The sequence below is a fragment of the Lycorma delicatula genome, chromosome 7 (genome assembly GCF_047948215.1).
Source record: "Lycorma delicatula isolate Av1 chromosome 7, ASM4794821v1, whole genome shotgun sequence".
Classification (NCBI taxonomy): Eukaryota; Metazoa; Arthropoda; class Insecta; order Hemiptera; family Fulgoridae; genus Lycorma; species Lycorma delicatula.
Window position 1 is genome coordinate 85,990,730 of NC_134461.1, and position 144,179 is coordinate 86,134,908.

The 144,179-nt window shown below is 30.1% G+C and overlaps 1 protein-coding gene across 1 annotated transcript; it reads right to left on the minus strand.

Annotated features, from left to right (window-relative positions):
- Positions 1-2,014: 2,014 nt before the first annotated feature.
- mAChR-A (muscarinic Acetylcholine Receptor, A-type) lies at positions 2,015-102,433 on the minus strand. The gene is made up of 6 exons (XM_075372030.1): positions 102,070-102,433; positions 85,860-86,033; positions 35,417-35,696; positions 32,826-32,955; positions 4,268-4,543; positions 2,015-2,587 (listed from the first exon to the last, which is right to left on the minus strand). The coding sequence occupies exons 1-6, from the start codon at positions 102,431-102,433 to the stop codon at positions 2,015-2,017; spliced, it is 1,797 nt and encodes a 598-aa protein (XP_075228145.1).
- Between the last annotated feature and the right edge of the window lie 41,746 nt (positions 102,434-144,179).

Consider the following 144,179-nt stretch of genomic DNA (forward strand, 5'->3'; position numbering starts at 1 on the left):
TGATGACTTAATCATTTTAAACATTTGGAACAAAACATAACCACAATTTGTTGTTGTTAAAGTGGTGCTTGTGGCTAAAGTATTAATTTAGAGAGTTTTATTTACTTTTGGAATGCATTAGTATAATGAAATAATAATACTGTTGTAAAATAAAAATAAATATAGTGATATAGAAATTACAAAATTTATTCATTTTAGTTTAAATTCATGAATGCAGATGGCAACAGCTGTTTTTATACCATGTAATCTTTAAATTTAACTTTCTATTCATTATTAACAAATAATATTTTTCTCTATGTGTGTAAATCTAATATTTTTTCATTATTGTGATCTATGTCATTTTGTCTTAATAGATCAATTGTCCTGTGTAAATCAATCATATAATTAAAAAATAAAAATGATTTAAGGACTGGAAACGGAGTCTAACAGTTAGTGGTGAGTTCTCTTCAATTATCTATTTACTGATTCATTTATTAATTTTGATATTATAAAATAATGAATTATATGTTGGTCTGTATTTATTACATATTCTCTATATACGTTTGTTAAAATATAGTGAAACAAAATGGGGTAAACCTGTTGTTTCTGTTGAATAAATAAAGAATTAGAGCAGTAAAATGATAAAAAAAATTTCAAATGAGAGCTTTTATTTATTTTTCTGGTGCTATAGTTTACTTAGAAAAAGAAATGTTGAAGAAAAACAGATAAAAGATATTGAATAATTATTTTTAAATAATTATTATTTATCAGCATAAGATTTCTATTAAATGAGTGTATAAATCATAATTTTGTTTTATTAACTTTTTAAAATTCAGAAAATAATACTCATTAATAATATTCATTGATAATATTACTGTTATTATCAATGAATGAATGTATTCAACTGATAAAGTAATTTCTTGAAGACCAACTGAAAAATATTTTACAAGAAAATTTATTCACAAAAATAAAAATAAAAATTTAGTAAAATTTAACGTACAAAACTATTTTTAACATTGGTTTTTGATAAAATAAAATAAATATTAATTTTACTCTGTAAAGAATAACCACTAGGGAAAGTAAGAATTCCACTAAGGAGGTTGTGTAGTAAACATGTAAACATGAATCAGTATATTTTTCCCCCAAGCTTTTTTCCTAAACAAATACGGTATACCATGTACACTATTTTTTCTATGACAATCATGAAACCATATGAAGTTGATCTTATTACCACTATTAAACATATAGCAAAACAAGAAAAAGATATTTTTGTTTCTTCAAATATTTTTATGTAAAACAACAGATCTGATTAAAGAACCCTGATGGTGCCAAAGACAAATTATTAACAGAAGGGAAAGTTTGATAGTGTTTACAAAGTCCAAACAACCTCTATTTTGAGATACTTTTAAAGCCATTTTATATTTTATTTAAGTGTGTATAGTGTTAACATTGCTTGATGGCTTAACATAAACAAATTTAATATCCATGTTAAGCTTATTGTGACTTTCTCAACAAGACACAACAATATTTCATAATTATTGATTTTATCAAAAAATTTTGTCTAATCAAAGTCAAATAAAGTTACTACATGGGCTTTAAATGTATTCACAGTAATGTGAAGGGTGACCTCGGGTACAGGTATGAAGTCATTGGGGCTTATTAGAAATTATTTTTAAAGAGCGTTTCACTGTATAAAAAAATGTTTATATTTATATATTCATTAAAATAGAAAAAACTTATATGAAAGAGAACATAAAATGTTTTAAAAAACAAAAAATTGTTTCATATCATTTGTTTGCTCACAAAAATTTCAAAACAAATCCCATAGTAGAAATGGACCCTTTTTATTTTTTAAGTAATCATTATTAAGCAAGAGTTTTGTGGTAAGAAGTTATTAGATATTATGAGATTTAAAAAAAAAAAATATATAAAAATTACCCTCATATTGAACTTGTAAATGAGTACACTCTGTCTGTGTGTGTGTGTGTGTGTGTGTGTCAAAAATTGTCATATTTTTATCAAAATACAAAACAAATTAATTATAAAAACCACGATTCATAGCAGTCCTATTTCTATTATGCCACTTACAAGTTAATATTCTAACATAAGTCCTCCTGAATGATGCATTACAAAGAGCATAACACATCGGATTAATAGTACTATTTATATAGCATAAATAATAAAAGAAGTCCCAAAGACCCTGCGGTATGCAGTCAGTACAAGCGGTAAGTGGTTTTAATAGCACCAATATATTATAAGGAGTCCATGTTATAATAAATGTTAATAATATCGCGGATAAAGTTTTTGCTGCTTTTTTATCAGCTTTCTTTTCTTGGGTTTTCTTTTTCTTTTTTGCTGGATGATGTTTTGTAGCAGCTCCTGTTAACAATGTTTTAGTACCTCCAGCTAACTGTTTAGGAATAATTTTTGCATTTAACGGTATTCGAATGTCAGGTATATGCGATGGACGTCGACAACCTCCTGGATGCAGACTGAGGTTGAATTCATCACGCCTTGATCCCCTTGTATCTTCTGCTATCATTTTTATTGAAGGTTGCTGATCTGAAGTATCGGTATCCGGTGGTAATCTTATCAATATTGTGTATACCTGTAAAAAAAAGGATAAATAGGATGTACTTTGTAATATAAAACTGTAGTATTAATTAGACATTTTTGTTAACAATGTTAAATTACATTTAATGATCACAACATTGCATTTAAAGGCTCTGGAACTCTCAAGTGAAGTAGTTCAATAATTTTTACTATAAGAAACAGCAAAACCTTCTAGTAATAATTAGTAATGATATTTACTGTAATAAAAATTATTTATGGTGGTAACATCATTAAAAAGATACTATAACCATACACAATTTTAATTATTATACCTATTTCTATTTTTCTTTTATATTATGTGAACTTCTAAGAAAATAACTAAAAAATCATATTTATAATGAGTCTATTTGAAAACTGAACTGTTAAATGATTAATCCAGCAGAAATCAAGCTATAAGAAAAATTTGTTAATTTTTTAGCAATATATTTGCTAGATTACTATTCAATGATACAATCTACATTTAGCACTAATATTTAAAAAAATGATCTCTTAAGGCTTAATTAATAAAAATATTTATTTAACAAACACAATTAGAAAACTAAAAGTATTTATCTCAAAAATAATAAAAAATGTTTAGGCCATTCTTTGTGAGGGTCTGGCTGAAAATTTATAACCTATTCATGTGCAGCTCATTATCTAAACAAAAGGCAACATTTTTATAGCATTTATTTGAGCTGATTAGTGGTCAGTAATGTGTTGTTTCCATCCTGGGTAAAACCCAGTTTATCAGTCAGATTGACACTCATTACCTGAAGGGTCATTGAAACCCACTCCTTTAGAAAGGTTTTTTTATATCAAACACCTTTTATCTCTTTTAGTGAGATGAAGAATCATGTCTGTTATTAACAGAGAGATGATTCTTCAGATGGGATCATACACATGGGATCTTTCTTAATGTAGATTGCAGATGTTTAGCCAAGTATTATTCCCCAACTGTTACAATGTAAAATTTCTTCCTAAATAGAATGGTCTTCCTAAATAGAGGTCTGCAAACCTCCAAGACAGAATAATAGCATTTTTTCTTCATTCTTTCTTTGCTGGGTTGTTTTGTGGTTTTAATTAGACACCTAATGGATCTGCTATCTTAAATTATTGAAAAATGTAGTTACTGTTTCGTTAGTTTAATGTTTGAGTGGTTTGGTGGGGGTGACTCTGCCTATGGACCTATTCCAGTTGTTTTGTAACAGTGACTGGATAAAAAGCTGGTAAAACTTGGAAAAAAGCCCAACTTGGATCTGTTGTGTTTACAAGGTAAAGACAGTAATCACCCGCAAATCTAATACTCTTAATCACTCCTAATATACACATACATAACCTTCAGTCAGTTGATTAGAAAGCAACTCTAACAGGCTAATATAAAAGATATTCTGGCAAATTGAAATGTTTAGAAAAATTACTGGCAAGACTCTGTTCTTCAAAATGAAAGTAAAGTTTGATGATTAATTTCCACACAGAAAACAGTGTAGTAGAAATCTAAAATTATTTCTATCTGTATCAGAAAGATAATGTAATATCATGATAGTGGTGTTAATTCTTATCAACTACATTTTTTTTTTAAGGTTAGTAAAAATAGTGGAGATCTTTAAAGCTGCCCGTATAGCACAGTAAAAGATATATAAAAAAAACTGCTCACCTCAATAAAAAAAAATTAAAAAAGTCTACAAGTATCACCTACCGAATCTGTTGACATAGATCGTGCTTGTAATCGAGGTAAACTTCTTGAATCATACATGTTATGTCTAGGTGTTGTTGTGGCATAAGGGTCTCTTATAACATTTAATGATGTACATCGAGATACACTTGATTGTAAAGGTGTTTCTAATGAGACAGGTGTTGCATAACCCATCTCACTTGGGGTTTCTTCTTCTGCCTCCACATCATCTTCTCTACCAGAGTGCCACCACGCTATACACCAGTTTCTTATCCAAGCCCACGTTAAAACTCGTGGTTTCTGTTAAAAAAAAAAAAAAATTAAAATAATAAAAATTACAAGATTTCAGTTGTCTGTAATTAGCAGATTTAAAATAAATCAAAAAATAAAATGAAAGACAATCTCAAATAAATTTTCCTAAGCTAAGTTTCATCTTAAACCCTTTCCTTATAAAAGCATAATTATATATTATCAGGCTTTATAGTGAATATCTCCGTTTTATATACAGAGGTTTCTGCACCACTTACTAATGAAAAAACTTAGGATGAATTCAGAAGAGTTGTTTAAGCTAATTAAAATCATAAACAGTTTGTTAAAGACTAAACAAATTTGAAATTTCATTTTTTTTATGAAACTAACCATGTAAAATGTAGGTTTGGAATGTAAGATTAAAGTGCATCCCACAGTAATTTCCTTGGTCCCTTAACCTTTTTTAGTTTATTAATGATCTTCCTTAATATCACATACCGATCACTGTTAACTTCTTTACAGGTGACATGACTGTATCTACATCCAGAAACAATCACTTAATACTGTTAGAAGCAGTTAAAAAACCAATCATTTGATGGCTGTACCTATTTAACTAAAAATATAAATAAAACTGTTGCACTGTGGTTCCCAGCTATACATAACACTGCTAATTGCAAGGAACATTCCTTTAACAATAAATTTAATAACATTCCTTTAACAATAATAGTAGTGCCTTGTTACCCATAGTGTAAAAGTGTCATGTGTTTTGTTAAATGATAGCGTCTCATATGACAATCAATCTAAATTTGTTTATAATAGAATCATATTATATTGTTACTTTGAAATAACTTCATATAATGTTGAGCTTGTCATCATTATAGAGCAGTAGTAGTGTGTGTTTGTATATCCTGCTAAAAATTTGATTTTTGACCACGAGTAATTTGCGTTTTGGCAGTTGCATTCACCTTTCACAACTAACCAAACCTAACCCATGACGTCACCTGTATGTCGTTGGCTACGACGCCACAATAATGTCATAGGCACTGCAATAAAAGCGAATAATCGAAATGGAGCTCTTTATGGTGGTCGGTAAATTGAAACGAATATGTAATACCTTTCATCAGCTAGAATCCTAGCCGATGCGACCGTGTATAAATTTATCGGCGACGACTGGGGAAACATATGTTTGTCACGGTATTATACCATGTTCCGCAATAAAAGCGAAAGATCAGAACGCGGTGGTTTATGGTGGGTGGTGCAACGGTCGTATGGTTGCTGCTATGTTGTACGAGTATCTAACGAAAGATCGGATCAGTACGTTTTACGGTGGGTGAATGAAATCAAAACACAGGGCTAAACGATTTCATTTCCGGATTACCAAGATCCGATTGATCGACAGTGTACCCGATGTGTTAAACAGTTAGCGCTCGACCTGCTGATACATACACCGTTTGAATCGTAGAAATCGGACAAGCGGTTGCCTAGATATTACGGTGGCACCCCATCGCATCCTCTCCCCAATTTCTGAACGGAGCCCCGGGGAACTTGAAAATATTACCATTCACTGGGAGCGGATTGGTATCGTCGAGAGGGGTTGAACAATTTTTTCAGAGCGTTAGGACCAACCGTTTTCGATATATTTGCGACTTTCGTACGAAAATTCGAATCCGGTTAAAAAGTACTAAATTTTCCCAAAATTTCGGTCGCTACTGTACATAATTTTTAATTACAACTGTATTCCTTAATATATATTTCACTTATTTATAAAACGAATAGCGTATTATTATTTAGCTCCAGTCGGTTATTATAGCAGGTAGCCCTACGTTTTGGAAAAATTATGTACTTCAAACGTGTGCGAATTTTAGATCCAAACTTACCGAAACAGGCTAGGTCATCGCTTTGCAATTCGTCAGTTTACAGCTGTCTAACCAATATATCAAGATCCAACGCTAAAACATATCAATACGAAAACTTTTTCGATGATAAAGCAAACGGTATCACATTTCTGATCAACATCGGGGATTACAAATTCAATTAAAAAACGAACCAAATAAAAAAAAGTCCAATAAAACCATTAGTTTTAAGTTTTTAGGGCTCTATTCTATTATGTTTGATGTTGTCCTGAAATGTGAAGCTTTTATATAGAAAACGAATATAATATGGAATAAGACGATATAGAAATCTGCAGCGGTGATATTCGATTAAATAATGTAAGTGAAATAGAAGAGGCGCTCGTAAAAGCATTTTGTATACATACTACGGCGGACAGCAGAAATCTGGTTAGCGTTGACGGCTAATTACTCCGAATTAATATTAACTGTAAACGAGTACAGCTGCCCAAAACCGGTGCGGGGTTGACCGAGACCAAAACTAAACGTTTAAGACTGGAAGTATGCGAGCCGTCGCAGTTTATTTTAGTTGAGAACGTGTTCCATAAGAACATAACGACATACGATTATAACAATAAGGATATTCATTCGGTTCTCTACTTGTTAAAACAAGCGGATGGAAACTACTGTTTATCGGCGGTTTGTTAGTACGCGTGAACAAGTATTTTCCGTTACGCAGTTCGACATTCGTAGACCTGGCGCAAGTCATTAAAAATAAGCACACCATCATCAACGTTAAAAACGAGAATGATAATTACTTCTTTAAATGGGCTATCTTATTCAAAGATGTTGAAAGTGGAAATCCAGAACGGTTGAGCAAAATTATGACGTACTACTATAAACAAACTTCACATGACTTCAGCATGCTAGTTTCAGGTTGATGTTGGCCAAATAGATAACTTTGAAGAAGCCAACGAGGTTTCCATAAACATTTAGATTCTGAAAGCGAACAACCAGGTCAAACCGTTAAAAATCTGCGACGTTGAAAAATCAAACCATTTTGATCTTTTGTATATAAAAAAATGAAACGACCAGTAGTTACTGCTACATATCCAACTTTTTGCGGCTGGTTAGATAAAAATTAACGCAGCACTGTCGCGAAATTATTGTATGCAAGCGTTGTTTTAATTTCTACCATGAAGATAGTGAATGCGAGAGAAAATGAAAGATCATTTACGTCACTGTGTCAACCGGCTTACTCCATCATGCCAAAACCTGACAAATACAACCCGCTGGTGTTGAAGTTCAAAAACTACCAGAACAAGGACCCGGTTCCGATCGTCGGGTACGCAATTTCGAGAGTATACTAAACAACGTACCATACACCTCAAGTAAAACGCACGCCTAACAATATCACGAGCCCATGTGAGCTATGGGTTATACTTTGTTTGTCAAGATTCCGTCCACGATGGAATCAAACGCGTTCTTATTCAAGAGCCGTTATTGTTCAGAGGGCCCGATGTTACTAAAGAATTTACTAAACCAGTTGCATTAATAGCGAATAAAATTGCTAGTGCGAAGAAAACATTGCAAGAAAAAACAAAATTGTTCGTGCAAAAATGCAAAAACAAACTTGGTATGTGTAAAAGCGATCCGACTATGTAAATGACTCAAGAACAGAAAAAGCTTTTGAAAAGGAAATTTGCTGCAACATGTGTAACAAGAAATTTGGAAAGAAAAATAAAGAGGTTAGAAACCACCACCACTTCTCCGGAAAGTACAGAGCTGCACTGTGCGGCGGTTGCAACTTGCGTAAGAGAAAACAGACCACTATCCCGATATTTATTCACAACCTCGTCGGCTACGATTCACACTTCATCGTCAGGGAACTCGATTACGACGCTAGAAAGATTGATGTTATCGCAAAGTCGAGCGAGAAATTCAGTAACAATTAGTAAAACGATCGCCGGCAACATGAAAATAAAATATGTCGACACTTTTTAGTTTATGGCGTCCGGATTAGATAAACTTGTCTTTAACCTATCCAAAGATACCTTCAACCATATATGGAAGTTCTTTTACGCGCAAGACATGTCGCTGGTCACCAAAAAAGAGGTTTTCCCCTATGATTACGTGAACTCATGGGACAAGCTCGATGAAACGACACTACCGTCTAAAGATACATTTTATAGCAAATTTACTGATACTCATATCACTGATGGAGATTATACGCATGCAGTGAGTATTTGAAATCACTTTGGCTGCGAAACATTGGGCGCGTACAGTGATCTGTGCTTGAAATGTGATGTCTTGTTATTAGCCAATGTAACTTCGATATATCGAATGAACACAGTTCTGAGACAAGATGGAATGATTAATTTCGAAAAAGACTTACAAGCTAATTAACAACTCGGTGTTCGGTAAGACGATGGAAAACATTCGGAATCGTATGAACTTTCAGCTGGTGTCCGATCCTAAATAAATGTCTAAATTCGTAACTAAACCAACATTCGAACATCGCGTCATTTATAAAGGCAACATACTACGAGAAAATGTCGGGGTGGGCAATCGGGTAGCAAGAAGAACTGTTGAGATGACTAAAGATACAAATCACCTCAACAAACCCATATACGTCAGTTTCCTTATCTCAAACACTCTCTTTCTCCATTATTGCTATCTATAGAATACACTTCTTTGCGCTGAAGAGTTTCCTTCCAGAATTAAATAATGTATTATTATGCTCACATGAAAATAATTTACTAGTTGTAATTTAAATATCTGCATCTTAAAACAGTCACCTCAGGCTTTAGAATATTGAATTATTGGAGCTAGCTTTGGGTTGCACAAATTAATAAATATTCCAACCCGAGTATTTGGAACAGTTCAAGCTGTTTGGATCATTTGTACTTTAGAACAAAAGAAATTAGCTTTAGTTACAAATCGTGTGTTATTTCGTCAGAAACTTTTAAAAATATGACATTCATTTCCTCTAGGTCAGATGATACTAGAAATGTACTAAAGAGAATCGATTACGAGTTGTTAAAGCTAAATTTAAGTATATTTGATTAGAAGTGCATTTATAGTCTTGATGATGTACGATTGCTTTTCAGTTGTTTGTTAATATTTTTAAAAAAATACTAGAAGAGGGTACAAAAATGAATCAGTTTGTTAAAGAATAGAATATTTTGAAACCTTGGATGACAGACAACTCGTGTAGCAAGCAACAATGCAGAATTAAATTGTACAAGTTAGTTAAAAAAAAAGATGTGCCAGGAAAAAAGATCAGTGTAATTAATTTACTTATATTTTTTTTTTTTTTAATAAAATATTACATTTAGTGGAAGAAGGAATGTACAGAAATTATAAATACAATGGTGATTTTACAATACAGTGGGATATACAGATTATCTAACTGAAGGAGAAGGACAGATTACTCAACCAACAAATTAAACTAAGTTATTGAAGTATTCCATTATTGTTTATTTTATGTTATTTTTAATAAATAATTCAAAGGTAATTCAAAAAGTTACAAAACATGCTTTGTTGAAAAAGATTAGGAGAAAATAAAGTTTTTAAGTTGTTTTAAAAATCTTTTAATTTGAATTATTACACATAGACAACAATATTTGAAGTTCTACAACCACCAATTTTAAAGATTCTTGCTCTAACTGTTATACCTCATAGTATCAAAAATAAATAATATGCATACCATCAAAATACATATATGGAAAACTCATTTCAATTGACACATTTATTGACAACACATCTAATCATTGTACACAACATTAACAATGTTTATATCAATGTTGCATTATCAACCATATCAGTTACAACTACATTAAGAAACTCAATAAATAAAATATCTAGCACACATTAATGATTGCACATCCATACTTAATATGTCTTCAGGCAAATTATTATTAGCTGACAACATTGGCAAACATTAATAATATTCACATAATAATACTATTGTTATGAGGGTAATATATCTACACAAAATTCAGAAAAACATCCATGGCAAAAAAAGAAACAGACATTAAAAGAAATCTTATTTTGTGGCACATCAACAAATATTTATACCAATTGTCAATTTCATGTGACATAACACAGTTCTCACCAGTAATTTCAGTAACCCAGCTGCACACATTTAACTTCAATGACCAATGATATATCATAACTATATATGAGTTATAATCATATGTCTCTCTCTCTCTCTCTCTCTCTCTCTCTCTCTCTCTCTCTCTCTCTCTCTCTCTCTCTCTCTCTGCGCGCGCGCGTGTGTGTGTGTGTGTGTGTGTGTGTGTGTGTGTGTGTGTAGAGTGAGAGAGAGAGAGAGAGAGAGAGAGAGAGAGAGAGAGAGAGTCAAATTATAATTGTTTAAATTACAACAGCTAATTTAATGAGGAATACTAAAACATAAATTAATCCTGCAGTCATGAACAACTAATGTTTATTAATGAGAATGTAATAACCATAATGTATACTGTTATCTGACTAATACATAAATCATAAGATTATAATGGTACACTTTTAATTTAGGAAAAAACTGGCAACAAACCATCAATTTTGCTGTCACAACTTTAATGCTTCCTATGCTTTTTATAGTAACTAATAATAACATTGAATATGTCAATGATTGGCTTACAGCCCCAGACACAAAAATAAAATTTTCCTTTTAACCCTCCCATAATTCAAACTGATTTTTATAAACTAAACTGTAATATAAAAATATTTAGATTGAAAAAAAGGAACAGTTATTTTACTGGATTATATAATACTTCATTATAACCAAAATTTTATGAACTGACCAATATAAAAGTAAATAAAACTGTTTAATTAATATAAACATATATATGTTTATATTATAGATAATATATATATATATTATTTTTATCAAAGTTAACCGAAAACATAGAAGAGAAAACTTTATCAGTGACTTTTATTAAAAACTTCAGAAGTAATTTCATAAAACTAATATCACTCTCGCTTTTATTGTACGGTACATTTTATAAAACAAAAATCAACTTTATGCATGTTATGAAGTGAAGTGAAATGTGAAAACTCAATATCCTCCTGTTTCAGAGTAATAACAACCAGCAATGAAAATAACTGATAAAAAATAAAAATAGACGGAATGTAATAAACATGGATATGAAGAAAAATATCTGTATTTATTTATGAAATATATTCTTGTATATATAGTTTTTATACACGCTGATATTTTATTAATACCATGCGACATATATATATCCCCAATATAATAAAACACACCACTTAGGTATTTAAGGAAAGTAGAAGTAAATATATTTTCGTAATGAATAAGCAGTAATTACATTAAACTACTTTTTAATGATGGAACATTTTATAAAATACAATTCTGTTGCATGAAGCTGTGAATATGATATATTAAGTTCAAATTTCAAAATTTTCTGAAGCAGTAATTGGTTGATTTTGAATAGGGTAAGATAGACCATCATGTCTTCTAAGGGTAAAATGACAATCATTATAAAAACTAAAATATTTTTAACAATATTACAAGATAAACTGAGATAATAAAAAAGAATAATTATTCAAAGGTTATGTAAATTCGAGGTTAGGATAAACAGATGACATGTGAAAAAGAATATTGGTTCAATTCAGTACATAAAAATTTATCAGATTAGATTGTATCTGTCAGTGGCACTTTGTGGTAAATACATTTTTTAAACAGCAATCAATGTTTTTTTTGGAAATGTAACTTGTAAGTTATAAAATAAAGATTTATACGTAAAATGTCAAATAAAAAATATCTTCAGATCATCTATGTAGGTTATACAATTTCTTATTTAAAAAATATCTTAATTTTAATTAATTTGGCAAAATTTTTATATAAATATTTTTCAATTAGGTTTATATTCTTTTTCAATTAGGATGAATCTGTTCTACCTGAAACTTTAATAATCATCGTCATCAAGTGTTCTGTCTAGCAGAAAATCTCTTACACAACTGTAATACCCATCCATTTCTATCCTAAGCCATCTCCTTCATCCTTGTAGTTTTCAATTTTCACCTCAACTATTAACTTCATCCTTCTTTTTCCTTGCAACTTTTTCCTTCTGCTTCCAATGCAGTTGTCAAGATTCCACATGTCCTAAACCGGTTTCCTTCTTGTTTGTGTAATTCCCACATAAATACTGTTTCTTCTGTAATCCTGTTCAGTACTTCCTCATTCCTTACTTTATCCATTCATCTTACTCGCTCCAACCTTTTCCATATCCATGTCTCAAAAGCCTCAGTCAAATCCCTCTCCCTCTTCCTCATTGTCCACACTTCACTTTCATACAATGTAACTTTAATGGTCAGATTTAATAAACAACCCATTTATTTTCTGAGGTTTCTCAGTGTTTCCTTCTTTAAATGATAAAAATATTTCACTTACAATGACTATCTTTTTAATGTTAATTTTCACCATCTTCCACTTTATAGTTTGTTTTATTTATTAATACTGAAACTTCTATATATATATATATATATATAGAAGAAAAAGGTATATATATATATATATATATATATATACTTTTTTCTCAGCATCATGATCTGAATTATGAAAACAGAAATTATTACTGATTATAATCTTATGTAAAATTCCAATCTAAGGTTATGATGTAGATAATGTGGCACTCCATCTTGCCTGACAAAATTTTATCTCTTAAATTGTAATTAAGAACTTATTCTCAGAAAATCATTGATTTTTATCTTAAATAAATAAATCATAAATAATAATCATAACAAAAATATATTCATAACACCATTGTGACAAAGTAATTTTTATTTTAATTAAACTTAAATTTTCAGTACCATCCTCGACAAATTATTTTATAACATATAAAAATATTCATTAAAATCTGTTTGTTCAGTTTTGAATAGGATTGAATACACATGAAAGAGTTAAATATACAGAGTTCAAACTCTTGAAGTCTCTTAAAAAAAAATAATAAAATTAAAAATCCACAAATATAAACAACTAAAATATTTTGATTTATCTATTTTTGTTTGTGAAAAATAATTTTACAGATTTTTTAAATAGTTTATTATGTAATTTTATGTTCTTTATTTAAAGTATGGGTAGCCAAACAAAAAACTTAGCCCTTAAGAAAAGTAATTGTTTACAAGAAACAATTTAAAGAGACTATAGCAGTCTCTGCTATATGATAATAGCTATCATTAGCTCTCTGGAATGTACACACATGTGGTGTTTTTATCAGTTTTTCAGTTTCTTGAAATTTTGTATAAAAATCCGAATGACATCAGGCTTCATACCATTCACACTAAAAATCAATCCAATATTACGCAATTATTAAAAAAAAAGAAATTTCAAATAGTCTATGTGGAAGCTGTAACTTCTTGTTTAAAAAATAATTTGTTATAAAAGAAAAGCTTTTACAACAGTAGCATCAGAGAAAAATTTTCTAAATGGCTAAATTTTTCAAAATGATTGGAAATATTTTTTTTTAATATAGCCTTTTTGAAACCTCCTCCTCCCAAGTGGAGGTTTCAAAAAGAAATAAGTTACCAAAAAAGATGTACTATTTAAAAAATGTATTAATTTATTATATCATTTTGTAGTAGAAACATCTGAATGTTATTAATGAAACAACCTGATTTTAAGATTAAGTTCATTGTAACGGACAAAACATCCTTGCAGATGAGGTAAAGTAAAATCATAACAACCTTAGGTAGCTAGAAAATAAATAATTTGAGAATCTACATAATAATTTAAGATTAATCATTATTTGTATTTAAATTACTATTATTACTAATTATACTGTCAACAACTAAGACAATAAAGATGTTATTTATTAATGATGTTTCAAATCTCAAAACCAGAAAAAAATTATTTCATAATACAAAATTTTTGAATATACAATAAATGAAAAAGAAACACATTTTAATTTAAATTATATTTAAATAATAAAATTAATTCAGTTCAATAACTGAAATGAAATAAAAGAAAATTTTTATTAATAGATCAGAAAGTTGAAATACAAAATACTTTCATAATAATTATGCATAGAATTTGTATATATTTGACAATATCTCACAGCATTTCCGCCATGTCACTACATTTTTCAGATGTTAGTTACACTGTTGGGAATTATTTTTTATTGTTAAGGGAATAGTATTTATATAAATAACTGTCACTAAACTTTTACCTTACCTATCTATTCATATGAATTCATTAACCTTTTTTTTTTGGGGAAAAATTATTAAATTAAAAAGTTTTTTAATTTTTTTTTTTAGAAAATTAAAAAGTTTTTTAATTTTTTTTTTAGAAAATTAAAAAGTTTTTTAATTTTTTTTTTAGAAAACGTTTTTTAAAATAAGAAATAAATGCTAAGAATATTTAAAATTATTGAATTTTTGTACAATCAAAAAAAAAAAATTGAATTTAGTATACAAATAATCATTTTAATAAATACTTTCAGAATCATCTCAAAGCCACAAATAAGAGATTAAAAAATAAGCTAACGTATAAAACAATTTTTTTTTAATAAATTATGATATGATCAAGATTTATCTCTATCAATGGTTATTAAACTTTTGTTTTAAGTGCTGTTGATAAATAAATAAGAATGTCATCTTACTATAATTAGAAAAAGCATTAAAATAATACATTGTTGTTGCAATAATACCTTTGCAAAACATTTTCCAATCTAACAATTTAAAGAATAAATATATCATTTAAAACTAAAAATCATGCATGTATGTGAATGTAACAGTTTTTAAAGCTGGGAATGAAATTTGATGAAGCAATGATAAAAAAATATTTATTATTTACATAAATTGGAAAATAAGAAAATGCTCAAAAAACCAGTTTCAACACATTTTTTGCACTACAATGGTCATTTCAATTGTTAAACAACCATCATTCAACTGAGGAAATATCCATGAATTTAATGTAAATTTATTTAAAAAAAATTAAAACTATTAAAAATGTCTATTATATGAGCATTAAATGGGTATTGCTTCCAGTAAATGTTGTTAATGGGAAGAAATTTCTGATTAGTTTCAGATTCATGTTACCTCTACCTAATGATAAATTTTTATCTTATTAAAACAACTGTTTATAACTTTTATTTTTAATCTATAAATGGTGCCAGAGTATTTATCATTTAATAATACAAAGAATCATTCAAAATGACAGAGAAGTTGTTTTACAGTATTTTATAAGTAATGCTTATTTATTATTAATATTTATAATTATTTGTTTTTTATATATTACTACCTAAATATCTATCAATGATCTGTTCTATTATATAAAGAGGAAGAGGGTTTTTCTTCATTAGGCATAAACAAAAAAAACTACTTGATTAATCGAAACAAAATTTTTACCCTTGTTTGTTGGCATAACCGAGAAGATTTGTAGCTATATTTCATCTCAAAAAAAAAAGTACGTATATGTAGTAGTAGAGATTTGCTGTTTGAAACACAAACTTTAATGAATTGATTTAATAAACTGTGAACTGTGAACCTCTATCAATGTTTGAGCTGAGTTTGAATGAACGATTCAAAATGCGTTAAATAAAATAATATTAAATAAATTTAAAAAAATTCTATTTAACAATAATGGGCTTCATGTGGAGACTGTGTGTGAGGCTAGAGTGGTGAGGTACGCAAGCACCTAATAGGAGGCTAGATCAATCATCACCATCAACCAGTAACAAACAGGGTGCCCGTGGGGTGCTGTTTTGGAGCCCTCTGGGTAATCTCTGCAGGTGTCCAGGGTGCCAGTCCCCCTGGAAAATCTGAAATGGCGAGCAAAGCAAGCTTTGCAGCCAAGGGATAGGCCCCTTGGCCCTGGGAGGCCCCAAGGAGCCTGAGTTGGTTCCAGGATTCACTTGTGTTGACCTGAGCCTTAAAGGTCCAAGTTCTGGCTATTCGGGCTGGCTAGTTTTTTAATAATCAAAATGGCCATCAAGTGTTAGATTTTGAGTGTTTTTTGAGCAATTTTTTTAAAAAATTTTGTGCATTGTGTTGTTTTCTGATTTATTTTAATAACTATTTAGTATAGCTCTTTGTATGATTTGAAGATATTTTTCAATGTTTATCATCATCATTACTTAGTGTTTGATTGTTAAAGCATAATGCTGTATAACCTGATGTTATTTTGTGATTCAAGTTTTAACTTTTCAAAAAAAAACTTAAGAAAATGAATTGGAAAGTATTAGGATAAAAAATATTATAAATTGTAAAAAGACTTAGCTTATGCTTAGTAGTAGTTCCTTTTATATATTATTTTCTTCATTTCCTTTATTAATTACATAATATCACAAGTTTCTTATTTTAGTGGTTCTTATGAATAGTTTTATTTAATATGGACACAATTTTTTTATGTGTATACATATTTTAAATAAAATTGAAGAAGATACATTCAAACAAATAATTAAATCTGATATCAAAAAAAATTCTTAAAAAATAATAAATAAATTCTTTTTCAGTTCTTTATATTTTAACTTAAAATATATTGTTGAAGATTATATTGGTGATGATTTAACTTTAAATCATCACCAAATTAATGATTAGTAAATTGTTTGTATTTTATTTTTAATTTGGTGATGACTTAAAAAAGTAAAAATATAAAGAACTGAAAAAGAATTTATTTATTATTTTTTATTTCCTTGAATGAAGTAAAGGAAGTATTGTAATTGCGAAAAATTTCGATTTTCAGATTTCAATGGAAATATCCATTTTGACCATCCCTGAATTCATTTTTATTAGTTTTGGCGTGATGTCTGTACGTACATACATATGTATCTTGCATAACTCAAAAACAATTAGCTGTAGAATGTTAAAATTTTGGATGAAGGGCTGATGTAACATCTAATTGTCCACCTCCCCTTCTGATTGCAATCGACTGGACCAAAATCAAAAAAATTTGATTTTGGAGTTTTTCTTAACTCCAGTAATACGGCCTCATTGACAGCTTTTCAATGATAAAGTGGTACTTATTTTCATTGGTTCCTGAGTTATAGCCAAATAAACTTTTAATTAATGAAATATTTGGATCTTACAAGGGGAAGACACAGCGGTTCGAATCTGACTTCATTTCCTTTTTTTAATTTTTTTTTTTTTTTTAATTTAAACATATTGATTTATTAATAATCATTACCTCTGATAGTAAAAAAAATACAATAAATAATAGTACAATAATAAATATAAAGAAAATATAAAAAAAATTTCAGAAGTTTGAAGTGAAATAAAATTTTGTTTACTTTTCATTTCAAAAAAATCTGATGTGAACATTACATGACTTCCTTGTACACCTATTAAATTACATATACACATTTTTTTGCTGCACTTCATTAATATTTCATTTGAAAGTGAGATAAAATTTTCCAATTCTTTAATAAAGTGGACAGTTATACAATTGCTGAACTATTAGTTTTTATTGAAATCAAATATTTATACAATTATTAATTCAACAATCTTGCACGAAATATTAGGATAGAGTAAAAGTCCCTTTATTACTCATATTACTAAATCAGTATTATTTGTATCTTCGTGAGTAGCTGATTAACAAAAGTTTCAGATTTCTGGTGTATCATATAAATAAAAGTTAATAATAATTAAAATAGTATATTTAGTGAACTCCTGAATACTGGTTATAAATATTAATTTCAATCTTATGGGCCACAACAACAGGAAAAAGTAAGATAACATGAACAAATATATCTCAAAAAAACGACAAGAAAATGAATATGAAGAGGAAGAAAATGAATATGAAGAGGAGGAAAATGTTAAGAACAAGGGAAGAATAAAAAAATTAAGAGAAGATGATAAATAAAAAGAGGAAGAAAATGTTAAGACCAAGGGAAGAATAAAAAAGATTAAGAGAGAATGATGAATACAAAGAGAGAGAAAATTTGAAAACTAGAGAACGTTTACACAAATTAAGATCAGAAGAATTATATCAAACCAAAGTGCAATAAATGATTGGCAACAAAAAACAAATAAATAAAATGATGATCAACTCTGACTTAGGGAGAATATTGTTCAACAATATCAGAGAAGTAATGAACTAAATGATAAGAATTTTTTTTAGTTTATTAAAGATCGGTATGCCTCAGTGTATATATTGTTCTTGTGAGGATCTATTTTTCAGTGACTCTGTAATAACTTTAGTGTAGATAAAATTAAACAGAAATTGATGTTACAACAGTTCTAAATACAAAATTTCAACATCCTACAGATAATCGTTTTTGAGTTATGTCAGATACATAAGTACGTATGTATGTACAGACATCACGGCTAAACTAGTCAAAATGGATTCAGGGCTGGTCAAAATATATATTTTCGTTGAAATCTGAAAACTGAAATTTTTTGGGATCACAATACTTCATTTACTTCCAACAAGGAAGTAAAAATGTGTATGTGTAATTTAACAGGCATACAAGGAAGTCATATGGCATTCACATAGATGTTTTTTTTTACTTTAAGGAAATTTTTGACCACTTTTTTAAATAATTATTGTAATTTTGAAAGGGTGCTTTGCTCCTCTACTGTTATTAAAGAAACAATCTTTCACAAACTAGGCAGTGTATCTCTAGGATCAAGGTATCGGATTATAGTTTTTTATCATTTTGGATTTTATTAAGTGCAAATAAATCAAACAGTTTCTTAAAACAGAACTTCACAAACATTAAGAAAATATTGAGCGCTTTCATAATGTACGGCATGAACAAGGTTTTTTCTCAAAGACTTCTACGAGTAGAGTCCATCTCCTAATGAAAGTCTTAAATCCCCTTAATTTCTCTTCTAACTATTGCCTAAATGCTTTTAAAAAATTTTTAGAGAAATATATTCAGGTATACTGAATAAGAGGGATGTTAAAAGCGAAAAAGGAATCTTTCAAAAAGTAAAAGTTTTATGAGGTGCATTTTAATTCAACCGTAGTTGAATAAAGGAATTTTTAAATTTCCAGGTTGAATTTTTAAATGAAAATTGTTATACACACTATTCCCAATGTCTGAGTCTAATAAAACTTTCATAGCCTAAATATAGGCAAATCATTGTATCAAATTGTAATTAAATTTAATTTTGCCGGTCTCCGTGGCGTGAGTGGTAGCACCTCGGCCTTTCAACCAGAGATTCTGGGTTTGAATCCCGGTCAGGCGTGGAATTTTTTCACACATGCTACAAAGCATTCATTTCATCCTCTGCGGAAAAAAATTGCTTAACTTCGGATCCAGAGGTTAAAAAAAAAAATTAATTTTAAATTAGATTAGATTGAATAGGCTCATCCATTCCACAGATATTAAGAAAAATATATTTCAACACACACACACAATTGCAACATGGTTTCTTGCACTTCTGGGCTTTGGGAATATAAAAACATAGAGAAATTTAAAAAAAGGGTACCAATACTCTAACCATTACAATACTTTCTCTTGTAGTAACAACTGTCATTAATGGATAGAAATTCTGAATTAAAAAAAAAAATGTTTCTCATCTGTACATAATAAAAGTTTATTTTCACACTCTCCTTTTATTAACAGAGTGTGAAGTACTGTTCAAGAATAACGCAAATAAATAAAGATATATAAAATCAATGAAAAAAAAACAAACATATAACACAAGGAATCATCATATGCACTAGATTAAAACAAAACAAACAGTATGTTTTATTCCAACATATGAAGTGATGTTTAAAGCGTAAAGGTAAAATACAATATTTGGTATACGGTTTTACTTTAAGTAATTTATTAGTGTATACTCCTCAATTGGTGTGTATATATATGTACACATGTGTTTCTATGTCTGCTGTTACTAGATAGGGCTTTTGTATTGTGTATACTGCACCACCTTCTCTTAGAAGGTGATTGACGATAGATGAGGGAGGAGGTGGTAGGTAAAAGATGTAACGGAACGGCAGAGGAAGGGTATCGTTTACTGGTCGGCACAGCGACAATGGTACTGTCGTTGTCATGGTGACAATCGATGGTTGAAACCCATACCATCTACTAACAACAACCACCCCTTTTTTCCACTATTATGCTCGATTCCCCTTCCTTCCAACAACAAATATTCAGTTCTTGTATTGTTTTGATATGATTGTTAGACTTTCATTATATTGTATTAACATATTATATAAGTTATATAAGTATATGCTTTTAAGTACTCAAAACAATATTTGAAAAGTTTTAAAATTCAATCCATTTTAAAAACTTCCACAAATATTTTAAAATAATATATATTATTTAAAAAAAAAAAATAATGTAGTGTAATTTAAGAATATGTGTGAATGACATGAAAAGTCACTCTCAACTTTGGTGCGATTTTTATCTTAGTCAAGACATGAATTCTTTAACAAAAAAATATGTTGTGTACATCAACTGACTTCCTTATACGCCTGCTAAATTACATATACACGGTTTTAAAAGTACTTAAAATGTTATTTCCCTAATAACTTCTGATTTTTTATTTTTATTGTTATTATTGAAATATTATTTATTGTAAACATTTTTTTACAATCAAAAGTTAATAATTATTAATAAATCAATATATTTAAAAAAATTTATTAAAGATCTGGCATGTGTGCTTCACTGTATATATTGTTCTCGTGAGGGTCTATTTTTCAGTCACTCTGTAGTTAACTTTAATGTAGATAAAATTAAACAGAAATTCCAGAATAATTAAATAAAATTAAACAGAAATTACATTAGAAAATATAAAAATAATACGATTCTAAATTATAATTTTCAATTAATATTAAATAATCAGGAGTTTCACCAAATCTATTACATATACACATATGTAATAATATATATATATATATTAATTACAATTTTATTTCACTAATAACTTCTGATTTTTTTTCCATTTTTTTTTATTGTTATTATTGAATAATAATTTATTGTATTTTTTTTACAATCACGGGTTAATAATTGTTAATAAATCAATATATTTTAATTAAAAAAAAAGTTAAAAAAAAGAAAAGGAGATGAAGTGTGATTCAAACCGATGTGCTTTCCCTTGTAAGATCCAAATATTTCATTAATTAAACTTTTATTTTGCTTAACTCTGGAACCAATGAAAATAAGACCACTAATGATATATCGAAAAACTCTCAATAAGGACTTATTACTGCAGTTAAGAAAAAGTTCAGAATCCAAATTTTTTTGGATTTTGGGCTTTTTTGGACACTTTTGGCAGTCGATTGCAATCAAAAGGGGAAGTGCACAACTAGATGTTACAACAGTCCTAAAACCAAAATTTCAACATCCTACGGCTAATCGTTTTTGAGTTATGCGAGATATATACGTACATACATACATACATAGTACGTACAGACGTCACGCCGAACTAGTCAAAATGGATTCAGGGAAGGTCAAAATGGAAATCCAAATGTTGCTACATAATATATCAAGTTCGCCAATTCTCTAATGTCGGTTTGGTTGGATTTCCAATAAAAAAACACCTAGTTTTAATTAAAAATAAATAAAAATAAGGTATAATAAAGTTATTTAATCATAAAAAAGGAGAGTATTAGTGTAAGTAAATAAATATACAATTAACTTAAATAATCAAACAAATAAATAACATAGATAATGAAGTACAAATGAAACCCAAGTAAAGGAGACTTAAATAAAAACTTAATCTCATATAAAAGAGAGTGTCCTGACTGATTCACTGACTCATAATCAACGTACAACTAAAACTATTATAGGTAGAGACTTGAAATTTTCAGGGTACCTTCGTATCTTTAAGTAGGCGTGCACTAAGAAAGGATTTTACGAAATTTTGATTTTAATGGTTTCAAATCGATAAAAAACTAAATTTCGTGTTAACAGCGCTAACTGTTGGACGTAAAAGCAACATACGCTATATTAAATATTTTACGATTGCATTGCAATGTTTCCGATGTGTGTGTCCGCTATAGACTAAAAAACTACTGGACCGATTTACGCGCGGGGAAGAAGGGAGAAAGGGAAAAATCGGAAAAGGGAAATAGGGAAAAATAGAAAAAGGTAAAAGGGAAGAAGGGGAAAATGGAAAAAAGAGGAAAACGGGGAAAAGGAAATGGAAAGGGAAAAGAGAAAAAGAAAAGCGGAAAGAGAAACGGGGAAAGGGAAATGAGGAAAGAAGAAAGGGAAAGAGAAACGGGAGAAGGAAAGGTAAACGGGAAAAAACGGGAAGGGAGAGCGAAGCGAGCCATGACCCTCTGATCATGACGGGAACTGCAAGTAACCATAGAGCACGGGCGAAGCCGCGATGGGGATGCTAGATTTGAGATTGTAATAAATTTTTTGTTTATCTTTATTGGACTTTTATATTTTCTGTTTTCCTTTATTTAAGTTTTGGGCAAAAATTCATTGTTCATCGTATATTCTTTCAGTATTTTTCATAAAAATTTTATTTACCGTTTTATCAGGATTTAATGAAAATCTAAATATAATATTGTTGATTAAATATTTTTTATTTATAAAAAAAAATAAGTTTGCTATTAAAAAAGCATTGCGAGTTTAAGCTAGATATATATTGTGGGCGAAGTCGCGACGTGGTACGCTACTTAAAAAATAAAAAAGCATTAAGTAATTATTAACAAGAAGATAAAAAAATAATAAAACAACCAAAAAAATCAATAACAAAAGATTCTAAATAAAAAAGGTAATGAACCAAAAAGAGTACAAAAACTGCTCTTAAATGCTCAGGTTGATAACCTCAACCAAAAAATCAATAAAAATACAAAGATTAATCTACACTAAAAAAAAATCAAATCAAATTAAAAATAATATTAGGTGGATCTTTTTTTTTATTTAGTATTTTTTTGTTCTAATTTTGTTGACTAATTTTTTTGTTTTGCTTTATATGTGAGTATTAATTTAGTTGATTTATATTATTTCCAGTTGGATGTTTGATTTTTTATTTTCTGTTAATTTTGACAATGTCAGTTCTTAAAGAAATAAGAACTACTAACTCATAATTCAAAAACGTAACTCTCTAACATGTACAGAAATTATAGTTACACTGTTAGTTCAGTATATTTTTCTTATTCTGTCATAACTTAATTGGATTTAGATAAACAGTCACCATCAAGCAAACTTATTTTACATGTGAAGAGCTGTAAAATGAGTTCTTATTTTAGAAAGTATTTTGGCAATGAATTATAATCTTGCAGCTGCAAGATTATTTAGGAATACATCTCCTCACACTGGTGTGAATAAATCGAGTATAAAATGTACACTCGATTGCTTTCATAAATAAAAATTGTGAGTAGTAGATAACGCATGCTCTGGTTGTCCTTCAGTGCTAACAAGTTGTATGCTAACATTAAAAATATATTGCTTTAGTTTTCTGGAAAATCACAGTGACAACTAGCTTCTCAGTTCAGAATTACTAAAACAACAGTTTTAAGAGCAACATGACCTTTAAAATTACGATCTTGCAAAATCACTTTTGTTTTGAATTAATTGCTACAAGTGATCCATTTGATTATTAAATATACAGAAATGGTATAGATAATTTTTACTTCTTATATCAAGCATGGTTTCATCTTAACAGCTAAATTAACACACAGAATAACCAAATTTGAGGCAGTGTAAATACATCCGTTTTTAAAATCACTTTTACAGTTAACATTTTGGTGTTTGGTGTGCCATGTCACGGATAAAAATGATTGGGTTGATTTATTTTAACAGTTCTGTTAATAAAATATTTACTAAGACATTATAACAAATTAATTTATAGCTCTTTTAATGCCTGTCAAATATTTGACTGTTTTGTTACGACTGTCAAATATCAGAAGGATTATGGCTAATCAGAATTCCTGATCTTACGTAATCTTATCGTTAGGAAATTATGAAAGTACTGTTTACAATTATTATAACCCTTATAATATTGCAGAACTGAAGACCGAGTTAAAATTTGTGAAAGGTATCCAAATATGATTAAGAGTGAAAACTTGTTTAGCAGTAGATGTGGATCTTTTCAATAATTATAAGATTTTGTATTAAAAATTCAAAAAAAGTCATCACCATTCAAATTTCTGTAGACAAATAATAATTGATTTGTCTACAGCTGGAGAATTTATGGAGGAATTTTCATTTAAATATGCCCACAGTAGAATGCAAAGAATACAATTTTTAATGACAGTGCAATAGTAGTGTTGAATTAATGGACATTTAGTTAAACTGATCAAGTTCAATGGACAGGTGAAGTATATAATATTTATTCAGTCATAATTGTATCACAGGAAACGTAACAAGTAGGTTTGTGAAAGTCCATAAAATAACATTTGAATATAAAAATCATCTTGTGTAGGGCTAAATTTCATAGATAAATTAGCATATACATTTTTACCTGTGACTTATTCTTTACTCAATATTTAGTCACTACTGGGATGGTTAAACATTTTTGAAGGTAGACTGCACATTAATATAATTGTAGGAAAACAATGATTGTTATTTTATGTTTACTGTAGCAGATATAAAATAGAAATCTTTGATGTACGTAATAGGTCTATTTATTTTCATTCCATCAGATGGCAATTAATTTAAAGAGCCTGTCTGAGCAGAGATGTTTATATATAACCAGCCCACATGGCTTAATCCAAAAAATAAGGATGTACTCAAGGAGAAAAACAACAGTTGTTATGGCCAATAGACTACATTAAACACTGTAAAGGCACTTGGGGTACAGCTAGAACTGTTCCTATGGTAGGCAATCCCTTCCCTTAAGGTTACAGATGGATAGGATGGTAGAGAATAACCACCTACTAGTAATAATGATCAACTGGTAAGTTCATCTTATACCTCACAGGTAAGCCAACGTACTAAAGAGAAATTACAGAATACTCGGTAGAGTTCAGACAGATCTCATATTACTTATATTTTAATATATTGCATTATTCCTACATCCTGTAATTACTATTTTCTTGTGTTAGCACTTTTCTTTTTATTATTATTATGAGGTTTATTCAATATAGCTAATTCTGTTCACTGCCTTCCATATTTCCATATATCTCTCTCATATCTTCATCAGAAAGACTGTTTTCCTCCACAGCCAGTATTATACCAACCACCTACTTTTTTTCTGGGGTCATACTCGCTTCCTACATCAAGCTGGAATCATATCCGTTGAATATGGAATTTATCTTTTTCATTTATTATTTTGTGTCGATAATCTGATTAAGAATTTTGCATGGTTTTCCTTAATACTTCTGGTAATGCTGTTGTAGTTACTTTTGATACCAACTGTAGCACTGGATGTATTGGATGGCATATCTACTATTCTTGACATGATCTGTTTATTTATTGGTAAGTAAGAAGTATATATATTTATCTAAAGTTATTTATTATTATTATTATTATTTTTTTTTTTTTGTAGAAAAATAGTCAAAATATTTTGAACCATTTATTCATACATTTATTTTTTTGTCAGTAAACTTGAAATCATACTTTTTAAAAATAACATGGATCAGAGGTAAGGATCACAATTATTTAAAGGCAAAAATGAAGAATAAAATTAAATCTAAGTGATGGTGATAATTTGTTTTAAATGAATAAAATTTTTTTTTTCTTTTGCTTTATGCTAGACACCTGAAAATTACTTTAAAAAGATGAAAATCTTATAAATTATTAACCAGCATCCAGATTAGTTTAGAGCAGCACTTATTCCCACCCAAAAGCAATATACTTAAGTCAAACATTTCTAGTGAAACTTAACTAACAGAAGTTTAAATCAAGCCCACAGTAATCTCTATTAGCTAATTTAATAAATATTAGATACTTCAATCACAACTGAAATGTATATGAGGAAAGACAAACAATTATACAAATCGTCCTGATTAGATAAATATTAACCCTACTGATATTCATTAGGGGCTATGTCAATGCTTTCCACATCTATATCCTGATGTGTTACAAAAAATATATTTTTTACCTGACAGCAGACTAGCATGTGTTGGATAATCCAGCATCCATGTATATATATATATATATATATATATATATGTATATATATATATATATATATACACATGGGTTTTGTAACTTTAGCATGGTTGTTCTGACTTCCAGATGTTCAACAGATAGTTGTCAAACTCAGAACTGCATGAGTGGTATATTGTAAATTGAAAAAATAAAAAAAACATGGTAGTATAGATACTACTTTTTTTTTGACTAATCAAAAGAAAAAAAAACATAAGTGCATTTTTCCTATTGAGTTGAAGCAATGAAATAATGCCACTGGTTTTAATAGGTGGGTACATTAATTTTTTTCATTATAATTTTGATAGTTATGACATATGTAATGCAACTTAGGTACAAGAGACAACACGAAACAATCAGTTTTGCTTTGGCTGAAAGTAGTGATGTTCACAATAAATCCCCTCGAGGGTAAACAGAGTGAAACTGTCCCTTTCTAACTGAATATTACTTTCATTTCAGTAGAGTTGGCACAGTATATATATTTTTATGTTATTACATACATTTAGATCAATGAAGAAGGCAACCAGAAACCACTTAACTCCTTACTTTTCCTAGTAAGACTAGCATTCTGTGCTTGTAATTACTGGAAGTAGCTTAGACTTACATGAATGGCCTTGATATATATACACATACACACACACACACACATATATATATACACTTGTATATATGCTTACAATTGCTATTATTCATTTGTTTGTATTTAGAGGATGAAAAAACTTTTAAATAAAAAGTTTTCAAATCGCTGATCTCCACAGTGAATTGGTAGCATTTCAACCTTTCATACAGAAATCCTGGGTTTGAATCTTATTCAGAGATGGCATTTTTCATCTGCTACAAATATCCATTTTCATATTCTCATGAACAAGTTTCTTTGTAAGCTTCTGTTGATCAATTAAGTTTGAAAATTGAAATTGTATGAACTATACATTTTAAGAAAATAAGAAAATATATATATTTAGTTATGGCTAATATGAAAACACTTCCTATAAAATACCATACAAATGCATGAACTCAATAAAGTGTTATTGAATTCCTTTATTATTTTTCTTTAAACCACTTTATTCTTAATTTTACAGAGAAATTCTATCATTAAGTTCCTAAAAAAATCCACATGATTTTTGGTAACCATACTGCTGATTTTTATTTTGGTTGATTTTCATGAATCTAGTTCCTTTCTAAATACTTTATCATGAGGAACGTTTCAAGTATTCATAAATCACACAATCAATCTAGGCTTAATAAATATGCATTAAAAAAAATCAATATTTTGCAGTTGTAAAAAATATTATTCAGTATAATTAAATTTTTGTACTTCATCGATTTTACTTTCCTGGCATCATAACTCTGGAGCTACGCTGCAAGAAGGAAAGTACAGTAATCAGTAAAAAAACAGGGTGTGGGTTCAAAAAACGCACACCCCATTTTTGTGGGTTTCTACATTTCATGATGTAGGAACCTCAAAAAACAAACAAAAGGAAGGGGGTAATAATCGTGCATACTTGTGTTGGCATGTTTGAAGCTTAATAACTTTTAGCTGGATATGCTGATTTTTATGAAATTTTGTACATAGATTCTTGTATATCTGTTGATAAAATTTCGGGATTGATATTTCCAGGGAATGGGATACATTAGATAATTTCTTTGGGGTAAGTTATATCAAAAAAAATTTTGCTCAGTACTTACAAACATGTTTATCTTATTATTTAATCTTATCTTACAATTTATTCCAAGAATAGTAGTGCAAGTGGCTCAAAATAAATACTTTGGGGGCAATACTGGGGGGGATCGATAAAAGTTTAAAAATATCAAATTAAAAATTTTTTAGTTTATTTATTTAAACTTTTTTGAATTATCTTCATGTATCATTTTTCCGCTTTATAAGAATAAATAATCAAAGCCAAGTATAACAACTTTATCAGCTTTTTTTTTATATATGTTACACATTTCAGAAAATGTGGTTAATAAATAAATAATTATTTTTTGAAAATTTGTATAATAAATTTTTAAACTATTTCATGTAAAATACTAAATTGATCTAAATTGTGGAATATGTGTTATTCTGGATGACCCCACAAATTACCCATGGATCATAAAATAGACAAAGAAGAAAGATTTTTAACTGAATGAATACATCAACTAATATATTTGTTTACTATGCAATTACCCTGCCAGTTTAGTCTAGTGGTTATACTCATCATCACAAATCAGCTAATTTTCAAAGTCGAGAGTTCTAAGGTTCAAGTCCTTGTAAAGGCTTTTTATGGATCTGAATGCTTAACCGTGGATACTGGTGTTCTTTGATAGCTGGGTTTCAATTAACCACACTTCTCAGGAGTAGTCAACCTGAGTCTGTTCCAGACTACATGTTTACCAATTCATTTACACTTGCAGTGCAGCTACATTCGATCCGGCAAGCTTTAGCGGTAATTGCATTTGCTTACACTCACACATGCCCAGACCTAATAGCAGCAGAAAACTGGTTGGAGAAAACAAACAAGCACGAAGTGCTTTATCAAAAACTGACCTCACCATTCCTTTCGGGACTGTTAATAAGTGATATTTTTTTTTTTCTGAAGAAAGAAAATAACTCATTATGTCAGAAATGATTCACTCTCAGAATTTTATGTTTATAGTATTATTTGAATTTCAGTCATATTTCCTAAAACTGAGAGCTTGTCATCAAATCCAGAGATCAAATATGTTTGTTTTATTATTTAGAATTATTTTGAATTGAATATTTAGCTCAAACAGTTTAATTTGCAAAACAATGTAAATTTGAATGTGTTACTAACATAACTAAAAGTGTTTTGGTTTAACAAGTGTTATGATTTGACTGACTTCTTGTGATGTAAATTGGTTCATTTGGAGTTTTATTCCAGACCAATCAGCAGAGATTGTAATAGATAACTTGAATGATGGTTACTGTGCAATGCAAAGTCAAAGAATTCTCAACAATTGACAAAACATGATTAGTGAATGTATAGCATTTGCTAGCATTCAAAGAGTAATTCAAATTACTATATGCTTTTAAAAAAAGTATCTTGACTTTTTACCAAAGTTCTCCTTTTTTTGGACAAAAAGAACTTTTAACTTTTTTTTAAGCAACTTAAAACTGTTTCCTAAATAAGGACAGACCTATAAGAACAGAAAATCATAATAAAACAGAATAAGAAGAATTTTGTTTACTGAAGACAGCAAAAAAAGAAATGTGATTGAAAAATAAGAAATCAGAATCAGTTTACCACAAATAAAAAAGAATTCAGTAAATTATTTGGAGCAATATTTATAAAATAACATTTCAAAGTTTGCATTCATTTCCTTCCTGGATTTTTTATTTACTACATTTTTGCATGATGAACCATTTGTACTTTCTGTACAAATTATTTTTAGAATTTTTTTTTAATCGTTGAATCTGAATTTAAGAAACCATATAAAGAATTCAAAAATTACATTTTCAATTTCTCTTAAAATTTTGACATTTTGAAATCAGTGTCAATTATAAATAATCATAAAATCTTAATTTAGTGCCAACATATTTTTTAATTATCCATTATATCTTTTTCTATTATTTTTTTTTATTTTTCTAAGTTAAAAAATTATATCTTTTAATTTCAATTTGAATTTTGACTTTTTGAATGCAGTGTTAATTAAATAATTATCAAATTTTAACTTAGGGCCAACATAAAGAGTTATAGAAAATGTATTAATTTTTACATTTTAGTATATATTTTTTAATTGTTCATTCTATTTTTTAAAGTCTACAAATATAGTAAAACAAATAAACAACTAATACCTCACTTGGGATTTCAATTTTATATAAATGGAGTTAAGAAAGAAAAAAAATTATATTTCCTATCAAAATAAAACTAACAGGACAAAAAAAAGCAAGAAAAAGTCAAGATAAATTTTAAACATGGAAAAAGAAAAACAGAATGTGAATTTCAATTCCATTTTGATGTTTGTCATAACTATTTATTGTTAAATACACAAAATTCTATTAAGAATTATAATTATTTTGTATTTCACCAATCAAAAGTATTTCATTTGATTTCATACGTTTACAATTTTATCATTTTATCAACAATGGGTAAAAACAATAAAGTACAACTAAAGCTGAAAACATTGATAAGCCAATGAATGAAAGCTAAAAATACATCATGGTAGTACACAACAACTGAAATGTTCATTAAAAATTACAAAAAAAAAACTATCTATTCTCTTTAAGCTGTATGATTTGTTTGGTTTTTTCAGTTATTTTGAATTATGATGTCTCGAGCCGTGAAAAGACATCATCTCTTTCTAATTTCCTTTTTAATTATTTGTACATTACTCACTCATACCGACATCAACCCAATTTTTTTTTTTTTTAAATTCCATCCCTTCGCAACATCATAACTTAGCTCTCCCTATTACCCCACTACAAAATCACCACACCCGAGTTCCAAGTTCCAGCTTTGAACGTACAATGATGCTATGTCTGTACGGTGGTAAAGCAGTGGTGAAAAGGAGGGAGAACATGCCACTGCCTGCCATTCCTCATCCCGACCTCACTCTCACTCCAGCCCTGCTACTGCTGCTGTCTTGCTTGCATCTCCTCTTCAACCCTTCTGTAACCGACAGTGCACATCATACCCCCTCCCTTGCACTCTCTCCTTATCGCTATCTCTTTTTATCCCATGCACCTCTCTACATCACTGTATCTCTATACTGCTGGCGGACACCGGCTGGGCTGCCATTATGTCTAATAATTTAATCACACATGCTGGAATTAGATTTGAAATTTAATTTTCAACTGTAAGGAAAATGGCAACACCAAAAACATGGGCTGTACTGCAAATTTAATGCTATCTCCTGTTTGTTATTTAATACACATATGTACTTTATCACAATGGATTTAAATACACTTATAAACATTAAATGGCTGTAACTTATTTAATAAATTTCTTAATACAAGCACGTAACAAGTTAAAAAAAAAGAAACTGGAAAATAAATACTAACAGATATTTTGAATAAAAAATACTGGTTTAATTATACCACAAGTGAACAACATTAAAAACCAACCCAGGTAAAAGTAATTTTGTAAAGCCTATTAAAATATTACTTTCCATTTTAAATAAAATCCTAAATTACATTTGTTTAAATATTTGATATAAATATATTATATTACATAGATAAACTTATACTTTTAACTCACTTCAATAAAAGGAGGGGGTTCTTAAATTTGACTAGATGTCAAAAACATTAAAAGAAATAATTAAAATGTTAACTTTTATCAATTTTGAGCCAAATTAAAAAAAGAAAACCAAATCACAACTTATTAACTTTTAAGTACTGATTTCAAACAAAGTAAAAGTATTATTTTTCACTTTTTAATTTGTTTTATAAATCAAATTTATTTAAAATTTTTAGTTTTATTTTTACTTAAAATATGAATAGGTCAAACAAAAGATAATAAAGATACTTCCTGCATGAAGAAAAGCCATATACAAGATACACAAATGTAAGAAAACATCTTCATAAAAATAACACATGACTTCTTAGTTATAAATTAAAAATCTGAAGAGCAGAAATTTTTATCATCCTCTGCCTTCTAGCTCATAAAAGAATTAGTATTTATTCATCAAAATGGTATTTATTCATCAGATATATATATGTTTTAGAATTTAGAAAACATATGATTGAATTTAGTTTGAGTATTAACTTAACTGTTATAATTTCTCATTTTTCTTTACTTATAGAAAATCCTCCAGATTTGAACAGATTATAGTCAGTTGGATACTTCTGTTTACTACACAAATCTGGGGATAGATGAGATTTGTTCGTTCAGCAATTATATACCTGTTTTCAAATGTATTTGAAAATGTATTTATGGATAAAAAAAAAAACCAGCATTTTTGGTGCAACGTCATATTACTTTTCTAATGTGCAAAAACATTGACCATTATGAGTTCCCATCCCAGGTAAAATTCAAAATCTTACAAAAATTGCTATTTGAGAGGTGTATAATATTTCCTGGATAGAACACTGAGCTATCCTCTGGAAGGAGGAAGAGGAGGCTATATTTATTTGAAGCTATGATTCCTCCATAAGTAAATTCTTTATCAATGTTCATAGACTTTCTTTTTTTTCCTTATCTTGGGTTATGCGTGATTGGATCACTAGGTCCATGATGATGTAGCTTGTCATTTAATTTTTATTTATTAGAAAATGCTTGTAAATCAATTCAAGGGTTCTGTTTCCTGTCTGCATAATAAGACAAACCGATTAAGTGTCAGTCAGATACAGATGGGCCTCCTAATTCCTCTTAAGATAAGAATACAAAGATATAGATAGAATATAATATAAATTAGTCAACATAAGAAAAAAATTGTAATAATAATCATTCTAAAATAATGAAATAAAATAATGTAAATTAAAGTATACTTTTTTTTATTGATAATACAACTAAATATATTAAAAGTAAATAAATAAGTATGCATGCTTAAAATAATACTGACATTATTATTTTATAAATAGAATTATACGTTGATTACCTTATGGTGGTACTGATTAGAATCTATGCAAACACCAGAATTAGACATGAAAGTGGCATTTAAATCGCCATCTGACACAGTCTTTGCACCTCCACTCCTTTTCCAGTCTTCTAAATCAACTGCTTCATCACTGGAAAAACAAATTTATTATAAAAATTAATATATTCTACTAAATATATACAATTACTGTAACTCATGCATGGCAGTCATATTATGTTAATATACTGATATATATTATATATGTCATAAATATTCAAATATATTTTTTTAAGAGTTATCAACTGTGTTCATTAGTATATAATAAATGCCAATTGCACAAACTAAAGAAATACCTAACTCCAGTCCCAGAGGTTAAACAAGAAGAAAAAACAACTGCACAAACTGAAATCATTGAGCTGTTTAACCTATTAATCTAACTTAAAAAAAATTGATTTTCTTTGCTTTATTATGTTTATTAAATGTGACCTCAGCTGTTAGTATTTTGTCTTTACTTCACATGCTTCATTTTTAAGGGAGTTTTATATGTTGCAAAAACCTCAGGATATAAGGGAGAAGTTTATCAACACACCTGTGGTGCATGTTATGATACTGAAATTGAATCATATTTTATTGCCTTACTGTATGACGCACTTCATTTTTTTTTTTTTGAAACTGTGCCAACCTATAAGCCTACAAGCGCTCTTACATCAACACCCTTAATAATTTGTTCCATATATTTTTATTTTTAACCTCCTTTAGTGTTTTTGATTTCTACAGTTTCTCTGAGGACCAAACTCTTTAGAATCAAATTCAATTCCTTTGTAAACCAAATAGAATCCTTGTTCTTAATATATATAATATTCTACCAGGCTTTGTTTTCTGTCATAAAATTTTCTCTTCCCCAAAATTTGTTTAACATCTTCATTTTATACTTTATAAATTCATCAACTTTCAACATTATTTTACAGTACCACATCTTAAAAGCCTATATTTTTATTCTTTTCTTTTTTCTACTGCTACATTTCACTGCCATAAAGCACAATGCTCCATAAAATATTTTTAAGATTCCTGTAGATTCCTTAACTCCATAAAAACTCTTTTGACTCCTTTTGATATCTTTTTCCTTTAAAATTTACCATCTGAACAACAGACTTCTCTGATTTCTATTCTTGTGTTCTTTTATTTTAATGTTTAATTTCTTTTTATTCTTTTCTTTGTAATATTTCATAATCTTCATTTTAACTTGTTTAGTTTCAAAATTAACTTCTTCTTAAGCAGTGAATCTATAGCAGTTATTACTTGCTTTTAACTGTTTACTAGTTCTAGCCAGACTATACATTAATGAATCTTAACATTTCTATTCCCTGTTTCTGGCTGCTCTCACATCTTTTCTTTAGTTTTTTTATTGCTTCTTTTACATAAAATTTAAAAAGTAAAGAGGTCTCTTATATATGAGTTTTGAATAAATTATAAAATTTCTTTTCTCTAGGTTGCAATCCAATTTTTCTAAAAATCTATCCCATTTTACATCATCAAATTCTTTTTCAAGATTCACAGATGCAATGCAAGTAACTTTGTAATTCTTCAACCTGCCTTCTAAAATTAACCTTACTACTAAAATTACTTTTTATATCCACATACTTTTCTGAAACAGAATTAGTTTTCAACTGGGACATATTTACTTCTCACTCTATTCTTCCATAAGTTATTCTAATTAATCATTTGAAAACAAATGACATTAAAATTATGGAGAGTGAGTTAGAGGAACCTGACAATTTTTAAAGGATAATAAATTGGCAACCCTGACATGTAGGCAGAAATTGAAATGGCTTTGACCTTGATATCAGATGCCATTTCAATAACAATGGACTGGACTGTTGTACACCATACCCAGTTCGTAGTAGAAATATATTTCTAAAATATTCATTCAATTGTGATTACACAGCAGACATTTCAATTTGCCAACATTTATTCTGCTGACATTTCAATATGCCAAGTTGTGAGTAACAAATTTCTGAATTACTGTTTCTGCAACAAAAAACAAACCACCAGGTCCTGTCCACTTCATGAGAACTCCTCCAAACATTGACAGATCAGGCAGGCAATAATGAGGGGCCTGCAGTGCTCTATCAGAAAGCATGCTGCAGCACTTTGCTTATCCCCACAGCAGAATCAAAAGAATTCTATACAAGGATTTAAACTTTCATCCATCTAAACTCCATGTAAGATCTTAAGTGAGCATGACAAAGCTAATTGTACGACGTCACACTGAAACTAGTCAAAATGATATTTCTGTTGAAATCTGATAATCAAAATTTTTCCCGATCACAATACTTCCTTTACTTTGTACAAGGAAGTAAAAAGAAGAGTTTTGTGAATTATAAAATAAAAACAATGAATCATAAAAATAGATGAACTTTTTACAGTTCGAGTTTACTGTGATAGTGGTAATGTATAAAAGAAGAAGAATGATAATAGGAGTGACTGAAATAGAAGCAAACAAATAATGGAAAAGTTTATTTCTCAATGTTATCCTTCTTAAATCTAATGTAAGAGGTAATTTCATAAGAAAAGTTACAAAAGATTTGATGCAGGAAAAAAATTAATCTTACCTGGAATTTGATCTTTTACTAGAATCTTTTTTTCCAGCTTGTAAATTAGGTAAATCTTTTTGTCTTTTTTCTGTCTCCCGCCAAATTCTCCAATATAAGAAACACATAACAGTAACTGGAACATAAAATGCAGCGATCGCTGTGCCAAATGTGATATAATGATTGGTCTCGATAAATTGTATATAACATTGGTTATCCGGCACAGTTCTTTCTCCTTCAATATAAGGCCAGGAATATATCCAAGGTGGCCATAACAATAAAGATATGCCCCAAGCACAACCTAAAACAAACAATAAAAGTAGCAAGTAATAATTAAAATGTAATTTCATTAAAAATGAAATTCAGAACAATAAATACAACAGATCATCTGAACAAAGTTGACATTTTGCAGTTATATCTATAGCACGTGCAGACCAAAAGATTCAACTGAGCACACCTCTTTTATACAAAGCTCACATAGCACTGAAGAGGTTTAAGAAGTAAATAATTATTGAGTATTTGGTCAGTTCCTTTCCCCTCAGAAGTTAAAACAGATGGAAAAAAATTATTGTTAATAAAACTTATAAAATATTTAAAACAACATTATCATTTATACAAATAATTTATTATTCCAATTTTCAGAAAGTAATTGTGCATCTAAGATAAATTATTCTGTCATAATCTCATTGCAGATTTATTAAATTTAAAGATAATATTTCTGACTCATTGTTACTCACTTGGTAGGGATGCAGTGCAATATGAGACACTGATACAGTCTATATTGATTTTCATTTGTCCAATGTTACTGTACAATACGATTTAATCACTATAACAGTGTCTATTCATAGTTAAATATATGCATAACGAAAAATATTTGTTCAGAGATATTAAAAAATTAGACTTATTACTAATTCACAGCCAAAAATGGAATATACCTATTCAAAATGAACTTAACACAAATTTTTAAATGATGAAATCATATTGGTGGGTAGTTGAATCTTAGTGGAGTGTAGTCTTGTTTTGTGTAGCTCCAATTAATTGATAGAATTAATGAAGTTAATATTTAATTTTTTAAGTGAAATTTTGTGTTGTTTTTAACAGTGGATAATCCTATACAGTTGGTTTAAATACATTTTATGTTGAATTAAGTTTTTATGTAATTTTTTTAAATTTGCAACCATAAAAATTTTGGTTGCTGGGATTTATTATGTTCATAATGATGTGTAATAATAAACAGAAAAAAAAATTAATAAGATTTCATAAATCAAGTGTTGAAATGGAGACAACTATTTGCTGGTAGATTTGAAACTGATTTCTTGTTACAATATAACATTTCCATATCTGTAGAAAATAGTAATAATTAATCAGAAAGGATTACTAGATGCTATTACAATTGTAAGGAAGAAATTAAGTAGTTTATTATTTTGATTCTATTGTTCAAATATTAATTGGAAATCTTGTTCATGTCTATACTGGATCAATTCTTGTTATTCTTGTCTTATAACACTAAATTTCAAGTCGTATCTGGTTATGGGTCAAGAGATCTAGATATACCAGCATCCATAACTTTTTCCTGCAAGTAAAAAAAATGTTTCAAGAAAGAAACATGACTATTTTTAATTTCATAAGCTATGATATTATGTCCATCTACAGCTACCTACAATAGTGGGGATCATTCCTCCAGATAAAAGTCATATAACCCACTGGCTTGGTCTAGTGGTGAACACGTCTTAGCAAATCAGTTGATTTGGAAGTCGAGAGTTCCAGCGTTCAAGTCCTAGTAAAGGCAGTTAATTTTATATGGATTTGAATATTAGATCGTGGATACTGGTGTTCTATGGTACTTGGGTTTCAATTAACCACCAGAAATGGTCAACCTGAGACTATAAAAGACTACACTTCACTTATACATATATGTCATCCTCTGAAGTAATACCAGATGGTAATTCCCGGAGGCAACAGGAAAAAGGAAGATAAAAGTCATATAATGAAAAGATGTTGGATTCTTGCTGGGAATTGAACCAGACCCCACCAGTTAATATCTTAATGTAATGCCGATCTCCTTGGCAGAGCAATAGTGTCTCTGCTTTTCATCTGAACGTTCCAGGTTCATAGGCATTTATCATACGCTACAAACTTCTATTTTCACATTCCCACGTATAAGTTTTTTTAGTGAGTTAATTCATTAGTCAAAAAAAGTTTTTAAAAATACTGTGGAATGAAAAAATATTACAAGAATTTGAAATACAATCAGTGTTACAACACAACAGCATAAAGTTTAATAACAAACTAATTTTGAAGGGAGTAATATAAAGGGAAGGTTTGTTTGGGGTATATAACAATTTTGAAGTTTAGTAGACAAGACTTAAAGATAGCAGCATTAGTATAACTCAGGAACACAACAAGAACATAATAACTAACAACTAACAAGTAACTTTGTTAAAACTGCTACGCCCACAGGGGAACAAATAGCCAAGTTACTGGTAATGGCTTTGATCTTTAAATTGTTTATCTTAAAACCAATGATGTCAAGTTTTATTACATAAATGCAATAAATAGTTTTAAATACAAACATATTTACTAAAATAAAATAAAATATATCAATTATTAAAAATAAGTGTGCAACAATGTTGTTGAAGATTCCTGGAATTTACATAGAGCATAAATTCATAACCCTACCCTCTTTAATTAAGTTGAAAATATATATCCATTTTTTGACCATTTTTTCAAAATTTATATATAATCAATCCCCCTAACACACAAGTTAGCAAACTAAATTTCATGATTGTAAGTTTATACATTCCTGGAAAGTAAAGCCAAATAGAGGTCAATGTGTATGCTTACATACAAAATTTTTTAAATAAAAATTTTAGTACTTTTGAAGTCAAGAGCCACTATCTGGCAGTAATAAAAATTTCAGCAGGGTAATTTTGCTTACCAATAGCAATACTTTCCTACTCTTATAAATTATAACCCAGATCTTCTCAATAAACTTCTATGGTGGATTTTTAACTTTTCAGCCTTTCATCTGAAAAGTTCTGCATTTGAAATCTAGTTAGGCTCGTTTTTCATACGCAAAAAGTTTGGCAAAAAAATCATAAAAAGTAAGATGCAAAAAATTTGGCAAAAAAATCATAAAAAGTAAGATGTAAATTGGAAATTAGCCTATTATCACCAATATGGATAAGAAATATTTTGTGATCAGTACTGGCAACATTCAAAACTGCTTTCTTTATGAGTAATGATGTTTATTTTACAGCCAGGTTCTTAAGTGAGCAGAATAGTACTACTTTTAGGGCTGAAATCACTTATATTTAGGTGAGTTTGGCATGCTGATATACAACTGCACATTTGGCTTATTTAAGAAAACAAAAGGAAACTACTTCATTTCTCATTTTGGTTTATAATCATTCCTAGAAATGACTAAGACTAGAATGTTTGTCATTCTTAGAAACGGTTATATAATTTCCTGGAGAAACTTGTCACTCACGTCAGATCACCAAAAAGTATTATGGAACTTAACATATACAGGATTGATCCAAATTTAAATAAATGCTTGTATTTGACAAGAAAAAATATTATAAGCTAAATGATAAATCCTTCACAAAAGAGCAGTATAGTTTACAAAAGAGTATGAATCATCAAATCAGCAGTTTATAAAATGATATAGTTTCTTGTTTTTGTAAAAAGAATAATAAAATTGTTTTTGATGTAATGATGTAAAGACTCAAGCACTTTTACAAGTTGTAAAGAACAATTTAAATTCAGTGAGTCAATGTAACATTAATAACCCATACAAGAATGAAAGTCATGCTGTATTAAAATTCTCCATATATTTTTGTTTTGAAATTCTAAAATATGTGACTATAATCGTTAAGTAATTTATTAAAATGATTCTAGCAGCAGAATATGCTGATCATTTCTTGTTAGAGTTTTTTTTTGTAGTGTTTAATTTATTAGGTGCAGTAATACATAATTTATTATATTATAAAAAATTATATTAAAAAAAAATTATAAAATTATATAAAAAGAGTATTAACCTTTCAGTTAAATCATTTAAAACAAAAAAATGTTTTGAAATATAATTGACTGAAAGATATAACTATTTTAACTTTTAATATTTTTCTTCTGCTACTTCTTTTTCACAAGTATGATGCATGTAACCTGTTACACTATCTATTAATAAATAAATTGAATAAACATAATTTTTTCTATCTTTCCAATTTTTTTTGGTTTTTGGGGAATACTCTGATAATTTTGGAATTCGTCTATCACTCATTCTTTTAATGACAATGGGTTGACCCATTATCTACTGTTGACTCATCATCAACTTTATCGATTAGTGAAAAGATGTCTAAATCTTACCTTATATTACTTTACCTTCAATCTCAACTAGTGTATCATACAAAAAAATTTAAAAAATCCCATTTCTGTAGTTTGAAATCTTTTTTGTGCATAGATGTCATTGCCACTGTACAGAATATATTTTATAAAAGACTTTCCTCCATAATTTCATAGCTAGCTATATCCCTCTTTTTAAAAAACTGTGCAAACAATTCCTCTTTTCCATTCTGATAAAACAAAATTTATTATGCTGAAAAGTATCACATATGCTAAGAAAGTATTAATGCTAAGAAGTTAAGTATAGTATGAATATATTCCAATAAGAAATATAGAGAAAGAATATGCACATGCTTCATGTTTATATGATAAATTAATCAGCAATGAAAACAAAAAAAATATTATGTGACTAGCAAATTTGGCAATGCTTTGCTATTACTAGATTTGAGTATATATATAGATTAAATGAACACAACTGAAACTTTGATAAAACATTAACAAAATGAACATTACAAAACTTCATAAAATTTAACCTTTCCTTTTCCCTTTTACGCTTTCTCCCTTTTTCCCTTCCCTGTTTCCTCTTTCCCCTTTCCTTTTTCTCCTTTACTCCATTTTTCTTTCCCTGTTTTCATTTTTACATATTCCCTTTCCCTTTCTCTTTTTTCTATTTTCCCCTTCTTTCCTTCTTCCCTTTTATCTTTTTCAATTTTTCCCTTTCTCCTTTTTTCCCGCGCGTAAATCGATCCAGTAATTTTTTAGTATATAGCGGACACACTTATCAGAAACAATGAAATTGAATAGTAAAATATTTAGTATAACGTGTGTTGCTTTACGTCCAACAGATAGCGCTGTTTTTCAAAAAAAGTATGTTTTTACCTGTCACACGTGTGATATCTTATATGTGTAAATAGTAGGTACATAAAAACACGCGCGTATTCGAATACAACGTTATGTAAAAATTTCAAAGCAATCGGTAAACAACTTTTGGAGATTTAAGATTTTGAACAAACGAATTACATTTTTATTTATATAAATGATACGTTTGTTCGGATAGGGTTCTTTAATTTTTAAATACTCTTTACATATTTATATTTTGTTATTATCCTTTAAATTTTTGAAATTTAATTTATTTAATAGGATTTTTAAATTTAAATATCTTCGGCTTCGGTCGGATATTTACAGTACACGGCTTCTTTCGTATGCATTCGGCTGTTGACGATTCAGCGGCTCCTTACACATTCATTCGGCTCCTTTCGGATACATTCGGCTCCTAACGAAGCAGCGGCAGCAGCAAAATTATTTTACCAAGTCTATCGTCATTCTTACGATTATTAATTATTCATTCTTCAGTCGTCATCCGACCACTTCAATTCCAGCTAGTCGCAGTTACAGTCAGTCACCTACAAATGGCAGTTGCATTATTCTTATACGATTGCATTCAACAGTTCCAGTTCATAATTAAATTATAATAAAAATTTAATAATATATAAATAATTCATTTAATATTTCAAATACATTAAACATTCTATTTATACATAAAAATATATTCAAATATAATAAAGAATTGATAATTACATCAACTTATGACTAATTACTAAAAAAATCAGAGCCGAACTTCATCTGTTCGTACATCACAACGTTTTTAATTTATTTATTAATGTTACATACAATATAAAATAATAATATAAATTATATTATTATCATTTAAATTCTATTAAATAAACCAATTAGTACAGAATTTTATATGAATATGAATATTATATATTTTGCGGGATCTCTCATCTTCAGTCATAATTGAAATAATCTTATTTATTATAAATAAATATCTATAAAATCTTATTGAAATAATCATATAATAAGTTATGTATCTCTTATCTCAATGTTCTGTACTAGGAGGTTTATTTAATAAAGTTTAAATATAATTTAACAGTACAGAGGAATAATATGGATCTTAAAAGGATTAATCTCAGTAAAATTGTTTTATTTTACATTAACAAAAAATTTTTTTAACTAATAATAATAAAAGCAAAAAGAAAAAGAAAAACAGGTATTTTTTCCTTTCAAAAATAAAATTACTGCTAATGTTCTTTAAGTTATTGTTATATTTGTTTATGACATATCTAAATTAGCATTTCAAGCACTTTTCTTTAAAACCCAAGATAATAAATTTGAACATTTTTGAATGCCATCTTCTGTCTATCACTTTTTTTTATATTCATGTTATTATATAAATACACAATTAGCAAACGTTTTATTATGGTGGGCCGCAGGAGCTTCTATCAACTTGCATCCTCACATCCTCCCTTGAAATATCTGATGGGTCTTGGGCTAAGAGTATTAAGAAAAAGACTGATGTATTTGCTGCTTACTTGGGCTATGTCTTTCAAGCACTTGAAATATTTAGTGCTTGTGAGGAAGAAATCATTGGTTTCTTAGATAGCCCAATCTCTATGGGGTTTCCTATTAAGCCTTTCTCTACAGCTGAAGTTATTCATGTGATCACGAAGAGAAAAAGCTCACAGAAGAGTCCTGGTTTTGATTTAATCACAAACAAAATGCTCTTTATGCTACCTTCCAAAGCCATCGTGTATATACACACCTATTTAATATCATTCTCCAGACAACATACACCTCAATGGAGTGAAAAGCTTTCAGTTAGTAAAGTCCCAAAACCGAGCAAACTGGTACATGATACAGCTTCATACAGGCCAATAAGCCTGTTAACTATTCTATCTTGGGTATTCAAAAGGTTTTTCCTTCAAAGGATGTGGCCTGCTTTGGAGCACGGCAATGCAATTCCTGACCATCATTCAGTTTCCATTGTGGGAATTCCACTATCGAGAATACATACAGGCTTGTAAATGTAATCAGCAGAAGCCTTGAAGAGAAAAAGTACTGTTTGGCAGCCTTCTTAAACATCCAACAGGCCTTTGATAAGGTCTGGCAACCTGGCCATTTGTACAAATTGAAGATAAGCCTACCTCAACCTTATTATCTTATTATACATAGCTACCTAGAAGAATGTTTTTCTCAGGTGAAATATAACCAGGAATTGTCCATGTACTTCAAAATCAAGTCAGGGGTTCCTCAGGGCTCTCTCTTGGGGTTTGTATTATACAACATCTTTACAGCAGATATTCCAATCATAGACGAGGTTACTGTCACTTCCTTTGCAGAGCTGTCCTCACTGCTGATGCCAGCAAACTATAGCATCAAATAGCTTACAATTTGAGTTAGATTTAATCAACAGGTGGTTGAGTACGTAGAGAATATGTGTTAATAAAGCAAACTTGAACCATATGACATTCATGATGAGGAGAGTTGACTGCCCCTGGGTCTAACGTGATGGTGTTGCAATTCTGCAAACTGTGAGTTTGAGGTATGTAGGTCTACACCTCAACTGTCAACTAATGTGGAAAGTTCATATAAAAGAGAAGAGAAGACAAATTGAGATAAATTTCAAGGAAATGTTCTGGTTGTTGGACAGACATTTTCAGTTATCTTTTCCTAATAAGCTGCTGATATACTCAACAATTCTAAAACCAATTTGGACCTACGGGATCCAACTTTGGGAAACTGCGAGCAAGTCCAATGTCAAAATTTTAAGCGGTTTCAAAATAAACCCTAGCGAGGTGTATAACAGAGACACCTTTTCGCAAAAAACAGTGAAATACACAAATATTTAGATTTACAATTCTTGGAAGAAAATAAGTTTCAGTTCAAAGTATGAACTGCGACTTAACCACATGAATCACTTACCTTTGATCCTCCTAGACAACGGGGATGGCATTAGAAGATTAAAATGCTGCACGTTCTGGACCTTAGTGACTCTATAGTGTCTTAAGTGTAACTTCAACTGATAATACTGTGCATTATCTCTTCCATTTTATTTTCAAATTTATTGCATATTCTCTCTTTTTCATTTTCTTCTCATTATTCATTGTTTTTCTTGCTATTAATAGCTTTTTTATTTTTCTTTCTCTTTTTCTATGCTAGGTGTTAAATGTTCAGAAATACTTAGTATATGTGCTACTTGCCACAAAAATTCTTTTTAATACTAGTATGTAATTTTTGTGGAGTTTTGCTCAGAACTCATGTGGCTGAGTGTGTGATCCAATTTATTCAAGGGTAATATAAATGTAGCCAATTGTAAATAAACTTTGAAACTAAAAAAAAGTCGATGTTAGATTAAGGGTAAGTAATTATAAATGTGTTTAATATGGCTGATAATTTTAGTAAACTAAATTTAAAAAATACATTATTTTCTAATTTTTTTGTAAGATTTGTTGAACTCTTTTTTTTTAATTTACTTTTTGAATCTTTTTTTATTTTTTAGATTTTTGTTATATTTATATTTAAAATATGTAATTGTTTATAAAAACACTACTTTTGTAAAAAAAAGCATTTGCCAGAATTGTAAAATCAAGAAACCTGCTTTTTGATAAAAATAAAAGAAAGAAAGGAAATTATATATATAGACTTGTACTTAATATGAGATATAACTGAAGAATGTAAATTTTGAGATTAGTTTTCTGAAATTTCAAGTGAAAATAACATTACTAAGCAGCAATTTCAACAAATAAAATTTGAAATAACATATATTTTATGAAGAAAATGTTATTATTTTAAATTTCAGATATGTAGAAAAATTTTTGAAGTTGGTTAAAAAAAGAGAAGATTTACCATCAACAATCAGATTTCATCTCTCAAAATCTTATTACGTCATTAAATCTGAAAAGAGGGTAAACAGTTTTAAAGAATGAGCTTGTTATTAAATCACTTCATTATTCTCCCCCATGCTTAAAGTTTCCAGCTAAGCAAAAGAGGAAATATCAATTTTATATTTATTCAAGGTTCAATAAAGCTATAAAAAGAATGCTACAGTGATTTTTAAACTTCTCAATTCTAAAAAAAATTTTAAATAATTAAAAAAAAAATTAATATTAAATAAAAATAAAATAATAATTATACCCACAAAGGAAAAATTCTTTCTCAAAGCTAAATATTTACTTTTTAATAACAGTTTAAATTATTTTACTACTAATTTTTCATAATAGATTAGTAGCAGTAAGGAATCAACTGAAGCTTATCACAAATTAAATAAACTGAAGCCAAGATAAACAGTAATTTTTAGCGAATGTCATGAAATACCTTCAAATTTTGGGATTACTAATTAACTTTCTTGAAAATGATAAATTCTGAATGACATTGCGAGTTTTTAATGAACTCTTCCAACATTTACATAGAGATAAAATTTAATCCTTACTCTAAGAATAAAGTTGAAAATTATTATCCTTTTGACCTTAATTACTTTCTTATTTATTCATTTTTCTTCTTATCCGATATCCTGGATAGGGTTATGAATCACTGATCACCATCTCTTTCTATCCCTCCATCATTATCCTTTCTACATCCACATTCCTAATTAAAATAGTCTCCTTAAATTTATCTAGTTGCGTAAGTCGTTTACAACTGCCTTTCATTTCAACATTTTTAATGCAGTTCTTTCTTTTCCCATATTTTTGTATGCCCAAACCATTTTCCCTTCCAGATCTATCCAACAGACTTTCCATATTTGTGAAAGTCCTTAAATTAGATTAGATTTTAAAAGAAATAGTATAGTTATGACTTTACCCAATATACATCTAAATTGTTAGTTTGGGTTTTTGTGATACTCTGGAGAGGAAAGAGAATGCTTGAAAAGTTTTACAAGCACAAAATATTTGCCCAGTAAAGAAGCAAAACACCTGCTAACTATTACAAAATCAATCTGAATGTTTAGCTTTCAGGTAGAGGGATGAAACTGCAGTGAACCTGGATGGACCAGTGGAGTTCATAAGCAAGAGATTGGATTTTATACTTTTAAACATTTTTATAGATTTTGATGATATTGTAAATTTTATTTGTTGTGTTATATAAAAAAGTTGTGTTAAAAAAAGAAACTGAAGAAAAGTATCTGACAATTTATGAAGAATTTATTTTTTATTAATATAAGTTTTTCAAATACTTTAGAATGGTCTATTATACATTCAATCTGTTCTAATTAAATTAGAACCTCATCTGCAAAACCAGATACCCACTGCAGACGAGTAATAACACAGAGGAAGTGGATAGCCGTTTATTTAAATTAGGGAAATTAAATGTTTTTGAATATTCATATAAATTTATTTATTTAAGCACGGAATATTAAACACATAATTGTAATTTAAGAATTAATGTTTCTATTGAACCATCATTTATAATTATTTCCCTAATTCCACAATAATAAATATTTCAAATATTATTCTTACTGGTAATATTTAATATTATTAATAAGCAGAACAGGTTTAATGAAGAAATATGTTTTTATTCATAAAAACATGTAATTCAAGGTTAGTCTTATAAAAAATTACAATTATTATTGCAAGCAAAAACAATTAATTAAATTATAAAATTTAATTTTACCCAAGGTTTTGTTAATTTTTTTTCGAAACATTCTTAAAAATTTTTCAGTCTTAAAACTTTTTAACACTTTTATTCTTAAAAATGACACTGCAAAACAGAATTATCACCATTCATATTTATTAATAGTATTTTGAATGAATTAAATAAATAAAAATAATAATAAATGTAGACAATATTAATAAAATACGTAAAAGATATAAAATTAATTAGGGAAATATATACAATTTTAAAAAGATAATAATGCTATCACACAGTATTAGGTGTCCAAAACAGAACTCCACAGTTTTAAATTAGATTTATTTTATTATATTTAGAATTACAAATGTATCTGTTTTATTATATAAATGTACAAAAGTATAAAAGTTTTTAATCTCTTAATATAAGTCGATACAACATTGTTTACAGCCTTACAGATGTCAAGCTGATAATCCATCTCATTCCACACTCTGATGAGCATATCTACAGGAATCGCTTCCGTGGCTGCCGTTATTCTTTAATGCAAATGGTGAAGTAACTGGATTTTTTCTTGGTTTATGATGTCTTTTATGGAAGAAGAAATCCATCGGTTTCAAATAGGGATCTTGAGGTGGCCAAGCAGTGGGAGCTTCTCTGCCAATACACCCTTCTAGCAACCTACTTCCTGCACAAGTTCTAAATGATGTACTTCATCCTGCTGGAAAATTAGTTTCTGCATATTTTCAATCTGCTGAAACACAAAATTCTTTAATACGTCCAAGTACAACACTACACTCCTCACTGAGAACAGAACAAAAATGGCCCAAAAATTCAATTATGCATGATACGATCTCAGAAATTCATTTCAGACAGTTGCAGATCAATTCCACTGATTCGTGTGGATTTTCTTATCTCCATGCTCAACAATTATGACCATTCATTACTCCATGAAGATGAAATATTAATTCATAAGAAATTATAATGCGCTGCAGGTAGTTTTCATTAGCAGAAATGAAGTCTAACATGGTTGTTACAAATTGAATTCTTTGTAGCTTATAATTAGGTTTAATTTCATGAAACAGCTTCTTTTTTTTTTCTTGTTTAGCCTCTGAGAATCATCATCAGGTATTACTTCAGAGGATGATATGTATGAGTGTAAGTGAAGTGTAGTCTTGTACAGTCTCAGGTCGACCATTTTTGAGATGTGTGGTTAATTGGAACCCAATCACCAAAGAACACCGGTAACCACAATCTAGTATTTTTAGGAATGTTCAGTTGATGACAAACACTAGAACTGAATGTTTTGAACTAAGCTGAAAATATAGTCGAATTCATTTTTGTTTTCTGCACTTGTTTTAGGTGTACTTGGTGAGTGTCTTTTTAAAACACTACCGATTTCCAAAAGCTTTTCACATCACTTATGTATGCTTTTGTCACTCAGAGAATTTCTATGAGAAGAATTTTTCATATGACAGAATCGAGTATAATTTCTTAGTACGACAATCACTGATTTTGTTTCTACGAACCAGTACACACACTGTGCTTTCTCTTGTAGCGATGCCGTGGTATTGAAGCCCGGGTTCATACCAGCTTGATCTGTACAACATACTAACGCAGCTGCTACCTGATGGAGAATGTGTAAACTAAGACTTAATAATTGTTGATTCAAGATGACACATAAACAATTTTGTTTGCTGCAAAATAAAGAATACATTCCTTCTTGAAACCCAGGAGTTCTTTTATGGACACCTGGTATATGGCAATGAATACCAAAAAATGTAAGATAATTTTGTTTTCATTGTCTGCATACGTTCTACGAACTGAGTAACATTGCATAATAATATCAAGAGATAGTTTGAACATGTACAAAACAACATTTACAAAACAAGGTACAATATTTTTGTCATCAGTAGTAGAGTGGGATTTCACTCTGAAAATATATCATTACTGTGTCTGAATAAGCTATAATTTTGTTATAGTAACTCGTCTTCTGAAAGAAAAGGCTTTTATTTTTTTACACTATCAATAAAGCTATTATTATTATTAATAACAAATTGTTCTCTGTGAGAATAACTTTTTTACATTCCTCTTTATCATGCTTACGTTAGAAAAAATATGTCCATGAAATTTGTTAAATTTCATTTCCACAACTCGTGTACTTTCCTTCTATCTTTATTTATTTGTAAATAATTTTTTTTTAATTTAACAAAAAAAAAATTGTTCTAGATTAAAAAAAAAGTGGGCAAAATATTGCATGATTTTCTCGACTATTAATAATAAAAATTTAAAGCGTTAGAAACAAAAAACATAATTTTTTTTTTGGTGAGGAATAAATTTTAAGAAGGGTTTTTCTAAATATCTGTATAAAGGTTTGGCTAAACAAATTAAAGTTTTCTCGAAATCTAATATCCCCTTCAATAGAGGCTAGAAGAAGAAAAAGAAGATTTTCAAAAATAAATTTCTGCATTTTAATGCCTCGGGTCTATAATTAAAAAAAAAAAAAACCGTAGAAATTTCTTCATAGCTCTACGTATGAAGTATAAACTTTCAAAAAAAATGACGAAAAATATTTAAACCGATGGGAGATAGAGCAAAAGAACAAAAAACATATATACTTCAATTTTAAGAGATGAGAGTTGATTTTTTGAAAAAAGTTTATTTGGATTATTAATGCAGGTAACGAATTTGCTTTAATAAATTTTTCTCTAATATGCCTTTGAAGAGGATCAAAATCTGTTCTTTTGCGATGTTGTCCACCTCCTCAACGAGTCTTAAAAAAAAATTGAATATTATCAATCACCCTTATATAGAAATATTTGAGCTAAATTTGAAGAAAATTGGTTCAATCAATTCTGAGATGTAAAGACATCTCATATATATGTAAAAAATATGTAAAATACATATGTTTTTTGGTCTAGATAATCCAGTTGAACCCTAAAACGTAAATATTTGGAAAAATGCCATATATCCCATTTTTGACAGATGCTTTCCCCATTAATATAGCTATTCTAGCTACGTTGCCGGGTAATTAAAAAAAAATATATATATAAACCAGAATAAATTTTAATTTGTGTTCAGGTACTCAGTTAAGACGAAAAAAAAATTAAAAACAACTCAAAATACAAAATATTTGGCTATTTTCTCAACATGTAAAACCAGTAAAAAGTTAGATAATTTATATTTATTTATCTTCTATATATATAAAAATGAATGTTTGTAACTTATGCGTTCCTATATCATTCATCCGATTGCGATGAAACTTTGGTGAGTTGTGCGCACACTCGCGAAGGTTTCTGAATTAGTATGTACCCGCTAGAAGGCGCTGAGGTCGAGATATTTCGAAAAATTGTATTTATGGTCCTATTTGGCTCATATTCAGAATATGTGTTACATGGAAAGAAATACCTCTGCAAAAAATGTACCCGCTAGGTGGCGCCGATGTCGAGATATTTACGAAACAAAAAAAAAAAATATACAAACAGACTTTCTTCTATATATATATATATATATATGTGTGTAAAAGGCATTGCTCGCATGTGTGTCCGCTATAAACTAAAAAACTACTGGAACGATTTAAGCACGGGTTTTTTTCAAAATGGTCCGCGTTGCTGGAGAAGGTTTAAAGCTATTGAAATCCTTGATCAGCCCAGTAGAAAGAAAGTTAGGGGTATTTTGAAACCCACCGGGTTGGTCTAGTGGTGAACGCGTCTTCCCATTTGGGAAGACGTCTTCTGATTTGGAGGTCGAGAGTTCCAGCGTTCAACTTCTAGTAAAGGTACCCATTTGAGTACTAGATCGTGGATACCGTTGTTCTTTGGTGGTTGGGTTTCAATTAACCACGCATCTCAGGAATGGTCGAAATGGTCGACTGTACAAGATTACACTTCATTTACACTCATACGTATCATCCTCATTCATTTTCATTATCTGAAAGGTAATTACTGGAGGCTAAACGGGAAAAAGAAAGAAAGGAAAGTAACAATAATCCATATGGCCTGAAATGAGATTTTGTCCACCTTCCACTGAATCTCTCCATTTTTAGAAAGTATACTTGTGGTTGTTACAGAATCTCTTTGCCTTGCTCCACTATCCTCATCAGAGTCATCACTAAAACTATCATTCTCAGCACTCATATGATATTGAATCTCTTCTTCACTGTCGGAAATAGTTATATTTTCTTCAGTTTCACTCTATTGATTTTCCATACTCATATTGTACTACATAAAAAAATGAGTTCATACTAAATACACCGAATTCTTTGCAGCTATATTTAAGGTAGATTTGAGGTAGCGATATTTAAAATACCGTGCATGTCCAAACGTGACAAAAATTCATGTTGAGACTTGCATAATTACGTCATGTAAAATTTGTAAACATATTCAGTTACATAATTGCTTGTTTTCTTTTTTTATTAATCATTTGAACTGTTTTTCATAATTTATTGATGATGATATAATAAATGAGAGTTCAGACATGTCAAACTTCCAAGCAAACAGGCACATTATACTGTACACACACAACCACATATCCCCCATCCCACCTCATTCACAGTGGGTAAAAAGCTACGTAATATAATATAAAATACGCATCGGATCATATTGATCCAAACTGTACATTAGTACAAAACTAAATAACACAGCAATAACATAAAATAATATTAAAAATAATCATGCGGCTAAATCCTTCAAAATAAAAGTAATAAAATCCTAAAAACCTAAAGTCAAATCTTCAGCGGAAAAGAAATTACAAAAGGATAAAAACCCTTTCGGGTCATATTGACCCGGACAGAATAACAGGGTTAAATGTAACAAGTCAGCATCGTAGCGTGGTAGATATTAAATTCGAGCTGTTATAAAAAAGCTTCCTCGATCAATCTCCATTTCCTGTCCTCGTCCGACATGAATAATGCAATTTATACTGCAGTACACACTTGATTATCCGTGGAGGGATTTTTTTTTAATTTAAGAAATTAAAAATACATTTTAAAGAATACGTAAATATCGTATACTAGTGTTTTATATCATAAATATTCATCTTTTCGTTGCGAAATAAGTAGTATTAAAAAATGACCTCATGTCGACTAAGTTAACTATGTTTATATAATTTAAGCAGGTTTTATTTCTCATTATAACTGCAATTATTGGTGTATAAGACAGATCCGTGTTTTTCCAAACAAACAATATAGGGGAGGGATTGAAAGAAAATAATTTTCTTTCTTTTACGCAGCACTTATGTTTTACTACAACCATGCCATAACCATAATCATTATAAGTGACTTGACATAAATCAGAAGTCATTCCCGAAAATCATTGAGCCAATTTCAAGAATAACAGGTCCCAAACTAGCCTTACAAAAAAAATGAGCAACTGATTTCTCATTATAAGTGATTTTTCATTTGCGAAGTAAACAAGTGATTTTTCAATTGTATACCGACATTCTAAGCCCATTGACATGTAAATTATATTCGGTCCTGTAAGTGATATTCTACTCAGTTCATTACAAGAAATAATAGTATAATGCATATCATTACTATCAGAGAAAGCAACTCGGTCTGATGTCTTTTATACCCCAGGTGATTTAAATACGTAATAAATAAGAAGTCACTATTTGTTACAGATTGTGTATTATAAAATATATTTATTGATCTCCGTGTTGGAGAGTTAGCGTCTTAACCTTTTACCCGTAAAGTTTTAGGGCACAATTAGTTAATCTAGACCAAAAAAAATATGTATGTACTTATGTGCAAACGTATGTTGGTATGTGTATTGCACTGCTTATAAGCCCAAAAGCAGTGCAAGACACATACCTGAGATATCTCAGGATTGACCGAACCGATTTTTTTCAAATTTGGCTTAAATATATATATGGGGCACTGACCATACTATTTTTTTTTTTCAAAATTCGTTAAGAGGATGGGGATATCGTGATAAAACCAGTTTCGATTTTCTTCAGAGACATTTTAGAGAAAACTTGTTTAAAGTAAATTTGTTACCTAAACAAATATATAAAAAAAAATTCAAAAAATCAACCAAATCAAAAATTAACTCTTATAATTAACCCACCGGGTTGATCTAGTGGTAAACGCATCTTCTCAAATCAGCTGATTTGGAAGTCGAGAGTAAAACATTCAGTTCTAGTGTTTGTTTATGTCTAGTATTTGTTAGTGTTGAACATTCCTAAAAGTACTAGATCGTGGATACCGGTGTTCTTTGGTGGTTGGGTTTCAATTAACTACACATCTCAGGAATGGTTAAACTGAGCCTGTACAAGACTACACTTCATTTACACTCATACATATCATCCTCATTCATCCTCTGAAATAATACCTCAACGATAGTTACCGAAAGCTAAACAGTAAAAAGAAAGAATTCTTATAATTGAATTATGTTTTCCGTTCTTTTGCTTTGTCTTCCTTCAGTTTAAATATTTTTTGAAAGTTTATACTTCATATATAGAACTATAAGGAAATGTCTAAAATTTTTTTTTTAAATTATAGCCCCCGAACCTAAAATGCAGAAATGCTTTTTTGAAAACTTTCTTTCTTATTTTAGTTTTTATTGAAGGAGGTGCGATTCAGAGAAAACTACTTAATCAGATCTGTTAAGCTTAATCTACATATGAATATCTTCTTTTTTTTTTGTTGCTAGAGATCACTTCTTTAAAAAGTTTTTCTGAATTTTATCCAGAGACGAAGGAAGCCCCTCCAAAATAACTTACTTGAAAGTTGGGAGTTCTGATCCTTGCATCTTATTTTGGAAATTATGATAACCAATAAAAAAAGACTAAAATCTTTAATACTTGGGCTCCCAAATTTTAAAAAATTGGAAATTATTTATTTTTTCGATCTCAACGTTTATAAAATTAATTTAGTGAATATTAGCTTTGTTAAAAGAATCTTTTTAAAGAGAAAAATTGTGCAAGAACACATAATGACTTTTTAAGGCTATTTTTATTTCACAATTTTGTAGAATTTTTATGATTTTACAACTTTTTCCTTTTTTTATTTTACTATTTTATTGTTGCAAATTTGTAGAATTTTTTATTTTACTTTTTTACAATACTACTTATAAATTTGTAAAATAAATATGATCATTGACTGGTGCAGCCGGAAAAGTCATGCAATAATTTGCCAGTTGTTTTTTAATATCCGGGGATTAATAAATCATTTCAAATATCACTAAATATGTTTAAAAAAGAAAAGCAATGAAATACGATTTTTATTTATATACAGTAATGCAATAATAGGATGTATTGTGCAGTAAGAAGTATATGTGCACACTCACGCACGCGCGCGCACACACACACATATATATAATATATATATATATATTTATTTATATGTGTGTCCCAAGAAGAGGTATATGCTTTTGATTTAGTATCACTCCCCCATTCCCCCACCTCTTCTATTGAAACTTTACAGACCTTTTAAGGAAGGTTCTAAATATGTTCTGTGAAAATTTCAATCTTCTAGGACTTATAGAAACAAAATATCAGCTTTCAAACAAAAAAATCAGTTTCAGATAAACCAAATTTTTTATTCATTACAAAATACCTGGTAAAAATCATTAAAACCAGGTAATTATTGTTAAACAACTGTACAGATTGAATAAAACAATTTAATAATTAGTCGTCATTAATTTTCTTTACTTTAATTTCTCAAACTTGGTACCGTATATTAAGTAAATAAATAACAATTAATATAATCCACCTTACCAGCACGTTAATATCTTCTCTAGATCTTTCGGCTTATTTGGAAGCCATCATCAGGAGTTAAACCTTAACTTAAGGAGTTAAAGTTTAAAAAACCACAGTTAAAATTTATAACAGCCATGAATATCCGGTTCTACTAGTATACTCAAACTCTTTCTTTACTTTCCTGTGTAAACATTTAATTGTTAAAATGGGATTTACAACTGAAAAAAAAGTTGAATGTTATACATGGGCCACTGCATTCGACAATCTAGCAGAGTTCATATGATATTTCAGAGCTGAATTTGAAAGCCGTCATTTTGTTTCTATACTTCCTAGAAGGTTGAAAGTTTCATAGAACAACTTTTAGAACCTTTGTTAAAAGGTTTTTAACCTTCGCAATAGAATTGGCAATTGATACTAAATTAAAAACTTATAACTCTTCGTGGGAAACATGTAAATACATACGCGAATGTATTTACATATACGTATGTAAATATATATAAAGGAGTAAATACATGTGCGTACTAAAATTCATACTTTAGTGAGCTGAATTATTAATAAATAAAACTCGCTAATACATGTATCTTTAACAATACATTTTATCAAATATTATATTTATCAATTACGATAAGGTAACGAATCTTGTTTCACGTTACGTCATATAAATCAAAAGATAATAAATACGGTTTAACATATCGAATAACAATTCAAAAACTGTTTAAAATATCGACTTGAAATTTTTTAGATGATACGTTAATAGAATGGGCTAGTTTTACATAAATTTAAGCACGATCGGTTCAGAAGTTTTTTTTAAATAACAAGCAATCAAGATATGCAACAGAAAATTCAAAACACGGTACCTTTTTTCATTCTCACCTTGATAAAATATCTTAAAAATTCTGATGTGAATACCACATGACTTCCTTGTACGCCTTAAATGACATATACACATTTTTTTTAAAATGAAAAGTACATAACATTTTATTTCATTAACAACTTCCGATATTTTTTCATATTTTTTTTTTATTGTTATTGAATTGTCATTAATTGTAAAAACTATTTTACCATCAGAGATTAGTAAATTATTAATAAATCAATATATTTTAATTAAAAAAAAAAGTAAAAAAAAGAAAGGAGATGAAGTCGTATTCGAATCGATGTGCCCTCCCCTTGTAACATCCAAATATTTCATTAATTAATATTTTATTTGGCTATAACTCTGGAACCAATTAAAATAAGTACCACTTATGAACATCGTTGAAAAGCCCTCAACGAGAGCTTATTACTGTAGTTAAGAAAAATTCCAAAATCCAAAAAATTGGATTTTGGACACTTGGTCCAGTTGATTGCAATCAAAAGGTGAAGTGCACAACTAGATGTTACAACAGTCCTAAATCCAAAATTTCAACACTCTACCGCTAATCGTTTTTGAGTTACGCAATATACATATGTACGTATAGACGTAACGCCGAAACTAGTCAAAATGGATTCAGGATTGGTCAAAATGGATACTCCCGTTGGAATCTGAAAACCGAAATTTTTCGCGATCACAAAACTTCCTTTACTTCGTACAAGAAAGTAAAAAATGTTATTATCATGGAATGTAGCATAAAATGATCAAACAAATTATACAATCTGCTTTGAAATCGGATGAACGGATTTACTTTTAAAAAACCCCAAAATTGAGCGCACATGCTTTCTGCGTCGATAGTCGTTCATTACATCGTGACATACATTTATTTCCATTTTTGTTAAACAACACATTTATTGAATGTTCTTCATTGTTAATTCTATACTAATAGTTTGTCACACAAGTTTCGCATTGTTTGGCCGCTGTTTCCTATAAGTATTACGACTTCATTAATATTGCTAACTTTCTTAATGATCACTCGAAACTTAATATAACTCCACAGAAGATAATCGTTACAAACAATCTGGAGAATGTGCCGGGCATGTAACATCTCCATTGGAAATCACAGGACTGTTTTTTGAACCACCTGGTGGATATACGGACAGTTCGAGTTGATTCTTCATTTTTAGATGTATTCCACGAAAATACAATTCTGGAGCGAGGAATGGTTCCTTAATATCTATTTCCAAAATGAGGATTTACAACGGTATTCATAAATATTTAATATAAAATTGTATATATTCATTACAAATCAAAATTCAGATATTTATAAATGACTAATTATCTTAGTCAAGCATAAAGTTTTTCTGGGACTGTCAACAATTAATAAAAGACTTAGTTTATTTTGACAACCTATAGGGATAGGTAGTATGTGTAAATATTAATTTTAAAAACGTTTTTGTGAATATTGATTTTTCGTAGTGTATTTTGAGTAATGTAATATATTACTCTACTGAATATATTTAACAAAAATATATAATACACTATCTTACACGGTGCAGACTAATCTTCTGTGCCTTTGAGACGAAAGTCAAAGTCTGTATGAATTGAATAACTGCAAAAAATGTACTGATTATGCATCATAATTGCCAGTTCTTGCTCTTCCGGTGCATGTACGATTTCTTACAGTACCGGTTTTTTCAAATTGTTGAACTGTTTTGATGACATTTGATTCACTTATTGGTCCTGTTTTAAAATCTAATCTATATGAATAAACGATAATCTTCGATTTGTGTATGCCCTAATAACTTAAAAACTATTACACCGATTTCGCTGAAAATTTCACAGTATATTATTTGTCCCGGAAATGTTTACATGTTATTAGCTGCATAATGTGATTAATCACGTGATAACTGTTTGAGAAAATCGACATTGACATAGACAAAGATCGATGTGCACAATTACAATTGATATAGACATTATTTCTCGTTTTCTTTTTTCAATCTCCGGGACCACCGTTATGTGTTGCTTCAGATGATGAGATGAATGTCAATTTTTGTAGCGTGTAAAAATGCTATCCCTGACCGGGATTAGAACCCAAGACTTCCAGATGAAAGGCCAAGACGCTACCACTCGCGCCATGGAGGCCGACACAACATTATATTTAGTAAAATAAGTTTTTACGTTTTTTTTTTACAGGGTTGCCCAAAAAGGAGTGTGTTTAGGTTGTATGTATGTTTGTTCAACCGTAGCAGCTCAACGGCCTAACCGATTTAGATGTATGACCCCGCCTTGGAATCCTTACGTTACCGGGAGTGTCATAGACTATATATATAAATATGTATATACCCATATATATATATATATATATATATATATATATATATATATATATGTAGTAGTAGAGATTTACCGGTGGAGGAACAAATGTGAGCCTCTGTCACTGTTATCTGGTTTTGAACGGAATTATTCAAATCAATCGAATGAATAATATTACAAAAATAATACAATTAAATTTACGTTAAATACAATAATTCTAAATAAATTTGAAAGCCGGCCTCCGTGGCGCGAGTGGTAGCGTCTCGGCCTTTCACCCGGAGGTCCTGGGTTCGAATCTCGGTCAGAGATGGCATTTTTCACAAACACTACAAAACATTCATCTCATCCTTTGAGGAATGAATTGCTTGACTGCGGACCCGGAGGTAAAACAAACCAAAAATAATAATTATTAATAAATTTGAAAAACTTTTGTTAAATTAACATTTTTGCTTAATTGGTTTGATGGGTTTGCCGTGGGGACTGTGTGTGAGGCTAGAGTGGTGAGGTGATGCGAGGCTAGACCAATCATTACCATCAACTGGTAACAAACGGGATGCCCCTAGAACGCTGTTTTGGGAGGTAAAATGGGGTGCTCTTATAATATATCTGCAAACAATCGTTCGATTTTCAAAATTCAAACGCGGTATTTGTTAAATGGTTGAAGGCTAACGTTTGCTTACATTAGGTACTCTCTCGATTTAACAGATCACGGTTATACAGAAATGTTATATTTTCTCAATCGATCTTCAGATTTTCAAAATTCAAACGGTGTATTTGCTAATATAATACAAAATCACGGTGGAACAAAACCAAAACAAAAATTAACTGATATACTCAGAAAAATCGAGTGTCCTGAGCTACGCCGAGACCAGCTTGAGCCCGGCGAGCTCCCACAAACGGTCTTTGAAGAGTTTGATGACACAGCATTACAGGTAATGCTGTCGGCATCGGATTCAGGATCGAACCCACTATTGTAGAATTTTTATATAGATAGATATTTGTAAAAAGGCATTTATGGTTCGATTTGGCTCATATTCAGAATATATATTAGTTATGGGAAAAGAAATATTTTTGCGAAAAAGGGAAATAGGGAGAAAGGAAAAAAGGGAAGATGCAAAAAAGGGAAAATGCGAAGAAGAGAAAAAAGGAAAGGTTAAATTTTGTAAACTTCCTTAATGTTCAGTTTTCTAATGTTTTATTAAACTTTCATTTGTGTTAATTTAATCTATATATATATATATATTTGTCTTCAGTCATTTAACTGGTTTGATGCAGCTCTCCAAGATTCCCTAGCTACATCTAGTCGTTTCATTTCAATATACCCCCTACATCCTACATCTCTAACATTTGATTTACATATTCCAAACGTTGCCTGCCTGCACAATTTTTTTCTTCTACCTGTCTCTCCAATATTAAAGTGACTATTCCAGAATACCTTAATTTGTGACCTATAAGTCTGTCTCTTCTTTTAACTATATTCTTCCAAATGCTTTTTTCTTCATCGATTATTTTATTTGCATAATGAAAATTATTACTTGATTCATTTAACATTAAAGTTCTAAAAATATTTTTCCAGTATACGAAATAGGTTCAAATTAATCAATTTTTTATGTTCGTATTTAACTCTCTTTAATGAGAATCTTGTAATAATGTTGTAAACCTGTTCACCTCTTTGATTCCGTTGTAAGGAGATTTCACTGACTGTTTATATATAACTTAAAATAATATATATATATATATATATATATATATATATATTACTTGATGATTATAAGCATTAAGAAATTGAAGAAGGAGAAGCAAGAAAACCCCATATTTCAGTTTATTGATTCACATAACCATTAAAATATACATTTTGAGAAAACTGAGTAAATTTCAAAGATTAAAAAATTACGTCAACTTCCACCAAATCATCACCTAAGATACCGCTAGTTCTACGTACTAATTTGAATCTATGACATGATACCTTATAGCACACCCAACTAGCCCAGATGAAAATTCTAATATTTTTAACTAGAGAATGGTAGTTCGTCGATTTTATAATTACGTAAACTGTACGTCACAAGCATTCTATTGTGGACAGTGGGTGAATGCGGGAAGTTGTTAGCGAGTTATTGGTGAACAGTAGTGACAATATTATATTTATTCATAAAGTGTAGGGTAGGTTTATTGTAGACAATAAAAATAATAATATTTGCAGAAATTGAATTGTATGAACTTTATACTTTTCTAGTGTTATCTTGTTATCGTATCATGTATTAACATTAGCGGTCATATTATAACGTTTTTAGTAAATAAATTATATAAAAACTGTATTCCTGTTTTTATAATTTAACTGCCTTTAAACAAATCTTTCCCTTATTTGAATTGCTATTTTGAATGTCGTATTCATTATTATTATTTATTTTATTTTCTATGTTTTTAGAGTAATAAGTTGTATTTATAAGAAAATTCTAGTTTGTTAGCCTCGCAATATTCTGGTCAAGCCGCGTACAAGCGACAATATGTTGTAACTGGTTAATAAATTACATACTATTCTGATAGAATAATATCGATTGTGTTAATAAAGAGCTAAGTAAAAAAGTTCAACCAATAGACACTGAAGTGGGGAAGATACATGTTTTTCCGATAATGCTTTTAATTCTTTAAGTCCTTTTTACAGTTAGGCACACAGTACTTACTTTCTATCAACTGTTCCCATTCCATCTCAAGAAAGTTTAATGACCTTATCTTTTTACCATCTTTTCCTCCAAAAACATATTAAAGGTACCATTTTTCTTTCCATCGATACTATTTTCATTTTGAAGATATATTTAATCATGATGGAGGTTATAAAAATAGAGAGAGGGTTAAAAAATAATGTAAAAATCGACCGGAAGAAAGTAATGAGAATAGGAAAGAATCATCTGCGTGCTTGAGGGTCTTTACTACCTTACTATCCATCAACTATAAAGTCTTACCCAAGACCACTTCCTTCAATTTTTCAGCATTTTAATAAAACATAAAAAAGGTTTGAGGAATACAACATCCTTTTCTCAAACTTTTTCCATTTCCTTCTCTTCTAGCGACATGAAATATCTGAGGTCCATGAAACACCAATCGTGGTCTGTTTTCCCGGGTAAAATAACTGTGTAATAACATTTTAATGTTTACTATATGTCAATTGTTTCTGGCTAAAAACAATTAACTATTAGTTCTACGATTGAGTATTACCTACAATCCAACTGGTTTAGCATTTTTAACGGCTTAATGAAAAAGAAAATGGGGAAACCATTTCACTTGTCATTTGATCTAATAAACTAAGGAATAGAGCTTAGAACTTCCTTGGAACTTTTAAATAGTGATTTATGCTTCACTAACATCGTTTACAGCAATAAGGCACCTAATAAATAAAATTATTTTAAAAAAAAAAACGAAAAATTGAGACTTTTACCGAATAGCGTTTTAAATTTATTACAATACACAATTTATTTTCAGGTTTTATTTTAAGGAAGTTATAAAATCTTTGTTCGAGTTTAAGTTTTTTTACACGAATTCATCAGTTACTGCCGATAAAAAATTTAAATATTGTGTTTTTGGCTGTTTGAATTAAGTTGTGTGGTATGCAAATTTCTGTTAATGGTTTGAAGATTGTATGGAAACAAATGAGCTCTATACTCGATGCACTTTAAGAGCTATCCTATAATAAACAAATCGTGTGAAATTGTAATAAACTGTCTTGAAAGTTAAGCGTACAAATGATATTTTTTGATGTTTTATGTTTGATTTATGATCTGATTTTTGTTTGATATTTTCATTAGACACCGACTGAATTGAGTTTTTACGGATTAATAAATTAATTTCACGATAGTTATATCACTGTAGACAAAAACACGATAGACAATAAAGTATTATATTTTAATTGGTGAAGAATAACAATTTGAGTCACCCGGTACAGTGCTGCACTAACATAATTGTCCATCCTGCAGTAAAATTTCAGTAGTAAAAACAACAGATAGGATAGGTGTTACACTGAACACACACTATACGTCAAATTACCAACCCATCGGTTTGGTCTAGTGATGAACGCGTCTTCGCAGATCAGGTGATTTCGAAGTTGAGAGTTCCAACGTTCAAATCCTAGTAAAGGCAATTACTTTTATACGGATTTGAATACTAGATCGTGGATACCGATGTTCTTTGGTGGTTGGGTTTCAATTAACCACACATCTCTGAAATAGTCGATCTGAGACTGTAAAAGACTACACTTCACTTAAACTCATACATATCATCCTCTGAAGTAATACCTGACGGTGACTCCTGGAGGCTAAGCAGGAAAAAAGTATACGTCAAATGACACAACACCTGGCGCTCCTAGCGAAACCTTGAAGAATGTTGGGTGAGAACGAGGCTAGCACAGATTAGGTTAAAACTCTTATCCTAAAATAAAGTGAAATGAATTCGATTTAAAAATATTACAGCTATATGCTTCTATAGAAGCTATAACGGGAAAGTACAAAGAACTGTAAAAAAAAATAAATTGGTTTTTTAAGTGTTGTGTTTCAAGGAGATATTAAAAAAAAATTAAAAAGAAAAATAGATATAAGTAAAACTGCAAGTAATATGCGGAAAACAATTTCTATTTCAATGCTTCATAGTCCAAGAAACTATCTTTGTCAGCAAACGTTTATGCGTATGTATGATATGTATGTTGGCCTGTACCTGGTCTTAGAACTACGGACCCCGTTCTGATTTTCTTCAAACTTGGTAGACAGGTACTACTTTTGGAGAGAAAGAATGTATTAATTTTTACTAAAAATTGGAAAAAGAAGTGAGGGTGTTTTGGCTGAAATAAAATTTCAAATCTTTACTGGAGCGCTGTAGCAAAAGGTTTTTCATACAAAATTTGATGTTTTTTTTATCAAGATTCAAATTGCAAAAAGTTTTATTTAATTTTCACCTCCTTCCCAAAAAATAATTATATATTTGACTTTTTTTACCTAAATATTGCTTTAGAAAAGGAGTTAATGGGCATTTTTAAGCATCTACATTTTCTACATCCATAGGCCTACAAACCACTATAAACATTTTTCCAATCTCAGTCCAATAGTCTGTGATAACAAAAAATATTTTTTTTAAGAAAAAAATAAGAAATAAGAAAGGGAGTCCGACAAGGATGTTCCCTATCTCCGTTACTTTTTAATCTTTACATGGAACTAGCAGTTAATGATGTAAAACAAATTGTTAGGGATGTAGGATATAGAGGGTATACTGAAATGAAACGACTAGCACTAGATAGGGAATCTTGGAGAGCTGCATCAAACCTGCACCAAACTGCAGTAAATGACTGAAGACAAAAAAAAAAAAAAAAATTAAAAAAAAAAGTTTTAATTTATTTTGAATTTAAATCCATCTCGCGAGTTACCCATAGCATTTAAAATGTAGAATCCTAATTAGTAAAACCTAATTAGTATGTCTTGAAAAAAATTAGCCAGAAATTTTCACCCCTTCCAAAAAAATTATACAACGTTGTTTATTTGGAATTATGACTGTATCTTTGCATTTTTAAAACAATTAAAAAGAATTTTTTTTAAATCTATTACCACTTAGGGATTTTCTTTTTTAAATTATTTTTACCCGAATGCTTCTTGTTGAGTATAGCAGCCCCACAAACTGAAAACATTTTTTTCGCAAAACATGAAGAAAAAAAATCATAATTTTGGTAATTATTTATCAACAAAAAGTAAATATTTTATCATAAAAATATATTACTTTCTGACTACGCCATAATGAATTCATTACCGCTTTTTTTAAACACGGTACGACATGGATACCAAATCTACATAAATAAAAATGTAAATGTTCGTTTGTTCAAAATCTTTAATCTCCGAAAGTTCTTCACCGATTGCTTTGAAATTTGCATTCGAATACGTTTTTATATACCTACTATTTATATACCTAAATGTCACACCTGTGACAGGTAAAAACATGGTTTTTTTTTAAAGAAACAGCGCTATCTGTTGGACGTAAAAGCAACACACGATATACTGAATATATTTTACGATTCCATTTCAATGTTTCCGCTATAGACTAAAATACTACTGGACCGAATTACGCGCAGGGAAAAAAGGTGAAAGGGAAAACCGAAAAAGGGAAGTAGGGAAAAATCGGAAAAGGGATAAATTGAATATAGGTAAAAGGGAAAAATGGAAAAAATAAAAAAGGGGAAAACGGGGAAAGTAAATGTAAAGAGGAAAAAAGAGAAGAAGAAAGGAGAAAGATGAAGGCAAAGGGGAAATAAAGGAAAGATAAATGGGAAGAAAATGGAAAAGGGGAGGAAATTGGGAAATGAAAGGGGAAAATTGTGGAAAGGGAACGGGAATATGGTAAAACTGAAAATGGGAAAAGGGAAAATATGGAACGGAAAATGGGGGAAGGAGAAAGGAAAGGGGGAAAGCGAAAAAGTGAAAGGTTAAATTCTGTGAAATTCCGTGATGTTCAATTTGTTAATGTTTTATCAAACTTTCAATTTTGTTCATTTAATATATATATATATATATATATATATATGCACTCAAATCTAGCAGTAGCGAAGCATTGCCGGGTCTATTGGTCTCAAATTAAAACAATGTTTTTTTTTGTTGTTATGAATTATAATTTATCGTAAAATTTTTTTTACAATGAGAGATTAATAATTATTAATAAATCAATATATTCAAATGAAAAAAAAAATTTGAAATAAAAAAAAGGAGATGGTAGTCTGATTCCCACGTTACAACAGTCCTAAATCCAAAATTTCAACATCCTACAACTAATCATCTTTGAGTTACGCGAGATTCATACGTACGTACAAACGTCACGCCGAAACTAGTCAAAATGGGATATTTCTGTTGAAATCAGAAAACCGAAATTTTTCGCAATCACAATACTTCCTTTACTTCGTACAAGGAAGTAAAGGTTATAGTATATAATATCGTGATTTTCAAGGAAATTTTGGTAATTTTATATTTATTAAAATTTTATAGAAGCAAGTAAAATGTCACCTACAAAAAAAAATTATAAATTCACTTTTTTCTTTTTGTTTTGTAACCTCCGGGACCACCCTTAGGTATTGCTTCAGAGGATGAGATGAATGATTTGTCGCATGTGAACATGCCTGACCGGGATTCGAACCCGGGACCTCCGGATGACTTATAAAATTAAAATTCAATGCTAATAATTTAAAATTGACTTATAAATTTTAATTCCGGATGACTTAAAATTCACTTATAACACTTTAAGTTAACGTATAATTAATATTTTAAGATTCAGTTTTCGTACAAAACATAATTTACAGTCATAAAGGTTAAGCTAAAATATTTTGTAATAAAAGCCAATACTATTCATTATTATTATTTTTAAAAGAGAAAGTAGGTTAAGAAGTTTTAAGTTGAAGCACATAAGTTGTACATAAGTTCAAAGTTATGTACATTAGTTAGGTATCATAATCATGCATATTTTATTATATTTGCACAGAGAACGGTAGAGTTGACTGTATTACAGCAAAAAGCAGTGGTTTGAAGTCGAAAAATGAAGCATATTATAACTAGAGGGGCGAGAGAGAGAGAGAGAATCGGGAATCTCTCTCTCTCTCTCTCTCTCTCTCTCTCTCTCGCTCTGTCTGTGTGTGTGTGTGTGTGTGTGTGTGTGTATGTGTGTGTTTGTGTCCAGGCAGACTATAGTGAAATAGTGTGGGTTGATATTTGATGAAGTAGCGTTGGAAGGTGAGGGGTTGGTTAGTTATATAAGAGAGGGCAAAAGTTAGGAGGAAGAAGTAACAGACTGGCAAGTGGCCTGTGCTTACTGTCTACTCTGAATATTACTGTGTGCATAGTGTGCCATACTATGTAGGTGAGAAGCGAGAACAGTGTAAGTGAAGCAAACGAGGTATGGTGTGTGTCTGTGTGAATAAGTATCGTTATGGTGTGAGGAGCTAGTTGGTTCCCTTTTCAAAGGGCACAGAATATTAAAATACTAGGGGGAAGGAGAGAGAGAGAGAGAGAGATTGATAAGAAGAAAAAAGGGGGAGAGCACTCATGCTGACATTATTATATAACTCAACTCTTCTTTTCTCAAGTAAGTCTTTGTGTGTATGTGTGTGTTCTATATGTTTTATAAACGTGTTAACCCTCTAATACTAAGCTCCAGGAACGTTATAATTCTTATTATTATTTTATAACTATGAGACGTTATTCAATTCACTTTATAACAACAATAATAATAATAATCTGTGTAGTTATTAATTCTAAGCTCTTTTCTACTTATGCCTTTTTTGAAAATCTGTAATATCTACATACTGATATTAAACAATAAATATAATAAGTAGTTAACAATTTTGTATATATTTAAATAAATACCATAAATAAAAAAGTTTAAAGTATATTTGAAAATAAAAAAACTGATGTGGACACCACATGACTTCCTTGTACGCCTATTAAATTTTATATACCCATTTTTTACTGTACTTCATTTGAAAGTGAGATACGATACTCCAGTTTTCTAATAAAGTGGATAGTTACACAATTGAATTGTGGTGGAGACCAGATAGCATCAAATTTTTTTGTGGTGTCCGTATCAGCATTTTATTAGTTTATATATCAATTTTGATTCACGTCGCTCAATTTTGTGGTGTAAGTGAGAACGTGTAAGCGAGATCCGTAACCACGGATATATTGGTTCGAATCCGACTTCATATACGTATATTTTTTTTTGTTTTTTTTTTTTTAATTTAAATAAATATTGATTTATTAATAATTATTAACATCTGTAAAATTTTTTTAATTAAAATAAAAAGTATATAAAATTTTATTTCACTAATAACTTATGATTTTTTTCATTAAAATAATTTTTTTTTACTGTTATTATTGAATTATTATTTATTGTAAAACGTTTTTTACAATGAGAGGTTAATAATTATTAATAAATCAATATATTTAAATAAAAAAAATAAAAAATAAAAAAAAATATATGTGTATATGAAGTCGGATTCGAACCGATGTGCCTTACCAAATTTTTGTGCCAACCCAAATATATCATTAATTAAAATTTCATTTGGCTACAACTCTGGAACCAATGAAAATAAGTACCACTTATGATATATCGTTGAGAAGCTCTCAATGAGGGCTTATTACTGCAGATAAGAAAAGGAACTTTTTTGGACACTTGGTCCAATCGATTGCAATCAAAAGGGAAAGTGCACAACTAGATGTTACAACAGTCCTAAATCCAAAATTTCAACATACTACGGCTAATCTTTTGTGAGTTATGCATGATACGTACTTACAGGCGTCAAGCCGAAAGTAGTCAAAATGGATTTAGGAATGGTCAAAATGGATATTTCCGTTGAAATCTGAAAACCGAAATTTCTCCCGATCACAAAATTCCTTTACTTCGTACAAGGAAGTAAAAAACTAAAAAAATAGAGTTCACCACCTAGCGGTTGAAATCAGAAACTCCTGGGCACGGTTTTTTAAATTTGCATTTAATTTTCAAATGAGGGCATTTTGAGCCCGGTAGGCGTGCGGATGAAAAACATTGCTCTTTAATATAGGATAATTAAAGAGCGTGCATGTAACAATTTTGTATATAGTATAATTTTTTTTTTAAATAATAATAAATATAATTTATTTAAAAATATATATATATTTGGTGAATTAATCATCAAATGGTAAAAATGATAAAATTATTTCACAAAATTAATAGGGAATAGTAACCCGTATAAACCAATCTAAAAACCACTAATTCAAGAAATGTCATGACTGGGATCCAGTATGATATTACGTAACTAACCAACAGCATTCGGAATTGAAAATATAGATGAATTTTGATACCATTTCTTAGATAATTAATTCATAAAAAAAACAACACGAAAATCATTTCTTTATTTTTTTTTAATAAAAAGCGAGGACTGATCGCACAGGTTATCTATCGTACCCTCACATAGTATCATAATTGACCAAAAATAAAGTGGAATTGTATTAGCCTTTTAAACTGTATAAATAAATAGCAGAACAATAACCGGCCAATCGAGTTCGAAATCTAAGAATAGATAACTCGATTTTTTCTTCTTTAAACATTTTTATAAAATTTCATATGAGAAGTGATGCACTCAAGTTTGAGTTCATAAGTACCTAGGTGTTTTGTTTGATGAGAAGTTGCTGTTTAGCAACCACATTAGGCAAGTAACGGCGGACGCCATCTCTGTGATGCACAAGCTTAGGATGATTGCTCGAAAGGATTACGGACTGTCGGGCAGTCATTTGTACATGGTGTACCAAGGTGTCTTCGAAAGTATGACCCCTTAAGCGGAGTCCGTTTGGGCACATAGGTTGGAAAGAAATCGAGTACTTATTCAAAATTTAAGGCCCAGCGCAGAGCCTTAATTGTATGCACTGTGTTAAAACAACCTCCTACGAGGCTACCACTGTATTGGGAAAGGCTCTCCCAATCGACTTAGTGGTGAAAGTTCGGGCGGCCATGTGGAAATTGCAGGGAGGCCGAGGTATATGCGATGCGGTTTCGAGCCGGGCCTGCACCGGAGCGGAACGGTGATATCAATGCACTGGTTCTAAATTTCGACGTTTGCCTATCTCCCGCGCCTGCGGAGGAGGCTTTACAGCCTCGCGATGGAATCATGGCAGTAAGAATGGCACGCCACGACTAAGGAAATCTTCTTGCATAGATATATACAGGATCTGGGGAGATGGTATGCCTTCTTCGTTTTTAAGGGTAACGGGAACCCGAGTGCTCTCCAACCATGTAAATTAAACCAATATTTGTTTCGGTTCCGCCTGGCAGCTGATAAGCTGTGCGTCTGCAGGGAGGTCCGGTCGAACGAACACATGATATTCGACTGCCCAACACTTGGGGGGCCAGAACTCAGGCCAGCCTGGAACTTACAGGTCAAGGGGAAAACTGGCCACTCACAAGCGGCGAGTCAATGTGGCAATAGCCGCATTGTCGGACGTGTGGGAGTTCCTAGATGAGGTTGCTTTGTTCAACCGACATCAGTAGTTTACCTAGAAAAGACTCTTACCGCGCTGCTGTAGGAAGCTAACCGAGAGGTATGGCTGGCTACCGGCCAGATTAAGGCTCCAAACGCTTTAATGGTGGACAGGTAATTGATGGAATTCTAGGCGTAGCAGCGAATTGTTTTGTCTTTGACAAGATAAATAAATTATTGATAGTCATATATGTTTTAGTAGTTGACGGGGTGCGCCTACCCATTTTAGTAATATATGATGTGGTCGGTGGGACACGCAAGCGAGTGGTGTATGGTACCACGCTTTTAGGTTAGCTCTAGGAGCTAGTTAGGACACTGGTCGCTAAACTTTTTCGTGGCTCAGTAGCCTTTTATGGCACAGACATTCGGTCTTACGCTTTAAGGCGACCGAATAGGGTGGTGGCGGGAGAAATGCCAAGCAAACCAATGAGAAGTGATACAATAAAACAAACGAAGAAAATTTTTAAAAACATTTCACAATCGAATAAATTTTGCTTCGCAGTAAGAAACTGCGTCATCACTATTACCTTGACAAATCCTTTTTTTTGTAAAACTAATTCGTACACGAAAAAAATTCCTTCGAAAAAATTGTTACAATATCAATTATAGCTATTATAAAATTTAAAAGACCAATAGAATTCTACTTAACTAAAAGTCAACTGTGATACTGCGTGAAATTATGCTAACAAGCCAGTCGGCGAACAGAATGCCATGACTTATTTACTCTTAGCTTTACCGATACAAACACAGTGACGTCACGAAACGGGTTGTGTAATAGTAGCGGATGAATAAGAGTATGTCCAATGCTTGTAGTACTCACGTTCCAGGAGTAGAGCTATTGTCATCAAACGTATTATACAAACAGCTGTTGCGTAGACAACCAGCGTATTGTCTGTTAATGGAATGAATCGTATTCAATTATGACTAGGATATACATTTCCGAGTTTAAATTGTTTACGTTAGTGTAGAACTTAAGAAAAAATTAAATATAGATCTTGATTTAACACTGTCTATGAATTTCGATTACAGTACCAAATCAGCAGAAAAACACTATTGTGGCACAGAGTGTAATATAATAACCAAGAAAATAAAAATGTTTCATCTTATAATTACTGATAAAATCGATTGTATTTTATTCAATGGCAAAAATATTTTTGTAAAAAAAATTTACGGAAATTAATAGGCTATGATAAAATTGAAAGGATCAACAGAATTTCAAGACATTATCATTCTTAGCCGTAAAACGAATGAGATAATGCTAAACTGGAAATCCAAATCAAAACAGAGAAAACTTTTAATAATTTTTTTTTAAATTCATTTCAAATGTAAAATTTAAACTTTATTTTTATATAGAGTATTACAGAATATAATTATAACTTTTTTTGTTAGAAATTATAATTTCAGTAATTTAAGTTCATTATATGAAAATTCATCGAACAAAAGAATTTAAAAAAATTATTTTCCGCAACTGTGATGATAGCATTATGACATTACGGCCAACCAATCAGCATTTGAAATATATGGAAACAATCAATCTCCATTTAGATTTTTTCGTGATTCGATCTGCGATAGGAGAAAAAGAATAACAAGAATGCACAGAAAGCGACAGATTAAAAAAAATATTTCACTAAGTTAGATAAAAATGAATAAAATTACGTTATTCTAAAAAATAGTCCGATAATACAAAATATCCAATAAATGTCTTTACCCAATAGAAAAAACGGAAATTTAATAGAAAATTAACCATTAGAAAAAATCAGATTTGGACACCACATAACTTCTTTGAACGCCAATTAAATTAAACACATATATTTTTTTTAAATAAAAAGTAAATAAAATTTTATTTGATTAATAACTTCTGTAATTTTTTTCTTATTGTTATTATTGAATTATTATTTACCGTAAATTTTTTTACGAGGTTAATAAAGCATTAATATATTTAAATTAAAAAAAAAAGTTAAAATAAAAAAAGCAGATGAAGTCTGATTCGAACCAATGTGCCTTCCCTTGTAACATTCAACAATTTCATTAATTAAAATTTTATTTGGCTATATCTATTTATATAAAATCAAAGAATATTCTTCCTTTTATTAAATAATTATTTTATGATATCTTGATAATAGTCTACAAAGTTCATTTTATCCAAAAAATATAAAAAATCGGTAAATAATTTATTATTCTTAGTGTATACATTGCAAAATAAGCACCCAATAGTCCAATGAGATGAGGATGATAATGTATGACATGTAAGTGAGGTGTAGTCTTGTACAGATCCAGGCCGACTACTCCTGAGATGTATGGTTAATTGAACCTCAACCACTAAAGTACACCGGTATCCACAGTTCTAGTATTCAAATCCGTATAAAATTAACTAACTTTTACTAGGATTTGAACCTCAGAACCTTCGACTTCGAAAATCAGCCGTTAAATACACAATTTTCGAAGATGAGTTTACTATTAGACCAGCCCCGGGGGGCAAAAAATAGATAAATGTGAAAAATAAAATAAGAAATAATTTTTTTTCAGATAATGCACGTAAATAAGTGCATAAATTATTCGGAGTCAATTATAAATTTCAACTTCTACAGGTAATTTACTTTAAATTATACTGTGTAAATTATAAATAATTAACTATGATAGGAGGCAAATGTATGAAAAAGAAATAACTTGTGTTGATTCGCAGAAACGGGGTTGGACATTAATATATTATTATTACAACATAAAAGCTGACAGTTATTTAAATACTTTTATATTTACGTAACTGTCGTTTGTACGTCTAGTGCAAACTTTATATTTTAAATAAAAAGTAACGTTTTATTTTAAGGTACGTATAAATTGAAAATATTCAAATATGATAGAGGTTTAGGGGTTGAGGTAATTACTTCATTCTTTTTGAATCTGCCACTGAACTGTAACAAATTTGCCAATCATTTCGATATGTATCATTTGGTTTGACCGTTTTTATTTACTGTAGTTGACCTGTATATCACAAATATTAGCGGAAATAAACTCTATTGCTTTCACAGTTAAAACATTAAATAGCCCTTGTCAACGAAACGAGTGGGATTATACCAAAAAGTTATTATTCGAAAAAAGAGTGGGAAGATATCCCTGCTTCCTTTAGGCGAAATTTCAAAATTAAAAATATAGTAAGTTTAGTTTAGAGGTCAAATTTAATTCATAATTATCGGCTTTGATACCATTATTGTTTTAATTACTCGCAAGAATGCGTTTTAATAAATAGTGGTTGAAATGTTACAATATTTCAATGATTCGCAAAGTTAATCACGGGGAAATTTCTATCACCGAGGGGTTGTAATAGGAGTTTGTAATCTTACCAAACCTTTTTTTTCCTTTTTAGCCTCCGGGAATTATCATTCAGGTATTACTTCAGAGGATGAATGAGGATGATATGTATGAGTGTAAATGAAGGGTAGTCTTGTACAATCTCAGTTCGACCATCCTGAGATGTGTGAATTGAAACCTAACTACCAAAGAACACCGGAATCCACGATCTAGTATTCAAATCCGTATAAAAGTAACTGCATTTACAGGAACTTGAAAGCTGGAACTCTCGACTTACCAAACCTGATTCCCGTCAATCTCCGAAGATCAGATTCTATATTCAGTGGACGAAAGATGAACGGTTTTCTAATAATCAGAATTTATTATTTAAATTCACAAGAATATTACTTAGCCCAGAAGAATATCTCGAAGAAACTGACATTTTTTATATATATATATAACATATACACAAACACACATACACACATCGTTATCAGACAATCACACGCCAAGAATGAAGTGTGCCTCATGAGTGGGGTAAAACTTAAAAAGTTTCAATGGAACGGGCAAGATTGTGACATCATTTTTATGAACTCTGAGAAAAAAATTGTAAGTAAAACCTTCGGGCTATGACAATTCTAACCAAAATGGCAGTAATTTAATATTTTTTCTCTTTTAGTTTCAAAAGCGGTTTAAAACAGACTAGAAGTATACCGAAAAATAGATCGTTTTGAGGACGAGCATTTGTTAAATTATATATTTTAGGTAGATTTCATAAGAAAGCTACCTATTGTAATGGGTACCATGATTCGACTTCCGGAAAATTTCGACATATCTTCGCGTTTCACATCCGCCAGACCCCAAAACCATCGTCAGCTTAAAAGTATATAAAAGTATATATATATATATATATATAAGCTTAAAAGTATATATATATATATATATATATAAGCTTAAAAGTATATATATATATATATATATCACTTTATTGTGGACCAGACAACTGCTGCAGTTTTGCGCCAATCACTTTCAAACTGTTCCATAAAAATAACTCGTCCCAAAATCTCGGTCGAGTTTCTTAACGGCTAAAATCGGACGATGCGGTTGGAAATGGGGAGGGACTTTACGAAAAACCAAAATATCTCTATAACTTTCTTATTAAGTAAAATATCGAATTAGTTTTAAGTTCCTACTATTTTTTGGATAAGGGCCTAAAACTTATTTAAGTAAATTTTTTTTATATCACCAACCATTGGCCCAAGGGTGGAAAAAATGCGGTTTTCCATTCGAACAACAAATCTGAAGAGAAGAAATTTTAAAAATTACCATTTTTATACATGTACTTGTATATCATAAAGAATTTTCATACAAGAAACAAATGAAATATTCAAAAATCCCTTTAAAATAACTTCGTGGAATAATCATCGGGTGAATTTGGGTATGACTTTAATTAGCATGTTTAAAAGCTTAAAGACATTTTTGTCATTGCTTTAACTATACTTAATTTTAGACAGGTTTATTTCCTTTTTCACTGATAACAACATTTTCATTTCCTTTTATATCGTATTCAAAGCATTTAAATTCAAAACCTATCAATATTGTTATTTTTTAATAATCCCGAACTCCATACATTCTCAGTTTATTGCTGGATGAAACTCTTTTACTTCTTTTTCTTTCACACTTCTTTTTTTATTTTTATCAAAACGTAGACCTCTTTCATTTGAGTTTCTCCGTGTACAAATGCTTTCATACGGACAACGATTCTTGTCGGTTATTCAGATGTTATACAAAAAAAAAACTTTTTTAAATATAAAATGCTAAAAAATAAGTAAATAAATAAACTGACATCAATAAAAGAAAAATTCCCTTTCGGCACACGGGAAAGCGGAGGCAGATTTAGCCGGTGCTAAGTAGGGGAATAAAATGTCCACCTTAAAGATAAGAAAAATTTCAAATTTACTCAATACGACAATGGTTGCATGAGAAAAATGTTTCACATGTTAAGCATACGACAAGCCCCAGCGTACAATTCCAACAACATTTTGGTCGTACCTTGCCGTAAGTATAATCAAAAATTGATTATACTTAAATTGGTTATTTCAAAAATTGTTTCAAACAAAAGTTTTAGGTAATGTTTATAGGAAAAACGACCATCTTAAACCGATTCGATACTGTGCCTATTAAGGTAGTTATGGTTATTTTGTCTTCGAAACCCCATTTTTCCAGGGGGTGGAAAAATGGTTGGTTACATCAAAAAATTTTACCATAAGTTTTAGGACCTTACCCAAAGAATAGTAGGAATTCGAAATTTATTTAATAAAAAGTTAAAAAGATATTTTGTTTTTTCTAAAAAGCCACCCCATGGTCCGATTTTGGCCGTTAACAAACTCGATCGAGATTTTGGATCGATTTACTTTTAGGGAACAATTTGAAAGTGATTGGCGCAAAATTACGGTAGTTATCGTGTCCACAAGAAAGTGAAATGTGTGTGTGTGTGTGTGTGTGTGTGTGTGTGTGTGTGTGTGTGTGTGTGTGTGTGTGTGTGTGTGTGTGTGTGTGTGTGTGTGTGTGTGTGTGTGTGTGTGTAAATATAAACTTTTGAACTGACGGGGGTTTTGGGCCCTGGGTGATGTGAAACGCGAAGATGTGTCGGAATTTTCCGGAAGTCGAATCATGGTACCCATTACAACAGGTAGCTTTCTTATGAAATTTATCTAAAAGTACCTACCTGATCATGTAAAAAAAGTTGTTTAAATTTTGACTTTTTGAAGTCAACGTGAAATTTAAGTAAGGTTTAGTAATAATGTATAAATAATTATTTTTAATTTACTACCGACTCTTTTTTAAATGTCAAAGAAGAACTGAAAAAGTATTATTACTATTTTCATTCATTTTTTCCAATTTTTTTTAACTTTGAATAGAAAATTTTTCATCTTACATTTTATTTTATATTTTCATCTAGATAAGAAGTGACAACTCTAGAAACCTCGGGTTATAATTCAGTTACTGATCTTATACGACGTAACACAATAAAAGCTAATGGAAAGTTTATTATTTTATACGTAATAACTAGAGTGTATCGCAATTTTTCATTTACTTTTCCTCTGACACACTTAAAAATTACGAGCAATGTATTTTTATTTATATAACACACAAACATATATACCATTAAACTGTAAAGCTCTTATAATACAATATAATAGCTGTATTTAATAGCAAAAAAAAGTCGCTCGGTAAAATGATTTAAAATAGTAATGTGTAGCGAACCAGTGAACTAGAAGAAATGATTTCTAGGTTGTCCTGGCAACCCCTCGACGGTCCCGAACGCACTCACGTACACAGAACATCATAATCATCAATCCCTCATCTATAGCGCTTCCCCCTTCTTAAACGTCCCATCCCCTTTTTCTCTCCCGACAGACCTTTTCACAAAAACAATAAAACGTAGTTTATGGTATACCCTACCACGCTGCCGACCAGCACTATTCGGATTTAAAATCAAACGATACAAAATTTTGTTATATTAAACAGTGTTTTTCACTAAATTAAATCAAAATATGTTCCACTTTTTTTTCATACATAATGTGCCAAATAGAGCAAATAATTTTATTTAGTTCAATTACTTTCAGCCGATTGAATAAATAGCCTTTATTTATTAATAACATAACCACAAAATTAAGGAAAAAGAACTATTTTATTAAGTTATTTATTTATCATAAACTGGTGTGTTACAATCCTTCATACTTCAATTTTATTTTAGTGTTTTTTAACTTTTACAGTAAATATAGTTTATTGTGACTCCAAGGAACCGATGATTGTCAGTCACGATAACCGATGTTTAGGTAGCTCAGTGATGTTACTTTAATATACCATCTACACGGATATTGTAATACAGTAATAATAATGTATTTCCGCAAAAATATTATAAAAAAAAACTACGCAATAAATACAAATATGGTAGATTTAAACAATATAGATAAAATTGTTAAAAACAACTTTTTCTGTAAAAAGTCGGTTATTTTGCTTTGTTTCGAATATTTTTTGTTATAATACAATTTTTGAAGGTTCTTTTCAACATAAAAAAACAAACATTCTTTGCTATTCATTACAAACTTATGTAAAACTAAGAAACCGACAAACGGTTTTCATTGCCGCTAAAGGTTCTGGAAGATTCGGCGGGTTGATGTCTTCATCGTTATAATTATCCCCGTATATTTCTACTAGTACTGTAGCCACTACATCATCATCTATTACAGTTTCATGCATTTCCAAAAACTTTGCCAACCTCTTAATAATCTTCAAACAATCCATCTGACAACGATTGGTTTTGAAGAGTTATTTCCCCGTTCCGCTAGAGATTCTTCTTCACATGCAACATCAGTATCTTCTCCAGACTGTGGTCAAAATAGTTATTAGTGTTGCCTTTTTTGATCGAAATCCTGAATCATTTGTAAAATTAGGTATTTTTTGTAATAGACTTTACCGATTAGATCTAAGGGCTATAAGACCGCTGTTGTTTTCAGTAGTAAGAACAGTAACGTTATACACGGAAGATTTTCGAAGTGTGGACGAGCCGGATACTTGTCAATAAGCAGCAATGAACAGTATTTAAATTACGGTCCCATTTTCGTAGCCGAGACGTAAAGATATCACTTTTCATCTAAGCGTCTTTTTAATTTCGTATATAACAAGAAGTGATTTCAAACCTTTAAAACACCAGGGTTTAGCACTTTTTTCTACAAACAAAAGTTTTTTTTTTGTCAGTTCCAGTCATATTTGTAGTAATTAGTACTGTTAGTCTTTCTTTTGATAATTTTCCTCCCGAACACGTTTCGCTATTAAACCGAAAGGTTCTTTCTGACGTCAATTTAAAATAAAAGACCGGATTCATCAACATTACAGATTTCTTCGTCCAAATAGCCTTCTTTTAATTTTGGCTAAATGGTCTCTAGCCATTTTTCTGTCACGCCGGTCGGAGCTGCTGCGGCCTAGCTTCTTATTCTCCCCGATAAAATATCGTGACGCTGACGGAACCGTTGTATCCAAGCTTAAATTATTTCACATGGTCTACCGAATTTTTCAGAAAAATCGTTCGCCTTAGCTTGTAATAAAAAGTAGCTAATAGGGATATCACTAGCTAGCCCTCTGGTATTTTAATTATTTTAACTGCGCTTGGTCTACAACATTATGTTGACAGGTCGTAATTTTTTTGATTTCATAGAATGCTTCAAAATGTTTCTTAATTTTTCAAATTCTTCCATATCCCCGATATTGTCAAATGACCTACGTCTAATTGTAGGGCAATAATCTTATTAGTTTCACCATTCTCTAACCGGCAGATAATGTGCGCCTTTTCCTCTATCGTGAATGTTTTCCGCGAAGTGATAATTAAATCACTATTAAATGAATAATTACACAGGATACGTAAAATAAAATACTGAACCCGCGCGATATAATGCGCTCACAGCAAAAAATTAATAAAAACTGAATGTGGCTGCTTCAGTTAACAATAATTTGGTACACGAAGAAGATAAGAAAAACAAGAACTATAGTACATATGCAGGTAAAAAGTAAAAGGTGGCTCATTTTAACCGTTAAAATATTTCTGTAGCTCTAAGGTAGATGATATACTGCGTTACTGACGAGTCACTTCCGTCCGTCATTATAAGCGATAAAATGTTGCATTGCAGTAGAAAAAATTAAGTCATAATAACCGATATGTCACTACAACCGATGCGATTATAAACAATATATATACTGTATTTATGTATTAACAGCACACCAAACCAACCAACAGTCAAGTTTTGGTCACTATATCCGATATGTCATTATATCCGATGTCACTATAAACGAAACTTATTGCCATTTACTAAATTCAATTATCTGCTTTGACCTCCAATTAAATTATTTATTTTTCCATAAAGAATTTATAATTATCTCATTATATAAAAATATACCTGTTTGTAGAATAACCCAATTCAATCATTTTTATGTCGTTCGAGAAATTTTGTTGAGTGTATTTTTTTTAAATTAAGCTCCATTTTCCTTAGAGAAAGTTTCGAAGAAACTTCACTTTTAATCAAATTTTCCTTAAAAAACTGATTAAAACCCTTAATTATTAAAGATCTTTAAATTGGAACTCTCTTAAAATTAATTCTTTAAATAAGAAAGAGATTTTTATCTCAAAATATAAAATTTGTAAAGTTGATCGCAGAATCTATGTCTTGAATTGGCAATTTCTGTCACTTTAATGTTACAACTTACAAAATTAAATACTCTTCGAAAAATTGTATGTATCTACTCCTTTCTACATCATTAATTATTCCCCACCAATTCAGTAAACATTCACATTTCAGCTAGGCTGTAATACGTCGGAATACAAGTGGTATAATCGTTTGTACAACGTGTTTGACTGATTTATAAAGAATTATGTAATATAAATGGTGTATTTAACAAAAAAAAAAAAAAAACTCGTTACAATAAAAACAACAAAAAAACTGCAATCGTAAAAAACCAAAAATGAAACTATAAAACAAAGAAAAAAATTGTACAAACACGCGAATAATGGACCACGTCCTTTTCTCTGAGTGATCATCTATCATTCTACAAACGCTTCCGTATTTTATATTTTAGTGAAAAAAATTATAAAAAACATATTTTTTAAAACTAGTTGCATTATTATTAGTAGTAGGATTTATTGCTAATTATAAATTATTCATTATCAAATAAATCTAACTCGTTCTAGCACAAAACCTTTTAGGAGCTAACTATTAACACATCTTCAGTGTAGTAACATATATTTTTTGATACCGGAAAACCGATGATGTCTTCATTGATGCCAAAAAAAGTCGTTTTTTTTTTAAAGACAGGCACAGTGTTAACTGTGTTCCTGTCTTTAAAAAAATTTTGGAAACCTCTTTAAGTATGTACTTAAGAAATAAATAAGTAATTATTTTATTTTATTCGATACACAATAAGAGCAATGTGAATCACATCACAAATGGGTAGATGTAGCCTGGATAAATTAAGGGAAACCATAGTAACCTAAATCAGAGTAGTATCACGAAGTACAAAATCAATAAAAAATTAAAATAGAACAGGTTAAAGTCTATATTAATAATTTAATATACAAATATATATTTTTATTAATTTATTTTCATAGTAACAACAGGCTTATTACGACCTTTACAACTACTAGATGATAAATGAATTTTGTAGCGTGTGAAAGATTCCTTGCATAACCGGGACATCCGGATGAAAGGTCGAGACGCTACCACTTCGCCACGGAAATCAGCAATATTTGTATAATAGCAAATTAATTATGTGATAACACAAACTAAACGAAATAACTAGAAAATAAATGACAATTCAGAAATCGTTAATGAAAACCGTTTAAATGTTTGTTTACCAGAAAATGCAGAGTTTTTAAAACGTTTCTTTTTATTTAAACAGTGTAATACTATTGTTTATGCAGAATAAAATCTCTTTATTTTATTTTAAATAAATTGATGGAAAATGAGTACGTAATCTATTAAAAATGGCAACAAAAGCAAATAAGATCTTTCCTCGTAAGCCGAAGTATTGTGTTAAATTACAAGATTTGATAAAGGTGCGTAATGTGATGTTTTAAGAATAATTGTGAATTTTTGTCAGTAAAAGTACAAATTGCATATCCATAATTACAAACATCTGGATAAATTAGAACTTATAATATACTAAATAACAGCCTGCAGTATAGACTATATACTATGTACGAGTATACTATTAATCGACTATAGAATTATACTATATACTATACTATTATACTTATTATATTATATTATTTTATTAAACTATTACTACTTATATTACACTATTATATAGCCTATCGTACAGACTCTATACCATTGATTCTCAAACTTTTTCGCCCGTCGCCCACATTGAGAATCAAAACTTTTCTAGCGCCCACTTAATGTATAAACGTACCATCTGTTAAAAATAATAACTGCAATTGCTGTTTTTAATATGTTTTAATTTTTGTAGTAGTGTAGTAAGTACTTAATTTTAGTTTGAAATATCAGGAAAATATCATTTTTGCCTTTTTTTTTAATCAACCGTCGCCTTCATTATTTTCTTTTTTTTTTGTTTAACCTCCGAGACCACCGTTAGGTATTGCTTTAGAGGATGAGATGAATGATTTGTAGCGTGTTTGAATATGCCATGCCTGACCGGGATTCGAACTCGGGACTTCCGGATGAAAGGCCGAGACATTGTCACTCGCGTCACTGAGGCCGGCACCATCACCTTCCTACATCGCCTGAACGCCGCCAATTTTCTATCGGCCTTCTGCCGCCCCCCCCCCTTAAGGCGGCCACAAGGAAGCGTCATCGCCCACTTTGAGAACAAATGCTCTATACGATTCATATTTATGCACGCCAAAACAAAGATCTGACAACCCGTTTTTCTATCTAGAAAACTTCTGATTTTTTAGGAAACTTCAAGAGATTTTATAATTCAGATGAGAATATACTTAGGCGTAGTAATACAACTATGATGAAAAGCTTAGCGTTTTATTAAGATGCTTCAAATCAAAACAGTAGCGGTTTGATTTTGTTGGAAATGAAAACAATTTGATCATCCCAAGAGAATTTGTCATAATAAAATACCCAGAAATGTTTGAATATGAGCAACAGAAATACTACTTTATCGTTAATAAAAATTCTAGCTACGCTATTAGCAATGTTATGTATACTTCAGGAGTACGATGAAAAAAAGTATTAACAGTATTAAAATTAATTCCGTTGGAGAAACAATTTGCAATAATTTTAAAGCGAATGGTTATTTTAATGGTTTTCTAGTTTCGCTAAAAATTTAATAAATAAAAAAAATTCATTTATCTGCCAATGAATTTTTAAGTAATATTAAATTAAAATTTCTGAACTTAATAGATTCTCGTTTTCGATGTACATAAATATTTACTCAATTATTTTTTAACTAACCGATTTAAAATTATTTTAAAATACACATTTTAATTATTTTATTATCATTAAAATAGTTAAATTACTAATATTTCATGAAATTAATAATTATTTTTAAGTAATTTAAACTTCTCTTATTTATTTATTAACTAGAAAACCCGTCGAGGCTTCACCCGCGTTAATTGGTTATTTGTGTTTCCCGTCGCGATCAGGGAATGTTGAGCAGGTCAGGGTTCGCTTTACACGCCATTCCCGTCTAGCCACAAAGATCTGTTCCATAGACCCCGTCTGTATTCATTACAACTCATTGCGTGTCGACCAATATTTTGTCGTTTGGACGCATTGTTATTTTTAAATTATAAAAGTTTTTACTTCTATATAAATATTAATATTATTATTTACGGTTTATTTACATTTTTGTAACTTACAAAAAGAATAAATTGTGTAATATTAATGCACTATTTTTTTCTTGCTTTGACCCCCGGAATGTTTATCATAGTTCAGACCTCACCAATAACTACTATATAAATCATAAAAAAGATGTTTAAATTAATAACCTAAAACTTCTTTGACTAAATTTAATTTAGTTGTATATATCGAGAAATATCGTCTAATCGATGACTGTCATTGTCTATATCGATCGTTGTCTATGTCAATTAATTCAACTTCAACTTTTTGAGACCGTTATTATTAATGTGATTAAATATTAGCAAAAAAAAAAAAAATTACAATGAAAATGTAACCCGTACGGTCAGAGTCTCAATGATATCATTTCTTTTGATAAAAAAATATTTCTGTAATATAAATAAAACTGTTTTTAACAAAACGATACTGATATCAAAAAAGGCAAGACACGACATTTCTATTATCAAAATCTGTTATTAATTTAGACGTTGTCTAACAAAATTCGAGGTATTTTTTGAAAGCACTCTTTATTACTCTTGTAACTGAATTGAAATATAATGTTTTCACGCTTATTTTTCCCCTCATTTTCATTTCACTGTTACGTTAGGTTATGTTCAGAACTGTAAACGTAGTTCGTTGACTTCGTCGCCTCTAACCGACGAAGTTCTAACCAAATCCGTGATGTATTAAATATTATGGGACAAATAACATGTAAACACTCCCGGAACAAATAATAATGAATTGTGAAATTTTCAGCGAAATCGGTTAACTAGTTTTTGAGTTATTAGGGCACACAAAACGAAGATTGTATTTTATTTATATAGATTTGGAATTTTACTAATGCTGATCGAAGTCATTACAAAATTTTTCTTTAATCCTGAAAACAATTGCTAACAAAAACTCGTGGTATAATACGTGGTATAATGGCATATAATTCGTTATTCGTGGTATAATTATATTTATAATGCAATGTATTACGTACAGAAATATATTGATACATTTATTTATGAATTTATACACATAAATAAATAGGATAAAAGAAACTAATATTTATAATTGTAACAATTTATTTATACATATATATATATATATATATATTCGGAAAGCCCTCACTAACTTAATAATTATAGTTACAAAACTGAAATTTGGTATAACTTGTTCAAATGAGGTCTTTAGAAAAACTGATAATGCGAGTAACTGTAAAAAGGAATGTAGATGTCGTAAGAGCTAGAAACTTGTAATATGGCACGAATACTCCGTTAACGCTGCAAACTACAGGAAAGACGGGACTTTTTTCTTATTCAATCAGAAAAGGACGGTAAAGAAGGTTACTACTCTTAAAGAATGGGCCAATGTGTCACGCACTAATTATGATGTAATAATAACATTTATAAAATATTTACTTATTCAATAATCAAGATAATAATATTTCGTTTAAATTTAATAGTTATTAAAAAAAAAAACCCTCAATGAAGATTAAACGGAATTTATGTACTCACTTATACCCATATATTTTCTTCTTCTTTTTTTCTTGGACGCACAAGGAAGTGCGCCCAGCGCCTGGACACGATATTTATTAACAATTAAAAACTAAAACCCAGTAACATATATTTTCTGAACCTATAGATTCAGAAATCTGTGATATAAATTTATATGATAGTAATTTCAAACCAAGTGTAAATCTCATTAATTCATCAATTTATAAAAAATACGCTCAGTAAAAAGCATAACTCGTATTTTCCTTTTAAACCACACTTCAAAGACAGAGATTAGATTCAGTCAAAATTTCACATTTTGCAATCCAATTGTGATAGAAGCTAGAATTTGTCATTGCAGAGCACAATTTAAAAAAAAAGAAAAAGAAAAATCAATTTTTCCTTCCACTAAAAAATAATAAAATAGAAGAAAACCACTCATATTTTTTTGCACTAGCACCAACTGTTGAGAACATTTAATAAAGTGTTATTTGTCAATTTTTTTCCCAATCTACAGGATTATTCCCTATTGTAGATACACTACTTCTTTTTTTATGATAAAAAATTAATTTTGTGTTGTGTAAAAAAATTCCAAACCGAGATTTGAACCCAGAATCTTCCAGATGACACTTAACACCAGAATATTCTGTTCATAAATCTAATTATTTTTTAGCTATATACTGTATACTGATTTACTAATATAAAATATTTTATTTGCTTCAAAAGAGCAATAAAATAAAGAGTTAAATATTTAAAAATATTTACCAGTACGAAGAACGAATACTTCAGCGACAGAGATACTACAATTAAATCATTTTTAAAGAAATCAAAAACGTACGTGAACATAAAAATGTTCTTTTTTAGAGGATCTCAGTCAACACTGAAGCAGAAAAGAAAACGGTAACTTATCAAATAAATGGAAACGTATAGAAAATATGGTAACGTGTAAGTAATACATGACATTTCGCTTGCGGCAGTGAAATCCCATATATGAAATTCACTAACATAATTCAATTAATTTTCCATCTAAATTCAACGTATCACAAAGGTCACCATTTGCCTGAAGTAAATTTTTCTATCGTCTGATTAATACACAATAGAAAAAAAGGTATTATTTATTAAACACTCCTCATTTCTGACGACCTTCAAATCATAAAATAAATAAAAATATTGGCTTAATCTTACACGCTTTATGATGCTTTCGAACAGAGTATTTCTTACTAAGTTCGAAATTGCATAACCTTGTACTGATTTAACAAAGTAAAATATTTCAAAAACTGTTCCAACATTTCAATAAATTATTTCTATTTTAGATTTCAACAATTACTGATTTCTAGTTACGCACCGATTTCTCTAATACTTTTCATTAGATTTTTATTTTTAAGCCTATACAATGATACATCTCAAAAAAAAAAAGATAGATACTTTTCTCGTATTTATCCGGACGCTAAGGTGTAGAAAAAAATCTCCATCTTACTTGTAATACATCGTTTCTAAAAAAAAACAAAAAAACAACAGAACGTGATACTGACCGAAATTCTCCGGAAACCAAAATATTGTTTAGTGATGTAAGTTTGTCAGACCCATATTTTTTTTTTGTTTATTCCGGGCGAAAAACACTTAGGCGTTATCATAGCCCGGACACGACATATTTGTTGTAATAAACAAACAGATATTACATTTTTTGTCTCAAATAGAATAATAAAATTCCAACTGCTATACGACAATTGGCACGAATAGCTGATACACATTACACAAATTTAAATATTTGAGTATAAACGGACGCCCTAAGAAACAATAAGACATAACATAAGAACAGTTCATTGTCCGCTAGAATAGTTCGCATGTAACCTCCAGTTTAAACTCGCGACGCAATGCCGCTTAACAGATGCAATCTATAAAATATGGTGCAGTGTCACTCGTCAGTCGGCAGTCGCAGCGAGCACAAATTGGTGCATCTGTTTCGGTTATCAAATATCCACGAGTGAGCTTAGTGTGCCCTATTCGCAAACGACAGATAATAACTTCCACTCGACGGTTAATTCTGCATAAGGAGTTCCACGGTAAAATAACGTTTTAATAGAACGAAGTTTGTTGATCATGGTAGCATGCCATTCACTTTGCCATTAATCATGAAGAAGGAAACAGACAAGGTCGTTAGAAGCGACACGATCGATGAAAGAAGGTTGGAAACAAGCCTCCTTTGCCGCATAATCTGCGCACTCATTGCCTGAAATTCCTATATGGCTTACTGGAGAAACTTACTGTTGTATTACGTCAAGTCATTTCACAGACAACAGGGTGTCTAGAGCACAAATCAGTCGCCTGTAGGGAACTCATGGAATCTGAGCAAACAAGAACATGTCAATATTTTTGGTTAATTTTAAAGGCCAGGATTCATCGGGTTTTCTCCTTGAAAATCACTTGTTAAGTTTACAAAAATGTCTAATGTCTACTTACAACACTATGAAAGTGTTCAGAATGCGACAAACTTTTTATTTTGCAAAAGTAGATAATCATAAAAATACAGATAATTCATACAGTAAAAGAACCACGCGAAGAAAATTATTATTATATTGACGATGGCTTGTCATTTCATTTTTAGACTTTAAATTAATGATTTATATAGTTTCATTATCGATTAAACATGGAGTTGATTGGTAAACAATTAAAATAACAGAATATGTAATATTCTGAGAACTCAACTGCCTTCTACGGACAACCACTTAATTCTACAAAAATCTGAGTTTAGTGTATGGAAGAAGTATTAAAACTATTTTTTTCTTACAAAAAATGATAAATTAGTATTATCATAAACTTCAGAGCATTGCTAATATGGTAATGCTGAATACAAAAAGATTAAACAACAGCAAAACCAACGATATAAATGCGATGGATGGATTTGTTTACGAACAGATTAACCATCTACTGGTTTGTGACACTCCCGATTTTTAGACCTTTCTCCTCTTGGAATTTATTTGTGGGGTTTTTGAAGGAAATCTTTCTACAAACAATCCCGTTTCTCTTGATGAATTCAAAATAAACATTCACAAAAATCCGCACAAAATCTCACCAAAAATACATACAATAAAAACGTCTCTTCGCAGTTACGAAACTGAAACATTACAAAACTGTGATCCAACCGGAAATAACATACGGAAGTAAAACTCTGTTTAAAACAACTAATTCTGCGGTTATAGACAGAATCTTGAAATTCGAGAGAAGAATAGCACGGACGTGCATTAATAAAAATATTCGATAGATGGAGACCGGAGAATTCTCTAATATAAAGCAGTAAATAAAGAATTACAACCTGCAACCAGAACGATCTGTAAAAAAAAAAAGAATTTCATTCTTAGGACACTTAATCAGAACACCTGGCAACAGATTGTCAAGAATTATAGAAAACTTCGGGATAGTAAATACAAAATAAAATTAAGGAAGATTTGAAAGAACTTGTAGAAACTATAAAAGATTTAAAAGAAAAAACAGATGAGATTAAGAAACTGAAAAAGAAACAAATTAAATTACAACCAAGAATGTACAACAGGAAGGAAGGGTGATTTCAGAAAGGCCAAGACAGGCAAGATCTGAAAGGATGAAGAAATATTGAATAAATAGGAGACTAAAAAAAAAACCCCTTGTTATAACTGACTAAAGTGATCCATGCTGGCTATAAAAGCAAAAAAAGATAATAATAATAATAATAATTACTTACCTATCATGACGGCCGCTCGATTTGTAGTACGTTTAGCTCTGTACGTTAACGGTCTCGTAACAGAGAAATACCTGTCGAAACTTATAATGAGCAAATTTAAAACCGACGCATTACTCGCTAAATAATCCAACGCTAACCAAGTATCACATATATGAGGACCCAAGGGCCAGTAACCTGAAAAAACAAAACAAAAGCTATACAAATCTAAAACGGACAAATAATAATCTAAGTGCAAAATTATCTAAATTTTTTTCATTCCTTAAAAAAAAGTAAAATGTATAATCTATATTAAAATAAATCGTTCCATGTTCGAAATTAAATGGAACTTGACGATACTGCTCTTGGATACTGTCTCCTGTAGTTGTTAAAAGAGTTCACCACAAACTTCGCTTGTCATTCTAGAGAGCGTAATATGGGATCATGCATTAACAAGACCAAGAACAAGAAACAAGGAACACGAACAAGGAACGCAGCTACTTACGAGTACTGACAAAATAAAGCTACATCATGTAGCACCTACAATAAAATATAAATAAGTATTTATGAAAAGTTAATCTTAAACAGAGAGTAATTAAGTGAAATAGATTTCCGTAATATTTGTTTCATTATTTATGATGACCCTGAAACCGTTGTTTACTTAATTATTAAAAAAAAGTTGACAACACTGTTGTAGGACTTTCCCATTAAGGTGAATTTTTCTGATGCACGGTTTACAGACACATACACACACAACTTAATTAAAAATATTTATCTTTTTTTTTAAATATAACATTTCTTTATTATTTCAATAATTCTCCAACTAGCGCGTGCGTATACCATATTTCATTTGCGCAGGTGTGGCGGTACTAACGGCCACTTTAAATGCTTTTTAACACTTCAAAATATTATTCATTTATTTAATTCTTCCATTCACCTGTGACGTCACAACGTAGCAGACGTAAAATCGTAGCGCTCCTTTTGGTGAGAGCGGGTACTATTGACGCAGAATACCCACTTAGCCGCTGGTTTATTTAGCTAATTTTTTTGGGGTGGGGGTGCGATTTTGCAAAGTTGTTTTGCAAATATTTATATTTTTTAATTATTAACAAATGTGCTTAAGAAAAATAAAGGGTGACCTTGCTGTACAGCCTCACCGATTGATGTTTTAAGTTGAAAATTTAATGACCAATGCCCCATATATAGAAGTAATCTGACCAAGTTTGGTCAAAATCGGTCGAGTGGTTCTAAAGATATAAGGTGATTTAAGGTGCGACACCGGACACACACATAGGTATAAAAATGACAAATAAATAAAAAATATTTTCAAATCGTTTACCCAGTTAGTTAAGTATACATAGAAACAAGTGTCTCCACTTTTTTAAGTAGTTAATATATGAAATCAGGCAAATGAGTTTACAAAAAATAATAAATTATAATCTTTATACACTTTTATTCTACTTTAGAAACAAAATGACTTATAAATCACAGAACTAACAATCGATAACAGGGCATAGATAAAAGTAATATTTTATTTTACACATTTATAGAATACACCTTATTTAACTTCAAAGATAAAGCTTTATCAACCGTTTCTCTAAAATATTTTATATTATCTATATTATAAATATATAGAGTGTTTCTAAAATAGTGGGCTGCTTTTTTCGAATTCTACTTGTAAATCTAAACAAAAAATATCCTTAGGAAAAATGGCAATTTCTCCGTTCTCCTCCTGTCCGCCATTTTGTTATTTTTATATAAAAATTTATATCTTACGTTCGGATAGTGGAATCACATTAATATCTGGTAGGCGTCTTAGTAATAAAATTTAAAAATTAGCAAAATTCCGGACTTATAGGAAGGAAATACCTTCCCAAATTACAAAACGGGAGCCATGTTTATTTTTCAATCCGTTATACCTCCATAAATATTATTTTATCAAAATGTATGTTATGCTAAAATATTAAGCTTTTTATTTTGAACAAAATGACATTTTATTTTTTTAAATCAGTTAAGAAATACTCGAGTTATGGCAGAAGTTGATGTAATTTTGTGTCTGTGTTCATGTCCTCCATTTTACGCTCAATTCGATGAAATATTAATTTTTTTATCTATTGTTAACTCTAATATTGTAAATTAGTATCAAATTAAGGAATAAATTTCTCACAATAAAATTTAATATTAAATAATAATAATAATAAAACGATTGATATTAATTTTTCACTTTTGAATAATTTTACACAGCGACTATTATTGCTGATCATCTTAACAATGTAAAAATGAACAGGAATGGCGTTCAAAACTATCACAACCAGCGTATCTGGAGCGACGAGAATCTTCATGGTATCTTTCAAAGTAGCCATCAACAAAGATTTTCTCTGAACATATGGGTAGGTATTTTTAATGATATATTTTGAGTCCTGTCATTCTACCAAATCATTTAAAAGGAGAAAATTATCTTGCTCATTTGACTGAAAATTTTCCACATTTTTTAAAAGACCTACCTCTACAATTAAGAGGAAATATGTGGTTTCACCACGATGGAGCTTCAGCACATTTCAGTCAGTCGGTATCAGATTTCCTGCATGAAACTTTCCATGAAAAATGGGTAGGCCACGGCGGGTCAGTGTCCAATTACCTGACTTAATTCCTCTTGACTTCTACCTATGGGGCAATTTGAAACATATTGTTTGTTCAACTTCAATATTCAGCACTGAGGATCTTCAGCAAAGGATTCAAAATAGATTTCAAGGAATTAGGATTACTCCCGGCATTTCTGAACGGTTAAGACATTCTCTCGGAAAAACAGTGGAGACTTGTATAATTTCTAACGGTAGACACTTTGAACATCTCTCATAACTTTTAACAATTGTTAACTATTTATTTAAAAAAGAAAAAATACAGCTAATGTTCTACAATTAACATAAGATTATTACAGGTACTTGTTTTATTTTTTTAATTGTTAGGTCTATTGTAAAATAATTATTACTTAGTTTGCGACTAATTTACAATAGAATTAACAATAAATAAAAACTACTAATATTTAGTCGAATTGAAAATGAAGTCGAAGACACGAAAACACAAACAAAATTACTACATAAATTTTCTGCCATAACTCGGGTAATTGTAAACCGATTTTAAAAAATAAAACGTGAATTTGTTCAAAATAAAAGGCTTAATATTTTAGTCAATAACATTTTGATAAAACTTATATTTATGGAGATATAACGGATTGAAAAGTAAACATAGACGCCATTTTGTAATTTACAAAGATATTGAAGTCCTGATTTTTTGCTAATTTTAAAACTTTATTACCAAGACGCTTACCAAATATTACTGTGAATCGTTTATCCGAACTTGAGATATAAATTTTTATATAAAAATAACATAATGGCGGACAGGGAGAGAACTAAGGAAAAATTGCCATTTTTCCTAAGGATATTTTATGTTTAGTTTTAAAGTAGAATTCGAAAAAGTATAGACAGCCCACCATTTTAGAAACACTCTGCATAATATACGTACATTTATATTATCTGCCATCTCTGTTACCATTTTTGTTAATTTTTCTCTTTGTTCTTCCGGGATTCTCTTGTTGTTGTTTCCTCTTCTGTCTTGAGCCTCTTTAAATCTTTTAAACTCGTACTTTTGCTGGAAAATTTCTTCTTCTCTTATTCCAATGTCTTGAAGATCTTTTCCTACCTCTAGAAGCCAATTTTTTTCATTTTTGAGGTTAAAAAATTAATTTTTATTTTTTATCAATCTTTTTCATTTATTTTTTTTAAATATCAGTAAAACATTTGCTGTTAATTGTGTAGATTATGTTTAAAAACTTCCTATACATTTCCTCGTTTAGTACTAAAAACGAGAGTAACATTCACATTGTATAGAATTTCAGAACAAATTGTTGAGAACTGTAACAGAGGCGTCGTAGTTTACGAGAAATGTATCTGTGTACGATACATGATTATCTGAGAGTCCCGAGCGTTCGAGAGGAGATATGACGATTCAGCACCAAATATAAAATGAGACTGGACAGTAGTCATGTGAACTGGCTCACAGTTAACCTTCTGGATAACAGTTAGAAAGTTCGGCTGCTAAAGTAGCGGCCGTATTGGATTTCCGAGGCTCTTCGACATCTGAGTGATTTGAGGTTATATTGTTTCATCAAAATGAAACATCTGAAAATTTTGGTTTTCAGATTTCAACGGAAATATCCATTTTGATTATCCCTGAATTCATTTTGACTAGTTTCGGCGTGACATCTGTACGTATGTATGTATCTCGCATAACTTAAACACGATTAGCCGTAGAATGTTTAAATTTTGGATTTAGGACTGTTGTAACATCTAGTAGTGCACCTCCCCTTTTCACTGCAATCGACTGAACCAAAAGTGTCCAAAGACACCCCAAAATAAAAAAAAATTGTATTTTGAAATTTTTCTTAATTGCAGTAATCAATCCTCATTGAGATCTTTTCAACGACATATAATAAGTGGTACTTATTTTCATAGGTTTCAAACTTATAGCCAAATAAAACTTTAATTAATGAAATATTCGGATCTTACAAGGGGAAAGTCACATCGGCTTGAATATGACTTCATTTCCTTTTTATATTTTAACTTTTTTTTGTTGTAATTTGAATATATTGATTTATTAATCAATATAACCTCTGCTTGTAAAACACTTTTACAATAAATAATAATTCGATAATAACAAAAAATAAAAAAAATGCAAAAAATCAGAAATTATTAGGGAAATAAAGTTTTATGTACAACAATGTATATGTAATTTAATAGAGTAAAAGAAAATCATATGGTGTCCACATGAGATTTGGTGAAACATGTGATTAACACTGATTAAAAATTGTAATTAGAATCGTATTATTTTTTTTATATATGTATTTTTTCGATCTACTTGATAATAAATATCGCTACAAAATTTAGTAACTTTCTGCTGTTTCGTTTTTGTTTTCATTTTGTTGATGGTTACATCATAGTAATTTAAAAAATACAGTATCAGATACATATTCGACTTACATTTATTTAATGAGTAATAAAGGGAGTTTTACTCTATCCTAATAGAGTAATTTCAGGTAAGATTGTTGAATTAATAATTGTATAAATATTTGATGTTAATAAAAACTAATATTTCGGTAATTGTGTAACTGTCCACTTTTATTAAAGAATTGGAGGATCGTATCTCACACTCAAATGAAATAAGTTTAAATGAAGTGCAGCAAAAATGTGTTTATGTAATTTAATAAGCGTTCAAGGAAGTCATGTTGTGTTTAAATCAGATTTTTTTAAGTAAAGTCCCGGGTTGACTTGAACGGTCCTCTGTAGATAAACAGATGGATAAGAACAAAATACATTAAAAATCAACAAAGTTAGCAATAGATTAGATGAGTACTTTTTTCTATTCATTCAAAATTATAGTATAACTTTCACTCCACGGCAACATAACCAAAAAAAACCTCCTACATCACTAAAATTGGCACCTGGTGATTGGCACAAAATTACTGCAGTTATCGTGTACACAAAAAAGTATTATATATATATATATATATATATATATATATATATATATACATATATACATAAACTGAAATGACGCTGGTTTTGGGATCTGGGGTTGTGAAACCCGAAGATATGTCGAAATTTAAGGAAGCCGAATAATGGTACTATTACAATAGGTAGCTTTCTTATGGAATCTACCTAAAACATTAGATTGTCCATAAATGTAATGAACTAAACTATTTTGTAATTTTGAGGGGGGTTTTACCCATTTACAACCCCTTAAAAGTGGATGATTGATTCGGTTTGAAAAATAGATATTTTACTTAAAAATTATTATTTTTTTTTTTTTTTTTATTTATTAAAGATTTTCCTGATTTTGAATAAAAGTTCGTTTAAAATTATGACCTCGTTTATATTAGAGTAAACAACGGACCTTTAATTTTTAAATATCACTTCATTATTTTCAAGTCATTTAAATATAAAGTGATGCGTTGATATCAAAGTGTAAGTTCCCCTATCCTATTTGTATGGTACAATAATAAATATATTAAATTTAAAATTGTTTTTCATATTATAAATTATTATAAGCCTGTAATTTAATTTTTTATAAATTTTGCTTTTAAAAGATAAGCATTTTTAATATTATTACGTTCTATTAAATGAAATGTTTTCTCTTTAATTTTTAATTTTTTTTTTGTCGTCATTTGACTGGTTTGATGCAGCTCTCCAAGATTCCTTATCTAGTGCTAGTCGTTTCATTTCAGTATACCCTCTACATCCTACATCCCTAACAATTTTTAAATAGATAATTTAATTTTTATGTAGCAAATGTAATAATATTTTTTATTACTTTAGACCAGAACACTGTCGTTTATAATTCTGCTTTGTATATGTCAACATTAGAATATAAACAACAAATATATATATATGTAATTTTTTTTCTTTAGAGTTGTTATCTTTTTTCTGTTTAGCTTCCGGAACTACCGTAAGGTATCACTTCAGAGGATGAATGAGGATGATATGTATGAATGTAAATGAAGTGTAGTCTTGTACAGTTTCAGGTCGACCATTCCTGAGATGTGTGGTTAATTGAAACCCCAACCACAACGGTATCCACGATCCACTATTCAAATCCATATAAAAGTAACTGCTTTTACTAGGATTTGAACCTTAGAACTCTCTACGTCGAAATCGGCTGATTTGCTATGACGATTTCACCACTAGACCAACCCGGTGGGTCATTGCTCTTTACTGCTCTCTGTCTTACGCCCACCATATCGGACATTCTCGCTGCTTCGTGAGAAGTTCTGAATTGTCTTGAACATCATTGTTCACGACCATTTAGGCTTCAGAAAGGCTTGTGTACGTTGGGTGCAGCACGTGTTAACGGAACGTTACAAAAAAATCCGAATGGGATCTGCTTTGGAATTTTTTATGTGCTACACAGAAAAGGGTGATGGATGTTGTTAATTCGAATGTTACTGGCGATGAAACATGGATTTTGTATTACACGCCAGATAGAAAACGATAGTCATGTGAATGGTGTCATCCTTAATCATCAACCAGACCGACAAAGGTCATCCACAGCCTTTTGGACGCAAACTGATAACCACAGTCTTTTGGGGTCGGTTGGCATACTGCTGATTGATTTCATGCCGCGTGGAACGACTATAAATGCAGAAGCCTACTGCAAAACTCTACGTAAGTTACGGTGCCATTCAAAATCGGCGACGTGGGCGGCGACCGACTGCATCGTCCTGCTGCACGGTAATGCACGTACACATGTTGCGGGTCCGACACGTGATTTACTGCGAACATTTGGATGGAAGATTTACGATCACCTACCACGTAGCTCGAATTTAGCTCCTTCTGATTACCCTTTGTTTGGGAAATTGAAAGAAGTTTTGATTGATGAGCGATTCGCAAGTGACGATGAACTTAAAAATGCTGTTAATCAGTGGCTAAATAGACTGGCGGCAGAAGAATACGACGAGGTATATTGAAGCTGGTGTATCGCTACGATAAATGCCTTAATTCATGTGGCGATTATATAGAGAAGTAGTGCAAGGTAGGTAGGAGAAATAAAAATATTTATAAACTTTTCAAAATAAATGTTTTTACAATGAAACGGTCTTTACTTTAGAAATAAACTCTCGTACACCCTGACTATAAGAAATACTGGACAAATAGTGTAAAATAACATAATTATTTCTATATTCCTCTTTGTTATGAAGTACTGAATTACATGCTGGTTAATAAGGATGTATACTATAGAGAGTAAAATTTTTACTATAGAGAGTAAAAAATTATGTAAACTTTTCGTTCTAAGGTTTATTTACAGCAAGTTAAACAAACGGTTAGCATGTTCAACATATACATAACTTTTCTATGTAGTCACCTCCCTTGTCAATGCACTTAGTCCAGCGGTCCACAAGTTTGAGTATTCCTGCCAAGAAAGAAAGTTTTTGGTTAGGCGAAAGTTTTCGCCTAACCGAAAACTTTCTTCACTTTTGCGCCGCTTCCTGCACATCTACGTCTGCAAAATCGTAAAGCACCCTTGAGCGCCCCAAACAGATGAAAGTCTGAGGGAGCAAGATCTGGGCTGTAGGAAGGGTATTTCAGTATCTCAAAATTCAATTTTGTGATGGTTTGAACGGTGTGCCGTTTGCGGGCGGGCGTTTTCATGCAACAACAAACTTTCTTCGACAATAGACCTCAGGGTTTATTGCAAACTGCTAGCTTCAACTGATTTCCGTACATTTCACTGGGGGAAATTTACTACATTCAACTATAAAAGATTCGGTAAAAACTATATTTTTTAATTTCCCGTAACGAAATTTCATATTTTCGTTCTGCGCATACTTAAGAGATAAGATACTTCCAGTCCTTGCTATTAATCAAACCTAAGATCAAAATTATCTTTCCCGTACGCGAGAAAAATTTGTCTCGTGTAGAATAAAAGTTCTCAACGGGAAAAGTGGATTATTTTTTTTTATAGAGTGTTCTCTCAGAAAAATTCAATCGGCTTATATTTCACATCATAATGTTTAGTTTCTATCGTCCGAGTTTGACAGGTTTCATACATTCGTTCGATAACACTTCCTAAAATAAAACATACTTAGATTTCTGTTCACTTCCTCCGCTATACTAAGTAAACTCGAATTCCAAATGGTATATTTAACACTATTTTTTATTATACAAAGTTTTCTATAACAATTACTTTTGTAATTGTACAAAACAATGTTTTTTTGTTTAACGTTTATTGATAAATTTCTTCCTTTGTTCTACAATTTATGTATGACAATAAATTTATTGTCTGTAAACGAATGTAATTCAGATTTAGTATCAGTTTTTGTTAACGAAGCATAGGTTGGTTATCAACTGTATCATACCTTTCAGGCATTTTTGCAATATTAAATGAACTAAACCTTTTCAGTAAAATTGTGTAACTGTTCTTGATGCATAAAATAAAATAAAGGGATTCGAAAAAACTGGTCTTATAGATTCTAGTTATGTGAAAGACAGACAATTTGAATGTTACATTCTCAATACTAAAATCTTTTTTTAATAGAAAAATTATATCTTTGTTGATTCTGATTTTCTGGAAAGGGTTTGAGATCTTCCTTAAAACATTTTTTCCGATAAGTTTCAATAAGAAATTTCACAAATACGTAAAATTATACGTAATTCACAAACACAAAAATGTATCTAGAAGGTGTGACAAATGATATGCGAAAATATAAGGTATGATATAAGATAAAATATAAGGTAAAATATAAGGTAAAAATAAGATATGCGATAAGGTGCGAAAATGATATCAGTTGTTCAAATAAGGAAGAATGAGCGTGTTATGAATTAAGAATCTAGACAAGAATCATCTATCTTTTTTTGGGAATCTACCGACTTTTCTTGGGATCAGAAACAGATTCTTCAAACTGATTATCTACCCTGGTCGGCTCAATAAGGAAGTGAGTGTACTTTACGACAACATACGTTCTCATGTTATTCAAAACTTGATAAAAAAATTGGAAATATTTTGATGGGAATTATTTAACCACTTTCTGTAAAAACCGGATTTGGAACATTTGACTTCCATTTTTTTCGTGAAATTAAAGGAATTTTTCATCAGAAAACGCTATAGGTCAATTACGTCCACCAAAAAATCACCGACTGATAAAATAAATAGGCGCATAGTTCTTCAACAAGGAGATCGTGTAATTCAACGTCTCCCGATCTCCAAAATACTTGGATTCAGCTGAGATTACGTTGAAAAATAATTTATAACATAATTTATTTTAGAAACAAGGATTTTAAGTTACAAAAACTATCATCATGTATATTATAATAGGTTTATTAAAGATTAAATAGTTTCATGTTGTGTGTGCGTACACACACGCACACAAACACACACACACACACACACACACACACACACACACACACACACACACACACACACACACACGACCAAAACTTGTTAATAAATGGAACAATTACGGCAATCAATGCCGTAACTATTAAATAGTGCATGAGAAGTACAGGCAATGAATAGTAATCACTATTACAAAGAGATATATAATTTATTTAAAATATTTCGTTTAAAGAATCAGAGAAGGAGGAATTATTTTTTCTCGATTCTTATCTGTGAATCGATTTGTCAAAATAAATAATACATCCCAACGCTTTTATTTTGTATACAATTTACTTTCTATTATTCAGTTCGTTTAACATTCTAGTAACGTGTTTTATTTGTTTTTTTATCATAGGCATTATTTTCCTTTTTTCATATATTAACCTAGGATATTTCTTTACATTTTCCAACATTTCTTTAACCTTTGAATATTCTTACAACATACTCATTTAATAGACGCTCCCGTCTAATGTACGTAACTCCTTTTGACAACTAATTACGAGGGGAAGAGACTTGTATAAAATCTAACTGTAGGATTATGAAACTAAAAATGAAAAGTTAAAAATAATACAATAATTATTAGATGAAGATTTAAAAACAAAAAATTGACAGTGTATATGTGTATTACACTAACATATTTGTAAAATTTATCAGATCTATTAAGTTAAAAACTGATCTTTTAGTAAATTACTGTATTATTATATTAAAATTTTACTGAATTTTTAATTACTGTTCATAAATTATTAATTAGTATCATAAACGCTGGATAATATAAACAATCTCACTATCAATATTTCCAGTTTCATTTACTGAACTAACCTTTCTTTTTCCTGTTTAGTTTCCCGGAATTACCGTTCAGGTATTACTTTAGATGTATGAGGATGATATGTATGAATGTAAATGAAGTGTAGTCTTGCACAGTCTCAGGTCGACCATTCCTGAAATGTGTATTTAATTGAAACCCAACCACCAAAGAACACCGGTATCCACGATCTAGTATTCAAATCCGTATAAAAGTAACTGATTTTCTCAATGAGAAAATTTTATTATTTTTTTCTCAATGAGAGATAGGTTACCTTTTCTAAAAATGTTCAATCAAATCAGTTTCAACTGATTGTGTATTTAATTTTTTTTTTGAGCTCAAAATATATAATTTCCATATGTAAATCATTCTCCTTTTGAAAGCCTCTTTCATTTAAATATCTTGTAAATATGAGTAATTACAATTTTTTTTTACATATTTAATTAGATGAGAATCAGGAAAAAAGCCAACAAAAAAGTCGTAATAATCTCCAGGCATTCGTTATTTGCTTTAATATAGTGGAAAAATAATGATACATGGAAGAAGGTTACCTATGTTTTTTTTTTTTGGAGTGGGGATAATTTATGAAGAAGTTTATTGTAAAATTATCATTATAAGTTTAAGTAAACCAAAAATAAAATTTAAAATTAAAAAATCGGTAGTTTTTTTCCTACTTTCCCACCCCCAGAATCATCTTTTAAGAAATTTTATTTTATTTTTTTACGTTTACCGTGTTAAATGAAATTTTTTTTTAAATCCACTGAAAAATGAACAACCAATAAAAAGATTTTTTTGGGGAAGATGGGGTGAATTATGATGAATTTTATTGTTATATTATTATTAAAAATTTATTTAAGATTATTATTTAAACTTTTAATGATATTAAAGGTTCAGATAAACCGAAAAACGTTTTAAAACATTAAAAGATCAGTATTTTTAAACTTTGATCGGCTATCCTACCTCAAATATTGCTCCCAATGTTTTTTTGGGTCTATTTTAATTTATTTTTTTAACCTCCGGGACCATCATTAGATATTGCTTTAGAGGATGAGATGAATGATTTGTAGTGTACGTAAAAATACCATGCCTGATCAAGATTTAAACCCGAGACCTCCGGATGAAACGCCGAGACACTACCACTCACGCACGGTGGCCGGCTCTTTTGGATCACTTGCAATAATACTATGTCTAGAAAGACATTAAAAAAAGAAAGAAAAAAGCTTATTTTCGATTTTTGGGGAAAGGGGAAAAAGCGTCGGGCCAAATCATTTTTTTAAATAGTAAGATAATAGCATGCAAGCATAAAATGAAAATAATGTAAAGTAGGTTTATGGTTGTAGAATTTTTAAAAATTGACTCCAAAAAGCAATCTACCCCTTCCCCTGGAAATATTGATCCCAACTTAAACCAACCGATTGTCCCATATTCAGGAGTCTGTACAAAATTATATCAAAATCAGTTTAGCCAGTCAAAGGTTATTAAGCTTAAAATACGCCAACACACGTACATATATATATATATATATATATATATATATACGTACGTATCTGTTCTTCTAGGCTTCTATATAAACTGGAAGAAACACTTGAAATAATATTTTAGAAAAAAATTTCAGGTTGAGATTAATACTCCTACTTAGAAGAGATAAATATACAAGGCTGTAATTTAAAAAGAAAGTAATTTTCATCAGTTGAAAAGCTCTGCAGAAAAAGAAATTACAGTTTTATAATTCGATAAGTCGAATTTTTGATATCAGAAATTGTTTAATAGGAATAGGACGTGACTTTATCTTTTTTAATCTTTTCAGTGATGATGGTGAGGAAAAAAAAATAAATTTTCAAAAATTTCATTATAAGCTTAAATATAAAAAAAAGAAAAAAGTTACAATATAGTTGTATTACTTTCCTGGCATTGGTTATTTAGTTTTATACAGTGGAAAAATAATAATACTTGAGAAGAAAAAAGTTACCTGTCTATTTTGGGGTAGGGGTAATTTATAATGAAGTTTTACTGCAAAATTATCATTATGTAAATTTAAAAAAAATAAAGAATCGGTATATATATATATATATATATTTTTTTTTTTTTGCTCCTAAATGGGATAACAGTAGATTTTTTCATTTCTTAACGTTTCATAACCCAAGGAACCAAAAAAATACGTGGGAAGAATAACGATCGTTTTTACGTACGTATATTGACGTGTTTGAAGCTTAATATTTGACTAGATAAACCGATTTTGATGAAAATTTTTACAGGGAATTTAATGGTAATATTTTGGGATAAATATCTCCGGGATGGCGGGATAAATAGATTTTTAAGGTAATTTTTTTCAAAATTTTTCAAAAACATAATCCCACTTTATATTAATCTCCATGCATGCGTGCAAGCTTATCTTACTATTTAAAAAAAAGATTTGCCCCAAATTCCCACTTCACCAAAAATAGAAAAAAGCTTTTTACTTATTGTACAGAATTTTTTTTAACATCTTCCTAGTCATGGTAATAGTGACGGTGATCCAAAATAATGCTCGGGGGTAATAATACAGGAGGTGAAGCCGTCAAAATTATCGATTTCGAAGTTTAAAATTTAAAAAAATTTCAAAAATGATCGATTTTTTAAACTTTTTTTTGTATCATTATTTTTCCATTATATAAGAACCAACGCCAGGAAGTATAAAAACTTTTTTGACAGGTTTTTTTCTAACCGAGTCATTCTTGTTTTTTATTACTTAGAACATTTTCTACTACAGTAATTTTTCCATGAACTTGTGAACCACATTCACTAATCCTGAACGCCTTACGATTTGATCCACCAAAATGTCTATTTTACTAAATTAAATTCTACTCCAAAATCTTTTCTAATATTCGCCTTAATATATCTTCATTCCGTATCCTAAAATCCAAACTTTATAAGAAGAGTAAATAAAAATATATACACATATTTAAAAAAATAAAAATTTCATGACAGAATGACAACTTTCTATCTTTTATCCGAAAGTTGCAAATTCGAATATATGTCAGGCTTGAGATTTAAATAAATGATTCAAATTGTCTTTATATAACTAAAATAGCATCCCGTCACGGCTTCGCCCCCTCTATCTGGTTACATGGGTTTCTCGTCAATTTTTATTTATTTTATGTTTTTTATTCGAGTAACCAGAGGCAAGTGGGGCCAGTCGCATCTTACATACTAGTACAGACAGAGGCAATGACTGTGTAGGTTGAGCCGCTTCGCTGTACACCATCGCACCCCTTGAAAAAAAATCGAAATTAAAAAAAAAACGAAAAAGATTTTCAGATATTTAAATATCATAAATATATTTAGATATCTAAAGAGTATTTGTAAGCCCCGATCTACTGAATCTCGTTTAAAATAGTCGGAAATTGGAAAATTTGCAATCATTTTTCAAAATCTTTTCACTTTTTGTCACCGCTTTCAATGTCAAATTTCCAAAAAATCTAAAACTGGTTTTTAGATATTCTCATGAAGAATATCACACACACACGTGCGTGCGCGAGCTAGCGCGCGCGCACACACACACACTAAAAATAAAGTTGATATCTTCATTTGTTACAAAAAAATTTTTAAAAAATCGTGTTTCAAATAAAAAAGGAAATACATTTTAACCCGTTGAAGTCGAAGTTTCAAAAATCTACAAATTGGTTTTTAAATATCCACATGAAGATTACACTCATCAAAAATCAAGTTGATATCTACATCTGTTATACAGAAATAAAAAAAATAATAAATTTCATTATAACTCCCTTTAGTTCTTTAAACTCAGAATTTCAAAAAAACTTTCCTTAATGTGCACTTACACAATAAGAAGAACTAGTATACGAAGTACTAGTATAAGAAGAACTAGTATATTTCATCAATTTATCTTCAGTAGGTTTTGTTAGTGGTTGATTATGAATGACTCATGACATGTTATTGTGTGTATATATATATATATATATATATATATAAACCAAATAAGTTAGAAAATTATCCAAATTAATAGAAAATTTTCTAATGCAATTCATTAGGTCAACAACCAAACAAACAAAAGAAAAAACCTCGAAGTTTCGTCCAAGATGTAGGACTTTATAAAGACAAACCACAAATGACAAGAACACCAGCAAACACTTAAAAAAACCCCCCACCATCTAATCTAATAAAAACCAAAACCCCCACTACTAAACATGTTATCATTTCCATAGATTGGGGCTTACAATGATTGAGACTAATCCAATGATAACGTAAATTACAACCCAAACAAAAAATACAAATCCAAAATTAATAAACCTAAACTACACACAAAAAAAAAACTAAAATCAACAAATAACCAATAATACACAACCCATTATTATCTATTAATTTAAAAAAACATTAGCATAAATCAGATATGTCCGTTCTATTATTTACGGAATTTATATCCTTTTTAATGTGGATCATCTCCAATATATTTATTTTTACGAAATTAGGTTCCCTTTCTAAAATTTTCATTATCAAAATCAAATTTATGTTTTTTGGCTTTTTCGTGCTTATTCAATGCAGTAATTTCATTTATCTTATGCATAAAATTTTTTGTTTAGAAAGATTGAATCGAAAAACACATCATTCTATGTTTGGGGTAAAATAATTTTGTTAAATGAATGATAAACATACAAAAGTAGAAAATTTGATTCCAAGTAAAATGATAGTGAATAAAATCCACAGCAACTTACTTTAAACGTAAATATTTTTAAATTTATTAAATTAATTTTAATAACAATCTTTACGCTGTATTTTCAGGATGAAATTTACAATGAAATAATACGTAGATGTAAACCAACTGGGTCTTTATATTGGTGAACGCGTCTTCGCAAATCAGCTGAATTAGAAGTCGAGAGTTGCAACGTTCAAATTCTAGTTAAGGCAGTTACTTTTATACGGATTTGAATACTAGATCCGTGGATACCGGTGTTCTTTGATGGTTGGGTTCAATCAACCACACATCTCAGAAATGGTCGACCTGAGAATGTACAAGACTATACTTCACTTACACTCATACATATTATCCCCAGAAGTAATACCTGACGGTGATTTCCGGACGCTAAACAGGGGAAAAATACGTAGATATAATAATAAAGAACACGAGGATATTGTTTTATAACTCGTGTTACAATTTAAAAAAAAAAATCATTGCTGTTTACTTTTTATTCTAATTCATTAGAATTTATCTCTAATTAGAGATAAAAGTAATTGAGCTGTTAAAGTAAAAAAGTCTTCCAGAATTATTTACTTTGTATTTTCAAGTGTTATGTCGTCATTCATCAATCAACACTAGTAATTCTTATTAAACATTACCTTCCGTAAAAAAGATCTCAGTTAAATGTAAACGATCCGAGAATTCTAATTGGTTCGTAAGTACTATAGGCGGAGCTAAACATGTGACGTCATTTTTCAACAAACACACCTCTTCAACATTGAAATTAACTGACTTTAAATATAAACATAACACAGGAAAATAAATTCACTTACCGAGTAAAGTAGATACGGTGAAGAGCGGCATAGATATAAGACCGATAGCGAAATCAGCAACGGCGAGACTGAATAGAAAATAATTACTTATCGTTTGTAATTGTTTATCTATTTTAAAAGATATCATGACCATTGAATTACCGACCACAGTCACGATACTCAAGACGCTAGCTAATACTGCTATCAACACTATCTGCGTTACCGTATAATGTTTGTTAACGTTGTTACTATTACTATTATCATCGATATTTTTATTATCACTATTTGCGGCCACAGTAGTAGTGGCCGCGTTATTTGCCGTCGATGTTGTTGTCATTATGGTTGTCGAAGAGACTTGAGAATCTGTTACCGCTGCAGCCGCCATATGCAATGTTGCCAAGAGTAAGGTGCTGTTTACCACCACCTCCATCATCTCACCGCTAACTGACACCACCACCTAACGACATAAAAAAGAAATAATTTATTTTTTTTATAATATATATGCACACATAATAAAAAAGATATAACACCACACTACATTATATAAGATATATTAAAATGGCAAGAGTTTAAACCGTAAAAATCCAACTCGGTTCCAATGAGGACAATAAAAAAAACAAGTTAATAATATGCAGAAGTATTCAGTTAAAATATCAGGATCTCCAATTGTAATCAACTTATCTACGCTCTAATTTAATTCACAGTTTTTCATAAGAGCATTAAATGAAATTTTTTATACCCTGCCGAAACTGATAAAAATAATTTGTTTTTCCTTATTTACATTTATAATAAAAGAAACGTTATCAGTATGTTATTACAACTTTTATTATCAGAAATTTTATCATAAAATTGATAAATTAGAGTTATTTCGCGTACATTATAAATACATTACCGGTTTAGATAAGTTGATATTTAGCGACAGAATACCTGATAAACGGAAAAGGAATAAAATTTTCCTTCCTCGAAAACATTTTTGTATACTGTGAAAATATGTTCATTATGTAATTGGAAAAACTGACACAGTGAGAGGGTACAAAAATTACAGTTTTATCCTCCCTAGATTTAAAACAACTGACAACAAATTTTTATAATTTCCTGGTGTTGGTTGTCTATATCCATTGCCATTGTAGCGATTCAGAATCTATATAATTTGAACGCGTTACATTGCTACGTAATTGTGATAAGAAGCGTAAAGGAATCCGCTAACAACATTTTAAAAGAAAAATTGGTGTAATAATCCATCTCTCACAACAAATTATGTCCGCAGAATGCAACAAGAAAGTGTACCTGGCATTCATTTTTAGGTTCAACGTATCAAAAGAACAACAAAGTTTTAATACTTTCCATGTTATTACTTTGGCACTGGTTATTTATTCTTATAAAGTAGAAAAATAATGATAAATGAAAAAGGTTACCTATTATTGCTTTCTTGTACGAAGTAAAAGAAGTATTGTAATCGCGAAACATTTCGGTTTTCACATTTCAACGGAAATATCCATTTTGTCATCCCTGAACCCAATTTGACTAGTTTCGGCGTAACGTCTGTACGTACGTATGTATGTATCTCGCATAATTCAAAAACGAGCCGTAGGATGTTAAAATTTTGGATTTAGGACTATTGTAACTATCTAGTTGTGCAACTCCCCTTACGATTACAAAAGACCTGACCAAAAAAGCCCAAAATTCAAAAAAAAATTGGATTTTGTACTTTTTCTTAACTGCAGTAATAAGCTCTCATTGAGAGCTTTTCAACGATATATCGTAAGTGGTACTTATTTTAATTGGTTCCAGAACAGACCGATCGAAATAACTCATGTACAGGGAAAAAAGTTGTTATCTGGACTTTTATAAGTGGAAATAGTAAAGGGGCTTATAATAGACGTAAAAAAATGAATGTGTGAGCGGGGACGGCTGGAGGGTTGATTTGGGTGAGTTGAAAAGGGGTAAAAATGGTATTATTGCGATTTCCGGCGAATGTTGATGTCAAAAAAAATTGTGGTTATTTAAAACACAGAAAGGTATACTTTCACCAAGTTTCGTCAAAATTAAATTATTCTGGAAATTAAAAATAAAAAACGGAAAAAATGAAGATTTTTCGCATTTTTCTCGGAAAGTTTCAGGTTATGTTAAAAGTGACCTCTACAAAAGTTGTAGATTTTTGCATGATCTACAACTTTTATATTGAAAAAACTTTTTCCAACAACTGAAACTCCCTCCCCCCCAAATCACCCCTCCACCTCCTTCGCTCACGCATTTTTTTTTCTACGTTTATTATAAGGCCCTTTATCATTTTCACTTATAAAAAACCAATTTTTTCCCCTAAGTGTGATTTGGTTGAATAGCTAAATAAAATTTTAATTAACGAGATATTTGGATCTTAGAAGGGGAAGGCACATCGGTTCGAATCAGACTCCATCTTCTCTTTTTTTTAATTTAAATATATTGATATATTAATAATTATTAACCTGTGATTGTAAGAAACGTTTTACAATAAATAAATAATAATTCAATAATAAAAAAAAATTTGAAAAAAATCACAAGTTATTAGTGAAATAAAATTTTATGTACTTTTAAAAATGTGTATATGTATTAAATAAACCTGTAAAAAAAATCAAACAATCGATTTTTTTTGATTTTTTTTTACGTTTAATTTGTTAAACGGAAGAAACTAAAAAATCTACTGAAAAATGTCCAACCAATAAAATGTTATCTAAGTTTTATTTTTGGGGATCAAGAGTGAATTACGATGAAATTTTATGTAATATTAAAAAATATTATTATTATCATTATTATTATTATTATTATTATTACACTTTTTATTAGGTAGCACCTAATCAGGCTAGTATAGGAGGACTCGACCGGAAGTAACGTGTTAAATGGTTCCGGGTCGAGTGCTGGTAGAAAGGGAGGTGGTTTTAGTCGGTAGCCTACTGATAGTCATTGGATAATACCATCAGCTAGAGCCCGACACTCCGTGCGTAAATGCATTTCCAACTCCCTTCGAAAAAATAATTATTACACTTTTAATAACATTAAAAGAATAAAAAAATAAAAAATTTTCTAAAATTCAAAAAATTATATTTTTAACTTTGATCGGCTCCCCCACTCCCACTATTGCCTCCATAGAACTTTTTTGGGGTTACTTGCGTCATTACTACTATGATTGGTTAAACAAATGCAATAAAGAAAACTATAGCGTTTCTTCCATTTTTGGGAAAGGACGGAATTTTGGGGAAATTTTTTTAAAATGGTAAGATAAGCATGCAAGCAAGTACTGAAGTAGTTAAGTACTTGCTTACTTTGGGGGAAAAAATTCCCCAAAATTCCTTCCTTCCCCAAAAATCGAAAAAATGCTATAGTTTTATTTATTGCATATATTTGAACCAATTTTTTTTTTATGTCTTCCTAGGCATAGTAGTAGCTGTGCAAGTAATTCCAAAAAAGTTACTTTAAAGCGAGATTATATTTGCAAAATTTTGAGAAAAGTGATCCCAAAAGGTTTTCTACGGCATCTTCCGGAGATACTGACCCCCAATATTCTACCAAAAAACTGCTCCGTGTACACGAGTCTCAGTACAAAGCTTCATCAAAATCGATTTATCCAGTCAAAAGTTATTAAGCTTCAAACATGCTAACACACAGAGATATATATGTACCCCAACTTTTTTTTTTGAGGTCCCTGGGTAATAGTAAAGAAATGCAAAAATAATCTATACCCATTTTTTTGACTGATTACCATGCTTTCTTTCTTGCAGCGTAGCTCTAAAAATATGATGTCAGGAAAGTAACAAGCCGCTGAAAAAATAGCACAGTAGAGATTAGGGTTACGAAAGAGAATGAAATATTTAAGAATCTTCCAAAATCCTTTACAGAATTGTTTTGTTTCAGTAAATAAAAAAAAAATATTTTATATAAACCAAATTTTATCGTTCAAGAAATTTAGTTATTTATTCTGTAATAAAAAAAAATAATATTCATTGAAAATTATTAATAAGAATAATTTTTTTTTATAGAGTGGTTTAGATTTATCATTAAAAAAATCTGATGTGGACACCTTGTATTGTGACTTCCTTGTACGCCTATCAAATTAAATATATTTTTTATTACATCTTTTCATTTTTTTATTTTTTTTTTATTATTGAATTATTAATTATTGAATTTTTTTTACAATCAGAGATTAATAATTATTAATAAATCATTATATATAAATTTAAAAAAAAAGGAAATGAAGTCAGATCCGAACCGACATGTTTTCCCTTGATCCAAATATTAAATTTAATTTATTGGGCTGTAATTCTGGAACCAATGAAAATAAGTACCACTTACATAGAAAAGCTCTCAATGAGGGCTTATTACTGCAGTTAAGAAAAACTCCAAAATCCAAATTTTGGGGGATTTTGGGTTTTTTTGGACACTTTTGGTCCAATCGATTGCAATCAAAAGTGGAGGTGCACAACAAGATGTTACAACAGTCTTAAATCCAAAATTTCAACATTCCACGGCTAATCGTATTTGAGTTATGCACGATACATACGCACGAAAAGACGTCGCATCCAAACTAGTCAAAATGGATACAGGGATGGTCAAAATGGATATTTCCGTTGAAATCTGAAAACCAAAATATTTTGCAATCACAATACTTTCTTTACTTCATACAAGGAAGTAAAAAGTAATAAAAATGTTTTTCCTAATAAAAACTAGGAATTCTATCTTTTTTTTTAATTTTGCTAAAGTTAATAATATTTTAAATAAATAGATTATATTTGTTAAGCCTATCATAAAAATACTTTTTTACATTTTTTCGGTAATAAATTTTAAAATCAAATAGTATTAATAAAGAGAAATATTTCTTGTTCAAAATGAATACATTTCACATTTTATTGATAATAAATTTAAATAAATTAGTTTTCATAACAAAAAAATTATTTGTTAAAAGAAATACGTTCCGTTAAAATACTTTCTACGAAAAAAATTTATTTATATATATATAAAGTATGGTTTTTTCCATAAGCTTTTGAAATAAATCTGTTAGAACATTTTTTATGTCAACATTTTAAAGAGGTTTTCTCAGAAACTAATTTTTTTATTTTTACAAAACGTTGTATCTTTTATTACCTGAAAAAAAATAGATTCTTTTGTATTATCATCTGGTTAATAAAACAATGATTAGAAAGTAGCGCATCTTCTGAGAGAGAAATAAACAGATTGCTTTTATTTTCTCTTTTTTAACCTAGTACATTTCTTTGGTACTGTGTAGGCTTTTTGTAACAGCTTTCTAGAGAAGATAAAATACCTTCATGCTTACGAACGTACACAGAAAAGAAAGTAAAATCTGCATTAAATGCAAATGCATAACAAGCAAAATGCAAATGTAAACTTTATGCATTAAATGTATAAATTGCAAATTCTTTTGTTAATGCATATTAATCAAATTCTTATAAAATAAAAAAAAATCAATTAAAAAAAAAATCGTAACGTTTTTCTTTTATTTATAGAAAAAATAAATAAATTGTTTCAATGAATAACTGATATTAATTTGATGTTTTGTAACAAATTTTAAAAAATGCATTGACATTTTATAAAGTTTATTACAAAGAATCAAACTAATATCCCTTTTCATTGAAACAATTTTTTTTTTTTTTAATTTAAAAAACTAGATATATTAATTTAATCTTAAAATTTATTACCAAGAACCAAATTAAATCAGTAAACTGAAACAACTTCTTCCTTATCTCGTTTTCATTACAAAATTTTTTTTCGAAAAAAAATATATACATCTCAAAAACAACTTTTTGACAAGATCTAATAACCTTCGACAAAAATTATTCTTTCTATCAAAGAATAAAAAATTATTTACAAGAAATACTTAACAAATTTTTTTTTATATTAAAAATATTACAAGAAAATAATTCCTGAGAAATCAAATCTGTTTTAAAATTACAAAATTTATTAATAATATTTTTTTTTAAATCCTACAACACGCCTTTCCCGTCACGTGGTATTTTTCTGATGCACGGCTTACACACACAACTTAATTTAAAATACATAATATTTTATTTAAATATATTTATTCTTTTAATTCAATGATTTTAACTAAAGCGCGTGCGCGCATTCTGTATTTTATTCGCGCGGGTGTGGTAGTATTAGCGACCATTTTAAATACTTTTTTACATTAATATCAGCAAGCGGGTTACCGTCGAGAGCTCGGCGGTGCTGTCACTACAATCCTCATCAGACACGCTCGTAGCTTCAGCAGCTCCAATTGACTCAGTAGTCGGGACATGTCTGTACTACTGAGTCAACTCTACTGAGATTACTCTTAGATTACTGAGGACTACTCTTTTGAATTTAGTCAACAAAGGGCAAATCTCCAGGAGGTGGTTTCCAACATTAACTTTATTGTGCTTATCGGTAATTGATTTAACAAGATCACTATTCGCCAGGTAGATACACACCCGGTTCATAGAGGTCTTAGATGCATATAAGATATTCTTGGGAGTAACCACTTTACCAATAGCCACTTATATATGCACTAATCGGAATATCTCTTATGGCATCTAGTACGAGGGCTTGAATTTTGGTAAGTCAGTTTCTGGGCTACGGTGGCGTAACTTCCTGGTCTCTTCGTCTGTCCAGTAAGACGGGTGTCGTCCCTGAACGATCAGCTTCTTTCAGTTGTTCACCATTTTTACTCCAGATTGTCTGTAGTTCGTTTCTGTCAGGGGTCTTCTCACATACATTTTTACAAATCTTTTCTTGCTCGGTCACACTCATAACTACTCCCTTGTATTCACAGGAAACAGCACAGTCGAGATATTTGTTTATGACGATCAGTTGGGCCGAACGTAGAAACAGTTGAACTTGGAAGGTTACGTAGGGTTATCTGACTGCGTTATCCCAGTTGCAGAATATTAATGCCCCAGCGGACTATTTTAAAAATTGTCTAGTACTTACCAGCCCATAGGCCAATTTTAGTACAAATGAAATCCCTTAAAGTCACAAATAAAACAAAAATATATAGAAAATACGTCACTGAAATAGTACAAATAACACGTTCCATAGACAGCTATTCTTTTTTTATTTTATAATACGTAAAAAGCGTATTTAATGATTTATTCTAAAGACTTATGAAAAAATGTAATTTTTATTTATTAATGTAATTTCACCGAAAATATTCATTAAATCAATAGTCTTTTTAAACATACAATTCATCGAACTTTTTTTTAATAAAAAAATTTGGTGTCTATTGAAATAATTCTTTTTTTTTGGAATCTATTAGTAAGTAAAAAAGGTTTTAAATTATTTTTCATAAAAATTGGTCAAAAATATTTTAATGATTTAACAATTTTTTATTAATGAAAATGGAATTTATTAATCGAAATTATTTGAAAAACGAAAAGTTCATTGTAATAAGTTGATTCTATACAAATCTAGGTTTATCGAAGGAAACACCTTTTTTCGATTGAAACAATTTTTTTTTTAAATTTAATTCTACAAAAAGTGTATTTAATTAATTAAAAGCCTGTCAAAAATATTTATTTTTCAACCAAAAATTATTAATCTCATCATAAATACTCGTATTTAACACGTAAAAATCGTTTCTGTAGAAATGTATATTTTTTTCGGGATCGTAAAATGTTTTTTATGAAAACAAAATTTTTGTTTAATTTATTATTACCAAAGATCTTTTAATGATTTGAATGAAGGCTAATTTTTTTTATTTAAAAAAATCCTCTTTTTAAAATTCCTGAATCTATATAAATAAAAATGTAAATGTTCGTTTGTTCAAAATCTTAAATCTCCGAAAGTTCTTCACCGATTGCTTTGAAATTTTGACACAACGTTGCAGTCGAATACGCGCGTGTTTTTATGTAACTACTATTTATATACCTAAGGTAAACACATGCGTTTTTTTTTTAAACAGCGCTGTTGTTGAACGTAAAAGCAACACACGCTGAACTAAATATTTTACGATTCCATTTCATTGTTTCCGATATGTGTGTCCGCTATAGACTAAAAACTACTGGACCGATTTACGCGCGAGGAAAAAGGGAGAAAGGGAAAAATTAAAAAAGGTAAAAAAAGAAAGGAAAAATGGAAAAGGGGGAAACGGGGAAGAGTAAAAACGGGGAAATGAAATGGAAAGGAAAAGGAGAAAAAATAAAACGGAAGAGGGGGAAAGGTAAATAAGGGAAATGGGGAAGAAAAGGGAAAGGGGTAAAATGGAAAAAAGTGAATATGGTAAAATGAAAATGGTGAAAGGGGGAAAAGAAAAATTGGAAAAAGGAAAGGAGAAGGGAGAAAAGTGAGAAAGGGAAAAAGAAAAAGGTTAAATTTTGTGAAGTTCCGTAATGTTCATTTTGTTAATGTTTTAACAAACTTTCAATTGTGTTCATCTAATCTATACATATACTCAAATCTAACAATAGCGAAGCATTACAAGGTCTGCTAGTAAATAAATAAATTTCTTTTTATAATGTATCTTGTTTACAAATAATTCTTTACTTTATGAAAACTAGTTATTTTTTAATTTCTCAAAAAATGTATGTACTTGCATGTAAAGCTTAAAAAATATCTAATTTTTAAAAAAATGTATTTAATTAATTACTGAGTTTAATTAATGTATTTAATTAAATATTTACTGTATAGCACTACTTCTAATTTATTTCTCATATATTAGACGAAAATAAATCAAAAATATTACGGGATATAATGATAATGAAAATAAAAAAATGGTTTTTAAGATTTTAGTACTAACTTGTTCATCAAAATTTCTGTAAAATAAGATTCTCTATTCTTATGGATGTACAAAGAGGAAGTGGTAGTTCGCCTAAAATAGGAAGCAATGCATTTTACGTACACCGTTGCATCATCATAATAATCCTAAAAAAGTGTTTTCTATCAAATAAAATTTATTAATCTACCAGAGTTGTCAGCTGGACAAGTTCCGGTAAGAAAATAATTGCGTAATGTTTACTATGCCGTGCTGTCGTTAATTTTCAAAATAATGTCATTACTCGTTCTTTATTGATATATATATATGTCGCATTATATATTTTCGTATTATTTTAAATTAATAAATCTCTTTTTATTAACGATTAAAATATCGAGAATGAAAAATTTTAGAAAAGTATCTGTTTGATTACTCTTTACCTAACTTGGGATTAATATCCGGGTAAAACTTGAAAACATAAAATTATAAAATTTTGCCTTATTAATTATCTAAAAAGTAATCTTTTCTCATTACATTCGACCAATTTGGCTGTTTTTGTATTAATTTTTTTTCCATTTAGCAGCCAAATAAAAGTAATCGCTAGTTATTTCACTCTGGATTGTCTGTTTTTATAGTTTAAAAAACTGTTATATTCATTTTAATAAGCTGAGTATTAAGAAAATGATAATAATTACTAAAAGCAATCATTATGAAATGGTATTGAAATATATATATATATATATATATATATATATATAGATAAATTCAAATAACTACTACAGCCTCTTCTTGTCTAGAAAGAAAAGCAATAAAAAGAGTATTCTGTGTTAAAAGTTAAGAAAGATTTAAACAAAACAGGGATAAAGATTTGGAACATACAAAATCAGAGAGATTAATCAAGAGAAAATCTTTAAAAAATCTCGGAAAGGAGTGTTTACTACCAAAAAACAAAAACACCAAAACTAAAAAAAAAAGTTAGTAAGAAAAAAATTTACGAAATAAAACCAATGAGAAGCTAAAAATATAAAGGAAGTAAAAGAACGCTAAGAAGAAAGGAAATGTGAAATGTAGTTGAAAAAAAATAAAACTAGTACATAAATACAACGGAAAGGAAAGTACAATAATAATCGCAATATAATTATGACCTTTGTTACTGTTATTACGCAATATTGTTCGAAAAGCCAATTAATTATTTTCTCAAGAAAGTTATTGAACATCATTCGCACTGGAACGAAATATTTAATTACACTTTTATTTATAAAGGTATTATTTCAACTGCAACTGAATAATGGTTATCTTTAATTACTACACAATTTTTTTATACAACTCGCCAAATCGAACTTACCAATTTTTGTTTGAAAAATGTCTAAATTGGGTGAATTCAAAGATAATTTAGCTTTTTTTTTTATTATTACATTTTTTTTTTTAACTGGTTCAACCACTGAAATATAGACATACTGGAAGGGCACTGCCTATGTCCAACGTGAGCGGAAAACGAACGTGAGACAGATAGATTTAGAGGTGTAGTTGTCATTGTCGCACAGTGCAGCGCATGCGCGTTGTACTTAACGTCCCTTCAGAAAGTGATTCCATAAAACTTAATTGTAGTTAATATTAAATAAATGTTGAGTTAATCATTGTATCATATAAATGTTTTTTATAAAAACTTTCTACAATAACTTGAATTATCAAAGTAAACATGTGATTTGTGATGAGAGAGATTGTCACAAACGTTTTGAACGGACTGTAGACAAAGAGAGGTATACCTCTAAATCAGCTATCTTTGTTGGCATGGATTTCTGACGCTAGTGCCCATTCCATTATGTCTATATTTCAGTGGGTTCAACGGTGTTCTCCATTTTTTCATCGTTAATTAAACTCATTTTCTGACGTCATACAATGGTGAAATTACAATTACGTCGGATGGAAATAGAGCATTCCATTGATAATATCATATATTTCTATATTATATAGGCAGAACATTTATATATAAGTTATTGGAAATACAAGGGAAACATTTTGAGGAAGAGAGGTGAATCGATAATATGTAGCTATCGATTCGATTGATTTCGACTATCGATTGATCAGGTTGCTGATGAATCGTCGGATCAAGTCTTTTGGTAGGCCGGCCTCCGTGGCGCGAGTGGTAGCGTCTCGGCCTTTTCACTCGAATCCCGATCAGGCATGGCATTTTTCACACACGCTTCAAATCATTCATCTCATCCTCTGCAGTAATGTTTAACTGCAGACCCGGAGGTTAAAAAAAAAGAAAAGAAAAAAAAAGTCGTTCGGTAGAATGACGCCGACTAGAGTTTGTCCGACGGCGGAAACACCGAAGTTTATTTACTCTGACCAACTCGCAAATCGACATTACAAAATTTTTAAAATTGTTTAAAATATTAAAAAAAAAATAATAATTTTGATAAAATAAAGCTACATATCATCGCAGAAATAGATGTTCTTAATGAAGATCGGGTTTTTTTCGATAAATATGTGATAATCTTTGTAATTTCACGTTTTTTAATTTGAAAACGTGAAATTTTTGTTCTTCTAACTTTGAGATTTTCCTAACCCGTTTACGAATCGCATCACTAGATAGCAATACTTGATATATATCAAGTATTGAAGTATTCGCTACTAGGTAGCGAATACTTCAAATAATAAAATTTAAAAGAGATTATACTAGTTTTATTACAAAAGGAATAAATAAAACAGAAATAAATTGGTGACATTTTTATTCTGCAATTAGAACTATTTTGTGGCGCTGGGGTCGTGATATTTAGTTACAATATTAGTAGAGGAATAAAATATTTAATATTCAATATATAGGAATAAAATATTTAACTGTGTATATTGTTGTGTTTGTGAAAATGAAGTAGGAAAAATATATAACAATTATTATCTCGCCTTTCATACATATCTGTACTTTTTTGATTCGGACAATGTCTTTTTGAAGAACTACAAATAAATATATTGTTGAATTTTGATTTTCGATTTTTGATGTTTTCAATTGACAAACTCTCGCCGAAACCTTAACAATTTTATTGTTTTGGGAGTTTCGGTACTTCCTTTACTTCGTAAATGAAATTTTAATATAACTAGAATAAATTTACCTTCTAAAATTTATGTACGCTTATCATCTGATTTAGTCATAAATGAAAAGTATCATTTAAAATAATGGAAACTAATTTTACAGGTAATAATATAGAATAAAACTGCATATAAATATTATATGCAGTATATATCGACTTATAATATATAAGTCGAATCATGGTACTCATTATAATAGGTAGCTTTCTTATGAAATCTACCTAAGTGGTAAAATTAATACTTCACGAAGAAATTTTATAATTTAAGAGAATTTAATTTATTCAATATGATTTCAAACAACTCAGTTCAGTGGAGAAAATAAAAAATGGAATATTATGATTCCTCAGTAATTAATACACGGCTGCCCAAAAAGGAGTGTAATGTATTCAGGGTATATGTATGTTTCACCGTAGCCGCTTAACGGCTGAACCGGTTTAGATGTATGTCCCCGTGTTGAATCCTTCCTTACCGGGCGTGTCACAGTACACACTCGGTTTATATATATATATATATGCATGTGTGTGTGTGTGTGTGTGTGTGGAACTTTAAAGCAGGACGTGCAGATGTTCATGATGCAGGCGGTCAGGGAAGGAAGCGAGTGTCAACCGATGATCTTGTTGAGCGAGTGGATGAGGCAGTTCGATAAAATCGTCGGTCCACAATTTCTGTATTGAGTGATTCGTTTTCTGAAATTTCAAGGTCAGCTGTCTACACCATTGTGAATGAGAGACTTCAGTACCGCAAACTGTGTACGAGATGGATTCCCAAGATGCTGTCCGACCATCACAAAACAATGAGAATGGACGCCTCCCTAACGTTTCTCCAGCGCTACTACAATGAAGGAGAAGATTTTTTGAACAAAATTATAACACGGAACGAGACATGGGTTCATTTTGAAACTGAAGAAACAAAAGAACAATGAAAACAGTGGATGCATTCTCATTCTCCCAGTAAACCAAAGACGTTCAAGCGAACCTTCTCCAACAGAAAGCGTATGGCTACTATGTTCTCGGACCGGAATGGAGTTCTCTTGGTGGATTTCATGGAACGTGGCACGACCATCACTGCAGCCTCATACATGTGTGACTCTTTAACGTCTACGAAGGGCAATTCAGAATAAGCGGAGAGCAATGTTGTCATCAGGCGTTATCTTTCTCCATGACAGTGCTCGGCCACACACTGCAGCTGTAACAAAGAAGTTCCTGCAGCGTTTTCGTTGGAAAGTATTTGATCATCCACCATACAGCCTGGACTTGGCTCCCTCCGTTTTTCACCTCTTTGCTTACATGAAACTCTGGCTAGGAGGACAACATTTTGGCACAGAAATCGAGCTGCAGACTTGCGTAGAAACATGGCTGAAAACACAGGCGGCTCCGTTCTATGACGAGGGTATTGAAAAGTTGGTAACAAGCTACGACAAATCGCTAAATCGGAGTGGCGACTATGTAGAGAAATAGCGTAACTATGTAAGTACTTGTTACAAATAAAAAATGTTTTATTTTCACTTTAGTTTTAATTTCGTGACCGATCGGACCTTGAAAAAAAATAGCCCTCGTAAATAAATGAATTATATTTCAAGTGTAAAAAGTATTTAAAGTGACCGCTGGTACCCCCATTCACGCGCGAATTAAATACAGTATGCGCGCGCGCATAATTGAATTATAAACAAAAAATATTACATTTAAATAAAATGAACATATTTTAAATTTAATTTATTTGTGTGTACGTATGTAAACCTTGCATCAGAAAAAACACGCGTGATGGGAAAGTCCTACAACTGTGTTGTAAGCTTTTTTTTTATTATATTCTGCATAAGTAATTTATTGTTGTGAGAAGTGGATAATCACACCAATTTCGGTTTAAAAATTCTGTTGTAAGTGGATTCATTTTACACTTCCTACCACAATTACTTAGCAATGTAACGCGTTCATTGTGTTATTTTTGGATGTTCTATTTTTGAATTTTCTTTTGTTTCCTCAGCAAGAATTGTTACTTATAATATCCAGCAAATATCATTAAATTATTTTCTTAGTTCCAATGAAGTGCAACATTCCGTTGTTCGTTTTTTATTTTAAGCGATAATAAGTCACATTATTATCTTAAAGAAATATCATGGCGTAGGATGGTGATTACATTGGAGAATATCTACGCACGAGGAAAACGTTCGGAAGTGATCTTTCACTTATTTCAAGTCTTTTTAGAAACATTAAAATTATGATTCTTAATAACTTTCATTAAAAAAAAAAAAAAAAATTAATTTCAAATAGAGATCCTTGAAAATAATAAAAATGTAATGTTTAGAGTGGAATACTTTTATAAATACTTCATTTTTAATACTCGTATAATAATTCTAACGAAATTTTTTCTGATTACATATTATTTATTTTTTTTTATCGAATTTTCGAAGAAAAGTACGATATTATTTTCGGTCGTTGGCGGGAATGAAGGGTGAAAATTAATTTTCTTTACGTTTTGAGGTAAGTGGAAGACGAAAATACTATTTATTTAAAATCGGGTTTCCTTAATATATATAATCCTATTTATAAAACTAAATGGCTCGAAAATCTCCAAAAATATATCAATTTCGTTGATGTTTAGATATTTATATCTGAAATTCTGAATGTGTAAAATTTGATGAAAATCGGTTGAGTCGTTCTTAAGTTACGCTCAATTTAAAGTAAAAAAAACGTTGATGTTAATGTTGACTGTGTAAAGATGTATTTTCAAACGTGCTTATAGAGTGAGTCACAGTGACGAGTAAATTGAAATTTTTTTTAACTTTTATTGCAGAGCTTTTTTGACGTGTAACTATTTTTTGTCGATCAAAGTTTTTTTTTAAAAATGTTAGATGGATTTTAAATCTTTTTCAATTGCAGAAAAGTAGATTTTCCCCTAGAAATTTAGTTGAACCGCCCTTTCAGTTTTTTTAAGTTTTTGTTGCTTCGAATAAATAAAAATATATATACTTCTGTGCATTGTTTTATTTATGTAAAACTGTTTTATCAACTGTATCATTGTTGTTTAAAAAGCAATCCTTAAATGCATATATTTGTTTTTCTCTTTGATTATTTAGTAACAAGTAATTAATAAAAACAGTAATAATAATTACATATACAATTTTATTCAACATTTATCCTTGACGCAGGTAGAAACCTTGAGCAATACCCGCAAGTTTATATCATTATAATAGGATGATTAATTAAAGAATTAATTAAAAATACAATATTTAACTAAATAACATGATAAATAAACACTTTTGTAGCATGATACATAAAAAAAATTAAAAAAACATAAAAATTTAAATTGAAAAATTAAATTTAAAAAAATTACATAGAATCAGAATGTAATATTATTTAAGTTTACATTAAAATCAAATAAAATAAATTATATATATAAAAGAATAATTTATTAGCAAAACGTATTATAAAAACATAATCTTAATATTTTACAGTCTTATATTTTAAAAGTAAATAAAATTAAAAAAGTAAAGTGTTTATTAAAAACATAATTATCCGTTAAAAAAAGTTGATAAAAGTTAAAAGTTGTTTCCAAAATATATTTAACATCAAAATGAGGCGAAACACATAGTCATTAAGGTTTTTATAAAGTGTAATGATATCATGTAACGCCGTAATTTAACAACAAAGTTATTATAATGTACAATTTACACACCGTAATGATTTAGCAAGATTCATCATATTTAATGGCAATGAATTAAACGGATATACATATATATAGAACAAGTACAGTATGAGTGAGATATGGTGAAATGGAGTGGATTCCATACGGAGGAACTGACTTTCTCCCACTTTGACTTTCAACTCCACTCTTGTTCCTATACGCGCAAAGTTTGCTTACTTTTGCTTCACTCATTGCCTCCTGATAAAAACACTCAGAATATACAATCTACACCCCGTCTCTATACAACCCGACCCCGGCAGAATACCTCTTTACCCCATCCTACCAGCGCTACAAGACGACGGCTCCTCGATATCATTTGATACAAACTCCCTACTGCTCACGTTCCTCATCCCATAACGGCCCCCTTCTATCGTTTCCCTTCTCTTTTATACGAACCCCCACCTATTTTCTCGTTCACCTCCGATTACCCGCCACCATCACCGCTACGTTAACGTCAATGACCATGGATAAGAAGCGAAGTGGGAGGCATCAAAGAACGAACGATATTCAAGTTATAAGTGTATTTCCTCCCTATTCATTCCTAAATAATGACACGGAATTTCCTTAATCCATTTTTATCTTAATATCATCATCAACATCACCGGATCATCGTTTTCATATAATTTTCTTTATATAGATTAACTTGTTTATATCTATAATTTGATATATATATATATATATATATATATATATATATATATATATATATATATATATATATATATATATATATAAGCTAAATAACAAATAACAAAAGGAGAATAAAAGTGGAGAGAATATTCTATTTATTTATTTATTTACGTATCGTTTATTAATTTCAGAGACAAATTAATTTCTTACGTAAAGAAAAGAAAGAAAACTGACGTAAATCTACATAGATTAATAAGGTTACAAAAGAATACGTGGGATTTAATGTAATCAAGTAGCTTTGTCTGTTTGTTCTCTTATTTATTTAACACACACACACACACAAACAAACAAGAAAAAAAGAAAAACAAAACATATAATATAATTAAAAATAAACAGAATATATTTTTATAATTAATTTTAATCAGTTTAATTAATAAAAAAACAACTTATTTTATTAACTTAAAACGTCTTAACAAACCGATTTCGCTCAAATTAATAAAGTTTCATTTAAAATCAGGTTTTCAATCGGCGATTAACGAGTAGAAGGCGGGCAAGATGTCACATTTCATTCATAGACTCATAGGAATTATTATTACTATTAAACCCGGTGCCACGTGAAACACAGTTAACTGACATTGTCGTGAGTAGAAGAACTTTGCCATTACCCATGGCGAAGTGGTAGCGTCTCGGCATTTCAACCGGACGTCCCCGTTTCAAATCCCGTTCAGTCATGGCGCTTTTCATACGTTACAAAATTCCATTCTTATATTCCAAAAATAAGTTTCAAGCCTGTGTAACGATATCACCACAAAAATATCTAATAACATAGTCATCAATTATACCCTCAAACATCGATTTCAAAAATGGTTGTCCTCAGTGACACTAATGGTATTATAAAGAAATAATTAATAATTATGTATTTATTTTAGCAACTACAGGCTAATCGCCAAACTACGGTTACCAATGAAAGATTAATTTTGTAAAGTATGAAAAATGGCAAGCCTGACCGAAGATCGAAGCTAGGAGCTTTCAGATGAAAAACAAAGATGCTACCTCTTCACAATACAGATTGTAATGATATCAACCAATAGATTGTAATTAATATTTAAACAATGATTCAATAAAATTAGTTTTTCGGAAAAAAAAATAAAAGTTTTTTACATTCAAAAAATCGATTTTACTTCCATGGCATCGCGGGTGTAGAGAATGCAAGAGAAAGTATGGTAATCAGTCAAAAAATTAGGGTATGGGTTTTTTATTTTTAAACGTGTAATGACCTAGGAACCAAAAAGCAAAAAAATGTGGGAGGGGGTAGTGTGCGTACGTACCCAACGGGTTGGTCTAGTGGTAAACGCGTCTTGCCAAATCACCTGATTTTGTAAACCGAGAGTTCCAGCGTTCAAGTCCTAGTAAAGGCAGTTACTTTTATACGGATTTGAATACTAGATCGTGGATACCGGTGTTCTTTGGTGGTTGGCTATGAATTAACTACACATCTCAGCAATGGTCGAACTGAGACTGTACAAGACTACACTTCATTTACACTCATACATATCATCCACTAAAGTAATACCTGAACGGTAATTCCCGGTGGCTAAACAGGAAAAAGAAAAGAAAAAAGTATAGACGTGTTTTGTAAGTTAATAATTTTTGACTGGATAAACTGATTTTAATGAAATGATTTACATATTCATGTATATGGGGCAATTTGTTGGTAAAGGTTTTTAGTCGATATCTCCAGGGGGTGAGGTAGAAACTTTTTTAGGGTGAATACATAAATACATGCATTTATGTACCGAGGTACATAATGGTATTATCTTACCATTTAAAACAAAATTTTCTCCAAAAATTCTCTCTTCCCCAAAAATCAAAAATGCTATTCTTTTACTTATTGTATATTTTTTTAAGCAGATTTTTATTGTCTTCCTAGGCATAGTAGTAGTGCAAGTAACTCAGAAAAATAATACTTGGAGGCAATATTAAAAGCGGGGAAGTCGATAAAAGTTTAAAAATAAAGATTTTTTTCAATTCTTTTTGGTTTATTTTCATTGTATCATTATTTTCACTATATAAGATTAAATAACCAATATCAAGAAAGTATTACAACTATATAGTCAGCCTTTTTAGTAGGAAATATTTTGAACTTCTCCAAAACTGCTTAGAGCTTAAAATTTATACTTTCCTTTGGTTAAAATTACTTTTACCTCCACTTTTATTCCTGATTGATTTCATTATTAATTAACTTTCTTATTATAAGAAAAATAAATTCTATAACGATTAATTACACCGGGTACAAAATTTCCACTATCCTACACTGAAGTACTTTGTCCATAAAATTTAATTATAAACACCTGAATTGGCAATTTTTTGTAAAAAATTAATATTTTGAAATATTTAATATTTAGAAATTTTCCTTTTAATAGGTAAACATTTCTAAAACCAAAGGAAACGTCTTTTGAAGACTGTTTAAATAAGCAATTGCTTATATGAGCCACCCCACCTATATATTTTACTCCTGCTTTGCTGAAGTTCATTTTTACACCCACTCTTCATCACAATTTCTTTTAAAAATCCTAGTAATACAATAAATGGAGCACATATCAATACTAATCGAATATTTGGTTGAATTTACGTAGCGAAAAAAATACAGTAATGCTGATCTTTTTAATATAATAAAATATAATACTTAAGAATTCATATCAACTCAATGAATTTTTGGATATCATAAATTGACAAAGATGTTAAATTTTACCTTAAATAAATAAAAACACAAAAATAGCACTTCTCCCAAAATCAAAAGAAGACGTAGTTTCTCTAATTAACTAGCTAAAAGAATAGCAGAAAAAAGGGCTTTCGAAAGGAAATCATGACAAATCTTTAAGATTTTCCCAAAAAATAAAAAAATATGGAAAAATAAATGTCATAACCCTATTTAAATATTTAGGCGAAATAATCAGTAAAAACGGGACAGAAAAAGCAGTTTAGAAATCAAGAAATCCAAATTAGAAAAATTAAATGTCCTGGCCAAAGAGATTACAACAAAAAAAAAGTTCTGTTAATGGAAAATAAAGACATTACAATAACATACTCAAACCAATGAATGACCTTATACGGAATTGAAACAGTATAACTTAATAGCTATGAAAACCTTCTTAAATCGAAAGAAAATCCTAAGGTTCCAGAAAAAGAAGAAGGGTAGAGACAAAAATCAAATAAGGAGATTTAAAAAAATTAAAAATATTTTCTAACCGCAGTTAGAAAAAGAAAATTAAAATTCCTTTGATAAATGATCTCGAATCCTTCCAAAGAGACTAAATAAACAAAGTTGAAAAACGTTGAAAATTATAAAGGCAAAACAGGATGCATAAAGCAGATGAATGAAGATAAACTCGTCATCGCAAATCAGCTGATTTCGGCTGGAGAGTTCTAAGGTTCAAATTCTAATAAAGCCACTTACTTTCATATGGATTTAAATACTAGATCGTGGATACCGGTGTTCTTTGGTGGTTGGGTTTCAGTTAACCACACATTTCAGGAATGGTCGACCTGAAACTGTGCAAGACTACACTTCATTTACATTTATACATATTATCCATTTATACATATCATCCCCACTCATTCTATTAAGTTTTACCTTACGGTGATTCCGGAGACTAATCAGAAAGAGAAAGAGAGTGAAAGTGTGTTTTTACATGACTGTCCAAAAAGAAGAGTAATGTATTTAGGGTGTATGTATCTATGTTTGTTTGTTCCACCGTAGCAGCTCAACGGCTGAACCTATTTAGATGTATTACGTTACCGGGAGTGTCGTAGGATGTGTGTGAGTGAGTGCGTGCGCGCGCGCGCGCGTGTGTGTGTGTGTGTGTGTGTGTGTTTAAATAAAATATATTAGATAGGAATGGTCGACCGGGACTGCACAAGACTACACTTCATTTACATTCATACATATCATCCTCTTTCTTCTTCTGAACTAATACTTTACGATGCGTCCGGAGGCTGAAAAGAGAGAAAAAGAGACATGAACGAGGAACTTCAAAATGTTAAATAAAAAAGGAGGAATGTTTGGATATAATGGAGTTTAAGTAAATAATTTATAATGCAAAGATTTCTTGTGGGTGAAGAAAAAAAAGAACACCAGAAAAATAAAAACGGGACACGTCAAGTGAATGAATGAAATATGGAAAATAAGAAAAGAAGCAAACGAGAAATGATATGGCGTGGTTTCTAGAAGACCACATTTCAACATGATGGAGATAATCTAAGGAGAAATTTTGAGTAAATTAAAACGAAATTAAAATAAAATAAATGTAAAAAATAACTATTATTAAAGTAAAATGGAGATAAATGAAATTAAACAATTTTAAAAAAGTAAGTAGAAACTCAAGCAGACGATTGCATTGATGAACTTTGTATGATGCTTAACTTTAAGAATTTTAATTAAAAGTCGAGCTTACTTTCAGTGATAGAAAATGCTGCCTATTAACGGAAAAGATTAAAACATTCTCACTTTTACAATACTTTATTAAAAACAAGAAAAAAACGAATAAAACATATTTCAGTTCGCATTGTTGAAACAACAAAAATTTAATATAATTCTTATACTTTTAAAGGAAGGGGTTTAATATACCCCAACCTACTCATAATTATATAAAATTGTTCCCATTTTGATTACACTTCATTTACAAAAGTAATAATTAAAAAAAATAAATAAATTCATGTGATTAGGTTGAAATAATCGAAGGCTAGAAAAAATATCTTAAAAAATCAATTTTTAATAGTGGGAGGAAGATTTGTAAAGCTTTTTTTATTTTCTTGATTCTCCAACTTCTTTTAAATTCCATAAAAACGGTTTAAGGTATAAGTTATAATACGAGTACATTGAGAAAAAGGCAGGAATAGGATTTTCACCTGAACTAACCACTTTTATAATAATCTCCTGAACACACCATTTGATTTTCCAAAATTTTAATCGAAGCAATAGCTTTTGTGTAACAAGATTTAACTTCTAATTTTATGATTTTAAGTTAAACTTATCTGAAACAAAACCAAATAGTAGTCAACATATATTTAAAATTTGTAACATGATTTTAATTTTTTTTTTTTTTGAATTTACGGGATATCAAAACGTCAAGAACAATAAACACCCTTCCGCAGTTCTGCGCAAGAAGACCGACTTCTCGTTTCCGACGCCCTCACTATTTGGCAGTTAGAAAAGCACTGATTTTCAGAATGCAATGCACAACAAACGTTCGAATTACGAGTAAACACTACACCCAAGCATCAAGTTTAAACTCACTCATTCACCAATGTTACTCACTGCATAAGCGAGTATGAAAATAGATATTTTTTTCCTGTTTAGCCTCCGAGAATATTACTTTAGAAAATGAATGAGGATATGTATGAGGGTAAGTGAAGTGTAGTCTTGTACAGTCTCAAGGTCGACCATTTCTGAGTTGTGTAGTTAATTGAAACCCAACTACCAAAGAACCGGTATCCGCGACCTAGTATTCAAATACGTATAAAAGTAACTGCCTTTACTAGGATTTGAACACTGACTTTAAAATCAGCTGATTTGCGAAGACACGTTCACCACTAGACCAACCCGCTGGGTTGATCAAAAATACATCTATACAAAGTCAGCATAACTTCAAATTGGAGTTATGTTGACTGTTGGCGATTTTAAATTAAGCGTAACTGAAGAACGACTTAACCAATCTTCATAAAATTACCATTGCACAAATTCAGATAAACTACTACAGTATACCTAAATTTAATTGAAATTGACCCGGTAGTTTTGGAGATTTTTGAGCCACAGTTTTCAAATTTTTGCAACAATTGAGCGTAACTTAAGAATGACTCAACCAGTCCTTATCAAATTCTCACATGAAACCCGTCATATTTACTACTAAAATATATTTAAATTTCAATGAAACTGATCTAATAGTTTTGGAGGTTTTCGAGTCAAACATTTTATACATAGGCCTATATGAATGTAAAGGCTAAGGTGTGACAGAAGTACCTCCCACATTTGGAAACGTCACTGAACCATATATGGTAGGGATACCGAGACGGGCGAAGTCTCGCCCGTCGCCCGTTAACGGCGGTCTCGCTATTTTTAGTTCTACCATAGCTTGAACAGGAGAACGTTGTGATTATATAAAAAACGATGTCTGTGATCGCGATTCAGCGAGTCTTTCGTATACGCTTTGGTATCAGTCAACGTGCCGCCATTCCGGGTAGAAAAACGATTTTGCAATGGATTTCTAATCTCCATTGAAATCCAGTGAAACTGGATCAACGTTGAAAAGAAAACCATTTGGTAGACCTCGAGTCATTACAAAACTAGAAAATGTGCGGGCGGTAAAAGCATCCATCGAGCAATACCCAACGTGTTCCGCACGTAAACATGCAATTGCACTTGGGATTTCTGATCGGAATGGACGTAAAATTCTCCACAGGGAACTTAAAATGCATCCCTGTGAAATGGTAGTCGCGCAAGAATTAAGTGAGAGGGACAACATGAATCGTAAAAGTTTGTGTAATGAATCTCGACAGCTGTTCTACTGATTAGCGATGAAGCACATTTTTATCTTTCTGACAACGTAAACAAGCAAAATTCTCGTTACTGAGCCGAGACCAATCCCCATGAACTTCACCAAAAATCATTGCACAGTCCTCGCGTTGCTGTTTGGTGTGCAATAGGACAAACTGGCATATGGGAACCTTATTTTTTTGAAGACAAGGATGTCACAATTACTGTGACCTCAGATCGATACTTGGAGATGCTACAGAGCTTTCTGCGGCCTAGATTAGACGAACTTGAAGATTCAGCAGATGTTTGGTTCCAACAGAACGGAGCCACAGCTCAAACTTCTCGACGTTGGCTCACAATTTTTAGAGACATGTTTTCTGGTCATCTAATCTTTTTACGAGGTGACATGAACGATCACCAGGTTTCACCCCTTGTGATTTGTTTCTCTGAGGATACTTAAAACGAAAAGTCTAGATCACTTAAAGGATGCGATAACCTTTCCTCCATTCCTCTCGAGAAGTACCGGAGAGTATTGAATAACTTCTAAGAAAGATTTCGACAATGTATCGCCAATGACGTCAACATTTGAGTGAGGAAATATTCACAACTTACTTTAAAAAAATGTTTTAAAGTCTTATATGTGTTTTTTCATAATAAAAAGGTTATTTTATTAACTCATTTAGCTTTTTTTAAGTAACCTTCAAAATGTGGGAAATACTTCTGCCGCACTCTATATAAGAAAATTACATTTAAATGGTATTTTCGTACTCCTCATACCTCAAGACTTAAAGAAAATTTATTTTCACACCCCAGTCCTAACACCGACATTTTGAAAAAATGTCAGTAAAAACTCTGGAAGAATCATTTCGACAGATCGAAGTGATATGATGTCCCTGAATACATAACAGTTATATTTTTAAATTTATCATAATAAATCAAAATCGCAGTCAATCTTTTGTACGTTTCTATTTATAAAATATTTATAAATTAATATGAATACACATACTAATAATCACGTGAATAAATCGGCATAAATGAATAAAATCATAATAATACATAATTGTTTACATAAATATATATTGTATACATAATAATATAAATACATTATCACATTTTGTATATATTATTACATAAATATATATTGTATTACATAATAGTTTTAATCTCAGTGTATTTAATTTTTTTTTTTGTAATAGCATAATGTGATAATTTAAATCAAGCAGGATTAAGTCTAACCTTCTTTTAAGGGATTTAGCTTTTATAGTGCACCACATTACACTAACACGATAATAGTCTTAATTAAACTAACAATTCACACACAGACGCACCCACGCGCACACAAACACATACACGCCTAATATTAACTAATCTGTTTTATTTACACAACTTTAACTACGATTTAATTAAAATATTAAATAAATAAGGATATTTTAAAATTAAGTACGACAATTAAACCGTACAATCAGAAAAAAATATATATCATAATGTAAAATAAAGTAACAACAAAATAATCATCATATTTATTAAGAAACCGAAACCAAAACCAAAATATTCAGCAGAAGATTTAGAACACGTTACATAATTAATTATGAACATTAAATACAAGTTATCCAAATTCTTTTTTACCGAGAGTCGAGAGTTCCAGCGTCCAAATCCTAGTAAAGACAGTTACTGTTATACGGATTAGAATACTGGATTATGGATACCGTTGTTCTTCGGTGGTTGGGTTTTGGTTAACCAAACATCTCAGGAATGGTCGATCTGAGACTGTACAAGACTCTGTACTTTATTTACATTCATATATATCACCCTCATTCATCCTCTGAAGTAACACCTTACGGTTGTTCCGGAGGCTAAACAGAAAGAAAAGTAGACATACGATGACCAAATTATTGAGTAAATCTTTTCATTATTTCTGCTAAACCCGATCAAATTTATGATCTTTCTGTTTCTGAACCATGAAATATTTTAAGGTAATACATTACTACTGCTTTTATTATTATTTTTTTTTTTTTTTTGGTGATGTCTTAAAAATAAGCGGCTGGCTAATATCGATTAATCATTTGTGGCTTCGAAAGTGTACAATTTGTTACCTAATTATAAAGAACGTTGGTGTTCCAACGTTCAAATTCTAGTATACTTTTATACGGATTTGAATACTAGATTGTGGATACCGGTGTTCTTACATACATATCATCCTCATTCATTCTCAAGTAATACCTGAACGGTAATTCCCGGAGGCTAAACAGAAAAAAAAGAAATTCTTTTTTGCCATTATCAGAAATTTGGTTTGAAGCATTTCTTAATCTCTTTCGATGCGAGGCTTTCAACGTATATTTTTATTTTATGTAATACCAAGTTAAAAGAAGTAAAACAGAACAGCGACATGATCAGTACTCAATAGAGCCCAGGCATCTGTACGCAGTCTGAAGTGTAAGTGTAAATGTACAGGTAAATGAGTAGTCTTTAACGACTCAGCCCGAGCATTCCTGAGACGTGTGGTTAATTAAACCCCAACAACCAAAGAAAACCGATATCCACGATCTAGTACCTAAATCCGTATGAAAACAACTACCTTTACTAGGATTTGAATTTTAGTACTCTCGACTTCGAAATCAGCTTATTTAAGATGACAAGTTCACTACTAGTTTGTTATATATTTATAATAAATATAATTTATTTATATAAATTTATAGGTAAAAAAACAATATGTCATGAGTGATTCATAATGAACGCGCAGCAAAAACTACTAAGGTTTAATTGATGTAAATTTGCATACTCGATCTTTTTACGGTATAAGTGCACACTTAGAAAGGATTTTTTAAATTTCAAGTTTAAAGGGTGAAAGTAGAGTATACTGAAATTTACTTTTTTATTTTTTAATTTCTTGGTAACAAATAAAAATGTCAACTTGATTTTTGGTGTGTATGTAATCTGAATATAAATATATAAAAACCATTTCTAGATTTTTTTAAAATTCGATCTTGAAAGGGGGTGAAGAAAGGTAAAAAGATTTTAAATAATGATTGTAAATTTTCCTCTTTTCCGTCTATACTAAAGGAAATATTTAATATATTTGGGCTTGCAAAAATACTTTCAGATAAATATCTAAAAACCATTTTTTGGTTTTTGAATTTCGATTTTTTAAGTGGTATGATGGTGTACGGCGTGGCGGCTCAACCAACACAGCCACTGTTACTGTTACCTATGTGCGGCGACTGGCTGCACCTGCCCCCGGTTATTTTACAAAAAGTATTGGCCGCGACGGGAAACACAAGTAACCATATAGAGCGAGCGAAGCCGCGACGGGATGTTAGTATTAATAAACATAAATAGATTATTATTAATCATCTTATTATAGTTTTTTATTTTCCTAAGAATTCTACTTTCCCCGTTTTACAATTTTTAATGATTGAATTAATTAACCTGATTTGACTTAATACAAAGCCAACCTCTTATTAAAAAAATGTACTATTCTTTAAGTGAGAAAATTGATTTTTTTTTTACGGATTGTTATTCTACTCATAATATTTTGTTTTTTTATTTCCTCTTCTTTAATGTATTAAAAAAATTCCCAAAACATTTAAATAATTTGTAAAGAGTCAAGAATAGATAACTGAGTTTAAATTGTTACAAACAAGGTAAAAGCATTCCTTCTTTTAAATATTATTTTAAAGGGAAACGTTTTAGTATATACCACCATCAATTAATATTTAATTTTACAAATGTAATTTAGTGGGGAAAAATACTTAAAGAAACTAAAGATCTTGCTCTAATAACATCAATTTGTGACCGATGAAATGTCCGAAAAATCCGAAAAAGTCTACTTCAATTTTTTCAATCACGTTACTTACCCTCATTTACTTCACTATCCAAGTTATTATGATTCGAAGAATCCATGTTGATAATGAGGTAAGAACAGAAATGCTGTATTTTAACATTTATTCAAAATGTAATTTTAAACAACACGACGATATCGTATTGCATAGCACACTACTTGAGCCTTATGTTATGATAAATGATCTTGTAACGGATGTCCCAAATGAAATTCCACATCAATGTTTGGAAATATTAAATTTATTATATTCAATAAAAATAATAAAATCAGAATAATAGTTTCGATGATGAATTCTCATTTACAGGAGATACTTAATACATTCGCAAAAGCAAACGGATAACCACCATTTGCTTTTGGAAAATAGATCCTTTCATTGCACCTCACAAATAAAAATCCGTAAGTATAAGAACTGAGAATCTCGGTGGCAAAATGATGTGCTTTGAAATGAACCTATCTCCGAAAACTTCATGCAACAAATTTAGCGAAACATAGGCGGTGTGCGGCGTAGCTCCATCTCGTCGGAAGAAGACTGTAATCGCGAAAAAATTCGGTTTTCAGATTTCAACGGAAATATTCATTTTGACCATCTCTGATTCCATTTTGACTAGTTTCAGTGTGACGACTGTACTAACGTATGTATCTTGCATAACTCAAAACCGATTAGCTGTATGATGTTGAAATTTTGGATTTAGGACTTTTGTAACATCTAGTTGTGCATCTCCCGTTTTGATCGCAATCAACTGGACCATAAGTGTTCAAAAAAGCCCAAAATCCAAAAAATTTGGATTTGGGACTTTTTTCTTAACTGCAGTAATAAGCCTTCATTGAGAGCTTTTCAACGATGTATCATAAATGGTACTTATTTTAATTGGTTCCAGAGTTATAGCCAAATAAAATTTTTATTAATGAAATATTTGATTCTTACAAGGGGAAGCCACATCAGTTCGAATCGGACTTCATCTCCTTTCTCAACTTTTTTTTTTTTAAATAAATATATTGATTTATTAATAACCTGTGATTGTAAAAAAAATAAATTACAATAAATAATAATTCAATAATAACAATTAAAAAATGGAAAAAAAATCAGAAGTTAGTGAAAAAAAATTTTATCTACTTTTCATTTAAAAAAAATGTGTATATGTAATCTAATAGGCGTAAAAGGAAGTCATATGTTGTCCACATCAGATTCTTTTTTTTAATAAAAGAGAAAATAAGCCTTTAAATCATTTATTTCGTTAAAAAACATCATTTAAGTTACTTGGAAGAAACATTTTACGATACCACAATAAAGGTTCTCTGTACTATACAAATATAACAAAATAAACATCGAAATAGATGGATTCAATAAAAAAGAAGGTTTAAACATATAAAAACAATATACAAAGGTCAAATTAAGTACCTCTGAAACTTTTTGAAGTCGACTAAAATACGTACGTGCGTTAGAAATATCTCCTGTAATTGAGCGAGAAAAAAGACACAAAAAATTTGAAAATAAATTTTCGTCGTATCTGATAGGGAATACTGTCACAAAATAATCAAACGCTCGTAAGCGGGAATTAGATAAGCGGATTTTTTATTAAACAAATCCGCTTAATTAATTTTTTGTGCTTATTAATAAATGAACAGTTAAAGCAACTATACCAATTTGTTTAGTATTTCTTTGAAATGACTATTATCAAATATATATAAATATATGAAAAAATATATTTATATATTTGTTCAATTCTGATTGGCTTGACCGATTTTAAATGATCTCGGACAACTCTCAAATTTATTAATTTATTTGTTCTTTACGCTGTTTAAAATTAAAGCTATAAAATATGATGAAACATCACCGGTTTGGGTCACAAATGGTTATTTGCTATAATATAAAACCTTTTATAAATAAACTAGTTACAATCAAAATAATTAAAACCATCCTTGTAAAGGCAGTTAAGGTTATTAAGGCAGTTGCTTTTATATGGATCTGAACGCTATGCTAGACTGTGAATAACGGTGTTCTTTGGTGGTTGGGTTTGAATTAACTACACATCTCAGGAGTGGTCGGCCTGAGTCTGTTCAAGACTATTCATTTACCGGTGCATTTAAAGTTACACGCAAGACTGCGAACAAATGGCCTGGCATCTCTGCAGAGTACTGTTGACATCATGGCACTGTGCTGTTACTATGTAGCTTGGTATTACATAAACAAATATCATAAATAGGACCAAAGAAAACTATTTTTTTTTTCTTTAAAATAAAATTTATCAAAATTATTCTAGCGTAATTATTGCGCAGGTTTTAGATAATATGGTGATGGTAAACGGAAACTTAGGATGGTGTACGTAGTCTTTTCAATTTCGATGTATAACTCTATTACCATGTTAGTTATACCGTACAATTTCACATCTTATACACTAGTTAATATAATGTAATAATCCAGTTTCCAATCTAAAACATTGTTTCATCATTCTGTTTCCATAGAATCACTCTTAATTGAAAAAAATATTTATAATTTTTATAAGAAATACATTTCATCCAATCTGTTTTTTTTTTTTTTTGTTTTGTTTTATTAGCTAATAAGTTATTAAAATTTACTAGAAAAATATTTTCTAGCAATTTTTTTTAAACAAAAATTGTTTTTATGACTAAAGTTAATGGTATATTTATTATTTTTATCATCGACCTTAAATTACCCTCAGGGGATCCTAACCTGCATCCTTTGTTTACATTTGTGCTAGTTTTTGTATCGTAAATTATTAATTATAACGTAAATTTTTGTATCTGAGAATTCAGCGCTGTTATGCAGTATTTGATAAAGCAGTAATTTCAGTAAAGAAAGATCCAAATTTGTTTTAAATTATAACAAAATATGGTCTATATTACAAAAAATATCACCGAATGTTGTAAACCTGATGAAATTCGCTATCGGTGAGTCTCTGATGAAATCTAAAAGTCGATGTAGTACGAAACAATTTAACCTCATATGATCTGTTTGTCTTTGTTAAGGAAACTGATCAAATGAGGATTCAAGATATAGCTGCTATGCGATAACTATGCTTATAATTACAAACTACATATATGTACTGGGAAACTACCGAAAGGAAAGGTTGAGAGATATTTAGGGGTCCGGTTTATAAACAAAATAATCATACGTTCTATATTATAACAGACAATGATAATGCTGTCAATTTAAATATAAAATCCACTTACCAACAAACCTTTTTATGCGTTCAAGCGCTTTCGGAAACGAATCCCATCTTCAGGAACTTAATTTTTTTTAAATTTTTATATTAAAAAAAAACTAAAACTTTGTCGTCATAAGTAGAATTGTTATGTAAAATGTGTAAAATATAGAATTGTCAACCGTTATTAACGATGATTAACGTTATAACGGTAGTTATTAACGGACAGGACGTTAATTCGACACAATTTTAAACACATTACGACCACTGTTATATATTTTACATACTTCAACAATAATTCTACTTATGACAAGGTTTTAGTTTTTTAAGAATAATATAAAAGTTTTTAAAAAATGTAAGTTCCTGAAGGTGGATTCGTTTCCGAAAGCGCTTGAAAGCATAAAAAGATTTGTTAGTAAGTGGGTTTTACATTTTAATTAATTATTGTATAATCATACAAACGGGCCATATTTGATAAAATTGTTATAGATTATGCTGTTGTTAAGTCAAAGGAGAATATACGCTACAAGGACGATTAAAGCTAACCGAAATCTCAATAGAGAAGACTTTGATTGGAAAACATCAAATGAAGGCCTCTTTTATTGTAAATGATAAGATAATAAATACGTGCATATTCTATCAAATTTTCATCGTCCACTGAATGATTTTGTAATAAATAGAAAAGATAGAGGTAAAACTGAATCAATATAATTTCCTCAGATGACATTATGTCGATATTCATGTTGAATATGAATAACATCGAGATCTTTTATCAAAGAAAAGATGTTACTAAATCGACAAAGCAGAAGATTGTATATTCAGATGTTCTTTCACTTTTCAGATTGTTCTGTGGTAAATACTCACATTTTGTGGCAAAGATAAAAATAATATTGAAATTTTAACATATAAAAATTTCAGATGGTCCATTGTTATGCTTTCTTTACAAAAATTATTATTATTCGGAGTAGAATAAAACACATCATAATCAGTTATTGCACAAATAAACACAAAACATTTTTAGAAGTTGCCATACGACTTCAAAATTCCGTACACTAACCAGTTGCACAGATGTACAATATTCTTTAACGATCCATCAGAACAAAACCAATTGGATAACCCAACAGGTTGATCTAGTGGTGAACTCTTCATCGTAAATCGGTTGATTTCGAAGTTGAAAGTTCTAAGGTTCAAATCCTAGTAAAGCCAATTACTTTTATACGGATTTGAATACTAGATCGCTTATAGCGATGTTCTTTGGTGGTTGGGTTTCAATTAACCACACATTTTAGGAATGGTCGACCTGAGATTGTACAAGACTACACTTCATTTACATTTATACCTATCATCCTCAATCATCCTCTGAAGTAATAATACTTTACCGAGGTTTCGGAGGCTAAACAGAAAAAGAAAAGAGAACCAATTGTGTTTGATATGCAAAGTGCATCTGTGCCTTTCAAAAAATAAATCCTCCTTTCAGAAATTCCGTGCAATTTTTTTTAAAAATATGTAAATAGTATTATTAGTAATAGTGATCATTATTTTTAATGGAAAACTTACTTATTAATAATAATTAATGTAAACAGTGTTAACAATAATCGGTGATATTTTGTGTGAAGACTACAAATTAATATATCTCGAACATTTTTAATTTTAAATAATTCATAGCATAGATGATTTTTTTGATGTTCTTCCATTTATTACACGATTACCCAAAAAGTAGTGTAATGTATTTAGGGTGTATGTATGTAAATTATAACAATTCCATCAATAATTGTAAATTATAAATTCCATCATCTTTTTAACTCTTTGATTTACAGAAATTTTGTGCAAATTATGTTTTGATCATTCTTTCAGAATATTATTTGGACCTAAGAAGCACTAAAAAAATTTGTAAAAAGTTTTTTGCCGTTCTTTTTCTAGGTGGAAGTAAAAATAATATCAAATCAAGATTATCAGAGCAGAATGAGAATATTTCAGAGTATTTTCTAAAGTTTCTTGATTTCTTTATAATTTTTTTCCTGTTTAGCCTCCGCGAATTACCGTCAGGTATTACTTCAGAGGATATCTATGAGCGTAAGTGAAGTGTATTCTTGTACAGTCTCAGGTTGATCATTTCTGAGATGTGTGGTTAATTGAAACCCAACCACCAAAGAACACCGGTATCCACGATCTAGCATTCAAATCCGTATAAAAGTAATACCCCATAATACACCATAGCAGCTCAAGAGTTAAACCGATTTAGATGTATGACCCCGCGTTGAAATCCTTATGTTACCGGAATATAATTAATTAATTAATAATATAATTTTAAATATAATTATGTTACTTTAATTTCTATGAAAGAGTTTTATTAGTTATGAAGGAATTTCATTTCTTACATTAGCATGATGATAATACCTTTATATCCCTACCAAAAAGTGTAAATATCTATTAGTCACAATAACTAAAAAAAAATCATAAAAGAAAAAATCCAATGTCTTATATTTGAGCCAGATTTGAAGGAAACAGTTCGGTCAATCCTGAGATACAAGGTCAAACGTAGTGTGACATATATTTTTTTAGTCCAAATGAGAGTTCCACCCAAAAACGTAAAGAGGGTATTGAATTACGCACAAATATGTCAAGAGTAATTTAAGTAGGGATGATGAATTTGTGTTACAAAATTGGAACGGTGTAGACATTTTATTAATTTGTCACTTTGAAGGTGTACAATTTGTTATCTAATTATAAAGAAATTATAAAGTCGAGAGTTGTTCAAATCCTAGTAAAGGCACTACTTTCTTTTATACGGATTTGAATGCTAGATCGTGGATATCGGTGTTCTTTGGTGGTTGGGTTTCAATTAACCACACATCTCAGAAATGATCAACCTGAGACTGTCAAAGAATAAACTTCACTTACGCTCACAGATATCCTCTGAAGTAATACCTGACGGTAATTCGCGGAGGCTAAACAGGAAAAAAAATTATAAAGAAATCAAGAAACTTTAGAAAATACTCTGAAATATTCTCATTCTGCTCTGATAATCTTGATTTGATATTATTTTTACTTCCACCTAGAAAAAGAACCGGCAAAAAACTTTTTACAAATTTTTTTAGTGCTTCTTAGGTCCAAATAATATTCTGAAAGAATGATCAAAACATAATTTGCACAAAATTTCTGTAAATCAAAGAGTTAAAAACATGATGGAATTTACACAATCTTTATAATATTTCTCCTAGCAGCAGTAACTACTTTGATCTTCTCAGTTTCCCACTACCGACCTCTAGCCGATAGATATCAACACAATGAAAGTCAACGAAGTGATACTTTGCCACATCATTGCGTAAATCGGGATAACTAAGACAAACAGTAGAAATTTATTTTATCTTTCTTGTTAAGCAAAGATTCATTAAAAAAAAAAATCATGTGAACATACTTCACAAAAATTGAAATATCTTGAAAATGGCCAATATAAGAGGACAAAAACAGTTTCGGAAACCTGAAACGTCCCTTTACCCTGAAATATGAATGCAATTTTCACTCGTATTGTTTAATTGCATAATTTTAATTAGTTAACTAACTAATTAGAAAATAAATCCACCTTAAGGTACATACCTTTAAGGTATGTACCTTACATACCTTATTAATTTCCCGGCGAATATTAAAGGGGAAGTTGTGATGATCATGTCAAGAATGGAGTATAAATTTTTTTGTAAATCTTTACATTTTAGGGTACCTAAAACTTTATTTTTTTCTTATTTAAACACACCTAAGGCAACCAATCTGGCAATTAAGCATCACTTGGTCCCCCCTCAGGATGTCGTGGCATCAGCCTGCCCACCCTGTCTAGCCCCATGTAGAGGCATCCCACCGAGGTCTCCCTAGCTCATCAGGACACGCCGACTTCCTCTTCTGGATACCCAGCCTATTCCTCAGCTGGAGAGCTATCCTTCCCGTCCCTAACCTACGAAACACCAGATGTGCGTTTCGCACATCTGGTGTTTACCCCACGCGACTCGTCCTCTCACATCTTGAGGGTACCTAAAACCTAGGTCAAAAAAACATATGCGTCACACTACTTTTGGCCTTATACCTCAGAGTTGACCGAACTTTTTTCTTCAAATTTGACTAAAATATTTTTTTATATAAGACATTAATCATATTAATTTTTTTCAAAATTCGTTAAGAGGGTGGGAACATCACGAAAAAAACGATTTCGATTTTCTTAAGAACTCTTCTTTAGTCGTTTTAGAAAATGTATCTTTATTAAAAATAACTTAATTGAAGCAAATTCGTCAACTGTAAGGGATAAATAATAAAAAAGAACTATTTCCAAAAATATCATTCTTAAATCTTAGATATATGATTTTTGCTATTGGCTCTATCTTCTTCAGGTTTAAATATTTTTCAAAAGTTTTTTCCACAGCTATTAAGAAATCTCTACAATCCTACACCGAACCTAAAATGCAGAAAAGTTTTTTGCAAATTTTTTATTTCATATTTTAGCTCTTATTAAATGAGCTCTAAACGAACATTAGAGAAAACTTCACCTAAGCAAAACTGTTAAGCTTAACAAAATTAATATGAATATTTATACATATTAAAAATTATTTTTAATTAATAAATAATATTTATTTATTTTAATATGAATATTTTTAGAAAAAGTTACAACTTACAGAATAGAAAAATACAAAATGAAAAAACCGTATAAGGTATTATAAAACTTGACCGGCGTAGCCGGAGAAAGTTATGTAATACTTTACCAGCTTTTTTCTATAATTGAAAGTAAAAAATGCTTACTTTTTTCATATGAATGTTTTGCAAAGATTGATTAATAATGCACACATACAAAAATGTATTTTTAAATATATTTAATAATATTAAAAAAACCATGCCGTATAAAGAAATCGTTCATAAGATTTTGAAAATCAAAGATAAATACGAAACTTGTACTATTATATAATAATATATATTGTAAAATATTATATTTTACAATAACATGATATTTGTAAAGGACCTAAATGGATGGAATTCAAGATGAAAAAGTTTTACAGTACTCCTAATCACTTAATAGACTCACATAAAAGGTTTTTCTTCTTTTTGTATCCATTCTAAATTCTTTTTGTTAAGATAACATTTATTCCTATCGACCACACCCAGTTATTACCGGAAATGGCAAAATGTAATAAAATAAGGAAAAGCTTTAAGCAGGTCCAATATTAATGGATATATACAATTATAACGAACATCACCAAATCACTAAATACAATAAAGACATACTAATCCAATTTTATTTCTAAAAAATCAATTATAATTAGCAAAATAATAAACCTATTTAGTTGATAAAAAAAAATACTTGAAATAAAAGAAATACTTTAAATGTAATAAGACAATTTTAAAGATTTACACTAAAATTAATTATTATTTTAGTAAATTAAACACCATTGCAATCTAAAAATAAACCAATTTCCAGTGACACAATTTTTTTGCACGTTGTTTTTTTATCAAAATTTCGAGAAAAAAAATTCCTTACCAGAAAATAGATTAAACCATCTGAAATCTACATGGCAGGAAAAATTATACGAGAGGTTATCTCTAAATTAGGACCGTTTCATTGTAAAAAACTTTATTCTGAAAACTTTATAAATATTTTCTATTTCTCTTAAACTAATTACCTTATACAACGTCTCTATATAATCGCAACATGAATTAAGACGTTTATCATAGCGATACATCAGCTTCAATAAACGCCTCGTCGTATTCTTTTGTCGCCAGTCCATTTATCCAGTGGTTAACAGTATTTTTAAGTTCATAATCACCCGCGAATTGTTTACCACTCAAAGTTTCTTTCAATTTCCGAAAAAAAAAATGGTAATCAGAAGGAGCTAAGTCCGGACTATATGGTGGGTGATCGCAAATTTCCCAGGCTTTGTTTTCAGTAAATCACGTGTCGGACCCGCAACATGTGGACTTATCGTGCAGCAGGACAACGATGCCGAACCCACTGGGTTGGTCTAGAGGTGAACGCGTCTTCCCAAATCAGCTGATTTGGAAGTCGAGAGTTCCAGCGTTCAAGTCCTAGTAAAGCAAGTTATTTTTACACGGATTTGAATACTAGATCGTGGATACCGGTGTTCTTTGGTGGTTGGGTTTCAATTAACCACACATCTCAGGAATGGTCGAACTGAGAATGTACAAGACTACACTTCATTTACACTCATACATATCATCCTCATTCATTCTCTGAAGAATTATCTAAACTGTAGTTTCCGAAGGCTAAACAGGAAAAAGAAAGAAGGACAACGATGCCGGTCAGCCGCTCACATCTCCGATTTTGAATTGCGCACCGTAACTTACGTAGAGTTTCGCAGTAGACTTCTGCATTTATAGTCGTTCGATGCGGCATGAAATCAATCAGCAGTATGCCAAACCGATCTCGTAAAACTGTGGCCATCAATTTGAGTCCAAATGGCTGTGGCTTGACCTTTGTCAGTCTGGTTGGTGATTGAGGATGACGCCATTCACTTGACTACCGTTTTTTCTCTGGCGAGTAATACGAAAAAGACAGATCGAAAAAACATTTCTGTCTCGGCTTGGCCACGAAATGTCGACCGTCTTCACGAAAACGCCGTTTGCTAATCCTTTACACTAATGCAACAAATCTTCAAGTAAAGATATATATATATAAACTAAATTAAGATGTATGAGAAAAATTCATATGGTAAACAATCACATATTTTAAACGTACGGAAAACAAAATAAAAAAAAATGTATGTTATAAGGATAAAAACACGTAAAGAACATTTTATTTTATAACCATAAAATATCAACATATTCTTTCTTAGAAATACGGTCTGATTTTTAACAATTCCCTCACCTTGTTAAATAAAATGTGGGCCAAAACATAAATTCAATTCGTGTGAGGTATGTGTAACAGTTACAATATTACAGAAGATAACACGAGCTGCTAGTCGTTTCTCGGCTGTCTCATGGTATGGCTTATTTCCAAAAAATGTCTCTTTCCTTTCGTTTAGAGCTACATTTACTCTACTTAATAGTATTAAATGTATATGTGTGTATGTATTGTGTGTTATTTCCTACTTTCTTTGCCAATATTTTTTTTTTTTTACTTTTTTCCGTTACTTTTGTCTCTTATCTTCCTCCTTCCTTATTATTTTCTGTTTTCTTCAACAAGTCTTTTTGAAAATGAAATTTATTTCCAGTAAACAGTAACATGTGTAACGTATACTCTAGTAAACTAATATTACTCTATATCAGCGATATTATTTAACTTTATCAAAAAGCTAACGTCATATTAAAGTTACCGGAGAATTTTTATAGTAGTTAAAACAACTCGCCTGACCCGCATTCGAATCTATATTGATATTATTGGGTAAATTTACAGGACAATCTGGAAACGGCTTAATTCACAAAACTAAATTAACTTATTCGTCATATCTGTATTTTGATATATATACCTGTACTTTTGATTTTCAGAAGTCATTTGATAAAATATCTTTAGCGGACAAGAAAGTCCGCTAAAGATACTGCAAGGAATTGGTTCAGACGGAAAGATTTTGATAATTATCGTAAATCTTGCAATGGTGGTACGAGATAGTTATACGGGTGAACGGTGAATCAAAGGAAACGATCAATATTTTACGAGTAGTAATTCTGATTTAGGATTTGCTTTTCGATGTCAACGTTTTCAAACGCCGTGAACAAAGTGAGAATAATCACGATGATAGCTAATATCCGAAACAGATAGGCATCATCATTTTTCTCTTTTCGTTATCATATTTTTGTTGTATTCCAAAACATAATCTTATGGATTTCTTTCATAAGAATCAAGAAAATAATATAATCATTTTGTAATGTTTGTTATATTAATGTACAAAATAAAACTTTTTATTAAAAATATCTGATGTGGACACCACATGATTTCCTTGTACGCCTATTATATATATGCGAGATACATACGTACGTACAGACGTCATACTAAAACTAGTCAAAATGGGTATTTCCGTTGAAATTTGAAAACCGTAATTTTTCACGATCACAATACTTCCTTTACTTCGTACAAGGAAGTAAACAAAATTGTTATAAAATTTTTAAAATTTATTAAAATCATTTTTATTGAAATTTTTCTATTGTAACAACAGAAGTACATTTTTATACTGGCCCTGCATTAAAATAAAAAGTATTTCTTGATTAAGATTCATGATATATCTGGTATTTTTAAGATAAAATTTTGCCGTATCCTTCTCTATGCCAAATTCCATGGCGAAGTGGTAGCGCCTCTGCCTTTCATCCGGAAATTATAGGTTCAAATTCCAGTTAGACAAAGTATTTATTCACACGCTACAATATCTCATTACCATCCATCGGAAGCTGTTATAGAACGCTAGTCTGAATACAACGTAAAATAAAAGAGTTAATTCCTTTTAGGGTTTCTCCCCTTCAAATCAGATATTATAAACATTCACCTCATCTACTTATTTAATCGAAGGAATACATTGTAAATATTTAATAGTGTTAAAAAACTTTTATACATAAAGGGGACATATTAAGTAATCTGTGTTGGAAGTTTCAATGTTTTTTAAGTTATATTTACACATTCTGCTGGGATTATCTACAATACGTCTTGATTAAATGGGAAAAACGATGTTGAAACTCGTTTTTCGATAACTACGCCTTTTTTTTTTAAATTGCGCAAGAAATTAAACGAGGTAGATAAAGGCTATAGAAATTCTTTATTGCTTCTATCGTTAAATTTATTCAATAACGTTCTTTTATACTTACTGTTGTAAAACAACTCAATATTAAAACCATTCAGTATTTTATACAGTAACTTCGCAATAATAGACACAGTTATAAATACGTTGTAAGATTATTAAATTGAATGGCATACTGCTATAGATAAATTTAAATTGCTTATTTGAATTGGTGAAACAAATTTAAAAGGTAAATCCTCTAATAAATATTACTAACAAGCTGTTTTTTCAACAATATCAGTTGTTTTTTTTTTTTAACTTATTTTACAATTGGCTTAATTCAACTGTATGAATGATTATCAGCATAATAAACACGATAAATTCTCTACATTAAATAAGTATTGAAATATTACATAGTCGCGAATCAAAACTTCTTCCTTAAATTTACGCAATTTTACACATACAGTAAATATCGTTTGTAGTGACGTCCAAAGGACCGAAGAGTTTAGGTCATTATAACCGATGTTTAGGTAGTTTTTTCTGTTTAACCTCCGGGACCACCGTTAGGTATTACTTCAGAGGATCAGGTGAATGATTTTTAGGGTGTGTGAAAATGCCATGCCTGACCGGGATTCGAACCCGGGACCTCCGGATGAAAGGCTGAGACGCTACTACTCGCACCACGGAGGCCGGTATGTTTAAATAGCTTAGTGGTACTATTTTAATATGCCATCTAAACGGGTATTTTAATACAGTAACAATAATTATTTATTTCCGCAGTAAAATAAGATAAAAAAATTATAATTCGCAATAATAAATACAAATATGGTAGAGTAAATGAAGATAGAGAAAAATTGTAAAAATAATTTTTTGTGCAAAACGTCGCGCTTATTTTGATTTGTCTCGAACATTTAATTTTGTAATACAGTTTTTGAAGTTTTTTTCTAAATCACGCGGTTTACCGAATTTTTCAGAAAAATTATTCCTATTTATTTGCCTTATTTACAATATAGGGCCTCTAATAGGGATATCACTAGACCTCTAAGTAGGTAGATCTACATCATTATGTTGACTAGGCCGTAATTTTTTTTGATTTCATAGAATTTGTTGAAAGTGACAAATGAAGAGGTATTGCGGCAAATAGATGAAGAAAGAAGCATTTGGAAATATATAGTTAAAAGAAGAGACAGACTTATAGGCCACATACTAAGGCATCCTGGAATAGTCGCTTTAATGTTGGAAGGACAGGTAGAAGGTAAAAATTGTGTAAGCAGGCCACGTTTGGAATATGTAAAACAAATTGTTAGGGATTTAGGATATAGAGGGTATACTGAAATGAAACGACTAGCACTAGATAGGAAATCTTGGAGAGCTGCATCAAACCAGTCAAATGACTGAAGAAAAAAAAAAGAATTTGTAAAAATATTTTTTTAATTTTTTCACGGTTCTTCCATATCACTGATATCGTCGAATGACCTACGCCTAATTCTTGGGGAATGCCCTTATTAGTTTTACTATTCTCTAACCACCAGATAATGTGCGCCTTTTCCTTTATCGTGAATGCTCTTCCCGAAGTCATAATTAAATCACTATTAAATGAATTACACAGGATACTTAAAATAAAAAGTGTACCCGCACGATATTATATGCTCACAGCAAAAGATAAATAAGAATTGAATGTGACTGCTTCAGTTTACAATAATCTGGTACAGGAAAAAGATAAGAAAAACAAAAACTATTTGCAGGTAAAAAGGAAAAGGTGACTCATTTTATTCGTTAAAATATTTCTCTAGCTCTAAGGTAGATATACTACGTTACTGACGAGTCACTTCCGTCCGTCATTATAAGCGATAAAATGTTGCATTGCGGTAGAAAAAATAACTCATAATAACCGATATGTCACTACAAACGAAATAATTATAAACAATATACATACTGTATTTATCTATTAACAGCATACCAAAGCAACCTAGAAACAAGTTTTTGGTCCTATATCCGATATGTCATTATATCTGATGTCATTATAAACGATACTTACTGTATATAAAAATAATAATTGTGTGTCCATTTCCTTTTACACATATCTACAGTTTTATTCCGATCGTAATGAAATTTTCACACCAACAAATACTTGCAAACCAATGGAAAATTGTTATCTACATTAATTTTGAATAAACTATCCCCAGCCCCTTAAGCAAAATTTTAAAGGGCAACTTTGTGGTTTTTCGCGAATATCTCAAAAACGAAATCGACGAAAATGGAAGGTGATTTTCTGAAAGTTCATAAAATTTGTTCATATAATCATGATGTGGTATTGTTCTGCCTGTCAGCAGGTCCCTGGCACCACTGTTGTCTCCATCTGTTTTTATAACGTGCTTTTCTTTTTGTATCATCGTAATCTTCATTACTCTTTATGTAATTTATTAACTTTAATAACTTTTTTCCTGTTTAGCCTCCGGGAATTACCGTTCAAGTGTTACTTGAGGATGATATGTATGAGTGTAAATGAAGTGTAGTCTTGTATATTCTCAGTTCGACCAGTCCTGAAATGTGTGGTTAATTGAAACCCAACCACCGAAGAACACCGGTATCCACGAATTAGTATTCAAATCCGTGTAAATATAACTAACTTTACTAGGACTTGAACGCTGGAACTCTCGATTTACAAATCAGCCGATTTGGGAAGACGCGTTCACCACTAGACTTTAATTATAAGCTAGATCCAGTTTCCTTTCCTCCTACAAAATTCAATTTGTCCGGCTCTGATAGTGTTTTTAGTTCACGTTATTATTAATCAAAGCAAAAAATTGGTGCACGACTGTTCTATTTTTTACTCCGTTGTGATTGTGAATCACCCGTTTTCCACCTTCCTGTCGATTTTACTCGTTCAGTGTTAGGCTACAAAAAACCTGCAACCTGAACTTCAAGCAGCATCCAGAGCTACCGAAACTGAAGTTTATACTAGATTAGAATGGCTCAAACTAGACGTCAAGTACTAATATGAGGTCGCGGGTACCTGCTAGTTTTATATATTCCTAAATTTATTAAAATTTTACAAAATCTTTTATGACATCTATAAAAATAAATACCTATTTATAAGTTCTAATTTGCTTAAATTTTTTTAATAACATCTACAAATCTTTTTAAATTATATTTATATTTTTCTTCTTTCTTATCTATCGTACTGCATATTTTTTAACTAAATTTTTTTTTTAATGTCTTCGTAGGCACAGAAGTAGTGACCCAAAAAAATATTTTGGGAGGAATATCACCGGAATAATATAATAATTCGGGAGAAATATGCCCGTATATATATATATTCCTATATTTCTCCTAAATATTTTGGGGGGCCGATCAAAATTTTATAATATCGATTATTTGAATTTTTTTAAACGTTTTTGTTTTATTTCCACGTATCATAATTTTTTCGCTATATAAGAATAAATAACCAATGCCAGGAAAGTATTAAAACTAAGTTGTCAAATTTTGTTTAGAAAAAGTGCGTAATTATTACCAGTAAAAAATACATTACAAAATTATTTTTATCAAGAAGAAAGAGGAATCGGAACTTTCTGTAAATACTTTTAATGGAAGATTTTTAACATGATAAAGTTAAATTGCAAGATTTATTAAAATCAATTCTGCCATCAGTGATACAAGAAAAAGTAGTGACAAATCGTAGCGTAGACTTAAAAAACTTAAGAAATATATTTCAGAAGTTATTTTTTTTTTAAATATAATTTTTATATTATTGTAAATGGATTTTTTAAGTTGATAGTTTTGAAAA

Excerpts from the sequence above, each read along its gene's own strand:
- mAChR-A (XM_075372030.1), bottom strand. The coding sequence starts at position 102,433 with ATGGCGGCTGCAGCGGTAACAGATTCTCAAGTCTCTTCGACAACCATA. Across the intron at positions 35,697-85,859 it reads TCGAGCGGCCGTCATGATAG|GTTGTGCTTGGGGCATATCT; the intron begins GTAAGTAATTAT and ends TGTTTGTTTTAG. Across the intron at positions 32,956-35,416 it reads AGTAAAAGATCAAATTCCAG|TGATGAAGCAGTTGATTTAG; the intron begins GTAAGATTAATT and ends TTGTTTTTCCAG.